The sequence below is a fragment of the Notothenia rossii genome (genome assembly GCF_949606895.1).
Source record: "Notothenia rossii genome assembly, chromosome: 8".
Lineage (NCBI taxonomy): Eukaryota > Metazoa > Chordata > Actinopteri > Perciformes > Nototheniidae > Notothenia > Notothenia rossii.
In genome coordinates, this window is record NC_136906.1 from 17,174,302 (window position 1) to 17,314,687 (window position 140,386).

General features: G+C 40.4%; 9 protein-coding genes across 16 annotated transcripts; 1 reads left to right on the top strand and 8 right to left on the bottom strand.

Moving 5' to 3' along the window:
- Positions 1–13,010: 13,010 nt before the first annotated feature.
- On the bottom strand, positions 13,011–45,350 carry LOC307015427 (E3 ubiquitin-protein ligase rnf213-alpha-like). Of its 3 annotated transcripts, none has more exons than XM_079644024.1 (67): positions 45,241–45,350; positions 43,167–43,285; positions 42,258–42,400; positions 41,182–41,862; positions 40,892–41,046; positions 40,629–40,796; positions 40,022–40,227; positions 39,594–39,895; positions 39,251–39,510; positions 38,956–39,171; positions 38,684–38,873; positions 38,545–38,600; positions 38,009–38,183; positions 37,749–37,910; positions 37,533–37,631; positions 37,326–37,448; positions 37,035–37,218; positions 36,657–36,830; positions 36,377–36,529; positions 35,675–36,294; positions 35,398–35,557; positions 35,093–35,310; positions 34,660–34,797; positions 34,380–34,544; positions 32,854–34,138; positions 32,567–32,745; positions 32,300–32,455; positions 28,601–32,209; positions 28,384–28,508; positions 27,763–27,879; positions 27,559–27,683; positions 27,352–27,474; positions 27,171–27,262; positions 25,948–26,098; positions 25,734–25,866; positions 25,452–25,643; positions 25,233–25,363; positions 24,987–25,144; positions 24,693–24,899; positions 24,365–24,552; positions 24,148–24,268; positions 23,929–24,029; positions 23,657–23,839; positions 23,374–23,540; positions 23,013–23,115; positions 22,791–22,905; positions 22,475–22,682; positions 20,570–20,766; positions 20,347–20,469; positions 20,133–20,243; positions 19,748–19,990; positions 19,593–19,668; positions 19,474–19,508; positions 19,259–19,359; positions 18,997–19,153; positions 18,641–18,815; positions 18,073–18,167; positions 17,723–17,974; positions 17,139–17,271; positions 16,493–16,576; positions 16,232–16,412; positions 15,825–16,026; positions 15,656–15,733; positions 15,041–15,238; positions 14,754–14,843; positions 14,482–14,660; positions 13,011–13,939 (listed from the first exon to the last, which is right to left on the bottom strand). In XM_079644024.1, the coding sequence occupies exons 2-67, from the start codon at positions 43,264–43,266 to the stop codon at positions 13,783–13,785; spliced, it is 15,684 nt and encodes a 5,227-aa protein (XP_079500150.1). In that variant the 5' UTR covers positions 43,267–43,285; positions 45,241–45,350; the 3' UTR covers positions 13,011–13,782. The 3 variants fall into 3 exon arrangements, with proteins under 3 accessions (XP_079500150.1, XP_079500148.1, XP_079500149.1); XM_079644022.1 differs by having other exon boundaries at positions 20,570–20,769; XM_079644023.1 differs by lacking the exon at positions 45,241–45,350 and adding an exon at positions 43,479–43,587 and having other exon boundaries at positions 20,570–20,769.
- Positions 45,351–49,866: 4,516 nt separating this feature from the next.
- Positions 49,867–52,913, bottom strand: LOC307016095 (B-cell receptor CD22-like). 2 transcript variants are annotated; one of them, XM_079645129.1, is made up of 9 exons: positions 52,514–52,913; positions 52,082–52,429; positions 51,739–51,996; positions 51,393–51,647; positions 51,061–51,148; positions 50,597–50,645; positions 50,223–50,350; positions 50,082–50,137; positions 49,867–49,997 (listed from the first exon to the last, which is right to left on the bottom strand). In XM_079645129.1, exons 1-8 carry the CDS (start codon positions 52,566–52,568, stop codon positions 50,107–50,109), a joined length of 1,212 nt encoding a protein of 403 aa, XP_079501255.1. In that variant the 5' UTR covers positions 52,569–52,913; the 3' UTR covers positions 49,867–49,997; positions 50,082–50,106. The 2 variants fall into 2 exon arrangements, with proteins under 2 accessions (XP_079501255.1, XP_079501256.1); XM_079645130.1 differs by having other exon boundaries at positions 51,739–52,429.
- Positions 52,914–53,520: 607 nt separating this feature from the next.
- On the top strand, positions 53,521–55,320 carry LOC307014062 (neuropeptide B-like). Its single transcript, XM_079641749.1, has 2 exons — positions 53,521–53,951; positions 54,962–55,320. Exons 1-2 carry the CDS (start codon positions 53,694–53,696, stop codon positions 55,088–55,090), a joined length of 387 nt encoding a protein of 128 aa, XP_079497875.1. The 5' UTR covers positions 53,521–53,693; the 3' UTR covers positions 55,091–55,320.
- A 328-nt stretch (positions 55,321–55,648) lies between these two features.
- LOC307014060 (guanine nucleotide-binding protein G(o) subunit alpha-like) lies at positions 55,649–63,642 on the bottom strand. 2 transcript variants are annotated; one of them, XM_079641746.1, is made up of 11 exons: positions 63,423–63,441; positions 63,226–63,303; positions 62,776–62,905; positions 62,582–62,673; positions 62,361–62,453; positions 61,576–61,736; positions 59,610–59,738; positions 57,750–57,879; positions 57,546–57,617; positions 56,508–56,595; positions 55,649–56,031 (listed from the first exon to the last, which is right to left on the bottom strand). In XM_079641746.1, the coding sequence occupies exons 3-11, from the start codon at positions 62,897–62,899 to the stop codon at positions 55,841–55,843; spliced, it is 1,080 nt and encodes a 359-aa protein (XP_079497872.1). In that variant the 5' UTR covers positions 62,900–62,905; positions 63,226–63,303; positions 63,423–63,441; the 3' UTR covers positions 55,649–55,840. The 2 variants fall into 2 exon arrangements, with proteins under 2 accessions (XP_079497872.1, XP_079497871.1); XM_079641745.1 differs by lacking the exon at positions 63,226–63,303 and having other exon boundaries at positions 63,423–63,642.
- Positions 63,643–64,402: 760 nt separating this feature from the next.
- On the bottom strand, positions 64,403–73,789 carry LOC307014059 (ethanolamine-phosphate cytidylyltransferase-like). 2 transcript variants are annotated; one of them, XM_079641743.1, is made up of 13 exons: positions 73,468–73,789; positions 69,199–69,287; positions 68,156–68,317; positions 67,965–68,031; positions 67,788–67,872; positions 67,669–67,710; positions 67,013–67,145; positions 66,798–66,880; positions 66,614–66,691; positions 66,444–66,509; positions 66,291–66,356; positions 66,086–66,174; positions 64,403–65,966 (listed from the first exon to the last, which is right to left on the bottom strand). In XM_079641743.1, exons 1-13 carry the CDS (start codon positions 73,596–73,598, stop codon positions 65,852–65,854), a joined length of 1,206 nt encoding a protein of 401 aa, XP_079497869.1. In that variant the 5' UTR covers positions 73,599–73,789; the 3' UTR covers positions 64,403–65,851. The 2 variants fall into 2 exon arrangements, with proteins under 2 accessions (XP_079497869.1, XP_079497870.1); XM_079641744.1 differs by lacking the exon at positions 69,199–69,287 and having other exon boundaries at positions 73,468–73,604.
- A 2,469-nt stretch (positions 73,790–76,258) lies between these two features.
- Positions 76,259–90,735, bottom strand: LOC307014418 (transcription factor MafG). Of its 2 annotated transcripts, none has more exons than XM_079642299.1 (3): positions 90,581–90,735; positions 80,420–80,492; positions 76,259–80,342 (listed from the first exon to the last, which is right to left on the bottom strand). In XM_079642299.1, the coding sequence occupies exons 2-3, from the start codon at positions 80,453–80,455 to the stop codon at positions 79,890–79,892; spliced, it is 489 nt and encodes a 162-aa protein (XP_079498425.1). In that variant the 5' UTR covers positions 80,456–80,492; positions 90,581–90,735; the 3' UTR covers positions 76,259–79,889. The 2 variants fall into 2 exon arrangements, with proteins under 2 accessions (XP_079498425.1, XP_079498426.1); XM_079642300.1 differs by lacking the exon at positions 90,581–90,735 and adding an exon at positions 89,842–90,379.
- Positions 90,736–90,952: 217 nt separating this feature from the next.
- LOC307014611 (pyrroline-5-carboxylate reductase 1, mitochondrial-like) lies at positions 90,953–95,578 on the bottom strand. Of its 2 annotated transcripts, none has more exons than XM_079642628.1 (8): positions 95,427–95,578; positions 95,130–95,201; positions 94,942–95,012; positions 94,610–94,789; positions 92,603–92,824; positions 92,421–92,513; positions 91,926–92,089; positions 90,953–91,611 (listed from the first exon to the last, which is right to left on the bottom strand). In XM_079642628.1, the coding sequence occupies exons 2-8, from the start codon at positions 95,194–95,196 to the stop codon at positions 91,443–91,445; spliced, it is 966 nt and encodes a 321-aa protein (XP_079498754.1). In that variant the 5' UTR covers positions 95,197–95,201; positions 95,427–95,578; the 3' UTR covers positions 90,953–91,442. The 2 variants fall into 2 exon arrangements, with proteins under 2 accessions (XP_079498754.1, XP_079498755.1); XM_079642629.1 differs by having other exon boundaries at positions 95,130–95,323; positions 95,427–95,444.
- An 828-nt stretch (positions 95,579–96,406) lies between these two features.
- myadml2 (myeloid associated differentiation marker like 2) lies at positions 96,407–98,841 on the bottom strand. The gene has a single exon (XM_079646333.1). The coding sequence runs from the start codon at positions 97,997–97,999 to the stop codon at positions 97,088–97,090; it is 912 nt and encodes a 303-aa protein (XP_079502459.1). The 5' UTR covers positions 98,000–98,841; the 3' UTR covers positions 96,407–97,087.
- Positions 98,842–100,741: 1,900 nt separating this feature from the next.
- notum1a (notum, palmitoleoyl-protein carboxylesterase a) lies at positions 100,742–108,095 on the bottom strand. The gene is made up of 11 exons (XM_079646741.1): positions 107,529–108,095; positions 105,010–105,062; positions 104,798–104,893; positions 104,390–104,450; positions 104,245–104,303; positions 104,054–104,156; positions 103,767–103,967; positions 103,559–103,656; positions 102,934–103,081; positions 102,792–102,839; positions 100,742–102,674 (listed from the first exon to the last, which is right to left on the bottom strand). Exons 1-11 carry the CDS (start codon positions 107,855–107,857, stop codon positions 102,371–102,373), a joined length of 1,500 nt encoding a protein of 499 aa, XP_079502867.1. The 5' UTR covers positions 107,858–108,095; the 3' UTR covers positions 100,742–102,370.
- Between the last annotated feature and the right edge of the window lie 32,291 nt (positions 108,096–140,386).

Sequence of the window (140,386 nt, forward strand, 5' to 3'; positions counted from 1 at the left end):
GCCTTTGCTTTGCACAGATCATTATTTCCTCAAAGAAAATTAACTGCAGCCAATACTCTCATCAAGGTCAGTTTCAAATACTTTTTTTAAGGGTGGGGTGGGGGGAATACTTTAAATGGAAAATTAGGAGATGCACATTTGTTTGTACCTGTGTCTTATTCAATAGTTAGAAAACAACAGTTAATCCTCTAGATAAGGGATTGGAGAATAAAGTCTCCAGCTTTTAGATTCCACCGTGCAATGTACTAATAATGTAGAAATGTTAAGAGTCTTAGCTAAATCCAAATGAGCCTTTCATTATAATAAAAATAAAACCAAATATTGACGTCAAGGATACCAACAGTCATGGAGAAAGAAGAAAGTCATACTTCGTATAACTGGCTCCTGCTGAGTCAAAGAGTTCCTAGATGACAGATGACTTCATGCTGTCCCATGCTGTGACAGCAGGCATGCCATCATTCCCTGGCGCCTTCAAGCTTCCTCAGGATGATGTGAGGATTAGCAAGGCTGACGTACCAATATACCACCAGCAGTTTTCATGGCAAAAAAACTGCAAATGATATTCAATAAATGTCTCTTGTCAGATCCAGTTGCCAGAAATCACTCTGACTGCAGAGTGTTACGCAAGAGGGTACTTTTAAAAAAACCTTTCTAATAATATTCCAAAATGTGCTGTGTCAAAGGTTATTCATAATTCATACAGCATGCATTAGAGATTAATCCTACATGTATCCAACCTTCTCAAATATTGCTTTATTATAATTTTTGTTCAGACCACTAGCCTTTAAAGTATAAGGCCTAAATGTTATTTATAGTCATAAATAGCAGTGTATTCCTTAAGACTTAAGGAGCTAAGGGCCGTGGACCACAATCTGTGCAGTATAAAGCTCAAGTTGCTGCTTCTGTGAGGTCAGCCCGTGCCGTAGATAATATGGCTGGCCAATCCAAAACCGCAAGTTATTTTATTCATATTACAAAAATCTGCTGAAAACCCAGAGCTTCTCGTGGCTGACACGGGGGAAGTCAAGTTGGCTTTTCCAATAGCCTGCAACACAACCGCTGTCACAGTTAACTGACTCGTATTATTTATAGGGGACATACAGGGTGACACAAGCTTTCCTGTAGCGAAGTTGCACACACTCGCATTTAGGGGCAGAATTTAGCTGACATATTGCTTCCCTATATGGAGACCCTGAGGAGCTACTGCGCTGACAGAAAATAGAGGGAGGGATACAGGGCTTCCTCACCTCCACGTATAATCCAACCATCCTACCATTAGGATACATACGCATATACACACCGTGTCCCTGCAGCTGTTCAACATGTGCATTTTCATGCAGCTCAGCTAAATGCATGAAAATGGTGACACATTCACACCTGTTAGCACCGGCAGCACCGGCCAACTCTGACTGACAACTTCCCTCTGGCCATCATCACCTCTCAATCGCAGGAGAACTGTCCAAGCAAACAGTCCATCAGCAGCGCGTCGGAAGGCTCTGCCGTACAGCATTAGTATCAACAACCTTTCCACATCTCTGCTGATTACTGGACAAAGGGTCTGAAAAAACAAGACAAAATGTCATTTCTGTTTGTTAATAGAAGCTCGCTTACTGGAATCTGAGCCACCGTTTGGGAATAACTAGTGTGTGTGCGCAACAGGATACAAATGACTGCTCTTTGGTGTTTGTGTGTGTGTTGCCTGTGTGGATTGTAATGGATTAACTGATATACTGTTGGTATCTGGAGTCGAGCCAGTACGATATTATTAAGATGTGTATAGAGGAGGCAGGAAGTTGGCTTTATTTCATCAACTCTACGATTACGTTTTATTTGATCAATTCTGCAGAAAAAGAAAATATATAAAATCACTAAAATCATAACATTCAAAAAAATACTTAAAGTTTGAGATGGCTCAATACATTACATTTACAAGAAAGGCTTATTCACAAAAAAAAAAAAAAAGATATTTTTTGGTTCCAAAGATTTAAGACTAAAATGTGTAGAGTTTACAGAATAACAATTGAAAGGGTCTAATCATTATCAAAGATATCTTTCATGTTGACTCCTTACTCTGCTGCTCATAACAGAGTCATACATTTACCCCGTGTTTGTTTTGATATGTACTGCAGAAACTTAACAGAGCTGTGAGGTTTATTTCATGTGCTGGGAGGAATGGGTCCTGTCAGTAAAGAAACAGGGAGATGAATTTTCTGTTATCATAGATAAAGATCATAAGGAGTGCAGGGAGAAGATGTATGGATAGGTATAAATCTCCTCTGAACTCAGAGAAGCATCCCTAATGGGAACACGTTGTTGAACTATTAGTTATTATTTCGAATGATAGATTTACATGTTTGCAACCTAGGAACAGATCAACAGAATATACTTTTCAGCACGAGGGCCATGGTGAGTATAAATCTTATAAGCATGACAAATGAAATAGCCCTTATCTCTATGTGTCTCTCCTTACGACTTAATAGCAGCTCTTGGTCTGCAGTGAGGAAGGCGGTATGTTAAACACTTCTCTGGCATGAACTCTGATCCCTCATTGTCTGCCTATCTGCACTAAAGACCTACAGATGGATGAGTGCAAAAGGAGGATGACGGCTGTGTGGTAAAGTCATCACATGGTGATGTGAAGCAGGCGCACGCCGGGGCTTCTCCACTTCAAGTTCAAAAGGAAATGAAATTCTTATATGATTTCTGTTTCACTTTTTGCTCCAAGCCCCCCCATCCTGACCATTACCAGATTTATTGATGTTATTCTTGAGATTGTCTGCATAAATTATGTAAGAGATTGAAATGGCTGATCATATTTTGGTCCAGTGTCAAAGTCTGACATAGTAAGTCTGACTCAGAGAGCTGCTGAGTCCTTAGTTTGACCCAGAGGATTGAAAAGGATCTACCGATGTGTCTACATGTCCACATAATGACAAACTGCTGGTCTCCTCCCTGTGGAATCTTAAAGTTGTTTTCACTATCATGCACAAAGCAGCGGTTATATTTTACAACGATATGCTGAAAATTCACCTGATATTTGGAGAGATGGAATATTATTGGTGATATAGGCACAGCATCTGTTAAATCAATTTAATATCCTTTTTACCTGCAAATCTAGGACTATGACACCCTTTTGAAAATATATACAGTATTTTGAGGACCATCAACCATTGACAAACAGATCTGATGGCTGTAAGGCAATGTGTTAGGAAGTGGAAATTGTGAGTGTAAACAGATATAAATAATATTAAGAGAGGGCACTGTCTGTTTGTTTGTGAAAAAGACATACCCTAAATCAATATCAGAATCATGCACTTTGATGTAAAAGTATGCGTTTCGTCAAAATACATGGCCTTGAATGACTCACAACCAATACCAAATTAATACTCATTCAACGTGGCTCATATAGCTTGAACAACAACATTTTCTTCCACATAAGCTGACCTTGGTTATCGCTGAGTTAGGAGCGAGCTGTGCGATATCTGCGTGGGCGAGAGGCCTTCCTAGTTTATCACCTGTGCCTCCTCCCCCGCTGCTTATCCTCTCCGCCTTGAGGAATCTAACAGTTTGCAGAGAGCCCCGGGCCGACTGATAAAGCCTATTCAATTAGTAAAGGGGGGTAAGTCACAAACTACAATATGACCTTCATTTCCGTCTGCTCGGAGATACGACAAACAGTCATGAAGTGTGTCTAACTTGTTATTCAGTACAGTGGTTCAACTCAGAGTTTGTTGCTGCCCTTTGGCAATTACAGAACCCTCAGTTGCTATAGAAATGTTTAAAACTAACAAAACAATATGGGTGTAACCTGCAGAAGTTTCAGAATGCATCTGTTTTTGTTTCATTTGAAATACTTGTTGTAAAGGCTTCATAATGTTCTCAAACTTCATGTATGGTATCTTGTTTTTTTCGTGAGCTCATGGCTGTTATCCTTTAGAACCTCTCAGCTGAGCCTCAGACCCTGAGGTCAAGAGGCTACCATGATCTTTCCTCCCATGTTTTAACAGTTTGAGTGTATTCTGACATCTCCGGGCTGTTTCCCTGCTGTATCACATCGTGTCCCCTCATCTCACACCACGTAATGTTACAGCACACAGAGTGGCTCCACTACTTTCAGCAGCTCACTTTCTTCCATGATCATGATTTTAAAAGTGCATAGAGTGCAAACACATATACCCTCATTGTGTCTATTAGTTGATGGGCCGAGCTGCTTGTGGCCGGTAATTGAGCCATTTGTCCTTTGTTGGCTAACAGCCCACCCGGCTGTGCTTTGGACCAAGCCAACTATCTGATGGCTGTGGAATACTGATGCTCAGCTGTGGGGCTCTGTGAGGGTGAAGCTTCTGCCTCTTCAAGGCAAAAACATTCAAGGCCCAGTTTTTGTGTCAGTCACCTTTGTTTTTTGTTTTGTTTTGTTAATACTGAGTGACCAAAATTAAATAAACTGCCATTAAACTGGGTGGAACAAGTCAATGCTTACATATTATTGAGTGGATTTTACACTCTGCGTTTGATCCATTCAAACTTGTTTTGTTGTGCCATGTCCGGTTGATAAAATATTACTGAATCTGGTATTGGGAATGTGGAAGTCATAACCACCAACATTTTTTAAATTGCGTTCTTAAAATGTAAATCCACAACTGAACATCAGACTGTTAATAGCTACATTTACAATTCATCATCTTGTCAGACACTAGGAATTGATCTCACTGAGAATTAAATTAAATGGAAAAATGTATTAAAGTAAAATGAATAGAATATAATAAACAATCTGGCAGATGCAGACATATTGTCTTATGTCTCACCCGAAATAATATAAACACAAAAACAAGATAATAATTGTACACTAACAGAACAGTGATCTCTCAATGTGCTTCAAAAATGTATCCAAACATTATTTCTGTTTCTATAATGGTTTGATGTAATGTAACACTGTGTGGAGCCATCAGGCTGAAGAATTTTACAAAATACATTTGTTAAAAAAAAAAAAAAGGTGGAGCTGATTTACTTTAGATACCAAAGGTTCAAACAACATTCATTTTAGTCAGTATGCTCATTAATAACATTTAAGTACATGCAACGTTCCTGTTATCACCAGCTAAACATCATGTAACTCAAGATACATTGTAATTAGTCTGTATTGTTTGTGTAAGTTTAATGTTTACAGTTTGGAAATTCAACCTAAGGGGCACTACAGGGTAGAGTAAACATGCTATTTCTCAAAGCCATGAGCACTTCAGGAGAATATTTATAAATGGTCCGTTTCAGACATTTCATATGTTTCATTATAGCTGAAGTTTTTCTAAAACCCCAAACCTCGATCTTGATTTGCTTAGAAATATTGCTGCTGTCGACAAAAGAAGAATATACATGTTTCATTTTGGAAATCAAAGACAGAACATGAGCGGGCTGCCGGTGAGCAGCAGTAATAACCAAATGACTGACCCTGGCAGGAAATGGCATGCATGTCGTTCCTGGGCATCACTGTGTAGTGCTGACTTACCCAAAATAGGACCTGCCAGTAACAACAATATTACACACAGATCTCTCTATGTATGCGCAGGTTAAAAAAGCCGGAGCTGGCATCCATTCCTTCCCCTCATTATTTCCATCTACTTCCCCTGCTAGAAAATCCTCAATGCTCTGATGCCATCTCTAATAGCCAAGACAACCAACAAATCACCGGCTGATCCTCAATAAGAGCTCCAGTTTACACTGAATGCTCGAGGACCAGAAATGAGTTGATCTCAAGACATATGGAGTGCCACAGTTTGAGGGAATAAGGCCCATAATAATAACATGTATTTACTTTCTGATTTGTTAAAAGTTACTCTCTATATACAACAGCGATTGGAGTCTTATCCAAAATACATGTTTTGGTCTTGTTCACAGTCATAGGTAAGTCTTACTTCATGTAGTAAAGAGCTATATCTAACATGATATTTGGTTCTATAAGTTCAATGCAGCACTTTAGGTACACCTGACAATGTAAAAACTGCTCCAACTGCCACAATAACTAGTTTCATAACAGTTATCTTGCATTACTAATTGTTGATGAAAGGGGTCACTCGTATCAACAATCATGCAACTCTAGTTTCCTTTTTGTACCCAGCATTGTAGCGTTTATCAGCTCAATGTTTTGGTTTACTGCTCTGATTTTTAGCAGCTATATTGCCCAATATTTCTCTGAGGCAAGAAAAACTGCTATAAGAGCGATCATCTTGAGAAACCGGTGAGTGATGCCCTTTAGATTTCACCCAAATTTAAAAGTTGAGATTCCTTTTGCCCTAAAACATTTAAACATTAATCTGCATGCAACATCAACAGTCTGACCGTGTTTTTTCTACTCTGAAACTTATGTATCATCTAGTTTTTGTTACTCATATCAATTTGGCTAAGACTGAGGTTAGTCTCTCCGTTTACACCTGATTGTTATGCCTTTGTTTGTTTTACCAATTGAGTACTTCATGGTTTATTCGTTCTGTACAACTAAAGTCATTAATACACTTATCTTTGACATTGCCTAGTTTGCAGATGAAGCTTTAGCTCACAAGAGGCTTATATAAACTGCGACCACCCCTAACTTATGACACTTAGAGTGTATTCTAGCTGGTTTCCTATTTCACTATAGCAATGCATGCACTCAACACATGACCAAATATACAACCAAGTGCTTCTCCATTGCATTGGAGCTCTTAATGGCTACATTGCTTATTTTGCCCCACTGCTAAAGAGAACATGAATTGTCTGGAGTTCACGCAGGAAACCACCTTAGCACGGCGTAGTTGGAGGCTCAAGGCCGCTCTGCTTTGTCTGCTGCCACTGTACTCCACTCAAGAATCCATATCTTTGGAATTATAATTGAGGATAAATATTATCAAGTGCAATCCGAGAGGGTGTTGTGTATTTGTGCTGGGGCCAAGCGGAGAGCCCCTGGGAAACTGAACACCGGTTTGGGCCCTTACCACAGGAGAACTTAGTTGGAGGCATCTTCCTCAGTGGACCACCGCAAGCATCAGGGAATATCAAGGTGGAAGGTCAAGGTAAAAAGTGACGTCATTTCCACGACTAAGACTGCTAATCGTTGGCTAGAGTTAACACAACTCTAAAGAATGAACAACCCAATGTATAATACAAACATGGAGGCTGGTGGTATACTTTCACCCAGGCTAGCGCTGCTCCCGGAGGATTGGCATTGTAATGTTCAGACATTTTGTTCTAGTCTCTCATCACCAGGTGAAGAATAACAACCTATAATCCTAGTTCTCTAATCTTGTACAGGATCACTGTCAGCACCTCCATAGAAAGTGGAAGGCTTCCTCAGCTTGTTACAACACTGGCACCAGTAGTAATCACTCTAATCCTTTGGTATCCATGGTAAACAAAACCTCTTGCACAGTCATTATCTATTCACAGCCAAAAGCCGTCAGATAACAAAGCAGATCATGGAGAAGAGAAAGAATGAAGGGAGATGCAAGAAAGTTCGGGAGAAGTAAGAGAGAAGAGTGCGAGAGAAAGCAAACTGGAAAAAAGACAAGGGGACAAAGAAGAGAAAGAGAGAAAAGTATTTAATTGTATTATATAACACTCATTGCTGTGTGCCAGACAGCAACTTCTTTCTCTCTTTCAAAAGGAGAGTTTCGTGTTGTAAAAGCTCCAGGCATTTCTCAGCCTTGATGTAGGATGATACTCTGTTGCTGATTTGTATTACAAAATACTTACCCCTCCAAGATTGAAAACTCTAAACTGTCTATTTTCTGGAAATCTTACATAACAAAAGTTTAGTGAAATCAAACCGTAAAACCATAAAGATGCATGGCAAGCCCTTGAGTATTTAAAAAAACAAAAACAGCAATGCACCCCAGAAAAGAGAAATATATTCAGGGCTTTCAGGGACAAACGGACACAGTGGAGAGGCAGGAACTGGGTAGGGAACCAACAGCTAAGTCCTCCTCAGTCAAATTTAGACATGCTTGTCATAGGCCAAAAAAGGTAGGTGGTTCTAGGAAGCATCTATAATCATTTTTTCTTTGTGGTGTCATTCTGCTGAAGAGTAGCAGAATGATTAACATCTGCAGAGTGCTAGCCTAGGCTGTGTTGCAGGTCAGTGGGTTCAAATGTATTTGTTAGACCCTCCAGAAAAACGCGATTCTGCGGTCGCAGAATTTACAGCATAATCAGCAAAATGGCGCAGATTTTTAAAAGGCCGCATATGTATCAAAAGGCCGCATAATCCCCGCATTTTCCACACAAAGTTGAGAGGAAAAAAAAGTTAACTCGTCTTGACGTGAAGTAGCCTAGTGATGATGATGACGCGACGTCATCAGCTCGCGCATCACAGAAGGTAAACAACAACGTAGAGAGAGAGAGAGAGAGACAGAGAGAGAGAAAAAGAGAGAGAGAGAGAGAGAGAGAGAGAGAGAGAGAGAGAGAGAGAGTGTGATTAAAATAGCCCAATTGCTTTTACAATAAATAAACATTGAATGTGTTTAATTGAATAGGAAAGGGCTTTAACGTTAGTGGCAGGTTGTGTGTGAGAGAGAATAAATAAAACAGCCCAATATTTAAAAAAAATCTATTATTTTTCGCAACTTCCCGCAATTTCACCGCATAAAATCACATAAAACCCCTGCCTGTTTAATCGCATAATCAAGGATTTTAGCCCGCGTTTTTTTGGAGGGTCTAATTTGTACTCAACACCATGAAAAAGGGAATTGTAGGCAACTACTCCTTTCAATTCAATAGTCTTAAATGATGGAGACTTATAATCTAACATCTTCAATAGCTGCTATATGTCGTCATGTTGATCAGTAATAGTCCTTACAAATAAATATTTGATGGACAATGCCAGAACTTGAACCACAAGAGGTCAGCAAAAACAGGACTTTTAGCTTGTTGCTGTTAATACAAGCGTAGAAGATATGGTTATATACGAGTAAAAACAAGTCAAATAAATGTATCTTTTTACATAGGCCCTATCCCTTGTAGGACGTCTTCCAAAGAAAAATGCAGACGTTGTGTCGGTAGGAACATTAGCCAGCAGCGTGATTCTGCTAAAACTCACTGGCACCTGATATCAAATATGAATACCTAAAGGAACAAGACACTGGTGTTAGAGCACAGCAGATACCCATTCTGTAACATAACGAGAGTTTGTCTCCAAGCCTTGTGACACCGCCCCAAATTGTTTTCCAAACACAATGCACGGATTATAAAATCCCTTTCCCTTTTTTCCCAGCGCCTTTTCCAAAAACAAAAGTTAGTAGAAGCAGCAGGAGCTTCTTACAATGTGCATGTACCCCTTAACCCTGTCTTGCCTTTGCTTCTTCTCATTATTGAAATGCTTGACATATATCTGAGCTTCTCAAATGTGATCTCATCTTACCATAACAATCTGATACAATATGTGGTTTTATTGTTATGGAAAAGGCTGAGCTGCCTGCCTGTAGAAAGTTAGGTATTGAAGTTCAAGCTGTAGTTATGCATCAGATGGATTGAGGATGTTCTTCCCAAACTGAGTTTTGTAGCAGGCTCCACTTGGACTAAAGCCTCAGTATTTTTCCAAAACAACTATTTTCCATTGAGGGATGCCCATCATTTTGTAGGTAATAATTGTTTTGAAATACTTTTAATTGTTATATCTGTTTTATCTTTAAGTTCACAGTGACCAACCAAACATGTTTCAAATCAGAATTGATACATTTCTTGATTAGACAAACATTTGAAATGCAATGATATTTGAATGAATGTTCTGTACATGATGCATGTATATCTTTCAATGGTGCAGCTTGGTAACCTGATTATGTGCATGGCAAGATATGAACTCCCTCTGCAATCGTGAAATGCTGTGCCTCTCATAATCCCATGTGGTATGTTCCCACTTAACTAGTAATTGTATTTTTTCTTCACATATTTAATAGAACAACATGGCAGCAGGGCTCTTAATGTCTTCCTTGTGCTTGGAGCACAACCCTAGTGTTGAGTGCAAGGAGAAGTGCACACAATTAACTAATATAATTCACAGATGTGTTCACTGAGGCTTTCTTGTCTTTCTCTAAGTCATTTCAGCATTGCACAGCAAGCTGAGCCACCTGAGAGTCTGGACACGCTCTCACCCCGCTGTAACCTACTGGCACATACATTTCAGATGACGTAGTAATTAAAATACACTAATTTGATAATAATACAATAACAGCAGCACCCTAGGGCTAATTTAAAAAAAACATTTTCCCAGACCGGCGGTAAAGCATATGTAATGCCCCATTGAAAATACAGTAGCCTGTTAGGTTTCTTTATGAGGTCTCAGGGGTATTTCAGGGTGCTGATTTCATACCACAATCATTCAAATCTTAGCTCCTTTTTGGCTGAGAGCGACTGACTGGCGACGTCGCCTGCAAATGATATTGGATCTCCAAGGTGTAAACATGATGAATATCTGAGACTGTTTTATAAAGGGTTAAGGTTGAAGCTCCTCCACAGATCAAGGCACATAGACGATTCAAGAATGAACTTTCTATTATTTTAACTGGACTGTAAAGTTCATAGGGCATGTATAAAGAGGAGAAATGATTAAGTCTGCTGACCTAGATTTAAGTCATATTTTGTGACATTAACCTTTCCTTAAGGCTTCACAAAGAGAGCAACAGAGGGACCACTTGGAGAAAAAATGAATGACTAGATTCAAAACGTTTGCTGGATACATTTAAACCAAGCATGTGTCCAACAAACTAGAAAAGAGATGTGTTTTTAAGTGCTCAGTTTTCCCATGGTATTTAATACTGGTTTGAAGTATGGATAAAACTGGCTAAAGTGATTAATGGCATATTAATGACCCAGCAGAATTACTGTATAGTTGAAGACTTGTAATGCCCATAATACAGTGACAGCAGTCAAATGCTCCAACATGCAAACCAAAATGGGACGTTTTTGTGACCTGATCCCAACTGTCCATCGACAATGAATATCATTAAATGTGAGCCACCACAGTAATTTTGCCCCTAATTCTTCCTCATCAAGAGACAAAAACAAAAACAATTGGCCCCTTTGTATCCTTCCTTTTGTACCCTTGGCATGGTGGCTTTGAAGCCTACAGGAGTGGAAGTGAAAGTGATTAAACTTGCTCAGTGAAGCTTGTTCTACAGTACAAGTTGCGCAAATCATGCATCATGACCCATTTGTGGGTGTTTATTAACCCCATGTACAGTATTTCCACATTTTGGGTTTGCTAATGAGCAGCACACATGTCTAGATTTGCATGTAAGCATCACGTTAGGGCTGGTCTGTCAACATAACAATTATTTGATGATAGATTAATCATTATGCCACTGAGATAAAGTAAACACATAATCTGGGAACCTGGCAGTCTATAGGCCCTGACACACCAAACCAACATCACAAACAAGCCTAATTGTGCATGCAGCTAGGCCAACAAGACGCATTTGAACCAAACACACAGCAAAAACAAGAACATTATGGCCAACAATGACGTTGCCAACTTGCCTTCTCTCTGCACCAGCATGAGAGGAAATGCGGCATGGGCAGGGGAAATGTAAACCAGAAAACAGATACATTACATCACATGTCACTTGTTCGACGCTTTTATCCAAAGCGACTTACATACTTAGATACACAAGCCATTGTTACAGACATTTAAAAAAGCAGCATTTATGTTCACACCACTCTTGCTCACCACTTAATTTGAATCAAGACAGCCATGAAGACGGGCACCTTTTCGATTATTAAAATTATCATATGAGATGAATATTTTAAAACAGGAAAAGCCTCCGTGGGCCTTTCTCATTTCACTCATTTCACCTCCTCGACTCCTATCCTCGTGTCTTAGTCCCGCCCACAGGAGGTGCGAGCAGAGGAGCCGAGGAGTCGAGGAGGGGAAATTAGAGAAATAAGAAAGGCTCTGTGTGTTCCCTCATGACTTGAGTTCTTTGTTTTCCTCTCGTCCATTTCCCTTCCCCTTCGCTGATTGGCTTAAGGTGAGCAGCCAATCATTGATTTATTTTGCCGTGGAAGGTCCCGACCTGGTCCCGACTCACGCTCATCGACGCCTCCAACTCAACCACGTCGGTTAATCGACTTCAGGGCCTTAGCGAATGTATTTACTGACTGCAGACTACTAGAGGGTGGTCGCTGGCATGGTTTACTTTCGCAGGCGCATGCTTCCATTTGTCATTGTTATGCTAAACACTGCTTTGGTATAGAGGAAATTGAATTAAGAAGCCATCCAGCAGCAGGCTTGCCCTTATCATTTCCATCAGCCTGATCAGAAACACATTGAGCTGCCACCAACAGAGGGTCAGAAAGTCACGTAACCTTAGGCATGAAGCCATTTCCTGAGCACTCCATCATGGAAAGACTCTGTTGGCTTTTGGTAGTGATGTAACATGTAAATAAAGAGTCATTTACTTGTGAGCTACAGTAGGCTAGTAATGCTGTTGAGAATGTTATGTAAAACATTCTCTGTACAACTGTAGACATACACATGGAATTATATAGGGGCCAGCAACAGAACAGCAGATCATGGATATCTCAAAACCATGTAAAGTAAAACAGAAAAGTTCTCTATGGGCAGATAACTGAGAAAATATGTTTTTTTTGTTATTTGTTGTGCCCTTTAAGCTGATGGCAACATGACACACACAAAAACAATTGAATCTGCTTATTCCCATAAATGATGTTAGTCTCACAGGGGGCAAATCTAAGCACGATATCCACATTTCATCCGTGTTCTTGTTGCTAAACCCCTGCTGAGCAAAGTATTCTACTTTCAAACTCCACCATGACTACAGGATGTAAGACCAATTTATAGACGAGTCAGGAAATAATTCTGTCTACAATGGCAGATGGAAACATTTACATTCCACCAAAATGCTGCCGTAATGTATTGGCAAAGTAATACTGTACTAGCCAACCAGCATAATGTGAGTAAAATGCCACATTTAAAACATATATATCATGTGATTGTATCATCTCAAAACACACAAAACAAGCATGCAGAAGGTGGAATCCTTTATTATATGCAGTATCTTTTACCATGCACACATACCAGGAATAACAAAATAGGAAAGTAAGACAGTAAGAGTATATTGTATTCAGTAAATATGCTGAACATAACATAACAGTTATGTGAAGAGAAGGTTATTAACCTTAAATAAACTTTTGCTTTAAATGAAATAAAAAAAGTGGAAGAAAGGCAAAACACAACTTCTAGGAACATCAAAATAACATGAATGAACAGTGATTAAAAAAGGATGGAAATTACAAAACAATTGGTTTAAGCAAAGTGAAAAGATATATTATACTGAACTTCCAGTACAGTAACTCAAGTCAAAGTGATTTGCAGAGCCCAGAGGTATTCCACATGTTGTCCCTGAGTAGAATTTTGATTGTTCTCTGCCTCTTAGGGACAGACATGTTCACAACTAAAGTGCAAGAAAGAAGACTTTAAACTGTATGGAGACTGTCAACATGTTGGCGGTTAGAAAAATAGAAGACAATAAATAAATCTTCAAAGATCACTTCTTCATACAGCTGAGCTGTGAGTGTGAACTGCACACTTTTTTAATCTTTATGATATTTATATTTTGAGTCATTATGAATCTTAACAGCAGTGCTCTAAAAAAGGCACATCAGCTCTGCATATATTTGTGTGAAATAAAACACTGACTTCAATTCTGTGGAATCATCATGATTGTAAACTTCAAGTTTATGGATTTGATAGTATCACACAATGAAGGCATACACAAAAACATCCCTTTCATCACATTGTCATTGTCGCTGGCCGCGCTCCTGCTTGAAGGCCACGATGAACTTCCAGGCTTCAACATACTGGGACAGACAGATCTCCCCCGGGAATAGCTCCTCCACATCAGGGGGGGTGTCCAGGTCTTTGCGCTCCATGTAAGACACCAGTGTGTCTTTCAGGCTTTTAAAAAGACAAACATATCATTTATACATGTGAACTGACGTCACACTAACGTACACACACCTACATATAAATTCTCCAGTCTATATAATTTGTTTTCATTCATTTTTTTTCCCTAAATGAAATAAATAATATGTTTTTTAACACTTGATTTAAGACTTAAGGTACATTTTGAAAGTTTGTGATCCATATAACATTAAGTGAATAGCTATGTTACACAATTGTGCAGTTTATACTTAGTCATAGTATATCAACTTTATGGTTCCATTGGAAAATATTGCAATACAAAAATGTAAAAAGTTGTAATATATAGAACCAAGACTAACCAAATTGAACTTCATGTTTGTTAGTGTGTGCAACATGTTCAATTCAGTCAAGGCGTCTCAAAGTGGGAGTATGAAACCATCCACTTAGCTGATGGGTTTCCCCTCTTATCTCTATCTTTCATCCTGAATGAACCAGCCTCTATTTAAGACATACTTTTAAGAAAATATAGACATGTGCAAATCATACGTCATTTCACAAAAACCTTTAGTTTTTACCTCCAGTCAGGCCTGTAGGTTTCAAGTGCATTGGACTTTTTAAGAACAAGCACCAGGAACTCGTGCATCTCCAGCAGGAAACTGTCAGCGCTGCTCTTAGAGAAGAAGCCGATGAGCAGCCTGTGCTCCTCCTCGCTCAGGGCCTGTTTGTACTTCCCTGAGAGTTCCACAAATGGATCCTGAAGAAGAAAGAGAAAGCATTTATGATAAAAAAAATGTTTAATGAATAATTAAACCATTTCCACCCGTGTGTTTGTATACTGATGTCTTACCCTCTTGAGCCGTAGCATATTTTCTGATTTGAGTGAGGCCAGCAGCTGCCACAGAGCCACACAATGCTTAAGACAGCACATGCTCATGGCCTGTAAGCAAAACAGGGAGACCATTAAGTAAGATCTCATAAATCAGTTCATTTTCGTCCAACAAAGAAAACAAGAAAAGTAGCTCTTTGGAGCAGATTTGGCAAATTCTAAGGGTTATGTACATCGTTAAAGAAATATCTGTTGTAGCGGGAGAACATGCAACAGGATAAAATTATCAGTGTCCCAGATAGGCTGACCTTGAAGATATGTGGAGCCATCTGGTTCCCCATCTGCAGCACCTCCTCCAGGTAGCAGGACAGCTGCATGAGAGGATCTCCCCCAGTCGTGGCGAGGAAACCGAGGGCCACTTCCAGTGAGGACAAGGCCTCACACACTTCACTGTAGGAGTGCAGCTCCCCAGCCATGGCAGACAGGGTGAGAGTCTGAAGAGGCTCCTGTTGGCACACAGTCACAGGTTGTATCAACTCATGAGGACATTATTTACAACAGTAGTGCTTAAGTGTGGGCTTTAATGTGTACTGTAAGATGCAAGCATTTTTATTCTAAATATTGTGTGCAGGACTTTTATATTAAAGTGTTCTGTTTTTTTTGTCTCTTTGCTGTATCATTGTAAATGTCCCCTCTGTGGGATGATAAAGGAATTCTGATTCTAATTCTGATGACGGGTGCAGGTAACCGAGGGGAACATTGGATGCAGAAATAATGTATGGACCCTGGAATCTTTTTCAAAGCAGAAACAGAAACATATTTTTGATCAGATGACAGTAATCAGAAAATATGATGAAGCATATCCTGAGCCAACAGGTTTTATATACCATATGTGGAAAATGAATGATAGCTGTAGTACTTACTTGCTGGACTTTTGCTTTTACATCCTTCAGGATGACCTCGTAGTTGCGGTCATGTCTGGTCACCAGTGTTGGAATGCCCTGTGGGGAAAGGGCACAAGGATTGTTGTATATATTAACACATTTCACAAGATAATTCTGTGATTTTCTAGTGCTTTCCTTTACTACTCACATTGAGAGTGATTAGAGGTTTGCCCAATAGGTAGCGGGAGATTATCTGTTGCTGGATCTTGGGCAAGTCATACTCATGAAGAGTCTCCTGGCCTTTCTCTATGCTGTACTGGGTGTTGGACAGAACCAGGGGCATGAGGTCTCTGTCCAGCTCGTACCGAATTACGTGCAGTTCAGTCAAATCGGCAGGACTCACTTTGTAGCTGGGTAGAAGGAGAAAAAAGGCCAGTCAGACACTATCTGTGCAGCTTGTGCTTAAAGTATTATGTGACTATATCTGCAAACATGTTTTGTTTTGTAGTTATGTCTCAATCCTTGTATTGGTCTCTCAGTGAAGCCAACACTTTAATTTAGTGTATATGTTTGAGGCAGAAGTTAAACCGAAAAATGTGGCATGAGCGCCCCCACCTGGTCTCCTCTCCAGTGTGCTTATCCACACAGTACACCAGGTCATTATGCAGGGCGATGAGGTAGCTGACAAGAGCTGTGGAGCACAGGCCTGGGCCTTGTCGTCGTGGTAACAGCACCTTTAAGTCACTGTTGTGGTCCAGGTCATTCTGGCAGAACTCTGCTGGGATCTTGATTTCACCTGAACGACAACATTTCAATTTAGGTAGGATCATCATGTTGGACAGACCAGTGTCAGTGTATCAAACTGTTTGTATTTACCATTAGTGGCCAAAGACACTCTGAGCTGATTCCAGGTTGTTAGGAAGATGTTGATGTATTTATCATACCAGGCTTTCAGCGAAGCTGCACACATGAAAAAAAAAACATAATTGTAATACCAAGTGTAAACACATCTTTGTGTCCTCTGACTATTTTGCATGTTCTCCACAATGCTACTCTACTAACTGCACAGATATTCAACTTCCATCAGCAATCTGAAATACTGCTTGTATCTTTTCACAGAATAGATGTTCTTGTTCATTTATAATATTTTTTGTAAGTTTTTACTATAATTGCTTTTATTTTCCAACTTTATTTCTGTGTTTATTAGAAACCAAAGCAAATGTCTCTTATGTGTAAACCTACTTGGCATTAAACGTGTTTCTGATTAAGTCGAGACATGACCCGCAGTACAGAGGATTGACTATAGCATATTAAAACCTCTCATGCGTCTAACAGCTCTTTGTCTCCTTCCTGGTTAAAACAACTCATTCCTTGACAGGCAGGTTTTTGAACTTTACACCGCCAGCTCCTTTGCTATGCCATTTCCGAGAAAGAGTTAAGTAGGAACTATGTGTAATCTTAGCAAGTGAGTCATACTTGAAAAAGTTGAGAAATCACTGGCATAGGCAGCTAGTTTCAGTACCTGCTTTCTGACTGTGGAGGAACTCCGTAATTGTGCCACAAGTCAGCTCAGTGATGTTTTGAAACTTCTTGACCAGATCTCTCTGGAGCGTGAGGATATCAGGAAGGTGCTTCACTAGTCTGAGCTCCGCTTCCTAAACAAAAAAAAGAATGGATGTGTTAAGATAATCGCTTGTAAAATTATATTTAAGATCTGGTTAAGTATGTGAATATTAAAGAAGCCACAAATTAGGAAAATGTGTTGTGTGTAAGCCGGTCTTGCCCCATCAGTATCCTTACATTCATATTTTTATTTATCAGCACAGATATTGTGGCATACAATTTCTGGTCATTCTGGAACCATTAACAATGAAGTCAGAGGTCTTTCAACAAAAATACAATTATATAGATATATAATGGTAAAACATTATTTGTAATTCTGCACATTGTGTCTTTTAGTGTATGTAATGCACAAATAGGGGCAAAAGTGTGCTCTTTAATGTAATGCAAGCAGTATTTAATTATTGTGGTTGCCATAACACCCAGTCTCTTTTTTTTGTCCAGTTCCTGACAAAGCTTTTTGAAATCTGGTCATTGTTTCCTTACCCTATGCAGAAATCTCCAGAGCACCGGCAGCATGTCTTTGCCATCATTCTGCTCCACAATGTGAGTGAGGCTCAGCAGAGACACTTTCTCCCGGCAGCTCCACACCGCAGAGCCGTGGATCAGAGAGTTCTGGGGAAGTGAGGTCAAGAAGAGGCTGGGATTTCCAAACATTAGCTTCATGATTGGATTGGCCGAGACGCGAGAATCAGCCTGGAGGAACTTGTTCACTTCCTTAAGCCGTCTATCCAAGTTCTGTGAAGGAGAGAATGACATGGATTTTTTTTTTTAAATCCTGGAATGTAATAATGCGTATTATTTGTTCAAACGTAGAAGAAATACATTATTTCTACCTTCAGCTGAGGTGTGATGATGGTGTTGCTCACTTCCATCTCCCATCCATTTCTAGCTTCTTTGGTGGAGAGCAGATTGTCAAAAGGAACAGGCCCTGAAAGGAAAGACCTGATGTGTTAAATAGTAGAAGGTAATCCAGTAAATCGATTGTGTCCTTTTTTTTAAAAGGTCCAAAATGTAACTTAGTAGGAGAGGTAAAAAAAGTTTCTATACTAAGATACACTTACATCGCATCAAAAAGCTAGAATTAGAACTGCAAATACCAATCTGGATTTAAACGTCATATTTCTTTGGAGTGATTTAAAAGTACTTAATTTTAATGCGACACCCTTCTTTTTCCTATTTTCTGTCACTGTCCTGCAGCTTGCAAATGAACAATATAACAAAATAAGAGCAAGACTTAAGAGCAAAAAACTAACTACCGTTAGAATAGAAATGAAAACAGTGAGAAAGCTGCTCTAAAGTGGAAGACTGATATTCGGATATTGATAAGAGATGTTGGTATCATTATGTATCTCAAAACATTCTCAAAGCGTGTGACTGTGTTACAGGTTTGTTGTTCCTTACATGTTGGTTGTTGTTGTGGTTCCACGAGGCTGCTGATGAGCAGGTGAACAGTGCTGACTGTGTCATCTGTCCCTTTACCCAGAGATCTGATGAGATGTTTCAAGTCCTTTTGCAGATGAGCAAGTATAAATGCACCTGGGTCATGGACTGATGGCTTGATGATGGCCGAGATAGACTAGAAACACAAATACAGTGGATGACTGACCAGACCCCATTCTCTTAAATGCTAAAAGCGTAGTTCTATAACACATACATAATGGGGTTTGTATGGTTTGTGAGCATTTTATCTGGAGATTCTCCAAACAATCAAGAATAATTTGCAGGAAGAGAGGGTGTCCATGATAACTTTCCAGTACCTGTGGGCAGCTGTGGGCACCCAGTAGCATGGCCATGTGATTGAGCATGCGGGCCATGGTGAAGGGAACTGGTGACATGCTCTTTGTGTCCAACATGTCTGGATTGTCCCTGCGTCTGTCGTCACCGAGGATGTGACCTGTCTGAGTGCGGTCACCTCTGTGAGAGGAAGATAATAAAAATAAATTGAAATGAAAACAAAACATACACTAAGTGAGTGTTTATATTAGATGTGTGGCTCAAATTATATCACAGAACACTCACTGCAACTGAACAGCATGAAATCCCGCCGCAGGAATGTGGTTGTCGCCTCCTATTTTAACACCACAGTCCGGACATTCACTTGTTTGCATGGGCTGGCCGCACTGGAGAAAAAAAAGACGCAAGAACTTTTTTTTCCAATGTATGAAAAGCATACTTCAAAAAAGAGACTCAACTAGATTGCAAAGTTTTTATGATTCAGACAGAACATAACGTACCTCTCCAATGGTGCATGGGTGACCATTTGGACAATCTATGGTAAGAGTAAATACAAAATTACTTGTATAGTATTTTCAATGATATTTCAAATGTGAGTGCCATTTTGTCTGTGACTTACTGTACCACTGCAACGGCCCCATAGCTTGTTGAGCCACTGCCAACATGTCCTCAGGCATAGTTGGCAAGAAGGCTGCCTGTAACAAAACATAAAAATATGAGGTGGGCTTCAAAGAAGACAAAGCCAATACTGGAAGCTGTTGACAATATGCATACCTGCATGTTGGCAGGCGCCATGGCCAGCTGCTGCAGGGGGGCCAAGATCCCCTGGTTATTGATGAGTAAGACAGCTGCCAGGTGAATGGTTAAGTCCGCCAGCACACAATTTGCACCAGAAGCCCCGGGACAAACAACCAACGGCCCCACCTGGTTGGTCACCAGAGCTTTGGCAAAGGCCTTTACCTGTGGGCTGGCAAGGACTTTGGAGTCCTGGATGTAGGCCATTAGGACTTCCAATTGCTGCAGGTAAAATAGATTCATTAATATATATAGATGTATAGTTTACTGACAAAGACAGAAAAGAGTCCAGTTAAGAAAAGCGTGGGTAACCGTTCCCAAATTACATAAACAAATAGTTATATCAGGGGGTGTGAAGATCTACCTTGGGCTTGGGGTGGAAGCTAGCATTGGCTTCTCTGTAGAGAGTGGTGACTTCCCTGTACAACGCCAACAGAAGATTAACTGTTTTACCCTGTGGTGAGCATCTGCACCCCTGTAAAGAAAAAGAGCAACAAGATATCCATGTAAACTCACAATTAAAATAAAAAATGTGGTCCTTACCAAATGCTCAGTTACCAACAAGTAAGTAACTTTACCTCGCAAATCTTGTCCAGTCCGTCCACTTTGCAGTCCATTATTCCCTTTGCAACAGCTTCCCTGATGATCTTGTAGTCGTCCCCACACACAATAAACTGGTCTATTGGGGTGGCTTCTTCACTCTGGGTGTAACGTAAATAAATCCACACTATTTAGTTTCAGCTTTGGAATACAACATTGCTTTTATCTGGGTACTAACACTTAAAAATCACAATGTTGAACCTTTTGCAGCACTTCCGCGGGGAAGAGCCAGCGCATGTCGTCCACTTTGAGTTGTTTCAGGACAAACTCCACTCCATGTTGGCTGCAGATCTTACGGATCAAGTAGACTCGATACCAGTCGTTTCCACTGCGCCTACACAAGGTGACCACACTGGCCAGGAAGGCTTCGGTTCCACTTTGACCATTATCCTTAGCCTCTGCTTTGACAAAAACAAGAAATACATTTTGTTAAACTGCATGCATTCTAAAACACACACAAATCACAAATCGTGCAGTATGTGTGTAACTAATACAATATGGAGTCCAGGCCAAGGACTGCGTGAAGTGCGCTGCTCGGCTGCGCACCGCGTCTCAGCTGCTCCGTCCGTCTTGTGTTTTGTTTGTTTGTTTTTGGGCTAATTATTTTCTAAAACGTTGTTTGTCTGTATGAAACATCATTTTTGAGAGACCATGCTTTTGACCCTGTGGATTACTTTTGCCTTCTGCGGACCATGTCTGGCCATACAACTTTTCAAAACACACCTGAGCCACAACACGAACAGGTATGGCGAGGAGCCCCGGCCTCTACGCTGTGATTATGAAATCACTAGAAAGAATTCTGCTCCGACTTCTTATCAGTACAACACAAGACAAACTGGATCCATAACAATTTGCCTATAAACAAGGGTGCGGTACGGAAGATGCTGTGGCCACTCTGGTTCACATCATCACTAAACATTTAGATAAAACGTAACACCTATGCAAGAGCCCTCTTCCTAGACTTCTCATCAGCATTCAACACAATACAAGCAGACATCTTGGTGTCAAAAATGGCCAAAATGGAAATAAATCCTTATTTACTGGTATGCTGCTTTCCTCACTAGTAGAGAGCAACTTGTGAAGGTTAACAAAACCCTGTCATCTGCCATCAGAACCAATGTAGGGGCCCCCCAGGGCTGCGTGAGTTCAACTGTGCTCTTTACTCTCTACACTGATGATTGTCGTACCAACACACCAAATCAAGTCATCATTAAGTACTCTGATGATACTGCAATAATATCTCTGCTCAGTAACACAAACGACCCTGAGCTGCACCAACAGGCTGTGAATCAGGTCGTTGAGTGGACTGATAACAATGCTCTTGAGATCCACACCAAGAAAACTGAGGAAATCATTTTTGGCTCACCGTCTGATTCCTATAAAGTCCCCATTGTCATCCATACAGATGAAATCAAGCAGGGAGTTTCATATAAATACTTGGGTGTAATGATTGACCACCTGCTGTCATGGAAGGATCACATTGAATATCTGTGCAAAAGGACAAAACAAAGAATTTATTTTCTCCACCGTCTTAGGTCTTTTGGGGCGAGCAGAGAAATTCTTCTGTTGTTCTTTACATCTGTGATCATGTCTATTCTGCAGTACTGCAATACTACCTGGTACAAATGTTTGTCAGCAGCTTTAAAATCAAAACTGCTCCACCTGTTAAAAATCTGCTCAAAGATTGTTGGTCAACCTGTCAGAGACTCTATGACTCATCATAACAACCTAGTGAGGCTGTCCAACAACATCATCTCTGACCCAAACCATGTTCTGAACAGTGAATATGAACTGCTGCCATCTAATCGGAGATACAGGGTCCCACCATTCAATAAAGTCAGACCCTTTGTGCATCAGTCAATCCTCACAGTAAACACAGAGCTAAATCCCAAATCAAATGCACGCTGAAGGCTCTTTGAGCATGTTTTCTCTCACTGATTGTGCTGTTATGTTAAATGTTTGTTGTTTGTGTTTTATGTATTGTGTCTGGATACTTGTCTGTTGATGTGGGACATGGAGCTGCTGTGACGCAAGTCAAATTTCAGACTTGATCTGACAAATAAAGTATTATCGTATCGTATTGTATCGTATATGTCATTTACGCACCAGGGTTTCTGAGTTTTTCCATAATGAGGGTTGCAGCCATATCCAGGTCCATACGCACTCTGGCCATTTGCTGCAGATACTCCACAGTGGCTTTTTCAGCAGACTGGTCATGTGATTGCAGGTAGTCAGTCAAGAAGGCACTTTCATCCTTCAGATACCGCTGTTGGTCTGCAATGGACCTGAACTGCAACCTTTCAAACATGGAATCCTAAAGAAATGAAAAAGAGACCCTACTATTCAATACTATTTGCATTTAATTTACGGATGCTGACAGGCTTTATTTGAAATATACAGCAGACCAAGAATTCTTGAGTACCTCCAGGCAGTTCAAGTACAACGAGTAGAGTTCATTTTTGTCTGACTCCTCCAAGATGATGCTCTGCTCAACTTCCACCAGATGCTCCTGCAGGTAACCTTTAACTTCATCGAAGCTTCAGAAAAAGGACAATTCAGACAAAAATGATAAACAACGCAAACAATCTTAGAATTGTACATACATTAAGTAGGCTTTATGCAATGTGCCACAGCATCACCTCACCTGTACTTCATCAGAAGTTTGAGCACCACTGACCGAACCACTGGATTTTTATCCACAGAGTCATCAAACGGAGAGAGCACCTTTGTCAGAATTTGCCGATTGACTGGAAAGAAAAAAGTATAGTCAGAGCTGATGAAGCATATACAGGGTATAGGCAAAGACATGGTTGTGGACACGAGGGTCCTGCCTGGGCCGCCTGATAGCTTAGTGTTTAGAGCTGGCGGCCCATATTAGGAGACCGCTGCCAATGAAGACGGTTCGAGTCCCGAGCTTTTTCCCCCTTTCACTCTATATCTCAAATAAAGGCACTCTCTGGCCCAAAAAATATCTTTAAAATAAACAAAAACAACAAGTGTCTTACCTCCGAGAGTTGCAACATGGTTGGCCTCCACCATGAGAAAGGACAGCAAATTATGAATGACAGCTGAACAGGGGGGAGAGTTGTCTTTGAAGCACACGGTGGACACCAGGTCAATGAAGAAAGCATTGCACTGCTTCCTGAACTGAGCATGTTGTTTGATAAGAATCCTGCAATAAATAAGAGACGCATAGTTTAATAGTTTTGAGGTCAAATTCGCTAGATGCCAGATTCACAACGCATGAAGCTTCAAATAACAGTACAGTTCATCAAAGGAGTAACCAACCTTATGGCATCTGAAGGAACCATGGGGAAGTCGTCGTTAACTGGCTGCATGCAGAGGGGACAGTACATCTGACCGGGAACCAACCACTGTCTGATACAGGCTAAACAGTAGATGTGTTCACATGGCAGGCAGACCGGATCTTGGGCGTCTCCCATACACACTGGGCACAGCGTAAGACCAAACCTGAAACAAAACAAATTAGGTGAAGACATCAGGTGGAGGCGAAGAACAGTAGGGGTGATTCCGATGAAATGCAGGCAGTGAGTTTTTACCTGAAGATGCATTCAATGGCTCCATCTTTGCAGTTCTTGAGCAAACTGATTACTGCCTCAAAGCACTCCTGAGTTTTGAGGTCTGCATTTTTTTCCAGAATCTATGAGAAAGGAAACATAACATGTTGTCTATAAACAGAGGAATTACTGTGGTTTATGGCAATTCAATTAATTTATGTTATTAAAATTCTTAAAAAATATAAAAGAACACGTATCAACCTTGCAAAGCTCTTTTGTATGCTTCAAAAGCAGAGGTGTCAGCTTCTTCTCTACCAGCTCAATGCCCAACAACATATGTTCCACAAACAGAGAGAGAGAGAATATCCGATTCCATCCAGCTCTAAGAATAAAGAAATAGAAACGAGCAATCTTAATGTAGCTGAAGCACTTTCTACTGGTAAATGTTGGATATAAAATTGTATTAAGCTTGACTTACTGTACTCTGTGGACGATAGCCTTGCACCTGTCTCCATAGCTTCTCGCACTGTCCTCAGAGCAGATCAACTCAATGGGAACATGGAGTTTTTTGACCTGTCTGAGCCAGTCTTGTCTTTGGGCATCTGTGTCCAGGGATCTAGGCTCCAGGTACTCCACACATGCTAAAGCAGCATACACATCAAGGACCTTTAAGACAGAGGGAAATGTATTACTACACATCACAGGCCACTAAACAGACAACGTTAATAATACTAAAATACCAAACATTCATAAGTCATGCTTGGCAATTTTAAAAACCTTAAAGAAAACGGTCTTTTGAGGCTCACCAGTTCAACCCCGTCTCTGGTATGATGATTCTTCAACAGATGCTGGGTCACCCCGGGCTCAATGCAAATCATTCTGGAGAAGTTCTGAAGACGGTTCTTGAACTTATGATAAGCAGCATGGACCCATGGAAGAGATGTCACTGTATCCGTATTATTGAGCTGCAAACGCAGCTCATTGACGCAACAGTTCAGGGCACCACACAGGAGCTGGAAAAGAGTATGACGTGCATGAGGATTAACATGCACTAACACCACACAGATCTAGATTAATCAATGGCTGCAAGTCAAAACAACCTCCAAATCTTCCTGACATGTCACGTTCATTGTCATGGAGATGAAATCCTGAAGGTAGCGTTGGAAAAACTCTGTCTGCATCTCTCGGTCTGCTTTCTCAATGTATCGCCCCAGTGGTGTCTTCCAAAAGAACTCATCGAAATCTTGTTGGGTTTGGCCTAACAGACATACACATTTGTTTACACAACATCAACATCATGGTGATAACATAGCACTAATGTAGAGTAGCTGATAACAGGCCATTACCTTCACGTTGAAGGGCATGAACCCAGAGTTCCTCCAGGTAGTCCTTGATCCTCCAGCTGAAGGGCATGCTGCAGCTCATGTTCCTGTCTTGGGCAATGTAGTTCTGCACCAGGATTGTTTTTGTCTCAGAGCTGTCAAAAGAGAAAAACAACAAAAACTTGAAATATGTTAACAGTTTGTTAAATCTTATGACCTTTATTCATCATAACCATAACTCACTTGGGGTCCAGTGTTAGGTGTGGGATTTCCAGCAGCTTATCATTGCCAAAGATATCTAACCAAAGCCTCTTGACAAATCCACCACACTTTTCATTGAGTAGGATGTTCATGTTTTGATCGCGGTCAATGACTGAAACCAGTTGAGCCAAGAGGGGAATGACCACAGCCTGAACACGCTTCCATAAGGTGTGCCTGTCACAACAGACAAAATGTTAACAGTGCAGTTCATAAAAAAATATGATTGTTGAGGCAAACAGAACATGTGTATTCTGTGGCACTAACCTGAAAGTGCCTCCCTCTTGCAATGCGTCAATGTTTGAGGCCTCCTTAATAACCCAGTTGCTTTTAATGGATAAACCATCATGAGTCGCCAGCAATGAGTGAAGATGCTTCTTTACAGTTTGCAAAAATTCCCCTGAGAATAGAAAGATAAGATCATGAACACTGCAACTGCTGTAAAATAACAACACCAGTGAAAGAAAAGTGTTGCTAGTACCTTTTACTTCGTCGTTGTCACTGAGGAGTGTCAGCAGGATCTCAACTCTCCGAGTACTGCGGCCACCTTCCACCTGGTCCCTGAGCATGCCGACTGCACTCTGCACGCAGCTCCGCACCAGCGCTGTCGTGTCCACAGCGTTTTCCCAGCCCTGCAGCAGGGAACATAGTGGTTAAAAGCTGGTAGCACAAGCAACCCAAAATAACATGACATATAATCTGTTTCAGACAACTGACTGAAAGCACATCTGTCCAACATTAAGAATCGGTTTTATTACCAAGTAGGTTACCAAGGGAATTTGCTTTCGTATATGTAAACCTAGATGGTAATAAAACTGATTCTGATTAAACTGTAAGTGTAGATTTTTTTTAATTAATGGCAAATTAAAGAAAAACATATTTTAAAAAGGTCCCATGTCATGGCCATTTCTACTGATCATAATTCCATTGTTGAGGTCTACTAGAATAGATTTATATTGTGCAATATTTCAAACTCACATTGGTTTCTCATACAGCATCTCTGTATAGTATGTGTATTCACTCTGTCCTACACGGCTTGTTGGAGCTCCTGCCCGCCCCTCCCTGTGAGCCCACTATGTTCTGATGAGTCCACCACCGTTACAGTGGAACATCAGTGATTATGTGTTACAATGGCGTTAGCAACCAGAAAATGACAAAAGTAATGACAAACAGATGAGAATGCTGCGTTGGGTCTGGCTGCCGTGTTGGCGGGACGTTGCACGGACCTAGCGTTGAGCTGGGTTCATTTCCTGAGACAGCAAGACATCGCGAATGGACGCGGGAAGGGGTGCTGAGGGGGCTGCAGCAACCCCCATCTGCGAGGCTCCACTGGCACCCGCACCCCAGTGCATCACAGTTTCATCGCTGAGAGTGTGTGTGTGTGTGTGTGAGAGGAGCTCCACGGATTGGTCCATTTGGACCAATAGGTCCATTTGGGTATGGTCACGTCACTGTACCCAGGAAGAAAAAGAGAAATCTCCAACGAGGCGTTCTGGGGCAGCATAGACCGGTATTTCCGGTGTTAGAGTTTTACTCGCTACAGGGTGTACTTTGAGGGGTTGTGACTTTGCAGACCGTTTACATGCAGAAAAACCTTCATAACAAACAAGGGGACGGGTAATAACCGGAAAAGCATGACATGGGACCTTTGAGTGTGTGTTTTTCCCACAACAACACATGTATGTTGTATCCGTCTGTACTCACATTTCCTTCTGCATTTTCCTCTGCATTTTCCTCTGCATTTTCCTCTGCTTCCTCATGCTCATTCTCAGTATACAAGTCATCCACTTCCATGGCTATAGAAAAAAAAGTTTGTAACTTAATGCCACCAAGATTATACATAGAGGAAATAATAATTTGCTATCGATTAATTATGAATCGTTACCTTCAGGCTGGCTCATCTTTGTTTCAAACATTTGGCTGATTGTCATGTTTTGCAAGGCTTTGATGTCTGACACAATGTCCTTTGACCGTCTGAGGTCATCAATGTGAACTGATCTCCAGGGGCCTGTAAATATTAACATGTGTCGGATTATTCTTCAACCATTCGATAAAAAAATAAAATAAAAATCACAACTCTTATTAACTTTACCTCCATGAAAGCCGATGTAGGAAGTCCCTCCTTCCATTCTTGGCAGTCTGGTGATAAAGTAGACAAACACCCTGCTTCCGTTGCTCTCGTGAGTTATCTTGTTGATTTCATTCATGGATGAATATCTAAAAGAAAACAGCAAAACTAAATATGGCGAATCCCAAAATGGACATATAACCAACAAAGAGGAAATGTTTGACCTACTTTGCAGATGCAATGAGATGGGCACTGCGAGAGGCTTCGTCGAAATCACTCTGAATGAGGAGGATCTTGTTGGGGGGTCCAGTGTTACTGCTTCCATTATCAGCTGTGAGGAAGTTCCTACAAGAAAACAGGGAATTGAAGTTGACTGACAACATACTGAAAGATCAGAAGTGTATGTTCTTGGTAATAATAATTCAATGCTTTTCTGAACATACATTATACCCCTTACAAATACTGTAACAAAGGATATATTTAATGGACATTTAAAAAAAGACAGTTCACCCCAAGAACAAAATTCATTTGCCTATAGTGTTTTTATCAATATAGATTGTTTTGTTGCACGTTGCTGAAGCTTGGATAAAATGGCCACATATTATGAACCTGTTAGTCAAGATATTGATTAACAGTCATGTTGGAACAGTTCCATTTCGGAAAAAAAAATGTTTCTCCTTTGAATAGTTTTTTTACAACTTACTATACCATTATTAAGAAGAACATTTACTTTCTGCATAATTGTGTTGACTCTATGAGAATACCAACACGTTTCAGGTTATTTCAGTTTAACAGAGCCACATATTTTAGAAAATCTAAACTAATACATTTCTCAAAATATCAACAAACCTAATTTTCTTCAGGAACGAGTACTCCGTGTCAAACTGCTGGAGTGACAGAAGCTCAACACTATTCAACACTTGTTCTAGTGTATCAAGGTCAGAAGCTGTCAGAAGTCTGGAGAATGTCGTCACCTGTGGTTTGAAATGAGAAGTATCAAGGCCTTATAAATGCTTGCGAGCATGTATTTGAAACCACTATAACAACATAACAACTTTTAGGTTACCTCTGTGAAGAAGGAGTGGCAATGGACTTCCTGCATTGTGTGTGCAAGAATGAAGTCGGCTAAGCAGCTGTTATTCTGCTCTTCGAAGTAAACTCTGGCCAGATTTTCACTCTCCACTTTGGGAAGGCCTGTGCAGTCCAACCGCACAACTGAGTCTGGTGTGGCACATCTGAGCAGTATGAGTTTTGCCTCATCCAGTACTCTCCTCTCAGGATCTGAGATGTCCAAACTGTCCTTCTGCGTTTCTACAACTTGTAGTACCACTGAAGCACATGTGTCTGAGTGGTAGCCGATAAAGACGTCTGGCGGTTGGTACTTGTAAGCCTGAGCTACTGTTGCGTGTTGATTGCTGAGAGAGACAAAGAGTTTCAACCATCCCTCCAGTTCTTCCGCAATCTTCGTCTGCTCGGTTTTAAGGACAGTGTGGATGTCCATGTAATGTTTCTCCAGCCTGTTGATGAGAGGTATTGGAAACTGTTTGTAGACAACCTCTCTTTCCTCAATGACAATCAGCCGGAAGTTCCTGTGCACCCGGCATTTGACACGGTGAGTTCCCAGTCCAAGATCCACATATTTCTGTCCTCCCAACCAAACATAGTATTGGTTGAGGGCATCGTACAGGCTTTCATAGAGGTTTTGCAAGTTTAGGAGAACAACCGTTTGACCTGTCTCCATGCAGACCTTTACTCTGTTGATGTTGCGGCAGATTTGGGTGTACTCTTGGTCTTTTGGGAAACTGGATCCAAAGATTATTTCTGGCTGACCATTTTCTGAAAAGAAGGTTTGCTGCAAGATTTGTAGCGCTGCATAGTTTTTTGTCAGTACCAGCAGGTAACGACATTCTTCTTGTCCAACCGACTGAATGTTTTCCTTCACAAACTCAATGGCACTGATGTTATCCAGGTCCTGTGGAAAATTCATTGTTTTGGTAAAGACGGAAACTGCGTCAACATCATCCTTTCCACTGAAATTTCTCAACACTGCCTTTATGGTTTCTTCTGGAGTGGGATTCCTTTGAGAAGCTTTGGCCACTGCAAAAATCATCTTAATCAAGCTGTAATAGTCACGTAGACCAAAAAAGCCTTTGCCTTTTTTGCAGATGTTCAAGTAGGCTCTTGCAAAGGGCTGGAATAAATCCCTGACTTTATCCAAAACCATTGCATCAGATTTGCATATGCCTTTAGCACTCTCAATGAGTTCCCTCTCATCAGGGTCACCACGGGAGACAAAAATGCCTCTGTTCATCTTTGCAGGGTCTAAAGCCCAGTTTGAGATGCCAATGAATCCAACCTTTTTGTGTGGTAGTGGCTCATCATCAATGCATCCCTCTTCTAGCAGTGGATGGAGGGTTTTCAGTGGCATTTTTGGAGAGTCCTCAGCCAGACCAATCTCATCAAGAACCACGACTGAAATGTACTCAGCCAGGTTCTTCCCTTCCTGGAAGCGTCCGCATTGTTTGAATGTATTAATGATGCCTTCTGGTGTTGAATGAGGGCTACACTGGAAGGAGACCAAATGGATTTGTTTAAACCCTTTGTAGAGATCTGAATGAGCAGCTTGGCCCTGCATTGCATCAGCCACAAGAGTTTTAGACAGAGATTTTGAACTGCCAGGTTTCCCAACTAGGAAGAGAGGGATTTTTAGCTCAATGCAGATGACCATCATGAAGACATTCTCTTTCAGTGCGCTGTTTCTCGCAATGGTATCCCCCATTGGAACACCGCTCAAAAGCAAATCCTGCATTAGTGTGATTTCCTGCATTACTTTTTCTGGGCTGTATGGTGGTTGTAGGCTTTTGCTGATTTTCTGTCTGTATTTTTCCTTTTTCTCTAAGCAGGCATGGTAGCACACTCCAATGGCCATGACTAGAGACCAGAGAACAGGGTCTCTGACCTCCTCCTGCTGTCTGTGATGCCTTTCATTCTTCTCAGCTTTCTGTTTACTCTCAAAATCTTTTAGCTCTGCAAACAACTTGATGTGGTTGTCGTGGAACCAAACAAAAGACTGCATGCAGCGTTCAACATCTCTCAGGCTGACAAAGCTGCATTCATCCTTTTTTGTCCGCATGTACTTCTGTGAAGCTGAGAGGGCATCAGTGATGCACTTGATGTAAGTTTGAGGAATGGCCTTTTTTTCAACCACTCTTTGCACAATCTGCTGGATGTATATTTTCTCTGTTTGATCGTTTAACTGTCCAAAGTCCCACACCAGAGGAATCATGCTTGGTGGTAATGCTTGAACTCTGTAGACTAACTGTCGGAGGGGAATGGACCCAAGCTTTTCATCTGACTCTTCAGCCCGAACTCTGTACCCAAGGCCGGCAGATTCTAACCTCTGAATCATCTCATCCGTGTGCTTTCGGTAAGGGTTGCATGCTGCAATGATCTGCAATCCACAGTCGGATGTCAAACTTTCCCCCTTGACTGTCTTGTCACAGAGGACCTCCTTAATACTGCTAATGGCATCGGTTGTGTTGGCTTCATCAAAAAAGAGAACAGATTCAAAACCATAGTCTCCCTTGTTGATCGAAGCAAGGTCTTGAGCTTCTCTGATCTTGGTGTAAATCATCTCAGAAGTTGTGCCCCCATGCACCTTGACCAGTTTCATGTTCTCAGTGGCCACTCCACTCCTTCGCAACTCACAAAGGAATTTAATGAGCCTTGTCTTACCACAACCTGTCTCTCCCATGATAATGACAGGGATGCCACACCTGAAGCGCATATGGATTGCTAACATCTTCAGTATGTTGTCAGTGGTAAGCTCATAGGTTTCATCAGGGTCAAGGGGCCACTGGATACCAAGAACATTGCAGAGTCGCTCTATTTTCTCTCCTCTTGGAAGGACATCGAAGTCCATGTTGAAAGGGACTCTCTGTAGTTTGAGGCCTTCATACAATGCCTGTGTCATGACATTCTTTTTTATCACCCTTCCAGAAGTGGGATCGATGGCATCAACAGAGTTCGGTCCATTGGGCTCAAGATGGAAGCCAATAAAGGTCATGGACACATGGTCATCATTAAAGAAGATGTATGGATGTGGTTCTGTTTCCCATCTCTTTCTGATCAGAAAAGGAGCCAAGTCTTCGTCTCTGACACCAGTCATGTCCATCTGCATCCTGCCAGGACTCTGGTCAGAGATGCTTAGTGATGGAGTGGCAAAGTCTTTTGCCATCAGAATCATGAAGTCCACCACAAAGGTTTTGAAACCAGTCAATCCAGTGTCTCCTGTTAACTCAGGGTCACAAAAAACGGATGACTCACAGTCTTTCAGCTGAAGATTGAGGAACCATGCAAAATTTCTCAGCTCTGCCCAGGATGGATCCATCATTCCACAGAACATGAGAAGCATCTGAAGGCATTCAACCTGTGACCCTTCAACATCCTGGTATTTGAACAAATCGAGATCATCGTGGTTATGAAACCGTGTGAGATACTGGTATGGCCGCTGAAAGGCTGCACTTCTGTATTCTTCTTTATCCATTAGTGGTTCTTCATTGGTCTCAAAAGAAGGATCATCTTGCTTCTTGACCTCCAACATTAGCACTTCTTTGGGTGGTCGGCAGAAAATATTTGGAAACAAACGTGTGAATGTGCTGTTCAAAGTTTCGGCCTATGCAGAAAAAGAGAAAATAAAAACACAACGGTTTAAGAATCAGATGTCGAATGATTAGCATAATTCCCAAAAAGTTAAAAGTCTTACCTGCCGTGAAACATTTCTAGTTGACATGTCAGTCGGCTCTAACATCTCAATGAGATACAGCTGCTTGTCACTGCACTTCCACGTCTTTCCCTCAGAGTCCATCAAATAGCGCAGGATCAACAATTTGAAAAGAAACTCATGGAGACCTTTCTGCACCTTTTGAATCACATAAAACATAGCCCAATTAACCTTATATGTAAGCTTTCGAGTTACTAAATATTTATTAGGCAATATTAAACCAAGATAAGCATTAAGATTCATATTTACCGATGATGTGACGTCAAAATGGAACATCGTGAGTTCTTCACCTTTGGGGGTGTTCAACAAAGATTGAAGGATGACATTCTCGTCAACATTTGGTTCAATCAGGCGAATGCATTTCATCCTTGATGGCTTTTTGGAGTGTTTCAGTTTTTCATACAGCCTCTTGATGTAGAGAGATTTACCTGCATTTAAAAAGAACGTTTTTATTATGGGTATTAATACTCTTAAGAGTTTACTTAAGTTCACCATCATCATTTTGAAACAGCTGAGTACTGTAAACATGTACTAACCAACACCAGCTCTTTTGGACGACACAACACCGACGCGCAGGCGGTCCTTGAACACAGCTGCAGCGCTGCATCGATCTGCTGGAACAACGTAGTGTTTGTGGAGGTATCTCTCGATCCCGTCCAATGGCTCCTGGGGAACCATGTGCAATCTGTACTGGCTGAAAGCTGAAGGAAGATAGGCATTTTCTCTTTCAGAGCTGCAGATGAGGACAAGTCTATAGTCTTTTCGGCTCTGCATTTTCCTTCTCTGAAAGAAGTTCTCAACTTTAGAGCTCACATCATAAGTGAGCAGATCTCCGTACAGCAGAGTGTATATCTTCTGTCCCCTGTACCCTTGGCTGAGACAGCGTCTGAGGAATAGCTCCACCTGTTCGTACGATGTTGAGGAGTTGCACAGAAGGACTTCATCATAGGTGGGAAGTGACTCTGCTTCACTACTCATGTAAATGGAGATGCAAGATGTCAACACCTCACCGTGCGGGCAAACAATGAGGTTTGGATTTCCGGCGGCCAGGCCTTTGGGTAGCTGCCTCAGAATTAAATGTCTGGTGTCATCATCAGAAATGTCTTCATCACTCTCATCTTCTTCACTATCTTCTTCTTTGTTGGCTAGTAATTCCAACAGTCTTCCAAGACTTTGTATATCAAGAATGTGCGGAAGATACGTTTTCATGTCTTTCATATAAGCATTCCATATCTGATAAAATGTTTGCACACCATTTGCTTGGACCACAAGACTGAGAGAATCCATCTCATTGGCAAAGTCTGTGTCTCCCAGCTCACTTGTTGGCACGATAACAAAAGTCTGATACTCAATTTCTTCATTTTGCTCTTGTGGTTTGGTGAGGATCTCATACTGGAGTTTATGCCAGACCTGCCTCAAGTCTGAAGCTGTGCAATTTGGCTTGACAAATGAGAGCATCATGAGAACTTGGTCCTCAATTTTGGCCACATTTTGCTGAGTCAACTGGCTGCAGAGGTAGACAATCTGTTCGGCTGTGTAGTAGTTCAGGTAGTAATGCTCGGACCTCTGTTTGTCCACAAAGTTCATCCAATAATCTAGGCATTTCTCAATTCTCCTGCAAAATTCAGGAAGCTGCTCTACTATGCTGCCCTCCACAATGACAACACTGAGAACACTGCCCAGGTTGAAGTCCATCATAATGCTGGGTTCCTTACTGCTCAAACTGCAGTTGATCTGTGCTTCCCAGTGCCTGAAAAGAGGATTCCCAGCAGTGTAGAGGGCAATGAATGCCTCAGCTAGTCTTTGAACACTAGCAAAAACCTGAAAAATAAATACAAACCTATCGTCAGATTACACATTGAATCATCTTTTGTATGTACTTGGTAGTCAGGAGACACACTGTATATGGTATATTCAATATTTAAAGAAATGTGTTAAACTTTGAAAGATAGAAAAAACTGAATAATTGTTTTTTATTATTATTATTATGAACCCATATAGAACAATTGGTTTTATGGTAAACTGAAATGACCTAGCGGATGAGAGAACAATTTCAATATACCTCTGCAAAGTGATCAACTTCATTCTGCCCTTGATCCCCTTTGCCAGACATGAGCATAAGTTTGTTCTGCAGCTCTCGAAGGTCCTCAAGAGAATACCAGCGCATCCTCTGACCCTCATCATTCTCCTCTGGAATCTGCAGCTTCAGGGCGGAGTCAAGACTCAACTGGAACGAAAAACAGAAATATAATCTCATACATAATTCTGTAGGAACTTTCTCAGAGACAACCTCTGTACTTCATGTATGTAAGGTTGCTATCATCTTGGATTTTGTTATTTACCTTTTTTACATTTTGTGCACTGATGAGGTAGATACCCTTGCTGTTGATGGCTGATGCTAAGGAAAGAGATGACAGCTCCACCGATCCATGACTGTCCTTCACAGTCTTCAGCCATTCCAAATGCCGTGCACTGTCCCTCTAAAAAACAAGATAAGATTGGCAATGTGCTGATTAATATTCCGTTTCTATTACAAATACTTGGGGTTAATCTAATTAGCCTAACTGTATGATAAAAACATTCACACAAGTGTTTGTAGTTAATTTACTGTTTGCAATCGCTATTATTATTTTATGTCAGAGGATTGTCTCCTTCAACAAATGTGTAACTAAGTAAATTGTCCGTAACAACAGAGAAACAATGTCAACACGGGTTATTTTTAACACAAGTACGTTTTAAGCTTTAATATTTCAGAAGAAGTATTGGCTTTCTCACCAGTTTATCTGGTAGTTTGCTGTCATTCTTCAAAGCTTTCCAGAGCTTCTCGAGCACCTCTTTGAAGATGTTGAAACCAGCATCTTGTTTGAGCTCATAAAGCATTGAAGAATATCCTTGGACAGCATCATGGAAGCAGGCGACACGATCCACATCCATGTCATTCTCTCCCGCGGAGATGGAAGCCAGGTCAACGAACACCTTCAACTCATTGATATCTGAAAGCAAATAATAATTGTTTTAGCTAATTTGCCTGAATCAGCAATAAAAGCCTTTTTAATACAGCATATTGTAACTGTTCTTACCTTCAAGTGAATCTTTAACCCAGTTTACAAAGTGTCCTCGGAGTCCCAGCTCCTGCAGGCACAGTCTGCGAGCCTCAGTGATGTCCACCAGCACTATCTTTGCCTGGATCAAGTGATTGTCAATCCGATTCAGCGGCTCGTTCTGGAAGTCTGCCTGGCTCTGAAGGGAGAAGAATGTGAAAAGAAAATATTAAAAAAAAATAGATATAGCAGTATTGATTTTCACATAATGTGGAATCTTTGTTGGGTGCAATATACTTAGTTCATAGCCACTTACAACTTCAGTGAGTGTCTCCAGAACCCTGAAGTCCCCCTGGAGACAAAGCGCCTCTTTGACCTTCATGATGATTTGAGCCGAGGCCACAGCTAGATGAAGTTCGTGATACTGCTCGATCTGTTGAACCCTGCTGTGGATCCACTGTGTGTCAGTGGATTTATCAATTCTGCACATGATCTCCAGGTCCTTTGCAAGCTCTTCGTACCTGCCCTTGTAATCATGGAAAAGCTGGTTTACCTCCTCGAGCGTTATACTGCTATTCTTCAGACGAGTGTAGATGCCTTTGTATTCACCATAGCAAGGCTCGAAAATGTCATCGTGTATCATTTCTGGTGTTGCATTAATGTCCGCTATTTGAAGTGCACCAGGGTCGGCATCTGGCATTTCTTCTGCAACCATGCGTTTGGCTTGATTCTCCCAACACACTTTGAATATATGACTGTCTCTGAAGGTGAACAGGATCTCGGCCATGTTTTTGATTTCTTCACCCAGTTTAAAGTAGGTGACAACACCCGCATCAGGTGGGGGCAGCCGATCAAATGGATGAACCTCCATAAAACTGTTCAGCTGCATCGATTCCACGTTCACATGCTTTCTCTCTTCCATGTCCTCAAGATCAACTGTCATGGAAATGAAATAAGCATACGTTAGCTCTGCTGCAACTATGATAAGGAAACCAAACAGAAGGATTTTCCACCATACCTGTCATATGTTCCCCAAGTTTGTGGCTCATTGTTAAGACAATGTCCACAAGCTCCTTCTCATGGTACACATTGTTCAATTCATCCTCTCTGCATTGTAACAGCCTCTTCATTTTGCCATTATCCCTGTATTGTTCATTCTCAGAGAGGCATTCTGTCAAATATCAATTCAAACACACACATCTCAAGGTTACTATTATGCTTGATAAATGAAATGAAATAGCATTTTTTGGGGGGTTATTTATTTTGTAATAGATGTGATGTGAAGCAGAGTGTTTTACCAATCTTCAGCAGATCTAAGAAGGCGGCTTTTCTGTCCAAAATGATTTTCAGCAGGCTGGTCTTTATGGTTCCACGGACCAGTTGATTGTTGACGGCTGTGAATGATGATATTGCAATGGCGATTTGGTCCCTGGCATCTTGAGAGAGCTCATTGATCAGCTTCTCATCTGCGCCTGCAATGAGAGAAATGACATGGTAGTTTTTTGTCTAAAACCACATAAATATTCTAATGCTTATCTTTTGCCATGAGATCATTAAGTGACTCTACTTCTGTTAGCTGGCTTTTTTTACAAGTATATTAAACCTCATAACTGTACAGATTATTTCTATTTGGTGTGTGCATGTTTAAATTGGTTTATATATTCAAGCGGAGATACCATGTAGTTTGAAATAGTCTTTGGCGGCAGTCCAGGAGAGTAGGTGCTGAAGGACCAATTGTTCATCATCCTGATAATTTCCTTGACGGTCCTTTGGCCAGGATTTCTCGATAATGGCTGATATGAGTTTCCCGAACTTCCAGTTCACCTTGAATTTCTCCAACAGCTTCCCCTCAGACTTAGTCTACATTATGAGGAAAAACATTACTGTGAATCTTTTATATCCGGCCAGGACTGTAATAAAACAGGGAACCAATATCATAGGTTATAGATTTTAAGAAGTTTTCAAACCTGGCATAAAGATGTAACAGCCTCAAGAGCACACCTCTCGACACTAGCAGCAACGAGTGGATAGGATTTACTGAGTTCCTCTATCTTTGTGCAGTAAAACTCAATTTGATCCACAGCAGATTCCTAAAAGCAGATGCATGGAGAATATATTAAATGTTTGTTGTTAACCGAAAATGAACAGTGATGTGTAAAAGAAGTATCACTTACCTGTTTGTATTTGCCCTCAAAATCCATTGTGAATGTCTCTCTCCATACTTTTGTGCAATCTTTATCCTTGAATTGGATGGACATGATGTTGTTCCACATCTGTTAAACACAATCAAACAGAAGAAAACATGTCAAACTTTCTCTACTGATGATCGGTTGTGAGCATCAATCTGTACATTTTGTGTTTCATTAAAAAGATAAAACAAAACTGCTCACTTCAGTCTCTGCTGTGGCTTCAACTCTGGTGTACATGTATGAAATTGCCCTGTTTAGCAAACCCTGTCTGTAGGATTGACTGATCCAGTTTCTCATGATGGACATCGCCCGAGAGATCAGTTCTTTAGCGTAATGCTGCTCGTTCTCTCCTTTCTGAGTCTCCTACATAAGAAGCAATATTACAGAATTTGAGATAAAAAAAAGGATGAATTCTCTACGAAATGCCAATAGTTTTAAATGATTCACTTCATATACTGTACCTGTGGCTTGTTACTGTGAACAAAGTCTGACACGGATGCAACCAGATTCATGCAAGCTACAGTTATATCCGGGTAGTTCTGGGTATAAGATGCCGGCTTGACTCCCTTGCAGAGCTTTTCCAACAGTTTCACTGATGTGTCAAGGCACTCTTGCCTATATGCCTCAGTTAAAAGGCTTGAATAAAAACAAACAATCGAAAGTTAGTTAACATATTACCATCCGTATACACATTTGATTTCAAGTTCTGCACAGTAAAATTGTCATAAAAGGATACAAAAAGAACAAATCCCAAGTCTTAAAATGTGAACTATTGGTACGATAACAATTAAACCAACAAATAGAAACAAGTTGTCTGTCTCTGACTTTAGAGTTAACAATTGACCTCATCTGCCTGCCTTTAGACTGCGGGAGGAACCTGGAAAAAATATTGCTAAGACTGGAAGAACACTCCAGCGTCTTTCTTTTCATGCATTTGACACATTTCTTGTTTTACACTTTTAATTGCAAACCAACTGAATATGAAACGGAAAATTACCTGTACTTTTCTTCAACAAGCTTTCCTTGGATATGTGAGAGAATATGAGATACTGTCTGAAAAGCAGAAATTCAAAAATATTAATTAATTTGCTAAAACCCTGAAATGTATATTATTTTTACTAGATATTCCACTTCACCTCGTAGTTACCGCTCGTAATATCCTGAGGAGCCTTGTTAGTGAAAACATGGAGCATGTCCAAAAGCTCGATGTCAATGAGGTTACACTCCATCAGATCATCCAATGGGATCAGGAACATGCAGGATCGCACAAAAAGTGCATCCACTTCCATCAAGTGACTGTTGTTTTTCATCAGATTCACTAGAGACCTAAAAAAACATAGACAATCAAATAAATGTATGTACAGTAATATATATTCTGAACAAAAGTACTGACAGATATGAATCTTACTTCCTGTCTTCACTGTTCATGTATGCTGCTGAGGTACCAATTTCAAGGCCTTGCAAACCTGCCCAGGCTACACCATACTTTGAGTTTCCAGAAGTTGGTACTTCAAAGGGCTTCGTGTCGCCTTTGAGAAGGTGGAAGAGCGGCAGGACCAGAATCCATCGAGGCATTCTCGCTGTTTTCACAGTTTTTATCAGATACACCAACATATCTGTCAGACTAGAACAAAGAAAATAGTATGAGCATCTGAATAGAAAAACATCTTTAGCTGCTCTTAAATGTGTAGATCGCTACCTACTTTTTGTTGAGAATAGCGACATCCTGAGAAAACTCTTCCCAGTAACTGAGGAACTCTTCTTTGCCCCGTTTGGGTAAACGGAGCATATTGCAGAGCTGATTGAGTTCACCATTGTCCAATTTGAATTGATGCTGTCTCCATACACAGAGCATGATCACAGCTGCTCTCATGGGATCCTGAGTGTAGAGCATCTCCTCACCTCCATCCTTCCTCAGAGGAATAACCTTTGTCAGCATGAATTCTTTCAGCATCCTTCTCACCTAGGAAATAAGAGGTAAGGAGTAAGATGGTTTAGCCATACCTGAGGGCATGCAGTATCTTTACACTATGATTATGAACTTACCTCCTCTTCCCCATAGTTTAAGGAGTGCCACTTCTTTTGCCTTCCTTCAAATACAAAAGGCTCTCCATAAACTTGACAGAACTGATTCAGCTGGATCAAAAAACTTCTCAAATTGGTATCACTCCAGCTCCTGAGAAGATCAAATATGGACTCCAGCATGATGTTCCCTGCGATCCCTCTGCCTTGAATCAGATTCTTCCTTTGGTCAGGCCAGATTGTTTCTTTTATTTTATCCGTCAATTTACTGAGCACGTTCTTCGATGGCTCGGCACAAATGATGTCATCATATTGATGCCAGTCCCCTTTATGAAAAGAAATACAGCATAAATGTTATGTGTGTCAAGTAAATATATCATAATATGATAATCAAATCCCATTTTCATGCAGCAACTATGATTAAAAATAGACCAAGTGAAGGTTACATTTACCGTCGTCAGTGACAAGGCCGGGTTTCACAAACAAACACCTGTTGGTAGTTTGGTGAGTAGAATCCAGTTTGTATATGTACTCATACTCGTATTTGCTCTTTTTGTTGTTATAGACAACATATTTGTACGGAATTGGCTCAAATACAGCTTCAGCTTTGATTGTAGTCAGACTGCCCTCAACCAGAAAACCATGTTCTCCAAAATCCCTGTGAAAGAAGACAAGAAAGTAAAATGTACTGTATGTGGTGTTAAGAGTGGGATGTGAAAATAAGAGCGGGCTAGTATGTCCATGAACAACATCAAATTCCACAGCCATGATTCCCTCTGCCATTGAGTGGGGCAGTTTCATTCTAGATCTAGTTTGTATACAACATATACAAACCAAGCTGCATATGTATGTGTAGTCTGTGCGCATGCAAGGATTGGGTGGGGAAAATGTATTTTCTTTTAATTAGCAAATAAATTCTAAAGAAACTAAAGACTTGATTTTAAAGTAAAAACTGGATTTAGGAAAAATATTTTAGGGATTTATTATTGTTTCCCATACATTAGGCCACCATCTGAGCTTAATTGACGATGCACCCAAGAATAAGCGTAAGCATAATACCTGGTCACAGACAGCTCAACTGTATTTTCGTCCCACGTTCCAATGGTTTGCCCAGCCCTGATGAAGATATGATCTTTATCAGGATCAAATTTGAAATCCTTTGAGAGAACTGCATGAAAGTAAATTGTGAGTCTTTCCCATGCAGCAATGTTCTTGTTCCTGGTCAGCCTGAGAAGCAGAAACAAATAAAAAGAGATTGTGTGACACACACATAAAACTGATCCAAAGCAAATGTGTGCCATTGTTGAAGAGAGTTTATTCACCTTTTGGGAGGCGGTTCAGCATGAGTGCTGGGCTCCTTGCTGTCCTGTTTACTTCCCTTGTTGGGGGTTTGTTCTGCCGTTGAGTCCTTCTCGCTGCCAGACTGCTGAGCCCCCAGGGTCTCCTCCGTGTCGACACTGGAGCCTGTGGGGTCAGCCTGGAAAAAGTAGCATTAAACACGCATGTTAAATATACAACTTGAACCAAATAAAAAAAACGAATAAACATTCTGCACCAAAAAACGTATTTTATTCAATAACATTTCCTTTTCATACATTTTAGTCTGCATTACCTTTGAAGGTGTTTGAGGCCCAAACACCATTGGATTCTGTTTCTGCTCCTGCTGACTCTTTCCTTTCTGTTTAATTTGTCCTTTCTGCTTCTCATGTTTCTCTACGTTGGCATTCTGGTCCATTGCAGGTGGTTTATTGGCGTCCAAGTCTTTCTTTTTCTTTGAGCCTTTCTTTTCAGTCTTTTCATCTTGTAGGTTTGTTGCCTTGTTCCCTTTGCCTGAACCTGCCTGAGAAGTTACTGTCTTGCTCTCACTCTTGCTGTCTTCTGAGATGGGAGTCGGAGTGTCAGCTGGTGCTGTGTTGGGAGCCTGATCCTGAGCTGATTTCAGTGCATTGCTCTCTCCCTCAACAGTGATACCTGGAGCGTCCCCAGAATGTATCGGAGTTCTTGCCTCTAATGCTAAAGCCTCCTTTTCACTCTGAACCTCTTGTTTGTCTTCAGACGGGCCCGCAGGAATGTCAGCTGCTACTGAACCAGGCTGGCTCTCTAGTGAGGAGGGCCCATCTTGGAGGGACTCTGGTGTCTCATCCATTGCATTTTCTGAGCTTTCACTGTCAGAAGAGTCTGGCCCGCCCCGAGTCTTCTTTCCTTGGCTGTCTCCCAGTGAGACATGAGACATGTCTTGGTCTGATGACAAGGGGCCTTCTTTCTTCTTTTTGTTCCTCTTCCTCTTTTTTTTCTATGAAGACCGGACAGTGGAAAATCAGTTTTACAAAACCATCCTTTACTGCTAATGTAAAACTATGCGAGTCAAACACCTTTTTGTTTTAATGGCAGACATTTCAGATTTCTTAAGATCTAAACTACTTCTGACCGCTCTTCTAAATGATGTACAACATAATCACACACAATAACAGCACAATTAGCACAATGGTGAAACAGACCTTGATATAACTCTCCATTTATAGCAAATAAAAAACAGGAAGGTGTCATTCTGACTAAACTCTAGCACAAAGACTTGTAGATAACCATTTGCAGACTTCAATTGCAAAAGGGTAGGTTACACGTTACATTAACATGTGATTGTGACTCATGAAGTCACTGTAGACCAACAAAAAAGACAGTTACACACACCTTTTTCTTTGGGTTGCTGATGGTCTCATCATTTGGTCGTTTGGGGGATCTATTGGACTCTTTGTTGTCCACATTTTCTGAAACTGATTTCTCTGATGCACCTTCTGAGTCTGCTACCAAGGGTTTGGGCTGATCTGTTGTATCTGGAATAAAGATATGGGTTGACAAATCAGACTAGATCCGAACAAATGTATAAACCAGTGTGACAATTAGAAGGAATTATAACTACAAAGCGCAGTCTGCTTAGAGGGTTATCAATGGCAGAGCATTGCCTAAGTCTTATTTGCATTCCAGCCAAATTACTTTAATTGTTTTTCTTCTGTTTTCATTAAAAGTTACAAAAAAAAAACACAAAAGCCTGATCATTATGTCACATGCTGTTAGTCTAATCTTAATTTGTCCAGCTGTCTGAAAATGTGTGAGCAGATAATGAAGAGACGCTGCCATCTTGAGGTAAGAGAATAACACTAACACTTGACAAACATATGTTATGAATGTAATGTCCAGCACTAACTGTTTGACATTCAAAAGTGCCATACAAATGATGTAAAATGGGTTCATGTCACGACAATATGAAAACATTTTGAAAGGTTGAGCCCACTTCTTAATCAGCTTTCACCCTTCTTAATTTCTTTACAAACAAGTTGTTTTATTTACCATTTAGGGATAGAGTGAAATTTATTTATGTTCAAAACAAAGATTGTGGTAATATTATGCCATTTAGACTACCAGCTTAAATTAAAAAAAGCTCTATGGCACACTGTTAAACAATACATGATTGGTAAGTTTAAATCATATTATGGATGTTTTATAAACAAATAAAACATTATAACCACGTAACATTATATTGTGTGGACCTCATCATTCAATTTATCTATGTAACTAACTCATGTTACATGTCTTACTTACCCTGAGTGTTTGCAGGTTGAACAGATAGCTTATAGCCACACTCACTGCAAAACTTGGCTTTCTTCTCCGAAATAGTACGGAGACAACCTGGGCACTTCATCTTGAGAAGTCAGTGTTCACTGCAAAAGAAAGTAACAAGTTTAACTGCTTTAATTGTACATGCAGGTCACACCCTGTTGCAGAATCCTTTCACTTTCATTTCTGACACTCGAGGCCTCATGAAACAGCGCTCAGTTGGCAAAACAACCGCCAACAGCAGAGCTGTTGCACTCACGGGCACGGACTTTGAGCAGACTTGCCCCACATACTGACCGATAAGCGTTTCGTTTGATTTGAGGCTGAACGGTAAATAACCCCTAAGCAGCAGAGTGGCAGTGAACCCTTGCATGCCACCTATGGGCACGCCCACCTTTAGTCCCGCTAACTAACATCGAATAATAAAATCACGCTGACAAAGAGAAGGAAACAGCGAGGTCTTACTGCGCTCTAAAATATACGCCGATGCTTTAGAATAATAACACATCAAAACAAGTGGAAAATACTCTAAAGTAGACAAATAAATAAACGTTCCTTTTCATGAAATACTTATCACATGCTGCTGAACCAAATTACTTTTTCTGAGGGTGCAAAGGCCAGTACAATAGACAAGGTGGGCAGTGCATTTAATAAGGCAGGATGCCGTCTTATGCCGACAGTATGCACTCAGCCTGCTACTTGTCTGTTATCAGCTACAGTTGAAAAAACGAAAGACTTATAAAACAATGCTTTAAAAAAAAACTACTTTATCATCAGCCTTGTTCATACCAACCCAATTTTGCACTTTGCTCCTGTTGTTATACATATTTTGTCTGTTCAGGTCAGGATTTAGCACATGTACTGTTCCTAAGATTGAGTGGCATGCTAAGAAATCAACATCAGGGCCTTTGAAATAAGGGGCAGACTCACTTTCCATATTTGAATATATTTAAATCGTGTGACTCAACTTTCTCTTTCACTGTGAAAATATGGGTTGATTTATCTAATGAAAATGCTTGAAATAATCACTTCAACAAATGGTTAATGTCGCAATATAGATATGCATGAACTAGGTCCAAATCGAAGAAAATCATATGGAGATAGGGTTGACAGTGTGAGTGTACACTAGGTTTGTGTTTTCATTTGTACTCCAAACTACATAATTATTAAAGAAAAATATTGTACTATCTGGATGGGGTGAGAGAGTTATCATATTTCAATATATACTCTATACTATAGATATATATCCTTCATTATTGATTGATATATATATTCACTGTTTTGCATATTTAGTTTTACTGCTGCTGATATGTATAAAGTAAAGGTTTTGTATTTGTATTGTGTTTTATTAACCTCTAATTCATGTGCTATGTCTTATCTATGCTGCTGTGACGAAAGCATTTCCATAATTGGGATAAATAAAGTATATAATTATCTCATTTTATCTTTACAATCTAAAATGTGGAACAATGTTCTTCAAACTTCACTTGAGTGATGCCTCTTGTTCACGAAAAGATCTTTGGCTCCAAAGTTCTGCCAATCACATGTTTGCTTCGTAAATCCTGCGTTGCGTCACTTCCTGTTTCGAAGACAGCTTCAAAACGGATAATGCTAACTATATAAACACACAGCACGCACATCTTCTACCATTATCATTGTTTAATCACGACACGTGTATCAACTGCAGCAACAGTTATTTGTCACAATAAAGAAGTGTCCTTACTACATTTTGGCTTAGCTTAGCTTACCCACTTGTTATTTAACAGCCTGTCTAATTAGCTGCGTGACAGTTTCGTTAGCCAACACTAGCCGGGTCTGTTTGTTTATCTGACTTAAATAACAGAAAAGCAATAGCATTTGCAGGTTAAAGGACAGTGTAATCTGAAATGACACCACATTTGATTACATCCTTAGTTAGAAATGTCCAGTGACAGCGAGGTCTGATAGCTACTCTAGCTAATAGGACAATACGTTTATTTCTTGTTTGTCATCAAATGAAATATGTCGTCTTGACATGTAGTTTTCTATAAAGCAGTAACAACCGTGTTAGCAGTCCTACCTGAGCTGGATGCGTCGTCTTTCTTTTGTTTTTGAAAGGAAACCCTCAGGATTCATATCTGCTGTAGAGATGCACCGACAGAGAGTCCCAGGTCTACTGTTGTTTCATTTCCGCATGTGCTATAAAGTTTCGTTTTCTTGTAAATGGGCGTCAGCTAATAATGTTTCTGAATTACTCATATCAGTATTTTTAATTATGGGAAGGAAGCCAGAGCAAATGTGCATGCACAGGTGTACAGGGTTACTTATAAGGACTCTGACACAATTCAATAATTATAATGTTGATACCTAAGCAAGTACGCCTTTGATACTTTTTGATACTTTTTAACACAAGAACAGACTAACTATCTGATTATTGCACAATCAAATATGTAATTAAGCGATCCTATTATGAATGGACAATGGAAAGCATGGTTGGCTGATATGGAGTCATGAGCCATCAAGTGATTTAGTTACATATTTGTTTGGGAGATTGTGTGATTTTTTTAAGAAGATAAAAAGGTTTCTTAAGACACTATGGTTCATATATTATCGAGTCTGTATGTGCTCTCATTAGAAAACCTTTGGTGACATGTTTTTGACGTCCAGTCATGTATACTTTTTGATGCATTTAAAATGATACATTTTGAGTTTTGCCTACCTTTCTCCTAAACTAGGATTGTTCCCAGGATACTGTTACCCAACCATGCATGCATTTTTGTCTTAAACTCTGTTCAGTGCATTCACTATATGGTCACAAAGCATTAAGGCTCATATAGAAAGGCTGCATGTGGCTGTCTTTTACTTTGAATTTGATTTTGAGCAGGGACACCACAGCAGTTCAAATCACAGATAACTCAGGTTTTAGGCTACTAGAAACTCCTCCATGATGTGTTAAAGTGTGCGTATTAATTGAGCCGACTTCCACGGCATAATATGTCCTCAAAGTAGTGTAGTGGCAAACTTTATATGTAGTGCAAACTTTATATGATGTGCAAACGTTATATGTTACCTAATATGGTAAAACCAAATGCAGTAGTTCCATGATGATGTATTTCAGTTCATGTCCTTTGTTCAACTTATGATTAACCTTAAGAATGTCTGGGGGTGAAGCACAATGTCTTGAACAAGTTCATGTGTTTGTTCCCTGTTCCACAATGAGTTCCTGATTTACTCAGTTATATCCATGGTGCCACGGAGGTGTGTGGCGTAGTGGATAGAGCCTTGGTATGGGGATCAGATGTTCACAGGTTCAAACCCCACTGCAGTCAGCATGTCGTTGTGTCCCTGGGCCAGACACTTCACCCCAAATTGCTCCTGTGGGAATTGTCCACTGTATTGAGTAAGTCGCTTTGGATAAAGGTGTCTAACAAGTGACATGTCATGTAATGTAAATATATCTGTCCTTGACCCACAATGAGTTCCTGCTTTCCTCACTTCCATCTGTCTTTAACAAGTTCCTGTCTTTAACCAGTTCCTGGTTTACTATATTAGCAATGTACCGTTTCTGTTCCTCTGGAAAGCAGGCGTTGCTTATCTCTCCATCCAGCCCTGCCACACAGTGTCACAGTGACAGGTGACGAAGTGTTGTTGAACTGTCAAGATCCTATAAGACCTACACACACTTGCCACTGTGCACTCTTCCAGAATACTCTGTACTCTGTGAGACCTGTACCTTTGAAGCTTCGAATAAAGAACCAGAAAGACAACTCTGTTTGTTTCACCAGTTTATTGATTGATCATTCTAATTGTATATCTCCACAGTATTGACTAGGTCTAAGATTTCCGTAACAGTAGCTGCACATGGACCTGGTGAGATACTACTTTATAATGACAGTATATGCCCTCAGCAAAGCAAAGTCAGTGTTGTTACATTGTCAATTTAAAACTTGATTTAGGCTGAAAGCACTTAACCAAGACAAAAAACTGGTCTTTAACTGCGTTTGTAGTTCTTGCATTATGCTCTTGCTGTGAGTAGGCTAATAAGAAACAAATATACAAAGAAAATAATATATTGTGGGCAGTGTTGTTTTACATAAAAAATCCATTCTGGCATGTCCCAGTAAATTCTCCTAAATGGATTCATGTATAACCTGCAGTTGTGCTGTGTTACATTAACTCTTAAGACCATGTGATGCATCTGATATGACCTTTAATCCAGTTATGTGCTTTGCTTCTCTTCAGCTCTCACATGACACCCACTTTTCCACTGAGGGAGGTTGTGTGTTGCATGCTTTAGAACAGGGGTGTCCAACATACGGCCCGCGGGATGACATTGCAAAGTGTAAAAATGACAGATTACATTTTGTATGTATTCATTTTTCTACACTAACTTAACTTTTTTCCTTAATAGTACCCACTTTAGTTTATATGGTGGTGTCAGTTAAGGTGGTCAGGAATACTACACAAATGGGAAAATGAATGTAAAATAATTCAATTTGTAAAAGACAGTTCATTAAATGTGAACATTTTCTGAATGTAGGCTACTTGTACTTTTTTGCACCAAAACAAAGGGAACAATTTGAAGATGTCATTATTTATAGGTTATTATGCTATGGTTTTACTAGTACGACCCACTTGAGATACAATTTGGCTGTATGTGGCCCCTGAACTAAAATGAGTTTGACACCCCTGCTTTAGAAACTTTGAAGGCTCAACTTTTACCATTTAGGATGCTATACTCTTAAACTGTCAGCAGGGGGCAGACTAATCTGAAAGTCTGGGTGAGATGCAAAAGAGCAGATATATATGAAAGTTTTAGTTTTTTCGGAAACTAGTCCTCTCCTCTTCACCAAAGGATTTAATACGTGGACGATGATGGCTGAAATAATGAAAATGAGTCACCTAACTAATCTTGCTGAAACACCTATCTTGAATGTTCCAGGTTCCTTTTGTGCGGGCGTGTTACCATGGTTACTTAGACTGCACTCCCAGGTCAGGAGATTGTGACAAAGGTGTTGAAACCTGTCTTCACTTTGCAACTTGTTCAAAAAAGCGTCCCTATACACAAAAATTTTTTTTTTTTTACTGAAATACATGCACGCACAAGTCAAGTTAAAATAAAATCAACCCAGTGGACACTCTTGAAAAGCTGTATAAGGATATTGTCCAATGGAGTTTAAAATAATCATGTTTATTGGCCACTCAGCTGAATCAAGATAAAACATTGAATGCCATGTAGCTGAACTTTGTTGTCTCTTTGAAACCTTGAGATATGTTTGCTTATTTGACAATCATTTTGGGTGCCAGCAGAAAACTATTATCAAGTTGTGAGGTTGGTGCACATTTGTTGAAGCTAACATTAATCTTAAAGTTGCTTTTGTTGCCCCTGTCTTCTGTTTAATCAACAGTAATTAGTCTGGATAGAAAAACTAAAAGACACACAAAATATTGTTGATGTAAAATTTTGTGATACTTTGGCACATTTTGTATCCAGTTAGTGTGAAAGATGTATGTGTGTTGTCTAATTAGAGAGTTTTTTTTAATATATAGAGGTTCAAAGAGTTGGTCCCTGAGAAATAAATAAGAAAAGTATTTGCACTGTCTTTTATTGTTGAAACGTGTAAGTGCTCACTGAGCTTTACCTGCACACTGTGCAGTAAATCACACCTTCATCATCATCATGAGAATCCATCTGCTCCCCCCTGCAGGAGATACAGTCAATGAAAACACATACCTCCATTGCAACATACATATATATGAAATTGAAAAATCGTTAACAGTTAACATAGTTATCTCTCAATAGTTGTCTTTGACCATTTCCTTCCCTTGGTTAGTTGATTTATTGAACATGTTAATAAACAAAACAAAACGAACAAAAGAAAAAATGACTTAGTTCAAGTTCGCGTTGGTTTAACTTGCTTCTAATAACTTTAACATGTTTGCAGAAAACCTCAGTGCAGCAGTATTATAAGGAATAACAAACAGTATACATATGCTGTATAGATACAATGACAGTGCTATACCTGTATGCCATATACTCAAGTTTAGTCAAGTAATCTTGCAGGTCTCCCTTGAAAAAAAGATAATTGATCTCGATGGGATTTTACCTGGATAAATAAAGGTTTTGAATTGAATTGAATAATCCTGAAGATGCTTTTGGATCCTCAAGTTTCTGCAGGCTACATTAACTGTTTCCAGAGTTAGCGTGTCTTTTCTCCTATTCTTCTTCTTCTGTTAAGCAAAGTTTCCTTTATTGTAATGTCAAGTTTTGTATCAGCTTATAAAATCCCCTCAAATCAGGTCACTCACACCACAGACTGGCTTGGCATCAATTGTAACCCGAGTGCCGGTAAACATGAAACCAGGCCCTGCTTATAGGAAATGTCAAGCCGTTATGATGTTGCTGTCTTGTCGACACAGCACAGAACTGTGGTATTGTGATTTTTAAAAAACACAAAGTACTTATCAAGCAAGTACTCAATTATTTAAGCATTTCAATTGTATTCACTATCTATGTTCACTTTTGGTAATTTAGTGTTCAAATGCAAAATTGTATTATAGGCATGCAATATGTGATCTGTAGTTGAACCTGTACATTGTATATACTGTACTAATACAGAACACCAGCTGTTAAATATCATACATTTAACACATCAAAGTCTTTTTGAAGAACAACTGCATTTGAAAAAAGTTGGAAAGCCTTTATTGCGGCAAATACATATTTATTTCACATACTTCCAAACAAACTCATAAACCAATTACCCTCAAAACACAATTTCTTCACATATCGTAGTGAGGGGGGCTTGATATCTGAAGGGTAGGTTGGACAGTTGGTTCCTTAAAAAGAGAACAAAAATGTTTCTAATGTGTTTTATGTAAAAGAAAATACATAACAATGAGTCAATATTTCAAAAGCTTTACCTGGACACAGTGATGCTAATACATCTTACTCAATAGGGAAGTCCATCTGCTGCTCCCTGCAGATGATATGATCAATCAACACATGTAGCTCCAATGCAACGATATTGACAACATTGATAAGATGTATTTTAAATTACAAACGTGTTTCTGTGATTGAAGTATACAGTCGTATAGATGACTTCTGCTCCCCCCTCACTCGGATGTCCCTCTTGTGATTGGTTAGTGTCACAGCTGAGCCAGTTGACATAGTCTGTATTCTCCATACAATCCTAAAATAGAATATGTTGAACAATGTAATCAAATGTTGCCTTTATGGTTTTATCATGAGCTTCAGTGTTACCCATACAACAAAAACAATGTCATGTGTTTTCCCATCATGGTGTCTGTCACACAGCAGAGACTTAAGAAGTGCCTTTCTTTTGCTGAACTCTGTTGCAAACTGAACTGCTACAGATTTCCATAATTGTAATATAATATAGACTAGAATGCAGTCTTGAATAAACAAAAACAATGACCTGTATTTCCTCTTCACAGTCTGTCTCTGTTGTACTTGCTTTGTGGAATCTGTAACAGATAAATAGAATCATGACAATGCTAGAAGGCATAACCAAAGCTGTGATATACATCAGCAGACCCCTGAGCAATGAATAACTCATTCCAAGGACCTCATTTGTGGTCTGTCGTAGTTTTTGCCGCATCAGATGTTTATCGAAAGCCAGGAGATACTTTCAATCAGCAATGGCACTTGCTCATGGGACTTGAGTTTATCTGAGGCCAATGGATGTGACTCATTACTTTCCTCATTAAGTATGAATGTCTGTACTTGCATGTTTCTACACATGTACTTCCCCGCTGCTCAGTGACACAAACAAAATATCTAGTACTTCATACAGGCCTCACCCTCTTAGTGAGCGTGCTCCTTTCCTTATCTACGTTTCAGAAATGGAAATTGTGACATCAAAAATCAATAAAAGCTTACCTTCTGATGGCGATAAGAGCAATCACAATGAGAAGCACAGCGATAGCAGTAATGATAAGTACATCTCTGGGGAGAGTTGTCCAATATGCTGTGAAACAAGGCAGAGGGCTAAGTATATTAACACATCATACTGTATTTAATAAATAATAATACAAAAATGTTTCATTTGAGGTTTTCTTGGGTCTTATTCATCCCCAACATAAGTAACGTACCTGTAACAGTACATTTCTTTGTTTTTTGACTACTTTTAGATTTCTTTTAAACTTTTAATTCTTTTACAACATGTCTAATATTGCAATTGCTGGTAACATTAATAATGTTAAACTACTCACCTTTTATCTTTAAAACCACAACAGAGGAGTTTTGGCTTCCGTGTTTGTTGGTGGCACAGCATAAATACTTGCCACCATCATCAGGAAAAAACACAGACTGGTGTCCGACATCCTTACTAAAGTTAACATCTACTCTAAACCAAGTATAATTCTCCACTGGGGGGTTTGCATGGCTGCTGCAGATGAAGCTGACGTTTGTCCCGGCGTCTACCTCCATCGACGGACTGACAGACACTGATGTGTTCTTAGGGCCATCTGGAAAAAAAGATTTACTGTCAGAGAAATCATGTCTGAAATTAGTCAACTCAAATTATGTAAAAGTGTTGAACTTGTGTCCAGTACTTACATTCAACATCAATATTTATGGCTCCTGAAGTGGCTCCTGTGTGTGTTTTTAGAGAACAAATGTAGTTTCCAGTGTTTTCGGAAGACAAGTTGCTTAAATAAAGAATAGATCCTTCATTGATGTGTTCTCCATTTTTAAACCAGGTGAAGGCCGATGAAAGACTACCGCCATCACAGCTGTGTGTGCAAGTGAGATTCAAAGAATCGCCTTCCTGCGTTGCTCTGTTTCCATCAGGATTTGTCACAGAGACTTTCAAATCTAGAAGAGTTAAGTATGGCTTTAGTTTCAAACCAGACAGATTGAAGAGAGTGTTCATCAGTTATTTTACGGAAAAGCAACTTACCAACAACCTTTAATGTTGAGCCAACTTGATGACTCCATCTGAGCTCTTTGGAGTTATTTGTAAACCTGAACGTATATTTTCCTGCATCCTTTCGCTCCACTGGGTGTATTTTCAAAGAACAATTTTGTCGATTGTCCCGAATAAAATGGAACCTTTTTGGGGCTGATTTAAAGTCACTGCCATATATTACAGTTCCCTTTAAATGAGACTTGGCATGAACCCACCTGAATACTTTCACTCTCGGGGGTTCAGGACAGTAAAAGGAGCAAGGGATGATAACGGACGAGCCTTTCACTGCACAGATATGTGGCTGCTGATATATCACCTTGCATGTATTGCAGAAAACACCTGAAACAGATTGATTCATTCATATCCTGTAAGATTATTATCATTTTAATAAAATATGAAATGATATGTAAATGTTGTACCTACCTGCCAGAAAAAGTGGAATCAGAGTCCATGTCAAGTTTCTTTTTTCAATGCGCATGTTTTCAGTTACAGCTTGAGTGAAATCATTAAGTAAAAAAAATAATGATTTGTTTATGAGAGCTATGCATGGATTGTTAACGGCCTGAAGATGCACAACCTCTGTCTCCAGTTGCTTCTCATGTGGTGTAGTTTCCTGTAATGGAGCAAAACAAATCGAGATAGGAGTTAAGCTTTTTATGTTTCCGTGTGAGAAACAAGCACTGAATGGAGAAAACACATCCTGTTTATAACTGGCAATCTTATGTTTCTTTGATGTGGTCGGAGCACAGTCATTGTCATGAACAGTTTAAAATATACTGTATTGTTGACATTACTTTTAATAGTTGGCGGTGAAAAATTATAATAGTACATCAGAGCTTATAATAAAACATCTGAAATAGTCTGTCATAATGTGCACTTTTACATTTGAGTAATTGGAAGGCGAAAATGTGTATTCTATAAATCTCTAATTATAACAAAAAAGTTATTTTACATCAGTAACCTGCTTTGACTTATTAGACGAGACTTCCCAGTTGCTTTTCTGAAAAATAATCAACCCATCCTCTTCAGTCTGCGTACAAATGACACGACTTTGCAAAGGCGTGCAATAGATACGCAGAAATCCGATTTTGCGTGCATATGATTCTCCCACGTTACGTTTGTTATGAACGTATGTCAAATACGTTTATTTTCTACATATCTTTGCCATTTATTTAACCCTAACCCTAACCATAACCCAATAAGCTGCTGTGTCGTTTATTGCACCGCAAACATTAAAACTAATTGGAAGGGCGATCAAGCCTGAAGCAATGCTCTTTGTTTTAATGTTCGAGGTGCCATATCAGCGTATCATAAGCACGCAAAATCGGACTTCTGCGTATCTATTGCACGCCTTTGCAAAGCCGTGTCATTTGTACGCAGACTGTGAGACTGGGTTGAAATAATACATGGCTTAAAGTTAGCCAGGAGTAGTGGGTTTATCTGAGGTGCGTCGTGTGTAAATCAACCCCACCCCATCCCTCCTGAGCCGTTTGCGTTGACGAAAGTGTGAGAGGATGATCACGGGGTCCCTATAAAGAGTGAAGCGGTGACAGCAAGGACCACCAGAGTTGGAGGAGCGCAGTAGCAAGCCTCAGTTCTCGACATGGAAATGCACGCTAAACTCGTGCTGCCCATCGTGATCATCTCCGCGCTGGTGGCTTGCAGTCCGACGCAGGCATGGTACAAGCAGGTGGCCGGCCCGAGCTACTACTCAGTGGGTAGGGCGTCCGGGTTGCTGTCCGGTATCCGCAGATCCCCGTACATCCGGAGAGCCGAGCCAGACTCGTCAGACAGCGGCGAGCTGGCGACCAACAGCGTGTTCCCTGAACTCACTCAGAACAATTTCATCCTGAAGACGATGGTGAGTGGGGTTGGATGGGATGGCTTGCAGTTTTACGCATTACGCATGGCGACTGGTAACTTGGCGAATAGTGCAAACGTGTAGGCTTTAATACTCTACATATTTAAAATCGCATATGCTTTAACCTAAATAATACAATTTCCATTCAAATTACAAATGCTACAGAATCAGATGCTAAAGAAATTCAATAAAAAAGAGCCCGGCTTGAAACTAGAAATTACTTAACTATTAACATTGCACTCAATAGTGAGGCTAGCATGAAGAATAATATTAGGATCACACTATACATTATTTGTATCAATGTATATCTTTATAAAACCAAAGATCCTCTACATCTGCACTCAGTGTTAATTCAGGCAGGACTCAGCACCATTGAAACTATTCACTATTAGCAAATGTAAAGAAAGCTGGATGGATAAGATGGTAGAAGTCAATTCAGATTCACAACAACTTAATTATAATTTAAAGTTTTTTATATAAAATGAACAGCATAAAGGGCTCATTATTTAGTACAATGGCACTTTCAGGTGTTATATTTATTACTGAGGCACATATTAAGCATCTGATCTTGCTGGTAGAGGTTGAGATCATTTTGACTATTTTATACCGTCCTTTAAAGAATAATAAATTACATTTAATAAGTTGAAATAATGTTTTTTAAATGTTAAATCAGTCTCCAAAGTTAGTATTAAATGCAACTGTCAAATCTAGTATAGAACAAAGGTCAGTGAAGTTCCATTTGAAATGAGAATTAGAATAAAGTTTAAAAAAAAATGGAAACATTGAGGTAGTAAATACCAAGTAATTGTGCTGCATTGAGAGGAAGAGGAGAAACATAAGTATTGTGATGTTGTCATTATCAATTCCGTACTGGTATAGTTCTCTTCAGGAATATACAGTATGTTAAGGAATCAAAATTACACTATTTTCACTGATTTAAGTGTACTTTACTTAAAAGGTAACATTTGTTTAAAGATAAGAGCATCATTTCTATTTTTCTCCCCTAACAGCCTGTTTGCATCAAAGACATCACACCTGACCTGCAGAGCTGTGAACTCTTCCAGGAGAGCAAGGGATCCTTTAAGTGCCAAGCGGACGTCCTCCTCACTCTGGACTCCACAGACTGTGCAGGAGACTGAGGCCGACATCTGGGCCAGGGATGAAGACTACTTCTTTATAAAACTGTACATCTCTCACTTTTAGAGTTAGCTTAGTTTGACGCCTTTTTGCATTAGATTGAAGACATGCTAATTTCCATGTACCATTTCACTTATTTATTATACAAGTCTTTAAAACATTAAGCTGTAAAAGTTATGTATTAATGTACATTTTTGATCTGAGATTTCATTAATAAATGAATCATACTGCAGCCATGTGTTGAAATTACTGAATGCAAAACAAATCAGAACATAATGATCTTTTTCCTTCTCATCTACAAGAAATGTTGCAAACATGAATATGTCTTACATTCTGTATAATCAGCACAATAATTGTGGTCATGAATTCAATGTAGGGGGATTAAAAAAGCACTAAGTGTAAGATTTAAACCAGGAAAACTCTGATTAAAGTTCATTTACATTCAAGTCAGTAAATAAATGTATGTTTTATATGGTGATGTTTTATTCTAACTGGAGAAGTAAAGCTGAATGGAGAAGAGATACTGTAAATAAATGGCTTTTAAAAAAAAATAGACCATGCGTATCAATACATATTTTTATTTAAAATGTCTTAAAATGAACTAGGGAACATTCACCCTCATAATATTAAATATATTAGCTAATTAAATACATTTAACATTTTGAAGAAAAAAAAAGTAAAAACATTTTCTACAGGAAAACTAAATAAAATTCACTTTAAAATGATTCACATCCCAGCAGCCTTCAGGAAGCTTATAGCATCTGGACATCAGCTAGATTGGCCTTCATGACCTGATCTATGACCATGTGGAAGACCACCTGCACGTTGGAGGTGTCTGTGGCAGTGGTGTAGTGGTGGTACACGGGTTTGTCAGGACTGCTGTTACACGAGGAGAACATGGCGGTGATGTGGTGGGCCGCAGCATCCACGTCACCATCTGCTCCTGGAGGAGGATCAAGGGAAACAAATGACAGATCTTGAGACCAACAGTGTTCGGTAAAGTGAAGAGTTCAAACTCCACTGATTCAGTCCGATTCATTAATATTGATAAAACAAGAATATGGCTAACAGTGATATTCTGTACAAAAGTGTTCCTCAATTCCCAAATAAAACATGCAAAGTTCACCTGTGAGTTGCTGCGACTGAGTTGAAAATATGTATGACCATGAAAGTGAAGAATACATTATATACAAACAAAAAGAGGACTGTGTGTGAAGCCTCTGGCCAGGAGGAATTCTGATTACCCCACGGACAGAGGGGATGCTTCGACACATCCAGCAAAAAAAATAAAGAGACACACATACAACTAATTCCTAGAGGAATATAAGACTAGAAAATATGTCCAATGTGCCCACCAGAGTAGTAAGAGTTGAGCTCTCACATCCTACAAACTTGAAAAAGCCATCCTCTCCAACATACCTGTGTAACTAGAAAGGTAAAATCTCAAGTGTCTTCCGGAGCGTAGGATCTTGTCCCGGAAAAGGTCAGTTTTGTTCATGAACAGAATCTGTAGGAGAGAGAGGAGAGAGGTATACACCAACAGTGTAAAGTTTAAATCAACAGTGTACACAACACTCTATAAAGGGCCCAGTACTGTCAGGTGGATTGTTTTCCATCATTCAACAGTATAACATCGGTACAATTCTGAAAATCTGTTTCACAAGCATAACATTAGTTTGAAAATAAGAAATGAAAGCATAAATAAAATAGAACTCCCGTACTGCTGTATGTAGAACAGAAATGTCAGGATACATGGGGACATTGTGAATCTCTCCACTCACAAGGGACACGGTACATATGCGTCCATAACATACATAGAAAGTACCCTGCTGTTCAGCAAGGCATCAGCTAAAACCACACACACTCTATAACACTAATACACTGCAGGTGAACAGACTAGTCCATGGAGCAGTCCACGCAAACACAAGACTGTCACTAAAAACTGGATTCAGCATTAATGTAGTGTATGAAAACAACTTTGAAGTCCTAAACAGGGCTGTACGATAACCCTCCCCGCTAAATGCCTCGAGTCAATCGAGTGCATATATAAATGCTGCTGAGCAACAAGTCATTCATGCTAAATAGCCCCAAAAACTCATTAACAGGTAATCAAACTAAATGACAGTGTTAAACAGTGCTCAGAGCCAACTTGCTAAACAGAAACCACATGCCCTACATCCCAATTAAATGTTGTTTGCCAATTATGCATGTCAATCCTAGCCAGTTTGTGTCCAGTCTGTTTGGCATGAAGGATTACTCAAAGCTCCACTCAGTGTTTCAGTCACCTCCAGAGGGTTGGATGAGCTTTAAAAAAAAAAAAATCAGACATGGCAGACCGTGAGAGCATAACACACAGGCAGAGGCAATAAACATAAAGCTCTTAAGTGAGGCCTTATTTTATTTTTTAGCATACTGCCCTTTCAGAAAGCCATCGGAAATATGTACAAATAAACTTACCAGTGAGGTGCTGCCAAAGACGGTGTTGGTGCAGATGGATGTAAAAAGTTCAAGACTCTCCTGCAGTCGATTCTAATAAAAAGAAAAATATGGAAGGGAGAGACAGATACAATTGATTTAGTTTGCACCCAATTCGATTTATATTCAGTGAAGAAAGAAAAAAAAAACATTCGTTTTATGGGATTAGTGTTTTTCCTAACATACCTCTGAAGGGTCCTCTGTCTGCGTCATATCATAGCTGCTGAGGGCCACGACAAACAGCACAACCTGAATACAGTCAAAGCAGCTGAGCCACTTCCTCCTCTCACTGCGCTGACCCCCAACGTCATACATCCTGCAATAAGCAAACACAATCCATCCGTGCTTTATACACATAGACAACATGTGCAAGAACATAGAAAAAGTTTGATTCTTTGTGCATGACCATTTCCAAGAGACTGGTCAAATGAGCACATTATAATTAAGGAACAATATTAAATACACTACATAAAACACTTGATTTATACAGCACTTTAACAACAAAAGAGTTACCAAGTGATTTCTTTTCATAGTTTTAAAAAGAAACCAAACATTTCATAAAATCATACAACTTACAAAATCATATAACTAACAAAACACCATGTAAATAAAATGCCTAAAAAGCAATATAAAAATGTAGTAAGTAAGTAATAACAAGACATGTTGGAAATAAAGCACATTGGTAAGAAACTTGTTTTAAAGAGAAGTTTTGAGAAGAGATTAAAAAGATGTTTCCGATTTTGCAAGATCTTAGATAAGAGTTAATCGAAAAATAAAACGTTTAATCATAGGCAACATGACAAATGTTGAACAAATGACTCGATACAAAATGATAATGATAATCCAAACCCATTTCAAATATTGGGGCAATCCATTTCAAAAAGTGATCTTGCACAAAGTGGAGTGGAGGGTCTCGCTGACACAGGTAATGAGTTCCCATTTGGGCCAGACAGTCTCCAGGTGCATGATTGCAGTACTCATGTCAGAGGCAATGAAGCGTTTACTCCGGGGCGAGAGTCAGGGTTAACAAGCTGGGGGACAAAAATCCTCAACTACGGCATTTGACGGCAGTAGTTTCTGCGTTGAAAAAAAAGGTCCATACTGTACAAAATAAGGAGTTTTCTATGAAAGCAAAACAGTCCTTGAAACGTATACAGGTCGGAATACGTGGGGAAATATCACTATTGAATTTAGCCATAAAGTGGAAACCACCTAATCACACAATATCTTCACTCAAGCACACAGTGGCTCCACAGTCACTGTATCATTAAAACAGTGCGATCTAGAACATCATTTGATGAGATGTACTTTTGTTTTATTTCAAAAATACATCTTAATGACACATGATCTAAAAAGAAAGTGTTATAAAATTGTCCAATTCTTTAACATCTCTTAAGTGAAGCACACAAAAGTGCAATATATATCAAGTCATTGACTGTATGGATTAGATTTATTATAACAAGCACACTGAATGTCTTCACAGCACACGGTGCAGGGAGAATCCTGATTGGTTGCTTACTCTGAAAACAAAAAGGTCCAAGGGGAAAGGAGGGTGACTTTTGTTGTATGTTTTATGTCTACACTTCCTTTACATGCGTGTTATTATTCCTGGAATAACCAGGCACAGTGAAGACATTAATATTTCATGTCTGAGTCTCAGGCAGCTGCCTCCCTCAACTCTGATGGAAAAGAACACTAAAGTTCTCAATAAACTAGAGTTTGGGTTTTTCTTTGTTAAACCGTTGGTTGGAAAACCAATGTGTCACTGACTTCCGAAAGGTTATTTATTGGTGGATATTTCCATATCTAATTGTCATCAGTTTCAGTTCAAATTCCATTAAAGAGGTGTGAAATGTGCTTGTAGGAAAACCAACACACCCAACATTTAGTCAAATTTACTTTTTTTGTTCAGTTACAATATTGTGAGATACAGGCGTATAAATTAGAACACCTCCTCTCTGGTTTGGGTTTATACTCTCCAAAAACATAACCCTCTCATAAAGCTAAGAAGCTGCTGACTTTGCCTGCCAGTGTAGAAAGCCTTACCGGAAGATCACGTCATAAAGCTGAAACTGCGTCTCAATGATTCCACAGGTCCTCACTCTCACTCTCAGAACATCCGTCTCCATAGGAACATATTTGGGAGAAATTATTCGACTCAGGTTCTCGAAGAAACTGGGGAGGGAAGAAAACGAAAGAAACTGCATCAACTAGAAAAGATCAAAAGTCAATTGTTAGGAGATGCACATCCAGTTTTTGCTTTTGTTACACTCATTTTATACAAAGTCTGCTTAAAGGTGTTTGGGAGTATTACTGCCGGAAAAAAGTATTGTGCGACTCGAGAGGGAGCGGTTTGAAATCTGATTAATTCCCTCAAGTGACACACTTAAATGAAACCGACATACATTGTGTTTTTCATAGGCAAAACACGTGGATGAAAAAAAAAAAAAAAAAGGTATAATATGTGTATCCTTATTCTTCGTTTTCCGGCTGTGCATCATGGGTTTGACAATGCTATGGGAGTGAAATGCGAGTTATGGAGCACAAATATGATCTAAAAATTCTTTATTCAGAGCACTAATGTGTGCTGTAACCTGACCTTCTGTCCACGAGGTGTGAAGATCTAGCAGCAGGAAGGTGTGTTATGCTAGACCCTTGTTGTATAGATAAACCTTTTAACAGTGATTTAATACCACCAATTACAGTAAGAATGTCAGGTATTACAAAGTGAGACGTGTCCAGTAGGGTTATTTGTTGAATGAACCCTTCACATTCATGAAACCTTATAAGTTAAAAGGTTTAAAAACACAGATTATAGCTATCGTTAATTCCCTGTAACTTCAAATTTCCTTCCAGCTACATTGAGAGTTCGGTTCATGCCAAAGCTAATGTCCAAGAAGTATTTTTACACGTTGACGTGTCCTCAGGTCGTGGGGAAATCAAGTGTGGGGTCCAGCAGAGTGAGAACACCGCAAGACAGCCAGCGGAGATTCATATCGTCCTCCAGCAGCAAAACTAATCGAGTTCCGGTTATGTATCCGTCACATCAATTCTGTCAGTCTGGTTAGCTGGAGTATCTTTGAATAAATAATTAAAATTGCCATTTAGCAAAAATGTGTCCACACTTCAGTTAATGATCCACACTTCAGCTGATGACACAACACACTCAACAGAAGGATCTATGCAGAGTGGGAAGGTTTGGATTTCATGACACTCGCCGGCCGTTTCTTTTTTGATAAACAAATTGTAGGGCACAACTGCTGAAGGACACAGGTTATAAATAAAACAGTTCTGCTAGGATGTGTATTGGTGAGAATCTGGCAATTTGCATAATGATACTATTCAATTATATTGCAAGCAAGGTTGATATATCGCCGTTTTCTAAAATCTAATTTTAGGAAAGCTTTAGTAAATACCTTGTTAACTAAATATATTTTCTAGAAACGGCTTAGGTCCATGTATACTTCCTGTCAGCTGATGTTACTCACTTACACTGCAACCGCAAAACTGAAAAATATATAAATGTAGTTTATGGGTTTCTTGCTCTGCAACAGGACATTAACTGTTAACTGTTAATTGTTAAACGGTGTATAAAGAACACAGTGAGATGTAATGTTGTTAAATACAGTTATATCAAAAATATTTGAATTAGAAGCTAATGCTACTTCAACAAAACCTCTATAGCATTCCCCCCTTACGCAACAGCTTCACACCTATGAGGCCGTTTGACTCCTTTTCTCATTAAACAAGACTCTTTAATGTAGTCTGTTTCATCTTCTGAACCCTAATTCCCTATCTATCTGGATATCTGCAAACATTGCTTTTTAAATTTGCTCCCAATTAGGCATCCCGATCCACAAATGTCACACGAATCATTTCCTGAAGACAAGGTTTTTTCAGCACCTGCTTTACTGTTGCTCTGTATTGATCAGGGGTGACGAGACGCTTCTGCAATTTCCCTTGACATTTCCCCTGTCTGTCATAATTGGTCACTTAAGGTCATTCTACTCACTACAGTGCAGAGTCATTCAGCTCAAACTCGTAACCTCTGGCTGCAGCTGCCCGCACCCCTTGATCGGCCCAAAGTGCACATATGGCATGAGCCACGAAAGGAAGCAGCTCGTCGTCGTCTCCCAAACACTGACTGCAGGACAAGATGGAGCGAGCATGCATCTGTAGTAAATGGGACAAAAGGTCATTAGTTGATGACCCGACATACATTTACATTTGAAGTCAATGTCATTTTTTCTCCCCCAAATGTAAAAGTAATGTAATGCCTGAAGGTAAAACTGGACCAATATGTTGTGCCTTTCAAATCAAATCAAAATGTATTATAGCCCCAAATCACAAGAAATGCCTCAAAGGGCTGTACAAAGCAAACAAAAGCAAAGACAAAAACTAAATACAAAAGTCATAGCATAACAATTATATAAGCATTATACATCAACATAAGTATCACCATGTGATAAAAGCATGCGACGGAAGTGATGGTAATGATTAGCCGAAACTAGGTGATGGAAATTAGTTTAAAAGGAAGACAGATGCGAAGAGATGGTTTTTCCGTTTGCTTTTAAAGGACTCAACGGAAATAGCTTTGCAGATCTGAAATGGAAGACTATTCCAAAGAAGAGGTGCTCAATATCTCCTTTGTGATATCAGAAGTTATGACTACAATCTCTATCAATCATCTACTGACAAATGTAGTATACAGATGAAGACTGACATCTAGTGTGACAAAGAGGCACTGCCAACAGACTTTTCAGGACTTTAATCTAAAACTGTGTCTTTATTCCTTACTTTGTTTTTCTTGTTAGCAAGGTTAATCCTCAGCATCCCCATTCCTCGAAGAACAAACTTCATAGAGGTCAGCAAATTGTCTAGTACTGCGGCCTGTGAAGGGAATCACAATCAAACTTTTTCCACATAATTCATGCGCTTCAAGTTGTTTTAGATTCAGATGATACTATTTCAGGGTTTTGAAATGAATGCTCATTTTATTTTTTACAGCTCTCCAGTACCTTGAAACTCATGAGGTCCTGTTTGGAAAAGCCATGACTGTGGATAATCTTAATCTGTTTGATGAGGGTGCTTTTTCCGCTCTCTGCAGCTCCTACCACACAAACCAAATACATGATTTGACTTCAAAAGGCCAATAGGCATACTTGAGGGAAACCTGATGCATTGCAGTAGTGTTTAAATGTTTTTAACTTACCAAGCATGAGGATTTTCACCACATTCATCTCAGTCCTTGCATGCTCAAAAATGTCTTGCTCTATTTTAGAGCTCCGGAGTTTAGCCTTTTTGCCCTCTTCTGTGATATCCGGGCACAATCCCATGCAGACCTGAGGAAGATTTTTAAATTTGGATATGTATGCCTTGGGACTACTTTTAAATAAAATACGAAACTAACTTAACACATTTGTAAATGACATTCTTCAAAAAAAGAAGCATCAAGAAAATATTTTCTGGCACTCATATAAATCATAAATGTAATCTATAAACTAGTTGGACTACAGCAAGAAAGTTTGACTAGCTCAAAAGAAGCTAACTAGCCTCCTTTAATGGTAAGCTAGTTCGTTTATTTCTACAACATTTTGTGATTTAAAATTACATGTAAAAGACTCAGGAAATTCAATAAATGTGGAGCAGTAACCAAACTTACATTTGAGAAAAAGTTATACTTTAACTGCTACCTGAAGTTTTACTCCATAGCTCAATTTAGACTGGAAGACAATTTACACTGTTAGGAAACCAAAACGTTTAAAGATGATTACTTATGACCATGAACCTCTCATGGCTAGTTGTATCGGAAAGCATTCAATTTATAAATTAGTTGTACAATTTGATTAAATTCTCTACCTGCAGTGGGACTGGCAGTATATTTAGACAACAAAACATGACGGTGTCGTTTGAGTCACAGCCTGAACTGCCAACAGAGCTAGCAATCACGGAAGGGCTAATTAGCTTAATTAGAGGCAAGTGTGCACAGCCTGTCTTTTAAAAGCAGAGGTACTCTGAAGAGGAAGAACACCTGTCCTTCAAAATAAGAGCATAATTTCACGTTGGTGCGCAGACGTCTAAATATACTAGAAAACTTACTGGGCACATGCATGGATGCCTTGTAGCCTACTTTTGAGAGAGTATTATTTATTTGCCGTTGCCAATTTTACTTGAGTTAAAAAACAAAACAACACTAGCCTACTACTTCAACCACTGCCTCATCAACCCAGTCTCACGGCATTTCGTGTTATAATCACGAAATGTAATCTATTGATTCGTGTTCAAAAGCAATGTGTTTCTATTGCCAATTGAAATACATTGATTTTCGTTCTGTGTGACAAAAAATGGGAACATCGTGTCGGTGAACAGGAATCAATAGATTACATTTATTTCGTGACTATAACACGAAATGCCGTGAGACTGGGTTGGCCTCATACAGTATATTGCTGTAAAATCTCTCTAAATGTCACTAAAAGCATTGCAACATGCTTGTTATATAAACAGCAGAGGCCAGCAAGAGATATGGTTCTGATTAAACAGACATTCACATTGATCATAATGCAGAGGCACTTTTATATTCTTGGAAAAAGCTTTCAGACCTTTTCGGTGTACCAAGCTGCTACTGAAGAAAACTCCTCTTAATGGTCTGACATTTACCAACCTGTGTGACTCATATGATGCAAAACGCAGAAAAAAACGTCCTGATCAAATGTCCTTTTTGTGTCCAAAAATCCATGCTTTGTAACGTAGGCCTACTAAATAAAAAAATATATAAAACATTGAAGTGTTCCTATAGCAAGACATTTTCTGTTTCAGGGAAAAAGGGATGACACATAGCCTTTCAGATTAAAGTGTTGTTATTACCAGCAGTAGTATACTGTAGTCCAATCAGTTCCTAATCAACTGGGAGATCTCAATAGCACAATACATTATACTCTACACTGAATACATTCCAAATTGACATACATACATATTATTTTAACAATATGAAACCATCTATACAGTAGTTAATGGAGAGGGTGTGAGTAAAATATACATTTACAAAAAATATAGTATTTAATCCCATTTGATATAGAGACAGATGTTTGTTCAGGGCTCAATGACAGTAATATGTCTATTTTATGATAAAGTTAACATCACTGAGCATCTGTTATAGTTCTCTAGTTATACTAAGAAAACGAATTAATGATTAAAAGCAGTCTGTTAAAACTCTGTGGTGTTCTATATATTAGGATAAGGAGTGTTAAAAGAAAAAATTACAATTCCACTCAAAAGGCCAGGCGTGCAAGTCTGGACAATGTGCTTTTTTGAGTTAAACTTTTCTGCTGTAAAACTGAACAGTTCTGATGACTTTCTGAGCATTCAGTGCAGTCTGGAGAAAGGTCTGATATTTACATGAGGTCCCGGAAGAGTTTCAACAGCTTCTCACATTCAAACAACCAAAGTTAGATTCAGTGAAGCAATTCTCTAGTGTTTTTAGCATCATCCAGAGAGCCAGTAATCACTCTATAATATACAGTACATACAATTTATAAGTAAATAGATCAGATGTGGGTCTACACCCATTGCTGGGTAGAAAGCAGCAACTGGTATTGACTAATCAAATCACTTCCTTGTTAGAGTTTAATGCCGGCCCACATCTAAAGTCCACACACTTGCCCTTCATATGTCCAAATCCCCTCATATTTCTGAAGGCAAAAAAAGGACATTTAGAGACACAGTTTTGTCTTTCTGGCTCCAACCTTTACAGTCCATAACCTCATAGTTTGTATATGTGACTGACATGAACATGTAATTGCATATGCCGAATATAATACACACACACACGCACGCACGCACGCACGCAAACACACACACACACACACACACACACACACACACACACACACACACACACACACACACACACACACACACACACACACACACACACACACACACACACACACAGTGTATACCTGATGATCACACAGCAGACTATATCCTCCTAGCTATAAACAGGCTGCCCTAAGGACTGCTGTTATCAGCCAGGATTGTTGTGCTGACGGTGTCATAACACATATAAGAGCTGATTTCATTGTACATGAGTTTAGATTAATTGTCAGTATTATGTTGAGTTTAGATTAATTGTCAGTGTTATGTTGAGTTTAGATTAATTGTCAGTGTTATGTTTAGATTAATTGTCAGTGTTATGTTTAGTTTAGATTAATTGTCAGTGTTATGTTGAGTTTAGATTAATTGTCAGTGTTATGATGACACTTAGTCGATGGTGCTTGTTTAGAGCCTTCCTACACGACAGCCTGGGGTCTTTCTTTAGTTTTCTCCTCTTCTTGTCGCTTCAGGGCCTGGATCACAGCAATCTCTTTGGCCTCTTTCTTCTGATTCCTTGCTTCAAATAGCAACCTGGATCCAAACAAATGAAATAGTTTATGCCGATTTAATAAGTGCAGATTTATTTAAATTAAGAACAATATGTTTTGTGTTTATAACATAAAATGGTCTATTTCTACCGAGAAGTTCACCTGTTTTTAATTATTCTTTGCACAATGGCATCTGTAGTCAGGCTGTTCTCACTGTCAACAGTCCGCAGGATTTCTTTTCTCCTCGGCTCCTGGAAATGAAGGAAATCAATGTCATATGAATGTGATTCATCATCTCTGCAGATCGTAGTATTTCATAAAGATGTTTTTAAAAAAAAGCTAAATGTGACTGTGATTGGACTCTTACAGCATAAGGGTCGGATCCATCCTTGTCAGGATATATTACTGTCTTCCCATGGCATACAAGATCCACCTGCATGGGGACAAATAGATTGCTTTTTTATTTATCCTTAATTGAAGAGAATATAGTGATGAGGATACTGTCATTGCTTGTACTCACCTTAAAATGATCCAGTAAATCTTTTGTGACTGCAAAGGGCGCACCAATCACCACTTCTGACACATACTGTAAAGACACAAAAAGAAATTAGAAACCGATTGCACACAAATTGTTTGCAGATCAATAATAATTCTGCATTGGACTGTTTTGATGGTGGAAGAAGAACCTACTCGACAGGCCAGCACGCTGAGCGTTCTCTCATGGACATTCATAATGGGGTAGTTTTTCCCTTTGTAGCGGTTCACCTCCTGAAAAATATGAACAAAGAGAAAACGCAAAAGTGAAATGTCAACACTAGACTCAGGCAGGCAGTAAATGCATCATAAAGGTGAAAAGAAATGTGAGGCGACTCACTTGATCAAAGTGCAACCCGACTATAATGTATGGCTTTTCTGCGATCTTATGCACTGCTTCCAGGAAGTCCACATGGCCAATGTCTTCATGGGCACAAGTCAAGGACTAGGCATTTTTTAAAAAGCTAAAGAGTTTTCTAGCTACAAACCATAGAATTATGAATATTTTACACAATTTTTGCATGATACCACTAGTATGAGGTTCTTAAAAGATACGGAAGAGGTCAAAGGCTCCTGCCACGTAGATAATTGTGTCTCCGGGTTGGGGCTCTTGTCCTGAAGCAAACTGGATGATCTTCTGTGAAGTCTGCAGGAACTGAGACACCCCTGTCCAGGGACTGTGGCCCTTCTGACCATGTAATCCAGAAACAGGCACAATGAGTACAAGCAGTGTGCCAAAAAGAATCACAACGCTACATTATCGCCACCTAGTGGTGCAAGTAGCAATGTCACCTTTGCTTTATAGCTAACACAAGGCTGCCCCACAAATCCCCAGCACATTTATTCAACCATCGCCAAATTCTTAAATGTTCAAATGCAAAGTGACCCTCTACTGCCATCACACTATTTCAATCCCCAGCATGTTGACTCTAAGCTACTTGAACCATCCAGGAACAGAAGTGGCATTGACTGTTTTATTGGCAAGGCCTATAACTTGATTATAAAGTGGGTCCCCAGTGGAGGCCTTTGTGCAAGAATGGTTGACATCAGGACACATAGCCACTACTTGAATGACAAAACTGTTAAGTAAGAGGAAGATCAAGAGCAAATCATTTAAAATATATTATTATTGAACGTTTGGTAGTAAGCTGAGAGTTTGATAATAACTAGTTGATGGCCTAAATCAAGCTGTGAATATGTTTGGTACCTACCTTTCCAAAGTTGTCTGTGTGTTGCTGATAGTCTGAACTATCCTAAAGAAAGAAAGAGAGGTTGTATTAGATGTGTGCTGTTTAATAGGCGCATACAGAGAGAACAAGGTTGTACTCACAATGTTGCTGTGGTGTGCTTTGGTCATCAGTAGCATCCTGCCGACCAGATCTGTAGTTGAAACTCCCTGGGTTCTCTTACACTCCCTGGAACAACATAACACACAATGAAACTCTTTCAGAGACACAGAGAGAGCATCTCATCCTGTCTTATTGAATCTCCTGCCAGGGGAACTCACCTGTACCGCCCTGACTTCTTCACCTCTTCATATGTGTCTTTTCCATCAACTGTCAGTGTTATATCATCTGAAATAACAGCATTAATGACATATGCATGTAGAAATGAATCAAGGACTGTTTACTTGGAAGTGTTTATGACTTTATTTGTTTTTATGTCTGAATGAGGACATGAGATAGTGATATCCTGTACCTCCGTGCACACAGAAGTCACAGTTGTACTTGTCGAGGGTCTGGAGGGTGGTGACGTAAGGCGCTCCTTCCACAACCTCATCCACCCATTTTATGGCCCGCACCATCTTGTATCTTTCTGCCTGAGTGAAGACGGGAGGACCCTTGTGCTTCGCAATCTCACCTTGAAAACAAAACATGTACACGTTAAGGATACTGTTGGAAAAGAGAGACATAATGCCATAATGTATTATCACTTATGTACTGTAGAGGGATAGATTACTGATATCAGCTTGCACTGACTATGAAATCATTCAGGTGTCTCATAGTTTCAAAAAAGTGTTCCATAGGAGGGTGAGGCAAAATCACTGAGTCGTTGAACTACTGTCAAAACTAAGTCAAATAAGCCAACTAACTTAATAATAATAATAATAATAATAATAATAATAATAATAACAATGATAATAACTTTCATAACCTCAAGGTCGCTTTACAAAGAAACTTGAGGAACATAAGCAGAGGCTACAGGTAGCATGGATCTCCAGACTTAGCAGGTACAGGCTGAATCGTGCAAGAGAAGTGAGGGAGCTTCAGAGTTATTAAAACAGCATGTACAGATGAGCTAGACCTCAAAGGAATACTCCATCCTCAAAATGTTCATTTGTCAATCAGTGATTTATCATGTGTCCTTGCATTCTTGGAATAAACATTGTATCTTTCTGTCTAGCCTCCATGGTGAACAGAGAAGATTAGGTTCAACACATTTGTTCAGAACCGTTCACTCGACATGTGCACTTGTGTAACCCAACTGTTATTTATCCATTTCAATGAACAGTAGTTTTCAAACACACAACCTAAGTATTTTCCCTTGGATGGAATTAAACATTTACTCCAATTGATAAAGACTGTATTTTTTTTTATTCAACATGTAGAATGCAGAGGTTTTCTTTACAAATTCAAGGTAACACACGGTGAGCAATTGAGATACAAATGATCCGTTTTGGTGTATTCCTTTAAAGAGAAGGCTTTAATTCAACAACTTAAGTCCATAGTTCTGAGTCTTACTATCTGTGTGTACTCCAACGATGAGGTAATCTCCCATGGCCTTGGCCTGTCGCAGCTGGTTGGAGTGGCCATAATGAACCATGTCATAGCTAGGAGGATAAGAAGATAAGATGTCACATTCAAGTTACAGCAAGGTAGCGAGTTACAGGAGCTGTAAGACAAAGCATGTCTTGAAATACAGTAATAAGGTCAGGTAGTTGCTATTTTTATCAAAACACATTGTACAACTCTTTTTCAGTACAACATGCTTGATTTCAGTCAAACATAATGGAGAATGGAGCATTGTGGTGAGTTTGACACTGGTCTCAAAGTTAAAATCGGCAGCTTCTCTTTAACACTCAGATGAGTGTATGTAAGTACACCAACAAGGTGTTCTGACAACTTGCAGTAACTTTGACCAAAACAAGAATCAAATCACTGCATAAATCAATAAAAAGCAATCACCAACTGATATGTATGCAATCATGCTAAAACGCTGATATTCCTGATATTATCGACCCACCAATGTAATCATGTGGTCTGATCAAAGTCTAAACATATAAAAGGCAAAAGCACAGTGTGTTTTTCCTCCCATCACACTCCACCCAGGCTATGGTGCCATCTGTAGATAATTAGATTAGCACAGATTGGAGACGGAAATTGTAACATGGTAATCTAGCATAGTAATAGAAAACAGATGGGCACTAGCCTTCCATCACTAGTACTACTGCCAACAGCTGACATCAGTAATTTTTCATTCTGCTCTAATTAAACATGAACAAAAAAAGGGAGGAAAGTTCATTGACTGATGAAAGTGTCTCCAGGTGCCACTGAAGATGCATTGACTTTATTAAGATCTGACCACAGAGTCATTAAGTTACTGTAGCAACTATAACCATCAGCAAATGTGAGAGCAATTAACTTGAAGATTCCCAATAATTAATAAAAAAAAAAGTTTTAGATGACTGAAGTAAAAAAAGAATTGGCATATGTGTCCTCTCTAGTGCATTAAATTACACGTGAGCTCTCCCAGGAGTTAAGTGCAAAACACCACTATAAATAGCATTTTGAAGAATCAATAAGAAAACAGATGAGCACTGCCAGAGCTGCAGTATGTACACAGCCACAACAGTAACAGAAGCCCATGTTGTTTTCAGCCCCTAGGCTATGCTAATGAAAGACAGCATCTGTGATGTCACTATACACAGCCTGACTGAAAACAGCCTGGACTGCACTTGAGTGTATTGTAACACAAAAACAACCATTACTATGCTGCAGGGCTTATCTATTTGATTCAGTATTGACAAATTAAAAAATACAAGAAGAGGCTTGTTTAGGAGAATTTTCTATGTGTGCTGTCAATGTGTGAAAATGGGATCCACGTGTTCAGGTCTGAGGGGATCGTGCAGGGTCGGCAGAATGTCAGGGGGAGCTTCTGGAGGTGGATGAATAAGGAAACTTGGAGACCCAGACGGAGTTATATAAGACCAGGAGGCTGTTTCTGTGAGTGTTACACTAGCTGGATGCCCAATGTGTGTTACCGTATTCCTGTTGTATTTTTTAGCAGGGTTGGATCATGACTGTGGGATGATGAAATATTAATTAGCTTAGCCTGTTAACGGACACCTAAACTGCACCTCTCAAGAACAACACCAGACAGACACCTGTAGACACAGTGATATAAACAAATGGGTAGGAAATACCTTTAAAGAGAGTATATTCTTGACATTTTGGTGAGGTTTTCAAGTCAAATTAAAGATTAAAATACCTGAAGAAAAACTAAAAGTAGGGGGTATTGTTTTTGTTTCTTTATTGAATCAATTGACCTTCACTGACGCTTTAATTAGCTCTTTTATAGTCATGTTTGGATACACTCCATCAGCTGAAACACAGTGGAAGTGGACCTTACACTCTAGTGATGATGCTTCTCTGAGAACTGATCTTTAGCCCCCATCACCTCTTTTCATTGTGACGAATCGTTGCTTTGTGCAGAGGAGAAGGGGCAGAGTCAAAGATGTCTCAACAGATGAAGTGACTATGCTCTTTTCTTGGGATTTTCCTAACATACTGCTGACAATGCTGGATGTCAGTAAGAGAGTGGTGGTGTCCAGCAGGGCTTTGGGAAACAATGTGCTCAGTGACGAGACATAATGGCCGTAGCAGGTGTGGGCCGGAGGGGTTGGCGTGGGTTAATGACATGGGCTCTGTTGACATTGGTTCTCTTTGCATGTTCATCCCACCGGTTAATATTCTGGCATCCCAATTATTCTGCAACATTCCATCAAAGCAAGGACAGGCAGCCCCACCTAAATAGCGGGAATTCTACTAGAGAAAGACACCATAATCCTGGCCTTCATGCACAGAAATTCAAAACATTTATTTTTCCACTGCACCATGGAGCCAGACTGTCCACCAGGGCTTGGTGTTTTTCACAGAGAAGGCAGTTCTAGAGCTGCAGTTAACAATTACTTTCACTATCTATTTATAGTTTTATGCATCGTAAAAATTGTGAACCATGCCTTTTATAATTTCAAATGAAAGGCATTCAATCACCTTGATTTTGACAGTCTGGAAACAGTGTCACAAATGAGTAAACGGTTGTCAAAATAGTTGGCAATACATTTCTAAAAAGTCTTTCAATATATCAGTTACTCCAAATTTGTGAGGTATATACAGCTGACACGTCTGCTGTCCATCAAACCTGTGTTCAGAATCATTAGGCATGTCCCTCACATGAAGAGTGGTCATCAATCAAGTTCGGCGATACACTGATGCTTAAATGTAAATACATTTAGTCTAAAAACTATAATATTAGACATTTAGCTGGAGGAGCACAATAGAAAAAAGGTGTCTTTGTTTTTGGCATTTGATGTGATTGTTTTTCAACTGATGTGACCACAAGAGCAATTTCTGGTTAGCCTTGCCCTTCCCACAGCTGTGTTGTTAACATTAATCACCTGTATTGCATTAAAGGCCGTGCCTGGTGCTCTGTGAGCGCCTTGCTCAACTCTATCATAATTGTTTTTATTCCATTACACTGCTGAAAGAAGACACGTTGTTTGTGGAGGTGTCATTATGTCTTCATGAAAGTAATACCTTGAATAGTCAAACTAAGTATAGGTTCAGAGTGGAACGGGTAAACAAGTGATCTGAGGTGTATAGTGTGTTATTGTTCTGGGTTTGAACATCACAGTCTATCAATTGTAAATACATTTTCAAAGCAATTAAATATTTATTTAAAAAATGTATGTGTACGTTATCATTCTGTGCGTGTAAGATAAAAAGTTTGAGTTTGAAGAACAGATGTTACTAACAATGTTAAAAGTGACTCATTGTTATATTCAGTTATCACAGTGACAGTGAGGCAGCATGCAACATACCTGAACCCTGAAACTGAGAAATGGTGCATGTGCTGTAATTAATCTGCTCTTTAAATGTATAGAATTGATACGGTCAGCCATATTTAGCAGTGAATTAAACTCATTTTGCTTTACCTACACTTAAACTTCATTGTATCACTAGTTTAACATCTCTGTGGCAGTATGACCTTCTTGGTTTTGTCCCAAAGCTTAGATCTGGATAATTATACGTTGTGAAGCTATCCTTAAGCCAACCCTATTTCCTACCAGTATTAGTCAGTTATTATGAGTTAAATTCATTCAATGAGAACAGTTTAGAGGGTGAAACAGTGAAACATTTTGTGGCCACAGCCATTGATTTTTAGTATAACATATTATGTACAACTTTAGACATTTCGCCACCTTACTGGCAAAATGTTAATTGTGTTTAAAAAAAATGTTGTTTGCCTCTAAAATTGATTTGACAAAGACTTGTATCTAAAGAACTTTATACTATGTTATTTCCAGCATACACATGGAATATTCACATCGCTTGTCATAGTAAGGCTCCATCTACATGACAGTGTGATAAAATGCAGCAGTAAAGATCAATGTAAATATGTCCTGAGGTGAACAATTGAGATATGATGCCCCAGTGGTAATTTAAAAAAAAAGTAATGCAACGTGATAATAAATCTTGATCCACAGAGACTATGGTAATTGCAACTCTCATGATAGTATATATAAAGGAAACTATTCAACTAAAAGTTGTGTGTACACGGATGTCTCTGAAGAATGGAGCAGTAGTCATGTGAGAGCTGTGCAGCAGGCCTGTCCCGGCGGTGGATGATAACACAGGCTGACACATTCATCCACACGGGCTCGATGCGCACGACCAACCAACGTTGTTACCATCTCCATCCCACCATCATTCATCCGGTAAATTACTCACCAGCCGTCACACCACACCCGGATTCTTCTCCTCCTCTTCTCGGGACTGCAGGCTGCAGCTCCGGGGGTCGTCCCTGCGTCTTTCCCGGCTGCCGTGCTCACTTGGTGATTGTGATGACCGTTTTTGATCATTGCGGTGAAGCTGGTGAGTGATAAATTAAAGTGCAACTGTATCCACAGAGTGAGCCCCTCCAGTTAAGATGGTGAGAGTGTCAGTTGCGTCCCCCGTTTCAGTGCAGGACAGCCGGGTTGTGTGTCCGCAGCAGCAGCACCAGCGGCAGCAGTCGTGCGATGCGCCAACGCCTCCTCGACCCGCGACGCAACGACGCACGACGCACGACGCGCTATGTCAAGTCGGCCGAAGAAAGCAGATCATCCCAAAGAAAAGGAAGTCCTGTTAATAAAAGTCATTCCAACACATATTGGTCGTCACTGGTTTTATTTTGAAAAGACCAAACATGAAAATAATGTGTTCTTGATGGCAAGCTTGACGCAGGCTGAATCGTACGATGAGTGGCCGGTGCAAGCAGCCGACATGTTGTTACATAATAGTGGCACATTTCCTCGGTCATGTGACAATATCTGGATTCCCACAGATATGCCAGGCTGTCTGCCAAAGCTGTCTTCGATGAGAGGCCAATGTTTGGTCTGTATGTTCACTTCAATTTTCTGCAAGTTACCCCTGTAAAATAACAACTATAACAAAGATAAGATGGGACATGTCCTTTAATCTTTAAAGTATTTAAACATGCTTTGACAAAAATAATTAGCCTATAGGCCTAGTGTTGGAGATAATCTTCCCTTTAGCTTCGTGGAAATGTATCAATAAGAATGATATAATAGCCTAATATAAAAGTAAAATTATGATTAGAATATGTATTCATATAAATATACATTTATGTACATTACTACAACATAGTTTGTTATGTGAATGTATTGAAACAGCATGCACTTCACTACTATTTCCACTTTCTGGTTGGATGCAAACACATTTCGTTGTGCAATGACAATAAAGGTGAATGTAATCTAGTCTAATCTAATAAATAAATGCATTTACATGTATAAATTAAAATATAGGCCATACATAAACGCTTGCCAAAGACATAGGCCTACATTTCATTAAACTAAACGTTCCAGTTTTTTCAGTGATGATATCTACATTTACATATTATGTGGAATCAATACAAATGATGCAACCCATCAAACCTGCAGAGTGCATCTCATATTTATTTTAGTAAAGATTGCAGTGCTCACTATATTCAGTCCGTGTAAAGATAATGTTGTGGTGTGTTTTATTTTAAGTGAAAGATGTGTGTTATAGTCCAGTACAATGCACTCAAAACGATGTTGAGCAATGTTTTAGTCAACCAAATCTGAACACATACCTTTACTGCATTGCTGTTATTAGTTTGTATGACATTGCAGATATTCCTAATCCTAAAATCTCAATAAGGACCAGCCCTGGACTATAATAACAACATCATGTGTACATTTGGGTGATAGTCATAGTTGCAAAAATTCAACAAGTTGGGTGATGACTTACCTGTTTGATAAAGATGTGCATTGGAGGGGAAATCCTTCTGTTAGGAGTGTTTGGCGTCATCTTGTGGAAAAACCCTATTAAATCTCACATACTGTAGTATTTACACAGAGGCACCAGCAGAGGGAAACCCATACCCACGTATTGCATATAAACTGGGGCAAGGTTAACTTACTCCACACAAGCTGTTTAATATCATGGTGTCTTCTGTCTTGTCTCTCCCGTGGTCAGGAGTCCTTTATCTGGCTTGTAGGCGATGATTCTGAATTTGTAAAAAAATTGTTAGATAGGAGAATAAGAACCATTATGCTGATGTGATCAAGGAGAAATGCACTTCTCACCCAACACCTCTTATAAACAGACATGTCCTCTGCCATGCTGACATTTGCAGAGCGGGGACCCGTGCCAAGCTCTGGCAGGGTAGACGTGCTAAATGAACGTCCTTGCTGATGGGCATGGCAACATTAATTGTACAGCGGAGCTGCGATCTGAGAAGTGGGGCAGGCACCTGCTGCAGAAGTGGGTGAAGATGAAGAATGCTGTCCTAGATTGCCCACCAGCTTACCTTAACCCAACCCACCAAATTAATCAACTCTTCAGAGGCCATCCGGTTGTCTGGGGCAGGCATCCAGAGGAGGAGAGGAGCCTGTTTTTAAGGCACAGGTCACACAAACTTGTAGGAGCCTCTTCAATTTAGGAGAAGGGGGGGAACAATACCACGCTGCATTGGTGCAGAGGCACTGGGGGGTTAGACTTGCCCTGCAGGATGGAGAGGTAAGATTTAGCTCTTCTTCAGCCATCTGTCTCTTTGTCTCCCCGTGTTCTCTCGAGATGTGTTTTGAATGTGCTGGGGTTGAAACGCTGCTGATGTTTGATGAGGTGCAAGGAGACAGAGGGGGTTTAGGAGGCCCACAGGGAGCACAGATGACTAACTCACTACTCCTCCCAATCTAGGACAAGCACACCTAGACATCCTTCATGACTCTAATGTTTTACTCGTGTCGGGCCAAAAATACGTCCACTGAGGTTAGCCAAAGTGGGTCGCCCAATGGCTTTTTTTGGATCACAGAAAAAGAAATCGTGCCATCTAAATGATCGCTGTCTTCTAAAACCCACCCTGGACGGCAGAGAGCCTTCCCCACTAGTTTATTTTTACTGGTTTCAAACTGGGTCAATGACGCCACAGAATATGATAAAACCCCATTTCAACAGTGTTTAAAAGCCTCAAAAGACAGAGTAGTAGGGCATCAAATCATTTTCCAAAACATTTTATTGGTCTTATAGAAAATAAAGTAAGCTGTATCAACAAACATACAATATATACATCAATAACTTAGACACCTCAGAATCACATTTAAATCCACAGTTGTTACTGTATATATGAATACATAGTACTTATCTACAGATTGCAAAAAGTACAATAATTTAATTTATAAATAGTTACAATTAACTATTGTCTGTTTTCATACAAAGTACTGCAATATTTTATTACAACCCATACAGAAAAATAACAAAGACAGATAATTTACTTTGCATTACACGCTTTAGTCAGATCCTTATACCTTTGAAACACAGTCCTACTCCATGGAGTAAGAGCAAGAAACCTGCACAGTCGGCTGTTTTCAAAGCATCATTTCATGAAAAAAGCCAAGGTGGTAAGAGCTATTAAATTAATCTGCAACACAAGTGCTGTTATTTTTCCTCTCTACCTTGTTGCTTGTAAAAACAAAACGAAAAAATAGAAGAAAAAAAGCCATAACCAATTAAAAATAAAATCTGCAGAACAAATTACAGTGTTAAGATCAATTTAAAAAACACACCCAACACATAATGAGAACAGAAATGCTGTGGATGATGCTACAGCAAACAACGAGCATTAATGACTGGTGTAGCAGCAGAGGAACCTCAAATGTACAAAACACACACACGCACACACGCATACCAAAGAAAATACAATATTGCAAAAGGCCCTTGTGACAGAATCTATTGTAACAACCATTGCACTCAGTGTACAAACATTAATATATAATAGCTTTCAGTCAGATATCCAAGTCCAATTCATAGATCCTGTAAATCAGAGAAATGAGTGAGTAAGGTCCCACGATTCCTTTAAAACACTGTTTAATGTTAGCTACTACAAACAAGGGCCAATTGCTCTTCCATTTCAAAAGTCTGAGGGCGAAATAAAAAACACATTTTACAAAAAAAAAACTACAAAACAGCAAGAATTATTAAATAACAGACCATAGTCACTTTGACAATATTGATTATTCTTACATCTACTCTTTCACACCTTTCCACTGAGTTGCATATTAAGGGTCACTTTTTCACAATGGTCTTTATTACCTACTGTAGCTACATACTATACACCTGTATGTGTGAGAAAGAGAGTCGTCATCTCTAGCGGAGATTGAGATTGGTCGACGGCGTTTCTAGAACACCTTAAAAGACACTTGACACGAAAAAGATTCACTCCACAAGACTGCCACAGCAATAAGGACGCCAACATCGATACTGGGCTATGTCAAGAGTCAGATATATATTTTCCCACAGTTAACCAGTCAATGTAGAGAGCTAAGCGTTTTGAGGATAGGATACTTTGCACACATACAGTAGAACCAGCACCCAGGAGTTTTTGCTGAGGCGTAGTTTTTGAGTGACTGCAGATTAACACCTCGCCGACACTGTAAGACATTCTGACCAGCGTGAGAGTGAGATCCCCATGAAGTGCATACTGTTCACGTTTTCTACTACTTTCCTTTAACTCCACCGTTCAATTCCTTTTCAGAGGAGAGTGATGCGACACTTGGCACAATAGGAGCGCTGCTGGCAGCAGTTGATGATTGTAATTCTACGTGGTCTCGCTGTGTGTCTTTCTGAGTGTGGATTGAAGCCCTTTATGACATAAAAATAAGGGCGGAAACAAATGAACAGAGCTGCCATCCCCTACATCTCTTCTAGAATAGTTTGTTCATTTTTTAGAGTGACCTGTTTTGTCCTGAGCAAAACAAGCAGGAGCTTAGTGCATACAAACCCTCAGTCAAACCCTAGCTAGCGCTTTTAATCTGAAAATCCGGTGGGTAAATTCACGACAAGTAATTCTGCACCATTTGGAGGTTTAAGTTCAATGATGCAAACCTTATCAATATAGTCTAACAAGTGGAGGGGAACAACACTGTTGACTTCACATTTCATTTAGACTTTAAAAAGCTTCATTTAAAAAGGGTTATTATTTATATCCCGACAATCTAATTCAAACCAATTTAGAATGGATACGATCATAAAATCTTCCCGACATGTCACAGAGGATGTTTTTAAGAGGGCATCCATCACCAGGGGCAACCATAATTCAGATTCTGCAATGACAGGATCACGTTAAGCTTAAAGTGAAAAGTCAATAATGCCTTTTCACCCAATTCTGTCTTAAATGGCTCAATGTGGTAAACTTCTAATGACAATAATGATTTGTAACTAACACCAAGGAAGCGGAGGATATCACAGATGCCAATACGCACAAAGACAATTGACCTTGTTTACACCACCTAGTTTAGCTCTACAGATTTGTTTTAAATAGCACAGCATTGACATCTATACAGTGAACGACACTGCCAACTTGTCACTTACACATCACATCACGCGCTACCCCACAGTACGCGCCTAGTCACTAGAAAAAAGCTATCAGACTTCAATAGTAAGCCACTTTCGGTACAATTGCAAAAAAGATGTCACAGGAATTTTTTTTTTTATGTTTTCTGTATCTGTATTTCTAGAAACGATGGAAGGTAATCTACCTAGTAATAAAAACCAAGAACTCAACATTAGACAAAGTTTTTCTACACCTTAACAATTCAAACAGTAAAGCTTGTGTAAAGATTTTCTCTTGGAAAGATCTCACGGCCCTGTTAACAAGTAATTACAAAAAGAAAATGCAATATATATCTTTCAAAACAAAACAACTTGAACATATTCTCTCTATGAGCAAAAATGATGTTTCAAAATGTTCGTGGATTTCACTGTTTTCCACTAAACACGAGGATATTACTGTTATAACATTCATGTTTTCAGATATTGAAGAAGAATCTTGTCATATTGGAATGGCACTCAGCTCTGGAACAATAAGAACTGCTGATCATTTCTAAACGTTTCTCCTAAACCATAAATATGCAAGACCTCTTTGTATTTTTCAGTGCATACATATATTATTGCATCTACCAGTCATACTGATAATGACAAGTTCATTAAAGCCCGTCACAGATAAACAGAAATGAATGCTAGATTTGGGAGCATTATTTCGTGGTTATATTGTTGACAGACGAGCGACAAAATCACAATTTCGACTAATTTACTAGTTTGGGTTAGTCAGGCTGTTATGTAGACACCTGTAGCATCCACACTAATAGTTTGTAACCGATTGTTTTTTAACCAACAATAAGTCAGTGCATAATAACAGGCAAGGGGTTAGTTAAACAAAATATTTGTACTGGTTGTGAGACTCTAAAAAGGCTAATTCTTAGGACGGAAACATCTTTAGAGCCCAGCCTTAAATACACTCGCAGTACCTTATAAATACAAAATGTATTAACAGTCTAAATTTGATCAATCGACTTTGTACCTCTTCCAACCAATATTACTGACTTTTTGAAACCACAATCTGCTTTTTCAATTAAATATCTCGTGTCTCCATTCTTCCTAAATCGTACAATTTGATTGTGTCACTCTGAAGCACAATATATCTGCTGACAGACTGCTGAGTCATACTTTCAGAGTGAATTTGGGAAGCATATTGTTAGTGTTAGTGCCAAGGGTTAAAACAGACAGGTAATCCTGCGGCATGTTACAATGCACTGACTAGTTTTCAAATCTTCCTCCCGCCCTTTCTGCTACTACGACCTAGCCTGTGTTTTGGATTTGATGATGGTGATGACGCTGGTGGCAGCTACTTTACCAGGGATGAGGGGCCCTATGACCGAGGCCATGGGCCCCCTGGCTGAGATGACAGGGTTGCGGGCCACAGTCCTAGCAAAGCTCTGGAGGGCCTCATACTTTGAACGCAGAGCATCCAGCTCCACCTTCATGCTGGCGTTCTCTGAGGCAAGCTTGTCCACTTCCTGTTGCAGCAGACCCTTTTGCTTCTCCAGCTCTTCTTTCTGGGTGACCCTCTTCACCCTGCAGCTGGCAGCGTAGCCCCGGTTCTTCAGGGTGCGCCGCCGCTGCTTCAGCTGAAGGATTTCATCTTTCGTCAGGCCCCGTAGGTGCGCGTTAAGCTCCCGCACGGACATGGTCACCAGCTCGTCGTCTGTCAGGGTGGTGCCATTTTCCCCTGGCTCCCGCTTCACCTGCCGATGGGGATTAGTTAGCGTTAGTTTTAGTATTTGCATTTCACCGTTTTAATTTGGCGTCAAGCCATTTTTACCTTCAAGGCCTTGTTTCCCTTATTTGTGGTAGTCATGCCCCGAGAGCCGCGTCCACCTGTACTGCTGGTTTGTCTGTAAGGAAGCAAAGTCGATATCAGCATATAGAAAAACGATCACAAGAGAAAGACCTGGAAGGAAGATTTCTGTGAAATGCACCCAAATGTGTTTTCAGACAATGAGGCTACAGCATGACGAACTCCTTTGAAAACACAAAGCACAAAGTGGGTCAAGGACTTCCTTTCAAGTGATGCCAAGTCCGTTCAGTGAGTGGACCATTACTGCACCTGTCACTATGAACAAATACCTTGGTGGTATGCATTTCCCAATCCACCCCAGGTCTCTCACTTCACTACTGCGCTGCACTCAACCAGCAGCGTGGCGAGTCAGGAGGAGGATAACATTTAGTTGTCTGGCAGCAATTCACCTTTTCTGTTTTTCTTGGAAAAACAAAACTCAAGAGAAGTCACTTCTGTTAAGTGCAGCCTCTCGGAGCAGAAACAGCAGAGGATGTGGATGGATTAAAACAAAGCATTCAGCCTTTCTACTTTACCGTTTAGCTCAGCTAACATAAAGCAGAGGGACACAAGGCAAGCTTTCATCTACTGTAGCAGCTATACACTCATACCTGTCTACGTTTGGCTAGTGTCCGACAATAATCCCATAAATCAATGAAAAGGGAATATGCTGTAACTACTGCAGAGCCTTGGTTACCATGCAGAACAACAGGGCTGCACTGCAGTGTATTGTGTCATGTCTGTACTGAGGGAACACCAAGAAAAGCTGCGCACACCAGAAATCTAACCTGCTGGTATTAAGACGGACAGAAGGCGGGGGGGCCTTCCACTGTGTGCGCTCTGCCACAGGATAAGTCTGCGCACACACACAAACACACACAGTTATGGCCCAGGGTGCTTTACACTACACACATAAAATGCTGTGTCAGCGACACCGGCACCCACCACAGTCAGCCCAGGCAGCACATTGCCTCTGTAAGCTGATTTACTCAGCCCAGCAGTGTGTGTTTGTACTAGGCACATAAACAAATGCATGTGGGCCTTTACAACCTTTTAGCATCGAAACAGAAAACAAAGGAACAAATCTTGAAAAGAGTGTGTGCTTGTGTCATTAAGATAGTGTTCATGTGTATGCAGAGAAGAGAAGAAAGAGAAGAGTCGTAGCTCTAAAGTGCACTAAGACCGCCAGGATATTTCCATGGCAACAAAAGGGTGCTACAGGTGGACCGGTCACCTGAGCCAAACAGGCAGAGACAGACGCTTGTTAAAAATGACCTGAATACGACACTATCACACAGGCTGGGGACATAACATGAGGTCAGATTGTGACTCGCATTCTTGATGCTTTCGCTTCAAAAAGTCCTCTGGCGCCTCATAAAACTGCAATGTTTGCTTGTGATGCAAATGCCCACAGGAAAAAAGCCTTTCGCGTTCTGCGGAGGACTTTTTAAATGGGATACTTTCATCCATGTGGGGCTGGCTATGAATAGCTGACTGATAGTAACACCTACCTTTCACCGGCCTGTGTGGTGACTCATTTCCAGTAAGCATTTGGACCACAGATGCAAAACATAATGGGATAATGGTCTGCCTGATGATGCACAGATAATGGACAAATAGACAGGAAAGTACTCCACTAATAGCTACCGGGATGAGAGTAGAAAAAAAAAAAGGCTGCTTCTTCCAAATTTCATATAAGCCTATCATTTTCCCCTCAGCCGCCAAGATGCTACATTGTTCAAAAAACACTTGCAATCTTGAAATTGCAGAGAGATGGCACATTGTCCAAGTTGAAGAGGCTATTCTGTCCCACAGCTGTGTGTATGGTAACGTAGTAGGCATGGCTTGGCATGGCTTGGCATGGCTAAAAGCTCGCCATATGACACTGAGGAATGATTGAGCCCGGCTGCAACCCTCCAGCTCAGGCTGCCGCCGACAGACGGCTACCAATGACAGGGCATGGCACCACAACACAGACAAGGTCCAACGCACAGCTGCTCCCTTCCACTACCGGGCATGTCATACCTCACTGAGACAAAGAGGCAGACTCACACAAACACATTGGGATGAGAAAAAAACACCAAAAAAAAGAAATCCACAATAGAGGAATTTCACAATGAGCACTTGTCTGATTTAGGGCAGGGTGATATATCAATACAAAAATGACACAGTGATTTCAGACTAGATGATGCGTTTGGTTATCGTCATTTTCGTATATGGCATATGTGTTGTCTTTTCCTTGTAAGGGCAGCATCATGAGTACATTTTCTAATTTCTATTATTGATGTATTATATCTACACCATAGTATTGAAAGCTCTTGTGTGTAAATATTTTTATTAAAGCACCAGAAAAAGATCAACCCTACAATATCGTAGCAATATTGATATTGAGGTTTTTGGTCAAATATATTGTGATAGTAGTTATAATCCATATTTCCCAGCTTTAAATTTGATTGCACAGAATGCCCTTCATTTGACAAGTTAACTCTCTTAATTGTGGCAATTAAAGGACACTCTACTTCCTTCCACACATGTTTGCTTGTATAAATGATTTCAGGTCTTTTGTGAGTGTCTGGCAAAGGGTGCGTGAGGCAGGAGCCGCAGCTTGGAGCACAGGGGCAGTAGAGGTAGGGAGAAGGGACACAGGCGTCTTTTGTAGGTGCTTGCTGAATTTCTATGAATCGCCTGGAAGAACGCTGACAAATCAGAGCTGATTGCTTGTGGAGGAGGGACATCACACCCACAGGAAATAGAAATCGCTGAGTGTGGTCACCCAGAGAAAGAGAAGGAGTGGATGTGAGAGAGAGAGAGAGAGAGGGACAGAGAAAGAGTGATACGGAAAGAGAGGGTGAGAAGAAAGCAAGAGAGAGCAAACAGCCTTGTGAAAAAAAATGCACGCTCGACACATTTGGAGGAGCTTGAGAAGAACAAGTTGAGGTAAAAAAAAAAAAAAACACTGATCTCAGCAAGGACCAAAACCAAGGTGCCAATTAGGAAGTTGTGAAGTTGAACTAACACGACGAGAGCAGCCCAGCCAACCTTCAAAAGCTGTCTGTGTTCATCTAAATCTATAGAGGGCAGCGAGCGAAGGTGGGGTCGGCTTAGGTTGAGACTTAAGGGGGTGGGGGGTGGGGGGGCTCTGGTTGGATAAATGCTGATGTGACATGATAGGTCCGGCCTTGAGCCCGTGTCATGCTTTAATGATCTCATCCCCTCCACAGGATCTCTCCAGGGGGGCTGCCAAGGATGGACACCATTAGCTAGGGGACCCTTTGTTGAGGGGGAACCGAGGCTACAGCATGAGTCCCCTGATGAATATTTATCACTGTCGTTCCGCCGCCCAAGGTGGGGGTGGGAGACGGGGGGTGGGGGTGGGAGGCTGAATAAAGATGCTCAGGAGGTGATTCTTCAAGGATACATCCAAGGCTCTTCCATCAACGGCTGTCTCAAAATGGCGCTAGGCTGGTTGGGGGGGTGATGAGGGGGGGGGAGGGGTTTTGATTTCTGGTACTGGAGGTGGCACTGATGGTGGTTCAGGGCTGCCGGGAGAGCCTGCTCCACTTGACAGCGGTGTAACAAGATTATCAGGGCCATAAGAGCAAACAAAAAAAAACCCCAGCAACCTGCCTCAGAATCCAGATTACGACAGCGCCTGCACTGTGAATACTAAACACGGCTGGGGAGGACTAACGGGGGGAGCGGGCTTCACTGAGACATGACAGTGGATTGCATATCACGTAACTAATCACATGCAGATGTATCCACACACACACACACACACACACACACACACACACACACACACGGACAGATTACCAAAGCACCACACAAGCACATATACATTTAAGTTGTCATGATTGATTCTTGAAAAGAAGCGTCTGAGGACTTGGCACTGGCAGCTTGCTAATGAAGTGAATACAAGTCGACAGTGGAGGTGCATGCTGATGAAAGCTTGTTTTCAGGACAACAGAGGCGCTATCCGACAATGGAAAACTCAGTTCTGTGGATATCATCGCACCAGATAATGCATTTCGCTCCCAAAGTATCTCCTCTGACATGACCAGTCCAGACTTGTAAAGATCTGTACAGTCACACGCTTCGGCCCAGATGTAAATGAGGCTTTAGATGATTTGTATTATTAAATTGTCTTTGCTAACATCTAAGGGGATTAACAAAACACACACGAAAAGAGCTGGATGTGGAATCAGAATGATCACCTATTCAGTTTCTCTGATCAATAATGGATGTAGCCTTCCCGCTCCATTATCATGGACTTTCCACAGGAATGATGATAACCACGAAAATACTGACAAGCACACGAGGGGGTGCATGACAAATAAAATGCATGTTCCCAAGGACGTTCCCCATCATGCTTTGGCTCATTTATTTAGACTTTTAGATTATTTGTTCTTTCAGGAGTGATCTGCTTAACACATTTTCACCCTGTGCTCCACAACATTCTCAACACTTCATGCCTGATCGGAGCTTCTCCTTTTACTCCTTCCTTTGTCATTCAGAGTGGAAAAGATGGTCTCGATATTCAGATCTAATCATTCCTCCCTTCAGCTGAGTGAAGTCAATTATCAAGCAAGCTGCATGTGTTGGGCGCCATTTAACCGCAAATTAAAACTCAGACTCCTCTGATAGCTCTGGAAGAGTTACGGGAAGACTGGTGTAAAGTTGTGTGTGGGGAAAAACACAGTGTGTGTGTGTGTCTGTGTGAGAGAAAGGTACGATGGGAAGAGGGGAGGGAAGCTATTAACTGCTAAGTATTCAGAGCGTGAAATAAGAGTGACAAAAAGAGGGAGAGGGGAAATCATTCAGCAGCTTTCAGAGGGAAATGTGATACGCTTGTAGTAGAGGGGAAATACTAAGCCAATCGTTTTGACCAGTGGAGGATCGGCGCATCACTAAAATAGCAGTTAGCTCATATCTAATGCTCCTTTTTGAAGGACTGGTCCTTTAGAACAAATACAGTGTGGCTATAATTGGAAGGGTAAAGTGGTTGGTAGCAACAGTCTGAATATTTTCCGGATATTGTTCTCGCCTGCAAAAATAACGTCATGCTAGGTGCCAAGAGAGATGCTGAATGTTATATTTGTATCAAAACACACTACAATTGCAAGAGAAAAGTGTGTTCTGAAAAGGAAGGGATTAATAACCCCATAGATGAAGATTTGAAAAATGCAGACTGAACTTGTACCTGCTGAATAATACAACGAGAGACAAATGAAATGGCTGCTTATGATTGAACGTATTATAAACCTAGACATATTTCTAATTTTAACGAAGATCAGGGTAAAGGTTTTGTTAACGTTTTAAATATTTGTTTTGTGATCAGTCAATTCTAAAGAAGTAAACAATCCTACTGTAATAGCTTTCTTAGAACAAAAACGCCAAAATGCTAAATTGTTCAACCATCCAAAAATGTTTCCTTTTTTGTTGCAAATCGTTTTAGGCTGATAATTATCTTGTCAAACATGTTCCAAATCTGATGTCAGATGTCCGCTTAACTTCAAAGACATTTGTCATTATTGCTCTCTTTGATATCAACCACAAAGTGTAAAGTATCTGTAGTTGTCCCACGGAGACAAACATCAGACGAGGAAAGCAGAGAAAGTGAGATATCTGTGCACAATATTCCAAACGCATACACCATAACAGGATGTCCTATGAAAAACGGGGGCTCTGAAAAACTCCCATATGGAGGCTAGTATGTTCTACCGTGCACAAGAGCAGTTGGCGCATGCATGTCTGGAATTTGCATTCAGTTCATGTGGTTTAAAGTGGAAAGATGAATCACAGCACCTCAAGGGACTTTGTATGTTCTGAAGTCACCGATAATGTGAGGCTTATTTAAAATGACTCGGGTTAGACTGGTCTGCATTAACCAATGTTTTCGATACATGCATAATCTATTTCCAAGCCCAGTTGCTGTTTACTCTCCGAGCCGCTCTGTTAGAACAAGCTGTATGACAGGGGAAGAGACTTCATTGGCCTCCCACTATCTGCCTGGAGGACTTGATTAAACAGGAAGAGAATTGATACTTCGGCCTTTCACTGGCAGAGGAAGTAAGGGTTGCAGGCAGCCCACACATTGGCAAAATATCCAGGAGCTTTACTACACTAGCTGCATACATATTAAATGCATTTTGCAATGAGCTAACAGCAAACAGGCAGTCTTTGCAGCACTCAGAGACTAGAGCAGTTCAACACATTTTAATGCTACTTAAAGTCAAATCTAAATGATTCCCGCTGATGACTGGTACCACTGAACGGCTAGGATTTTAGCTGGATTCTCTTACATTCAAAACAATTCTGTGATATGGCCATCAAGCCAACAGAGCTAAGCAGCATCACAGTGTAAAAAACAAACAAAAAGAATAACAAATGAATTATCTTTCATTCCTGTGGAGTGCTTTGATTCCAATGCAGTCACTTAGCTAAAGTTATTACCTGGAAATACTAAAGATGCTAATTTCTATTAATAACATCCTCACCGCTCAGTTCAAATTACGGCTTGTGATGGATGAGGTCTGACGACAGGATATTTCATGGAGCCTCACACTCCATGCGTTTTGTCCAAAAAATAAAATTAAAGAATTTACAATGACATCGCTCTAGAATGCAGTCTGACTTACTAATCATTCATCAATACTAATAATTATAGATTGTCGATGTAATGCTACTTTTAGCTCCTCACATATTTTAGCCTGAAATCAAACTAAGAGTACTGGAACAAATGACAAATATCAAAATACATAGAAGGAGGAAGGTTCTTTTGTTGTTATGTGTTGAGTTAAGCACCCAGTTTGCTCGCAACAGTTGATTCTGAAATATCTTTTCCTGAGGAAGAAACTGAACCCCAACCCGCTCCATCTGTGAGGCTTCAGACAAATCGTTAATAACTTAATAAATATATAAATGAATAACCGAATGTTGTATTCAGCAATAGACATTACACAGGGAGATTCTTATTGACTTCATTTGTGTCCCTTCCCTTTTGTATTTTTTTTTAAATGAATACCTCATTTATAACATTTGAATAATGCGTCTGTGTACTTTTGTAAGTATAGCATTTTTTTAATTAAATGATCTGTTACCTTTTTACCAAAACAGACAGTACTAATGTTAGTCTAATGATCTGCGTGAGCTCCTTTCCAATGTGGGTTATACACTGCTTATCTTAGAACAAGGTCTTGCTATCTTTAACCTCCTTAGAAAATCGTATCCATATCCAGCCGAGAACATATCAGAACATTCTCCCATTCTCAGAAAGGCATGAAACCGGACAACTTCTTCCCTGGCTCGTTTTCTTTTTGACATAGCCCCTTACACAAATACATGTAAAGTTAAATCACTTGTTTTTAATGTCAGTTCACCACTGATATGGCTCAAACATTAATCAGCCGAGATAAAAGTAGGTTACATGAGAAACAGCAGCCAGTTCCAAGCTTATGCTTTTCTGTCCAATATTGGCTAATCTAAATAATGAACACACAGAGAGCAGTAATGAACATGCCAAGTCTAACTCAAGTTCCAAACAGAAAATCATCAAACACACTTGCTACTCTGTCTGGATGAAAATATTACTTTGAGAAGTGGAGCGGGCATATCGCAATGCTAAGCAATCATAATCCGCACTACACTTGCAAGAGGTTTCATCACCAACACTCCCTCCCTATTGCAAAAAAGGGGGGAAAGAAAAACTATATTGATCTTTTTCTCCCTTGCTTCCAGGCATTCCCATTTCCCCGTGCAGCTTAAGCAGTGCTTTTGTGGACAAATCCCACATTTGTGTTTCTTTCTGGAGGCTATTAATTGTCCTGGATAGGCGTAACTGCTCCCAAGGCACAGCTGTGTTGGCCATACAGAGGTGCTGGTGGCCAGTGTTCTGTGCAAAGTATTGCCTTGTGTTTCATCAACCTCAAATATCCCCTTCCACCCTCCACCGCCTGCCCAGTCTGAGCAACGCCACTGGGTATGAGTTGTGCACTCGGTTCACCTCTGTGTTACCCAGCTTTATTTTATCATGGCTAACTCAATGCAAGTGGTGCTAAATCTCAGAGCTGATCTCCACCACTCCCTGCCTCCATCCTCACAGCACTGTCAGCCCCATTGGGCTCTTATATGGGCCCTCATCTGTTCCTGTTACCTGCAGAGAGAGGCAGAGGCGGGCATTACGCTTTATTGCAAAGCCAAGCTTCCGATGTTGGACTGGCCTGTCTGCTAAGCACACTTCAATGCCCTGCTCGCATGAACAGAGATGATGAAACAAGTTGGATATCTGAGCAAGAATGGGCAACTTCTATCTGTTTAGCCCTGCCTATATATGCTCAACAGTTTCCAAGGTGACTTTTCCAATTGCACAGAGATTCACCATGGATAATTCATCACCTGCCCTCCATAAGCGTGCACTCTAATAGGCAGCACATTTCATCATGTCACACACAGGGAAAACAAGAGCATCTGCCAACCAAAAATAAAAGGAATGAAGTGTTATATTGCGTTGAATAATATCACAAGCAAGCTGGCACCCCGTAATTCAACTATTCAATAACAAAAATAAAAAAGCACAGGACCCACACAATGATTTCTACCAGCATTTTATTTCAAATACTGCCTACATTAGGTGTTCTTTTATAAACTTCCCATACATCCCATTATTACACATGAACCAAATTAAACAGTCACTTATTGCGGGACTCCGTTATAACAACACAGGCATAATATATTGCTTATCATGCAATTCTTTAGATGGATTTGACATCGCAGTTGACATCTAAGCTCTTAATATAAATGTACTCGCACCCTGACTTGTTGAAGTACATCATGACAGCACTGCAATAAAATGCACATTCTGAACTGAATGTAGATGAGGCTATTGATAAATGCATGATGGTCATCACTTGATGCTCATGGCTTGATGACTGACTTGCACGACAGATCAGAACCCTTTCGATCCATCTCGTTAATAACGGAGGCTTGGTGATAAACATCGACCCTTATCCACCGAGCAGACCTTTGTCCGGTGGTGCCATATTTCGGGGTGGATTCTGAGAACGTCTAAATACATCAATATGATGATTCAGCACGATAAAAGAATACCGCTGCTTGTTTGTTGCCTTTGACATTAAAGCATTAATGTGGTTAACTGCCTGGCTGTGGCAATAAAGCCAAGGACGGTGGGTTTGCCACTGCCATTGTTACAATTTAACCAGTGGTTTAATGAATTGTCACTTCAGGTGAACCAATTCAATCGGAAACGATGGATGGGAAGCATTTCCTAGAATATTTAAACATGCAAGCATTTCAAAAGCTGCACAAAAGCATACCACAATGCACATATTTGTCAATCACATTCACGTTTGACAGGAATAACATGAGGAGAAATATTGAACACCAACCTGATCCGGCTAACCCGCTGCCTCGGCTGGCTCTCGCTTCTCTTCACAACGAGGTGATGAAGCAGCAGGTTTGAACAGCGAGAAGCGCATGAGTTGACAAACCAGCAAGAAGCGCTGTGATACAGTGGACACCAAACTGTTTATCACAAAGGAAACCTAGTTGCACATTTTTTGACATTCCACGACTGTCTGCAACCTCTCTACGCCTGCTTGTGAAAGTGGCAAACAACTCCCCGCCTACAAAACAAGCAGGCGAGGAAATCCCCGTGCTCAGCCTTCCTACTATAACAGTAGCAACACAGCACCACGAGCCATTCAACAACCGGCAAAATCACCGTTTTACCTCCAAACAGCCAGCCGTAACTCTATATAAAAAAGAAAATATTTTTGACATATTTTATTCGCTGCTCGTATGTGTAAAACAGATTACGAGCTGCCATCTCAGCATAGTAGGAGCCCGAACCGTTCAGTTCCCATCGGCTACACACAGACTTCCGGTTGTAGCTTTCAAAATAAAGCCAACACTTGTGAGAACACGTGTGTTAAACCTCTTGAATAGTACGGGCGCTCGTATTTTGAAAAACCAAGGCTGGAATGAATCGGGCAAACTTGACCAGGAGAGATAGAAGAAGCTAGGTATGCTAACCCTACAGCTAGCCGCGGCCAGCTTGTCAGCGGCAAGGCGAAGGCATGCACACTCAGCATAACAACACCGACTCTGTTTGGTTTACAGACCCACCTGACTTAAAAATGACGCTTTCTTAAGTTGTTTGCGTCAGGGTCCTCTTCTTACACCGTCACGGCGGTGAGCAAACATTAGAGAAAGTTAAATGTCGGGTTCACTGACAGAAGCGGCGGCGCTTCCAAATGCCAGCTCGTGCTCTCCTTGTTGATTCCTTTCTCTTGTATTGAAGCCAGACGTCATCGTGTTTGGTCACGTGCCTTCATTCATGAAGGATCTTCTTTCCGCACAAGAAGAACACATTTTAACCAAAAATATACCACCTTTTGGTACATAGGAGCTTCTAATGACTGTATGTTGACTGGTAAAAACTATTGTTGGCATTCACTGTATCTAACACTAGCCAATGTCACTCAAATAACCACACAATTATTATTTGTTTTTTTATTAATAAAACCATACAACCTAACAGTTTCATTTCATCATAATATGCAATTTACATTTTTATTTAACAAAGTAATTATGGGATTGCATAAATACACGTGTATTTGTAATTGCACTTTCAGGGAATAAGGGCTCACTGATTTACTGCATACCACTGAAAGACATTGTTATGTAGTAAAACTAACTTGGCCAACTAATACCAGCGATGCCTGACTGAATTTGTTAAAGCCATAGTAACAACAGATATTGCAACCGTTATTATAGGCTAGTCTCCACGCCTGACGAAGGAAAATTATTTAGAGAAAGAAATATAGCTTACACAGTTTTTACAGCATCATCCCAAATATTGATGTTTTATTATAAAAACATAACCCAACAGTTATATTTTGTTCCCACAACATCTGCCAGTAGTGGTTAATTCACAGCATAAAATGCAGAGCATATCAAATGTACTGTTTCAAAGCTTGACAATAAATCACTTCTTTCTGGACCTGGGATTACTGCTGTGGAACATACTGATCCCATGAGATTTGACTCCGACACCCTCTGGAATCAATCCTGGCTGCTGCAACACTTGGTCCAGAGTTGTCTTCTTAATGGCAGCTGAGGAGATTTTCTCTTGGTCGGCCAAAAACTGAAGTTCCCTTTTAGATAAGGGCAGGAAAAGACAATATATTTACAACATAGTAAGAAACATACATATTTAGCAAATCATAGTATAGTAGCCTAATAATAATCTCATCACTAGGTAACTATGAAAAGGACAAACTCTCGCCATAACATTATTTAATGCTTAATATAGCTCCATCTACTGTCTAGGTTATACACTTCAAAATGAATATATCACCCTTTGGTCATTTGAATATGACAATTAACTTAAAAGCATTTGTTCTGTATCCCCGTGACAGGAAATATGATTTGTTATTTTGTTTGTCTCCCTCTTTCCTTATCAACTTACCTAGTCCTAACACAGGATGCCTCTACAGCGTTGATAAGGAGGCTGCGGAAGCCACCACTCTCCATGACGTGCAGGGCGTGGATGGTGGCGCCCCCTGGTGAACACACATTGTCCTTGAGCTGGCCAGGGTGTTGATCTGAGTCTAACAACATTTTAGCAGCTCCCTTGAAAGAAACACAACAAGATGCACATTAGACTAACACACCATTGATGTCATATCCAACTTATATATGCATACTGTGTCCATAGCCAACCGGGACAGACTGAGGTCAACACCTGTCAAAGCTGAATCTTGATTTATAGATTGTAGCAATACAATTAAACTGACAATGTACCAGAGAGACGGAGACATTTGTATATGAATACATCACAGCAAAGCTTGGAAAACACAATTTAAACCACCCCAATAGTAACATTCTAAAAAGGAACCAAATACCATACAAGAAAGCGTACATGTAACACATACATTTGTTAAAAGATAAATAAAAGTAATACCAGCAAGGCTTGGGCTCCGAGGCGTACAGCCAGTCTTCTGGGAAGGCCCATTTTCACTCCACCATCAGCAAGAGCATCTACAGCCGTAAATGCCTGCAAGTTGCATAGTTGTTAAACTTCTCATAATTACAAATGATCAAGCAACATTGAAAAACACGCTGAACATTATATAAATGACTCACGTAAGCAGGACCACTGCCGCTGAGACCAGTGACGGCATCGATCAGGTCCTCCTCTACCTCAGTGCAGTATCCTACACTGGCCATCAGCAGCTCCAGAAGCTGTCCATCCTCTACTTTTGCATGGGTGCCTGTGGCGTACACGGTGGCCCCCTCACGCACCACCACCGGAGTGTTTGTCATGCACCGCATTACCTTGGGAAAAGCGCGATGCAGCTGCAGCTTCTGTAGGGGAAAAAAATGTACTGAATAAATTGTCCTGAAACTATAGGGAAAATGGGGCTGATAGGATCATTTGCACTCCTCTTACTAAAAGTAACTAAATGTTAATAGTCAATCAAAGTAGTTGACATTTCATTTGCTTTGTTCTGCCATGCAATATCATTTTAAAGACAACATGTATTGCTATGCACAATGCAGATGATTATATGTGGTCCTAAATTAGATACAGGTCTGATATTTTGCAAAGCAACCTCAGTCTGACAATCTATATGGGAACTCATGAGATTGTTATTTTACTTTAGATCAACTTTTGTCACCATTCTTTTGTTGGCAAGTCTTTTGCAGAGGTAGTGGAAATGAGAGATCTGTCAATCGGTTTCAATGAAACTGATTACGTCACAATTCCACCAGCCTGTGCTCTGACTGGAATTGGTTATGTTTACAAAAAAACAATGTGAACAGCCTTTTAACAAAATCAGAGCAATAATTCAGAATTCAGTACAAAGGCTTGCAGGCATGGGTGTTTAGGGTTCAAGCAGCTAACTACTGTCATGTTACAGCATGTGATTGTGTTGCCTGAGGGTTTGCAGGGTATGAGAGCAGAAATACAGGGAGAGCCTTGTGGTAAAAACAACGAAATAACCAACATTTTACAAGCTTTAGCCATCATCTATACCAGGGATTGGCAAATGGTGGCCCAGGGGCCGCATGTGTTCGGCAGCCAAATACCGCGAAAATAATCTGTGACGCGTTTGTGTGTATTATGTCTGTTTCCCGGGGAAACACTCACAAGAAACACCGGCTGTTGTTATGCCTGCTGTGACGTTAAGTTACCGCTTGTAATTATGCCTTTACAAGCTTGAAAGTCGTTTTTATCATCTGAATTTGGCGAAAACAAGTTTAATATTCTAAAAACCAAGACTTTGTTTATTTGAAATCAGATGAAAAAAAACTGGCACGGACACTGCCATGTTATCTATGATTACTATACGCTTTTCATTCATAATTTCAGCGGGAGGCGCTGAGGAACAGCAGAGTGCGGGTTGACAGGTGCCTGTGTTGACATTCCTCTTATTGTGTCTTAGGTTCAAGTTAGACAACTAATGTCTGGGTTAGTGTTCATGACTTCATGTCATCTTAATGCACACACATTGTCCATGCTTTCACAATAGTTTAAAATAGTTTTATTCCACTGTTAACCTGTTCAATACAAACATGCCACTTGTAAAAATCAAATAACATTTATGTGAACTGATATTTGTGATATTTTATTAGAGGTAGTTCCCTGAAAGATTGTAAAATGTCAATGAAGATGTTAGACTTCGTATATTTGTTAATAATTACATACAATACATGGAATGTGTGTGTGTGTGTGTGTGTGTGTGTGTGTGTGTGTGTGTGTGTGTGTGTGTGTGTGTGTGTGTGTGTGTGTGTGTGTGTGTGTGTGTGTGTGTGTGTGTGTGTGTGTGTGTGTGTGTTCCAAGTGAATCTGCAGCCCCCTGGTGGCCAGTACATAAATGATGTGGCCCCCACAACCATCCAAGTTGCCCATCCCTGATCTGAGCTGTTAAGTACATAGTTATTTGACTTTTTCAGGTGCGTGCTGTATACAAACCACATCTTCATATAAGTAATATTTGTACATGCAATAATGGTCCTTATCCAAGATATATTTCATATGTATAATGAAATATTGAGTGAATATACATAATATATATATATTGTAAATTATGTCAAGTTTGACTATTTACAGTTTGTAACACGTGGATGCAGATGGCTTTGACTTGCCTTCTCTATAGAGCTGATGGTGACACCTGCCGCACAGGACACAATAAGATGACGATCTTCAATGTCTGGTCCTATCTCATCCAGTACAAAAGGGATGATGTGGGGCTTCACGGCCAGGAAGAGAACATCGCTCTTGCTCACTGTCTCTTTGTTGCTTGTTGTGAAATTGACACCCAATTTCTGTAAAAAAAAAAAAAGATACACGTTTCTACTTTGTTGGACAGTATAAAATGCAAGTAAAGGAATGTTTTCCATCTCAAAAACACACAGTTATATGCATAAATTAACAGAATTGTTGATTTACCAAAGTATTGATTACTAATTCTACCTACCCTTAGTCCCTGTACTGTGGGGAGATCTGTGTCTGGGGAACTGGCTGTGATTCTGTGGGTGGCAATCACGCCTTAAAGTGGACAAAATCTCAAAAAATCATTTCAGTGTCTGATTGCAATCAACATACACTAACAACACAAGTGCAATCTTTAAAATACAAACATGGTAAAGTATATTTAAAACTCACCTGCAGCTGAGAAGCCTCTGACCAGAGCGTGGGTCAGCTGGCCTGCTCCAATGAAACCCACACTCATTATACCTGTGTGTTCAGAGCTAAACTTTATGGATGAATTAATTATCTCTCAACGTAGACAGGTGATAACGACGAAGTCTAACAAATGGTGTGCAGCCTATATCCTTCTGGCAGCCGCGTACGTTGTGCTGTAGTAGTAAACAAACCCCTACTTCCGTATTAAGCGAAGCGAACGACATTTATGAATACACGTGGGCAGCAGCCATATTGTTATACAGTAGGTAAACTTACAAATATATCCTGAAGTCGCCGCGAAGTTGACCGACAGCAACCTTTAAACAGAAACACCTGAAATATGTACTCTGTCAACGTGGCTCATCTGTGTCGCGCTCTACTGTAACCTGTTGTGGTATATTTGACTGACAAGTGAATAAGCCAATGAGCATGCACGTTTAGGCAAGACGTAGCGCCCCTGACCAATCACAGAGTTGTTGGTAGTCACTTTGGGGCGGGTTCTTAAAAACCCGATAGCCTAGCTGCCTCAGGTTTCGCCAGGGTGAGAAAGGTTGTTGAGTATGCCGATAGGTTATAAAATAAACTATCATCTACTGTGCGACATTTTGAAAGGCATGTCAAGGTAAAGAGCTAACACTTTCAAGGAGACAGACAAGTAGTCTGACCGAAGTCGCCTAGTTAACACCCCGGAGTAAATAACATTTTTGCGTTACTCTTCAGTGCCTGAACTTTTTACATTTTGTCTTGTCCATTTATGTCAACAAAACCCAAACCCACCGATGCAGAGAACGGAATTCCTTCCAATGTGAACGGACAAGGGAAAAAATGTCTGAGAAGCATGTTTTCTAACACTGTAATCTACAGACACCATGCAGTTCAACATATTTATAAATTACTCTGGTGTGCTATTTAATATTTAAATAGGCTATGTTAATTTCATTTAGCCTACTCAGGCTATGAATCATTACTGCTTTAACAATTAACATAACTACCAATTTCATTGATTTGAACCCTTGCCAATAATGATGTCACTGTTTAGGAAGAGTTGTTGAAAGTTAAAGTAAAGGTTCACATATCAAAACATAACCTTACTCATACAGCAAAGGGCAAAGAAATACAATGACCAACAAAACATACTTTTAGATATTTTATTAAATATGTAACATTATCTATCAGAAATATAACAAAATAAGAGATATCAAACCGTTGGTTGTGCTTTCTCAATTAAAATAAAATGTAATACTGCTGTTAAAGTCTTGTTTTCAAAAAATCATATATCAGATACATTTAACATTCAGCCGAAGACAGGAAAGCCTGATGACCTTCAACTTTTGCTTTTCATGCAGTGTATGATGACAAACTGTGGGACAAGATACAACAAAATGGTCAAAAAGCTGAACCAAAAGCTATGTTCAGTGCATACTGTAAACTTAGCCTATGCTATTTATAAGATATATCTTCCTTCATTTGAGTAATACAGACATTTATGGTTCAGCCTCTGTACTCTGAGGCTGATTTAACATTAATATTCTAAACATTATCCCACACACCCGTAGGTCCTTCCTGTTTGCAACCAGCAAAGGAATCTGGAGCAGAGGGATGTATTTGGTGATAAACTGGACAAACTTCCCAGAATCCTCTTTGAACAAAGTTGCTACGATTAGATCGTCGGCGCACCTGGTTTTCCTGGTAAGTCACTGCTGAACCTTGGGAAAAGCCTTTATTTGTTGTTATAATAGGATAATACTGTTAATTTTGCTGCCTACAGGCAGTTGAATTAATACTGATAAAAAAAGGTCCACATAGATACGGTAGCATAGATCTATGGATCCAAGGGATTGAGTCCTTCACAGAGACTTGAATGAGGAGAGCAACGTGGATAGTTTCGAAATGTCTTTATTTGTCTTTGAGTCTATAGTCTTTAGGAGAGGGGGGGTTCAGACAGCAGAGCTGGAGACGAAGCGAATCCTCTGGGAGTAAACAAGGTCAACAAAATAAAGGATCATGTTTACGTTGGTGAACACAGCCACAACGAGTTTACTGTCCCAGGGACATTCTCCGCGTGGGCAATCCTCAGGACGAGTAGAGGTGCCGTACTTCCTGTCAAAGCTGAAGATGGGCCAGATGAGGGCAGTGCTGAGGTAAAGCATCACAGCGAAGAAGGTGTAGACGATCACAAACCGGTCAAAGGGGAACCGCAGGGCAGAGGTCCTACCGGAAACTGTCACTCCCACTACTATGACAGTAATAGTGAAGCACAGGCTGTACACCACCACACAGTACTGAGTGGCAATGTGGAGGGTGTACTCACTGTCGTTGGCCAGGGCCCCGAAAATGATACAGGCCACAAAACCCTGGACCACCTTGAGTAGACCGGAAACAGTAGCCATGTAACCCACCACGGCTCCCGTCTTTGCTCGAGTTAGGAAAACCTCAGCACCGTAGGGGAAGCAGCAGACACTGGAGCAGACAGTGACAGCAATGCGGTAGAATTGAACCTCACAGCTTTCATCAGGGCACTCTGTTTGGAGGAAGTAAACAGGGTAGACCACGGAGGCAGTGATATACATGAGTGTTGCCAGCATGGCAAAGGCCACGGTGAAGTTATCCCAGGAAATAGGCATGCATGCGTGGAGCCGTGTGATATCCAGGGTGAACACAACCAGTGTTACAGCAAAGCAGAAGCACCACACAAACATGCAAAATTGTCCATAGCTGGCGCTGTAGCCTGCGCTGTGGGAGACAAGGGCCATTATGGTGCAACCGAGGAGCAGCTGGCACATTCGGGATATACCTAAAGGTGACAGCACAGCTTCTTTGTTGAGGTAGTGTCCTCCATTAGAATCCATCTTGTGTGTCGAGGCTCCCAGAAGCAGCTGTTTTTCTTGGTGAGATTCTTGACGTGCTGTCCTTGTGGCCCACTCTTTTTTTGCTGGGCACAGACTTCACCCTTTCCTTGGTTGCCTTTTTATAGATGGTCCTTAATTATAAATGTCTGTAATGTTCACCTAAGCTTGCTTTGTAATTACAGTAGTGTGCTTAACATCAAGACACATTTATACACTGTTATGTAGAAGTTTGCACAGTAAACGTAAAGGTTATTTATTGAGACCTTAACATAATAATATCTAAGATCTGAATGTATTTTCTTTGCTGCACAAACCTATACATTATGAATACAGAATATTATTTCTGTAAATCATATAACACTGGAATCAATGCTTTTATACAGTTATGTTATAATGAAGAATTTGCTCCTGTTCTTACTCAAAGCTGTGTTTGTCCTCAGAAATCGTGGTTTTTCCTTGCGTGCTCTCTTCAATCCCCAAATTGTCCAGTGTATGAAAAGTTCAAAGTGTCGAAGGTCCTCTAAAAGTCATATACAGTGATCAATCTTCCAACAATAGCCGGCAGTGCTGGACAGGTGGAATGGTTTGTTGTCCTGTCAGTCAAGTTCCATTACTCCGCAAATCAGTCCTTGTACATTATTCACAGTAGGCCCCCAACTGCCCGTCCAAATAACTCAAACTGTTGGCTCTGTCTCTTGCTCTTTGTCTTGCTGTTTCTGTATCCTTTTCCCTCTTGGATTTAGTCTCCCACTCTTTCTTGCGCACACAAACACACACCCTCTTCCTGCTGTGTGTGTCATTGCGCACTCAAGGGGTTGTTTAAATGAAAGTTTGTGCCGAGACCAGGGTTACAGGCCCCGCCAGCTCTATAAATAGGGGGTCTATATTCCACAGAAGGGTGGGAGGCTACATGTGGCAAGCAGTATGGGAGTCGTATTTCTAGGGAGCACCCAGGGAGGCTGAGTCAGAGCACCCTCAGAAAGAAACTGGCATTTATGTGCAGTGTAATGACAGGGAGTGAGGCTAAGACTCCCATTAGAGGCAAAAATTACATACAGGGCCAGAAGGATGATTATGTACAAGTGATGGCAGATTAGAGCGATGCATGTGAGAGGGAAGTGGAAATAAATTAGTAGTTACTTAAAATACGCCAACCTGTGATATTAGTATGCCGGGATTTTTGAGTTACAGTGTGCAAGGTGAAAATATTCATTTTAACAGCATGTGAAGTCTGGTTTATTACATCTTAATCCTTTTTCCACTCATTTGCTATCAGTTGTGTGGTATTCAGATTTCTTGTTGGAGGATGACCATTTCAAATACAAAATAATACAAAAAGATTTTACCTTTCAAAGGTGCTAGAATATAAAAAAAACAACACTTCCTGTTAGTAGAGTGACCTATATGTCATGTTTTGTTATGCCCAATTAGCCTGTCCAAACTACAAAATCCATCGATAAGACCCCAATGGCCAGTGTCCAATCTTGTGCTTGTCTTGATACAGGTCTACAGGAAGAGAAATTAATTTCTAATCCAACCTTAACACATTCTTGTCTTCGATTTCTTTGTGAAAAGATACATTGATGATAGTCATGGAGAGACAGGAGAGATGACTGACTTTATATAAATTCTACTGCTAACTACAACAGCATGAAACTTGTATTTGCCTCCTATCCTCCTTACCCTAACCATACAATTGATTACACTTGATTGAGGCAGTGCATGTACTTGTATATTTTCATTTTACGATTTTGCTATGTTGTTTTGTTTCTGAAGTGATTATATTGCAAAAGGAAACCTAATGGATCCATTATCCATTACGTTTGAAATAGTCATTAAACAGATAATCCATTGGTAACAGTACAGCTGTTGGCTTGATATCAACAGGTTTTCTATGTCTTTCCCCATTCTGACAGTCGTGTTGAAACGTCGTCTCTCCCTTGGATCTTAATTATCTTTCAGTCATATGTTTGGCACATTAGAGGATTATGAGCCCAAATGACTTGTGATGGTTAGGGAAGTGCCTTTCATTGACATGTGAGCGCATGTGTGAATAGGTCATTAAAACCCACATTTTAATCAAAATAAATTCATCATAAAAATAGTGAGTGCGGTAAACAGAAGACACAGCTATAGGGGTCACAACATTGTTGTAACATATTAGTTGACATATAAAAGTCACCTTATTAACAGTACAGATTTTGTAACTGTTATGTAAAAGCAGCTGATGGGATACAGGTGTCAAAGCAGGGATTGCTTCAGCAAGTTATTATATAAGACATTTGAATGTTTTGTAGAACAGTTCTTTGAAGTTTCACATGACCAATTCCTCAGGTATGTCCTGTTAGTTATGGGTAATTATTTTATAAAATAAAAGCCAATATTTCTCGTTTTTACCTCAACTACTTCTTGAAATGAGCCACATTTTTTTTCCCGATCTTTTGCAAAGCTGCTAAAAAAGAAATAGTTGAAAAACCTTTAGCTGACTTTGTATACACTAAGCCTTATATCTATTATCAGATGATGATAGTTATCAGTGGGGTAAAACACTTTGTGGAGCCTGAGGTAGCGGCTGACCTTACCTCCTGCAAGTCATGGAAGAATGGAGAATGTGCAAATACTACTGATGCCTATTCTACTACAACTTCTGCTCTTACAAATACTTCTATCTATAATACAATAACAATAATAATAATAATAATAATAATAACAAGACTTCACAGCAATATTTAGCTTGTAGTATATGTAATGTGTCTTTTCTTTTAGTTCTGATACAAAGACATGCAATCAACACAAAGAGAAAAAACAGCAATGTATTTACAATTTACAAAGAATCACTTCTCTGTGTAAATAGCACTTATAAATATGATTTACATAACAAAATAAATATGTAAATTACCAATGTAGCTTGAGTTTCTTTCTGTGAAAAAATATGTTACAGAATAAAATTACTATTAGTAATACCTTTCCTTCTCTGGTGTGATGCAAAAATAGAGGTCCTTTGAAAACATCATTTATAAGGACATCATTAGATACAACACTATCATTATATTAAAAAGTGATCTCTATTATGATATATAAGAAGGGAGTTACAATAGTGAACACTTGAAAGAACCTATACAAATACTCAAAAAATATACAATACACAATATTTGTCTCCCTTTAAATGTTCATTCCATTGATTTGAGGATTGTTACTGACTACTACTGACCCAACAAGAATGAGTACTCAAAGTCTTCAACAGTCTTGTGATGAAATAGGTAAAGATGAGATGTAATGTGGTTTATGTATTTCTAATGATAGACTGTTAGTGTTTCCAGGTTAGAACCACGATCAACTTCAAACCACCAAACCAGACATTGTCTTTACAGCTGTAGAATATATGCTAACTCGTACAGTAATATTTATTTTAATCCATGATAATATCAAAAAGCATATATAAAGTATATGGCATTGTCTGTATTTGGTTCTTGTTTGACTTATTATTCTGGGTACTTTCATTAACAAAGAATAAAATATGATATGTTTTCAGCTTTCTTTTCAGCCTAACTTTGAGGGTGTTTTAAGTTAACCTGGTCTTTTACCGCAGGCTGATTATAGGAATCTAGGTTTATTTCTATCCTTCTTGCCATAATTTTTTAGACAAATACAAAATGTTTTTTCCGATCCAGTGCCTTCCTCACCTTATCATATGCCCCTGCCTTGATGTAGTTTTTGTGTAATGAGAAACTATTAAACAAAAATAAAAACGTTATATACTCTATAGTGACTAGTTAACAAAGACAGCATCCTTACGTCCTTATGGTGTCTCCTCATTTCTCGTTAAACAATGACAAAATATAATCTATAAAAGTAGAATGAATATAATATAAAAAAACAAAACATCAATGAGCATCCTTAAAACTGGATTACATTCGTGATATTTTTCTTTTTACAAAGCAAAAGATAATTTAAAAGGAGAGTAGCAAAGAGTTGTGCTTTTTCTTGGTGTTGTGTTGCCCCTGTTACTTGTCACCAGTTGTGAGGAAAGGGATTGTGGGACAAATATAACGTCCTGTGAGTGGACTACAGGTAGAATGGGTTGTGAAGGGGGAGTTGGAGGTATCAGACATGGGGGGCCGGCCAGGGAGACCAGCCAGCCGTGGTTGGGCTTAGCTTGGAGATGCTGTGTGTGTGTGTGTGTGTGTGTGTGTGTGTGTGTGTGTGTGTGTGTGTGTGTGTGTGTGTGTGTGTGTGTGTGTGTGTGTGTGTGTGTGTGTGTGTGTGTGTGTGTGTGTGTGTGTGTGTGTGTGTGTGTGTGTGTGTGTGTGTGTGTGTGTGTGTGTGTGTGTGTGTGTGTGTGTTTGTGTGTGTGTGTGTGTGTGTGTCCGTTTAGCTGCCGCTGCTTAGCATGCCCAGTAGCTTGCTGGGGTCCATGCCCTGCTGCTGAGCCATCTTCTGCACATCGAAGCCCATGTGCATGAGGAACTGAATGACATTCATCTCTTGTCCTGTGAACTGGTCTCGGATGGTGGGGCAGGTGGGGTTGCAGTGCGGCCACGGGCAGCTGTCGATCAGATGAACGGGGCAGCCCTTGGGCGGAGCTTTGTTGTTCCTGTTGTCGTTCAGGCTGCGGTCCCAGCAGTGCAGAGCTCGTGGCAAAGAGGTGCCTTTAACCTGAATGTCAATCCAGTAACTAGAACACAACACAAGAGGGTGCTGTCAGCTCACAAGTAGAGGGTCTCAAACACAAAGCTTAGTGCTCCGTGATATTGAAACACTGGAAACAGCAGGTTTGAAAATGTATACTTACTTTCTGGTGATAACTTCATGTGAAAGGCAGGCAGGAGCAAACATAGCTCTGGAAAAAAGAATGAAGAAAACAAAACATTAACCAAATGAAACATTAACCAATACTTGAATGGTCTTCCTAAAAAGCAGAAAAATGTTCTTACGGGACATCTTTGAGTGTGTTCCTCAGCTCAATGCCCAGATTTTGAATGTAGCGCCACTGGCCCTCCTGCACAGGCTGGCCTGTTAGCTGGATGTTGTCTACTGCCAACTGGGCCTCGTCAAACAGCCACTGGACAACAAAAACTGGGCCTGCACAGGGAGAATGGAAGAAGAAGATTAATATAGGTTCATAGTGTGCATTTACAGTGCGGCTGCATACTATATCATTATTTGAATAGTTAGCCTACTTCAATGTCAACTTGCACAATAAACACATCGAGAAAAGACTGCTAAATTCCTTTAAGATATTTAGTTGAAGTAGAAGAAAACTTTTGATTGGTGCCTTTAGTGTTTAGTTCAGTGTATAATAAAAGAAAGTTAGAAATATTTATTTAATCAACAATACATTTGACGAACTTTAACAGTAGGCTATAGGCAGAACTCTTAATCTATTTTCGGTTTATTCAACACACGTAATATTGCTAGTGCATTTTTTTCCTCCTATAATGCATAATAAGCAGTCTATATATGCAAACAATCTGCTTATTATTATGCCACACAAGTATGTTGGGCTTGCATGTACAGAAGGTACATTTTACATAATACAGAATGAGACCCCAAGCTTACTTTTTATCGATGGGAAGACTCTATATCCAAAGAAACAGTTCCACTCCTCTCCTTCATGGGTTTGCCTGCACCTCTCTGGAACCACTCCTCCCCAGTACCTGATGAGCAGGTGAGAAAGACAGATAGGACATGATGTCTATGTTAGCAACCTTACTGAAATAAATCCATCTTACACATTCTTCAATGATAATATCACCGGCTCCCTTACTTGATGCCTCTCTTGATGGTCTCAGTGGGGGCGCAGGTGATGGCGTCCAAGCACTCCGTGCAGTCCGTGCAGCTGTACTGCTTGTTGTCCAGGAACCAACCAGAATCAGACAGGCCTCGCACTTGTATCCCAGTATACCCAAGTCCCTCCAGCAGCTCCGCCACATGGTCCACGTTCAGAAGGACCCCAGTACCACCAGCACTGCACTCATGAATACGACATACCTATCAGTACATTTGAATCAAATGAATAACATTTTCTATTTGAAAATCACAATATCCACACACCTGCTTCCTGCTAATAGGAGAACTTTGGCGTTGTCCAGGCCTTTGTTCAGCAGGTCCTTCACAACCTCCTGTATGATCAGTGAGCCCATGAAGGCATAGCCACCTACACACAACACAAATACATTAGAATGTCACTTTTCTCAAAGAGGGTTACATGTCACGTTTGTTTTGATGATTCACTCGTGTCTTACTCTGCTCTGTTTTGGCTGTAGCGCCACTCCACACATCACTGGAGCAGTACGGGATGAACCTGCGCAACCAACACAAAGTTAAAAAGCTGCCGGGCCATGATTATAAATCAAGCTTTGATAAACACACAAGCATGAATCAACTTACACCATGTTGGCGTTCCACCAGTGAGGGTTTTCCTCGGGCAGCGGAGACAGGATCCCTGTGCCTGCAGCAGAGACAGATCAACATGTATCATTAGCCATCCTGGCACTCCCAGACACATCCTCTTCTTCCTCATCATCATTACCACATGGATTACAGTTATTACACTGAAATGAGAGAGGGTGAGGCGTCTCTGTTCCTACAGCAGCGGGCGCCAGGTAGCCCTACACCGCAACTACATTATGACGGGGTGACAGATACATCCGATCCTTTAAATTACTGGGACATTATGGTGGGATCTGGCTTCTTTTTCTACCATGTTGGGGGTCAGGACTTGCTATAGCCATTGGTGGAGTAACAGAGGTGCTTATAGCAGAGTAGTGGTTGAAATACAGAATAGCTGATGCTGACCTGTTTTAGTTTGGGGCCACGTGGATGAGCTCATCAATCTCCTCATGGTCTCGTATCGGCTGTCACAGTTCTCCTTGTTGAAGCAGTACCAGCCACCTGGGTATAAACAAACACCAAAAATATGTGTGTCATTCTTAGTCTACAATTACTCATTATTCTAAATGTGGGCATGAAAGGAGAAACATAATGAAATTAGATAAATGAATACTCACCCTCTAGGAATATCAACCACCGTCTGCTGCCTCGAGACTCTTTCAGGTAGTAACTATTAGAAAACAAAGAATAATAAATTATAGCCGACAAAAATATGATTCTATGTTCCTCAAGGTTTATTTACCGCCAACATAATAATCTATTCAAACAACAGAAAGATACAACCACATTCCACAGTTGTGTGCTTCAGAGAGATGAGGCAAACACCGAAAGCAATACCCGCACTGTTTCTACCATCTGTGACGGTATCCAAGCATGAAATATAAACACATACCTTGTGATAATGTTAATCTTAGCAACGATATCTTGTTGATTCCTATCTCTCAAAGGTGACGGATGGGAGCAAAAATGAAATTCTGCCCAGGGACAACAGAGAACAATGCGTTTTACTGTGTTTATAGTTTTTTCTCAGGAAACTGATATGGTGATCATACGGGCGATACACCGTCCCCTATCCTTTGTTTGTGCTGTAGATGCCAGTAGATGATGTTCCTCATGTTTAATGCAACACTGGTAAGTAATCATAGTCTCATCACTCTGAGCTCATCCCATATCAACACATGACATTGATAAATCAAGGTTCCAGCCCATAGAGATAAGAGATAAGAGATATGAGGACATCTTTGACGTATGTAGTTGTCAAAACCTTTATCCCAAAATGCCCCTCAGATCCAACCTGGGTAAGTGATATTATTTTTGCCAGGCTGTCTATACAAATAAGTTAATACATGTCACAATATAAGATGTGTGCTGTATGTTAACAGCCCAGGAGAAGGCAATGCTAACATGATTCTCCCATACTGATGGATGTTCTCAAGGCTGACACATCATCCTTTTTGCAACAGGATTTTGTTTCAAATAATAATACCAGATCATAGGACTTTCTAATGTGTAGAGTAGCTTTAGCCACATAATCCAGATGTTACGAATGTGCTTCTGTGATTCTAACGTATCAGTGTTCACCGCACTTCACCAATGACTAAACTCCACGGATTGCCAAAAACATGTGAGTTACTTAAAAAAAAAAACAGCCTTGGCTGGAGTTCTGAGCTGTATGCCCAGACTCTGAATCACACTTTGGCTGCATATAATATATTGTACAGTCATTAATGTAGGCTGAGGATGGTATACTCTATTCACTACTTCCAATAACAACGTGAAGGCATGCTAGATCAATCCACTCACGGTAACAAGTACAACTCCGGAACATCAGAGTCAAACAGTGAATTATTTTCTCATTGCATTGTTGTTAATCTGTCATGTGATAAAATACCTCTCGCAAAATACTGTTAGCAGCTGATGGATAAGCATCTAAACTGACTGACAAGTGACTGAAACGCCATCTGCCAGTCACCATCCTTAGCTGCATATCTAGAGGGTTAAGAGCTTTACCCCGCTAACAGACCTCTCTTTCCACCAGGTAATTTGAGGTTTTACAGGAATTAGACAGGATAGTAAATCCATAAAGAGAAATGTATAGAGAAAAGCCCTTTTAATCAGGTCTGCCCATCACTGAACAGGTCCCAGATCATTTCTGATGCACAGGCATCAAAGCCTCCAGATACAACATTAACAGTAAAGCTTTTATATAATACTTGCAAATAATAATGCCTATGATAAGAATTCAGCAGTGCTTTATATTTTCCTTTATCAATACTAAATTAGGGGCACATCCCAGTTTTTATGAGGTTTTCAAACTCTTTTCTTGTGATGCAGAAGAATACATTGGCAGTTTGAGTCATTTAAGAAGTATAATAAGATTAATTATATCTTTTACACCTGCGTTTTATTTGATTCACCCCCTCCTTCCATGACTAAATGTGCATATCAATATTACATTTATAAAAATATATTTTTGGAATTTCAGATCCTGATTTGACTTATTTCAAATTTAACATAACAGAGAGTACTAAGCATTATGCAATATGAGAGGCAGTGCATCTGTTTGATATACTTTTAGTGTCTGATTACCCCATTAAATAAAAACACTACAAGGAGCCATTGACATCAAATTCTAAAGTAGCCAAGTAGACAAGACATCAGAGGTTGAATTGAAACTTTCTGCAGCGCAAATCCTGCATTCTAATTTGAAGCAAAGGAAATGAAGCATAGGCCATGTGGCTATCCGCAAATTTCACGCTTCACTGACACAAAGCAGCTGTTTATCTCATGCCGTTATTCTGTCCTAGGACATTGCTCTCTTTTTAAACCCCCCCCTCATTTATTTTGTTTATTTTTGTCATTGTACAGATTTTCTATTTCTTTTTCAAGATTATTTTTTAACATAAGCCATAAACCAGGGTGGAAAAGGAGAGCTTCAGTGCGCACACTCGCCGCCTCAGGCCAGATAAATGTGGGTTACTTCGGGTAGCAGGATGACCAGCGAGACTTCCCGCTGACGTAAATAACAATTCATTCTAGCCTCAGGGCGCACACCTGACCCTGCTCTGACCTGCCGGTGATCCAATCGTATGGGAATCATGATCGATCACACTGTGTATTCTCAGTTGGTACATACCCCGCAGGACTCCCATCGTTGCAGGTGACTGATGTATTCTCCAAAAAGTTGAGCTTCATGTCATAGTCGAGCTTCTGCGCCGAACACGGGTAGAGGGACTGCGCAAGGTTCTTCACCTGTGTCATGAAGTTATCCATGTTCTCCTCCACGGCGGTGAAATCCAGAGGGAAGCTCTCCGTGGTGTCCCCCCGGTCCGCCCGGTATGTGGGAGGAGGTGGCGAGCGGCGTGGTTGTGGGTTGCGGCCACCCCGGAACCTCCGTGCGCAAAGAACTCCGGACTGCATCAGCACCAGCAACAGCATTGATGAAATCATTCTGATGGCTGTCATCTTATCCCGGTGTTAAATGTCCAAATGCAATGTCTCGTCAGGGGAACTCAAACTTTTACTGATGGAGCTGAGAAATAAATGACGCACGGTTTAAAATACGCCTCAACTCTTGTCATCAACTCCAAGCAACGGTTAAATGTTAACTGAAGTCGTTTTAGAGCAACACAGTAATCAACTGAATTATCTGGATATATTTCAAACTTTAAAAGAGCCTACAAATATGTGCCCATCTATCTAGTACAACTCAAGCGCTGCTGGACCAAGCGCACAAGCTTGTACGACAACATTCGTGCCATGCTCTTGTATTTTATTCAAACTTTCCCCCCTTGTGTGTCCGTCCAGCCAATCGCAGGCGCGGGGAAGGACTCAGGGCATGATCAAGCGTGGCAGACTACCCCCCTTTTTTTAATTTATAGAGGGGAAAAAAATGTCCATGCGTTGGTTCTTTTGATCCGCGATGTTTTATTTGATGTGGTGGCTTTTATTGGCCTTGAAATGCCCATTTCCCATTCCACCACACATTTATGAAGTGAGAATAGTTACACACTTTCCTGAAAATCAAGTGGGGAAAAACAAAAGTCGTGCTGAGATCCAACAATATTTGACCGTGAAAATAAATAATAATCTCAACAGACTTTTCATGTTTAAATAAAGTAACATCATTGTTGTATATTTCATTTATTTTATAAGGCATTTAAATCCATCAGAGATTCCTACACCTTACACAAAACCCACAAACTCCTCCTTAAAAGGAGTTCTGATTTGAGTTGCTCTTGTTTTCTTAAGGTTTAGAAAAAGGGACTTGGACACTTGTTTTTTCTTTTTTTGTATCCAGACGGGGCCTCCAGAGATCAAAGCAACCATCACTCTTTCTCCCCCCTCTCCTCGCCTCCTCCCTCCCACTTCAGTCTCTTCCAAACTTTCCGAGTCTACTGTATATTTTAAGTCGAGCAGAGCATCCTGACGGGGAGCCAACTTTTTAACACAGGAATGCCTTGTTACGGTTGAGGTAGGCTTCCCTTGAACAACCTCTCATTTTAAGGACACATTTAAGTTAAAAGAGTAGCCCGCAGTGATTGCATAAGAATAACAGTGATTACTCATCACTGTGACACTTTGTGGTGACTTTTGTCTTTGATTGAGCTCATTCTTCTCATGTGAGACGCACTGACTTTTTGAATTAGTGTAGTTGTAACAGACTGGGTATTACTGTCACTACCTACACATGTATAAAACAAACAATGTGCTAACTCTAGAGCAGTTTAAGATGATAATACTTATGTTGTGTCGTATGTATCTCTGAGCCGTGGTAAAGTTGCTGTCATACGCAGACTCAAAGCTTATTGATAATGTCTTATTGATGCGGTCTCTGTTTTGGCAGTGAGATTGGAAAGAGCCCTGGGGCCTGATATGGGGGTACTGTTTATTCAGATATCTATTGTGTGCTGTCTGTCAAAAACATTGATAGTAAATCTACCAAAAAGAACACATTTGGACATTTTTAAACATGCTCCCATAATTGTCAGCTCAACAACATAAAAACAGTTTCACAACTTCTTAGAAAAATATCCTTTTGGTGCTAAATCGATGGTCCTAAAGGGTGCAAACTGTTCTGAACCAGGTAAGATGGATATGAAGTCAGCAGCAGGACCGATGGTATTCATTGGGAACTTCAAACAGATGCTTGTATAGATTAAAACATGTGGTAGGGCCCAGGAGGAGAGGCTCTGTCACAGATTGAGTCTAGTCACTTTGACCCATACCTCCCTGTTTTATCACACGTCATCCCCAAAAATGTAACCCTTAAATCACTCGCAGATGGACGTTGGCCTCTGACACACACGCTACCATGAAGAGATGCCCCGGCGGTGTGTTGAAACGTCCACCAACCCAGTTAGTGAAAAGTGTGAGCGGGAGATGCCCGCACTTCGACTGAACTAGACGTGTGTAGATTATGTGTTCCATTTCCATACAGTATGAGGCTGGAGACAGAAACGCTGGTTAGCCTTGCTACTGTTGGTGCACAGTGGTTTGTCCTCTACTGTGCACCTTGTTTGAACTCCAAGTGCTAAGCCCTTCTGGCTTTCACTGGTAATTCTCTGTCTCTCCCTTTTTTCTTTGCCTCCCACCGTTTGTGTGTAGCGCAGACACAAATTTAACCATGCAAGTACGAACGGATTAATCCCAGAATTAGGTCATTAGAAAATGACCCAGCTGTTCTGATGGCAGTCCCTCAGAAGTGCCCCTGTAGCCCCCACCCTGACTCCAGGCCTCCTGTGAAAGTCAAAGCTTGTCTTTCATCTCCGATCAGTTGCATGTGCCCTCACAGATCCACAGGTTTTACTGCTTAAGTCTGGGCTGGCAGCATTGATCATGTGACCGTTGCCTGCCTAGCGTTTAGACACATCATAGCTCTGGGAGCGCTCTTTCTGTCTCCACAGCCTGCCAGTTCTGCTCACACATCCCCATCGTCCGTCTCCCAATGCCTGTTAGTTTTGATTTGCTCATGCTGTTGTCGAGGGTCCATCCGTGATCATCAAATCCCACTAGTTGGAACTGTTAGGTCAGGTTACATCAAAGAGATCAGGAGGGATCAGCCTCTTGAAAGGGACAGGCTCTGGCTCATATCATCAGAAACAGGTGGAGGTCCTCATTGGAAGAACAAAGGAGAGATCACCATCTATAAAACTTTTATATTTCATAGAAGACTTTCTTTAAATTCCCTTACATTGCCACCCCTCTCCTACACAGAGCATTAGCACTAGTCAGCACCAGCATAAAACATAAGATATCAGGTTAGGGATTGTGGGACTCAACCGCAGCAATAAAGCCCATGAAGGTCACACAGCAAAGCCTGGGACTTAGTGGTATCATGCCACAAAGTGTTTAAGTGTGGAAATCTGCTAAAAGCCAGGACAAAAAAGGAACTGGAAATGCATGGGATAGGACTCAGGTGTTCTGAGTTAGTTAAAAAGTTGTTGAAACCTTCAGAAGTTTTGAGTATATTGTAGTAATTTCTCCTGTGGCAAGTACCAGGTTTTGACATTTTTTTGATTGCCTGTCTCAGGATTAGATTCAATATTGTAGATATTTGTCATGCAAAAACTATTTGTTTGCATTATTTGAAAGACAGCCTCATTAACAGGTTAATCTGAGATAAATGTTAGAGAGCTGTGACGTTTTCCGCTTTCCTCCCCTGTCAAAGCATTTTAGCTTCTGTTCCCTGTCACTTTGAGGCAAACCTTCAGAAGCAGGTCCCCTTCATTTCATGTTGAAACTATTGTTTAAAACGCAAAAACAAACATGTACAGAGGCTTTGGGTGTCAACACACTGTAGAGTTCCTTTCATGTGCCCCCACCACATGTTCCTGATATTACCCAGAGAATCTGTAAACAACCTTGATCCTGACTTAAGTCAAGAGGTGCCATCTAAGATGTGGATGTAAATGGGGAGTAAGAGAGAATAAGAGAGGCTGGAGACATCTGTCGAGCAGGCTCTCATTTCGTAAGAGGAGGCTGTGTATTGGTTACAGATGATGCCCTGTTTGATAAAAATGTACTCTTTCAAGATAGGACAACTTGCATTAGGGGTCTCTCGTTCACCAAGGGGTAATCAAATAGTTCAGCTGAAAGGTCAGCTGTTTGTTGTTGATCTTTCACCCGAATGATGGTCACAAAATAGCTGTTGTTGCCTGTAAACAGTTCTGTCATGTCGTTCATACTAAGCGAGATGGGTGTTGTTGTGTGTGTCAAGGTGGGGGTGCGTGCATGTTTTCCTGCATTTGTGTAGGAATGAGTTGTTGTACAGGAGATTTAGGGAAGTCAAACGAACCTCCTCAGAGGTAACGGTGCGCGAGTGTTCGGCCTTCCTCTGGAGGCGTTTTCCATCCATGCCTCGAGACTGAATCACCCTTTGCAATGCCCTCTGCCAGGTAGCGACAGAGCAGGGAGCAGAGACCAATTACCATTGGAAACCTGCTATTATTATCATCAGAGAGGCGGCAGCCCTCCTTCCCCTGCGCCTATTCTCATCTCCAGCGAGACAGGATGAGAATCAAGCCCTTTTGTCTCGGAAATGTTTATTTATGCCAGAGATTTGCCAAAGGACATGGAAAAGCCCTTATTACAGGTCATGACAGTAGAGCCACAACACACGATTCATTTTCTCTCCTTTAACCTAGTTGTCTCTATGGGGAAATGCTTTTGAAGTCCACACCCTGCTGTAAAACATGGTCCTTATTCAATTATGTGAGAGCTGTATTTGAGGCTGTTTCCAGAATCTGTGTAAAAGGAATCGAGGATTTCCATTATGTTTTTGAACATTTCTGTTTTGTGGAAAATACAGATATAAAAAAGAAAAAGTTGTTGACATGAAATCTAAATCGATGTTCGGTCAAAACTCCTGGTGCCAGTTTTTCAAACAGGGAATAAGACCTGATCTACACTAAAGGCAACATTTGTTGGAATGATCAACTAAAAAGTGACAAAGTCTTAGTAATAATCCCTGTCTGGGAACTCTGCCCATAATGTTGTGAGTACACGGTATGTCTTCCCTCCACCGAGCCACTGGGACACTATTAGAGCATGGCACAGGCCTTATTATTTTTGACACTCTCTTAACACCAAGCAGCCGCTTTCTTTTATCCTCTCAGCAAGAAGATGAGACTACTGTAATCGAAGAAGACAATGATCAGTGCCAGCCTCTTGGCCTGGCCTGGTACCTGCTTTGATGTCATATTTTGGTGTATAAGCGGGCTGTGGCCCATGCCAAAAAGCACCCATAGTCGCCAACTGTCTGACAGGCTGCCTTTCATCAGAATGACATCACTCTTCTACTTGATTTTTTCCAAAGGCTCTTCCAGGCATGGGAATTTTCTCCTAGGAATCTGAAATCATCATCCCACGCCTTTACACCCTTAGTCTCAAAATAAAAGAAACACACATCTGAGACATACATAAGCGCTTGTGTGGCATACATACAGAAAGTAATTGTACAGTCACTGTTAGCAGTGTGAGTTAGTTGCCCCAAGATTTTGCCAGGCATTTCTGAAGACTCTTTAATATAGAGATGCTAGGGAAATAGAGGAAGCTTTGCTCTCCCTGATTTTCTGTTCAAAGGGGAAGAGAGAGAAGTGATAGATTAAAAGGTTGAATCTGAAGTGTTTGCTTTTGGAAGAAATTGAGGAAACTGCTGTGTGGTGGATATTTATATCCAACTTCTCTGGCTGGCAGCATTACCACTCTGCCCAGCGTCGGCTTCACAGGAGCGCTTTCTGTTTTCACCTGTACAGTAGGTCACGAGCGGACGACCTCCCCACATCACACACTCTCCTGTGGACTCCCCAAGCATGAAGAGGTGTGTGCAGCCCCTGACCGTCCTTTCTCCGACTGGAAACTAGAGTTAAGGATTTCCTAGAGACGTTTTTTTTTTCAAAGGATTAGAGAGTGTGTTTGTTTTTGTTTTTTAAAGAAAGGATGTAGAGAATGACGCTACATAACTCATGTTGCTGCACTGCTCTTTGATGTAGTCGGATGCATACAGCACATATCCTCTTACAAACAACATTTAGTATAATTATCACTGTGCGATGTAATTAGAAACATTGACTGAGATACATGAAAGTTGATTTAACCGAGGTAAAATAGAGACTTCTTAAGTACCACCTAAGCCATTGAAATCTGGGTGTCTTCCCCGCAAAGATGTCCTCTTTGCTCATGAGGTCACATGTGGTCGGCCTTTTCAAAACAAGGTAACATATCTGTTTGGAAATATGCAACACCCACTTCCCTTTCTCTTGCGGCAGGAAGAAGGTGGTCATTTATGGAATGAAGAAAGTGTTACTCAGGCTTTACTCACAAAGGGTTTATGAAGAGCTGTCACTGCCACACATCTTGTTTTTGTGATGCAGATTACTACCAGCACCTTCGCTATGTCTATCTGGTTTTGATCTGTTAATAACTCCCATCACTGGAATCAGGGAAAGGGGGCTTGTTTTTGACGCACTCCTAAAAAGGGTAGATACATGTGGACTTTATATAGGTTGTTAGTCAATCTATGAGTAATTCCACATTAGTCTCTTCCCTGTAGGTCTGAAACTTAGAAAGTTACAAATGAAAATAAAGAAAAAGTAGAACTATCAAGTAATATTCCTAAAGTAAGGTCTACGAAAACAATTAAGCCGGGAAAATAAAGCAAAATTCCTTCAAAGCGAATGCTCTCACATCTGGAGGACAGGTGTCAGCCTAATTCACATGTGTCAGAACTTTCTCCTTAATTTACTTATTTAAGAGTCCACAAAAGCGAGAGGGAAGTGGTTTGTGTACCTCTGGATTTTATATGGGACAATATTCAATTTTTAGGAAACCTGAAATGCATGGTTATTGGTCTAAAATGAAAGCATGTTGGGCAGGTAGAGGAGAGGACAACTGTAACGTGTCTGAAGCGTAACCTGTTCTCCGGCCCTAGCTTTGAAACCAGATGAAGATCGGCTGCAGCCCTGAAGTCATTACACCTTCAAAGGTAATTAACACATGGCTTTTGTTTGGGCCCGATGAGCCCCAGATTATGTAGGTACAGATGGTCGGGGGGGGGGGGGGGGCGGACGACAGATACCTAGAGCAAGGTGTGCTTGGATGTGCTTTCATGTCAGCAGGAAGTGCTTGACCCCTGGCCCCCTCGTGACCTCAAATCTAGGCTGTCAACGCCACTTCCCTGAGTGCCCTGTAAAGATGAACATGTGGACAGAGACAGGGGGCCTGCGGACCCCTGCGCGATGAGCAGGAGAACCTCACTGGCATCTCAGCCGGGATTCCTTTTTTGCCCATTATGCTAATATAAGAGGTTATGTAAGATCAAAGGACTGTTTTATACATTTTTTCTGAGGTTTTCTGACTAAAAGTGCAACAGCAGTGGGCGGAGTAAGAGCACATGAGCTGGAGATCAGAAAGGCGTTTCTTAATATTCATCACAATGAGCAGTTTTTTGGATAATTTCTGCTTTAATGTTTTGAAGCACACTTTGACTTTGTTCTAAAACCTACAACCTGGCATATTTTTCTCGAGGTAAATCGCAGCACTTTCTCTCTTCTTTTGCCATCTAAAGAAAGACATTTGAGCCGCTTTTTCCCACCAAAACCCTCTGATTTCTCTCCCAGTACAGATACAGTGACCTTTGTAGCATCCTATACATCATGTAAGTGATTACTCTGATACCATCATTGTTTCATCGGTTATAAATTCTGTTTTAGAAGCAAAACTTGAATCTCTGATAGCAGATATTTGCATTTAAATGTATTATGTTCGAGTGGGCAAGGTTAACAATCCATGTGGAGAGCAAAACGGGCAAAACAAATGTAACCAAAAGCGATCTGTGAACCAATTGGGTTTGACGCCACAACTCAATTGTACTTTATCAGCATGTAACCTGGTGATAGTTTGTTGGGAACTGGAGATCCACTGGTTCAAGTCCCTGAACGGATCAAGTACAGAGAGTGGACTGTTACCTGAAGAGGTGCCAGTTTGCTTCCTGGACACGGCCAAAGTGTCCTTGAGGTCTTGGCCCGTGGTGGATAGTTTACAGGTGCTTGGTGGTAGAGACAGACTAGTTTTATCCTAGTTTGCAGTTTTTAGGCTAAGCAACGTTTACTGTACAGTGAAGAGAGTGGTATGATTTCTAAGCTAGAAAAAAGAAATACGAATATTCCCCAAACTGTTCCTTTAATATCCTTTTCCAAAATCAAAGGATAAGATATAATAAATACAACATAAAGTCCATGTTATAATTTAGGAGTAATGGAGTATTTTCATTGTTGAAAAGTACCCTTATAACCCAGCCTCATGATTGATGGTGCAAAGATTCTTTGCTTGGACATTTGTGTTGGTTTGAGTCATTGTGAACTCTGATTCTAGTAGGAAAATAATTAAAGTAAATCTTATCTTAGGGAGGATACATTTCTTGGTAAAAATTGATACTTTGATGCTGAATTCACAATCTATTAGATAATCATGTAAAAGCACAAGAAGGTGGTTCAATTCAGATTCAGGTAGCAGTAGTAAACCATACTCAACATATTGTCGGTTGGACAGCTCCAGATCTCCATGATCTGTGCCACTGCAGGCATCAAACACACATGCAGAGCCATATATACACAGGCACAGTGATCCCTACAGTTTAATATGAATGATCTCAAGCAGACACTTGGATCCGTGGGTCAGCAGTCTGTCTCAGGAGAGTGTTTGATGATTGCGTTTTATTGTTCCAGAAGGTCAAGATCTTCAAAGCACTCCTTCTGTTCTCCACAGGGCACCCGGGCAGCAGCTGTCGGAATACACCCGGCTTTGTGTTTTTATATGAGAGAAGAGGTAGGTCAAGCCCACTCTCACAGAAATGTTTTTACTGGGGGGTAGGCACTCAGTGGACACCATAATATTGTTGTTCTGCCCTTTTGTGCTGGAGAGCCGGGAGCGTGTGAATCCTGTTGAATGGGACGTCACCTCTCCCGGGTCTGACGCTGATCAAATAGCCTTTCTGGAATGATTCAGCAGTGTCCTTATGTTCGGGAATGAATGTGTATGTGTGTGAATTGTTACAGACAAAAGAGACCACCACTTGGGATTTAGATCAAATGTCTTCCCTCTTGTGCTCCTATAATGCACTGCATAAGAGCTTATGCACTAAAGCAACACCAAAGTACAACCAATGTTATTTTGACAGGTGTACACAGCAGATAATCTGACCTGACTTGATGCTCTTGGTAAACCCTACCAAAACACACAAGATATTTTCCTTGTCATATCATTGGCTCAATGGCTCGCATAAAAGGTTCCTGCTCGTTGCTGTATTAATTTACGTGTGTTTACATCTGTAATTTGATATTTCCAATGCTACAAATAACTTTACACATTAATAATTATGGATACTTTAATGATACACAAGCGTCTTGGAAAACTGAGCTTCACTTTTAAGGAACGATCTTATTTAACCTGACAAGAATAAAGGCACATCTGAAAATGAAGACAAAGCGTGAGAGAAAGGCCCACAATGCATTGTTCACTTATAGCCCTTATAGCCACATATTGTATCCTTGGCAGCCTGACACAGAATGCAGTCAATAAAAGGAGTGCGGAAGTTTAGGATAATTGTTTAATAAAAAAATATGGGGTTAGAGCTTTCTTCAAGCTCCACCACTGGGACAAAGCAGAGCTAAAACTGACAATAAATATTGTTTTAGATGCGTCTTCGTGCGATCAATTATAAATAAATAATCACGACACATTGTTATCTGATCACTCAAACCATTTGCCAAGGTGGTCTGGGATGCATTTGACCACATTTATTTTGTGATGTAAACTTTATTGCATCCTAATGCGTCTCAAAAAAAGACACTCTGCTTTTGTTCCTCCAGGGCGGTGGTGGCGAAGTCGATAGGGACTTGGCTTGGCAACTGGAAGGTCACCAGTTCAAGTCCCGGCAAGACCAAGTGCTACCGAGGTGTCCCTACACTGCTCCCCGGGCGCCGTACATAATGGCAGCCCACTGCTCCTAACACTAGGATGGGTCAAATGCAGAGAAACAATTTCCCCACGGGGATTAATAAAGTAGATCAAAATGTTCTCATTTAAAGTTAGTTCTCAAATCATGTAAGCTGGTGTATCCACAAGGTCTCCCCTGTTTAAATACAACTACACATTAGGTCTTACGAATGGCAATTATTTCGATTTTTATTTGCAGTTGCGAAGGGTTTATTTGAAGAGAGATTTCGATCCCAATTATGCACTGGAAATGATGTTAAAATAATGTTGATACATTAAACGGCAGGTGTGAACTGAAAGCTGTCCTTTTGTGATTGGATCACCCGAGGAAGCGTGTTAGTACCAGGTGTCATATAAGTGTCAATTTTTTAGATTTGTCACAGAGTCAATGGCCCCCCCATCAGCTAGGAAACTCAAATCCAACAAGGAAGCAGTGATAAGACCTGGATGGTGTAGCCTGCTGTAGAATAGTTCACACACTGTTTCTCCGACCTCCTGAACCTTCCAGCTGACCACCCTGAAATGCTGACTTTTCTTACGCCCGCTGAGATGCTGCTCCAACCGTGCACCCTTCTCTCTTGACAGGATGTGAAAGTCTCCCTCTCGCCCCCCTCCACCTGTTTTCACACCCAGCAAGCTGAAGAGGCTCCTTTTCATGCCGTTGCTATGCATTTGAAGTGTCCAGTTGCTGAACACATACACCCAAGATGGTCTGTGGTTTGTGCCTTTGATAGCTGGAATGCTGTTTTGTATTTTTCTTACACAGCTACAGGTCTGAATGCACCAAGCCCTAAGGCAATTTAGTTTCCAGTTTTACAGAATAAGAGTGGCTTTGTATAGCGTTGCTTCTCATCACATTTTTCCACTTAACCTGCTGTAATTCAGCTTTGCTTAATTGCAATTCAAATAGAGGTGATGAAAGCCACCTACTCTACACTGTGTCAGTAGTTTGTCAAAACTGGTGTGGATAATTCCCACTCTACAATAATAAAGCAGTTTGTTTTCCCCTGAGCCTTTGTAAAATCAACCAAATCAGTTAGCCAGATTTCTGCAATCTGCAATTCCCAACATTCTCCAGGCTTTTTTAGTTTTTACAATGCCAAGAACTAACAGAACACAGATCGCATGCAAATGGTACAGGAAATCGTCTTTGCAGCATCAACACCCTTTTAAATACACACTGTAGCAAAGCAGCTTTTGGACGTTTGTAATTTCATCCCATCTGTAGCAAAGCTTGAGAGACAGTAGCAGGAAGGGGTTAGGGCTCAAACAAAATGCTGTCACTTTGATCATTTCCTACTGGTCTTTGATCTTGGTGTTCTTGAAAGGGCCGATAATGATGTTTAATTGATTATGTAGAATGAACAAGCTTGGTTTGCTCTCGTATCATTCATTGCTCCCCTTCCTTGTGTGCTCTCTCCAAAAGAAGATCGTTTGCATGCCATATTGCCCCTTTCCTTTCTTCTTCTAAAACAAATAAAGACGTCAAACATCAAAGCTGTTCCTGGTTAATAAAAGAAGACCTCAAATATTTTCCATTATGTTTGACATGGTTTTGGGTTTCGCCAACCAGAGAAATAGAGCAAACAGGACGGAATAAAAAAAATGTTGTTGTTGCTCCGTTTCGGTGTAACAGAGGTTAAGCAGACCAAACTTGAGCCTTTTCTTTGATGTTATTCGCTATAATTATTCAACGGTAGCCTTTCTCTCTTGTACTTCTCTTCTGAGACACAAGTCCCCCAACCCATTTCGACAACACACTCCACTGCTCTCTCTTCCTACTGTCCCTTTCCACGCTCCTGATTATGATATCTAGATTTCCCGGCTAAAACAACAGTCTGTCAGAGGATCACTTTCCTTTGAAGTCGATGTCAGTCAGTTGATGTTTCTGTCTTGAGCCAGAGCACTGACCCCTGACCTCCAGTGATTACTTCCGTGGCGCAGCCAAGCAGAGATAACTGTAAATGCAGGCCTTTGATATCCGCTTGAGAGCGGGAGGTTGAGCCTAAAGGGAAATACAATAAAGGTCAGGCATCTTAGCATGTGTGTGCACACAGACAGACAGACAAGGCACCACATGGCAGAGGTCAAGGAAACATGGTTATGACTTCCTGATCAAAGCTGTGACACAATGATATTTTAACCTCTCAGAACTCAATTCAGGAAACATTTGTGGAGGACTGCTGATGAACGCTTCTCAATTCTTCCTTCTGTGTCAAGCTTTTGTTTTAATAAAAAAAAAAAAAATGTAGAAGCGGCTAGCCTGTCTCTGTCGGAACAACTTCCACAAAACATCAACTTCAAAGCTCATTAAACATTTGCGCTAATTGAGCTAAATCATTTTAGCACTCCAATAACTCAGTTATGCGTCAACCAATCATATATTTTAGCTTAAAATTGTATTTTCTATAAAAACAAATGCTGATAGCCATCTCCCAGTTAGGGTAACTACAATTAACTAACTAGCGACTGTTTAGCTTGCCTGTAGAAACACAACATTTACACATTAAACGTTTTTGTACAGATTCAAACATTGCAAAGGAAAATATATGAATAATTAAGATTTCAGGTAACTTTTAGCCAGGCTAGATGTTTCCCATGTTTCAAGTCTTTGTGCTAAGCTAAGCTAAGCTAAGGCTGCTGGCTGCCGCTTTGTATTAACTGTAAAGATATCATTTTTCACTTTCCCTTGATGAAGAGATTATTTATTTAGAATTTACTTTCATAACATCTTCTGTTTTTAATTTCAAATCAATAGCATTATCTGTTTGTACCTGGATAACTCAGTGTTTTCTCTGCTTTCACTCAGATATGTTTGCCTAAAGGCTGTAAAACAATCCAAGTTCAATACTGTGATGATGAGACAAAGTCATGGGGACAAAAAAGAAGTTGGTTACTTTCTCGCAGGAGCAAATTGTAGAGGTATGTTAGAAAGAAAAAGGGTAGTTTAAATTAAAAAAAATAAAAAGTAGGAATAAAGAATTGAACTTTCATCATTAACACGTGCTGTGTTGTCATTGAGTGGACTTTTTGTGTCCCTGCAGATGTCATTTATTCCTGCGGCTGTAAGTATTTAGTCAACATGACAATCTATTTTCATCCGTGTCCAGATGGCAGACTTAGAAATAAACAAAATTGCATGGACAACATGCTTAAAACTGTAAACAATTGTAAATATTCGATCTAGATTTGGCTCATGAGCCAAACCCGCTCTCATCTGATTGGCTCTTTGAGAATGGTGTTACAAAGCAATTATAATCATGTTTTGTATAAATCTGACTGAGCGAGTGTATTTAATTCTTCAGAGTTTGCCATCAAGGGCCCAACGCTTTGACATCGGCGTATATAGTCATTACTGGAATGACTGTTGACAAGTTCCGATAAACAAGACCAGAGCTCTCGTGTGAGGGACAAATGAAGATGAGCAGATGAGAGTTTCTGATGGGGACTCACTCTCTCTCTTTATACTCTGCTATAATTATGGCCTTTTTTTTTTCACTCTGTACTTCCAGTCGGCTGTGGTATTTTCTTGTTTTGTTTTTTTCTGAAGCAAGGCAAAAGCCAAAAGACTAGCATGCTGCTGGACCGAATGTCATGTTTGAGCTCAGAATAGTAAACACAAAGCCTTGTAATTTGCAGAATGCTTTTGTCATCTTTACCTCTAATTTCTCTTTCAGCACAGAGTGACTGCCACATATGAAGAGCGGGAATCAAAGGAAGCCGTGGAATGCGGCAGGGTAAAATTTAACACAAGAGTGAATGACGGGCGCTCAGACCGCTGGTCTCACTAAGTGTGTTGTTGCTCTTCGTTTCCTATCAAATGATTTTCAATTCACATCTTTTCATAATGAATTTGTCATACGGGATGGATTGAGTTGCCGCAAGCATTTCAAAATGTAACAGAAGTAAAGGTTGCATTGTCATATGGGGAAAGAACATTTCCGAATCTCAAACAATTTGTTTTTTTACCAACTTGTCTCTACAACAGGTAGTTACCTTCCCCCCTTGAGTTTATCAGAATGATAACATTTTGGTCTAAATATTTGTTTACACATAACCAGTTCTCAATGGCACATTTCTAGATCATGAACGTTCATTAACATTTAGGGAGGCATGTGGCGAAGTGGGTTGTCCGTAGGTCTTCGGATCAGGGGGTCACAGGTTCAAACCCCACTGCAGTCAACATGTGGTTGTGTCCCTGGGCAATACACTTCACCCCAAATTGCTCCTATGGGGATTGTCCACAGTATTGAGTATGTGTCGCTTTGGATAAAAGCGTCTAAAAAGTGACATGTAATTTAAAGCAATCGCCATATATATTTAATCTATACTTCACGTTTTCAGCTAATCTTGTATTCAACAAAACCCTGCAGGACTTCAGCCCTCCACCTCATAACACAGATAGAATACTGTCTTCAAAATCACTTCTTAAAGTTATTTTCTAATGTCCTGATGCTGGATCTCAAATGAAATAGAAAGTAATAGTGTCAAGCAGCTTATGCTGTTTCAAACAGCGACCTCAGGAGGGAGCTGCAACTGCTCAGGATTCTGCTCTAATTTCAGATACAGCTGTACGGCAGGCTCTGTCACCTGTCACCTTGTTCTCGACCTGCTCACCTTTGTGCGTGCCGCCTAATTCCCTCTGTGAGAACTCCCATTATACAATGTAAGCAACAGCATTGCTTGTATGGTTAGAAACAAAGAAAATGACAGCAGTCTGACAGCACTTCAGATCTTCTTTTCTCTCTTTTGTCCTGCCAGTACCTTGTCTGTTATCGGCCCGTTGTGTGCTCCCATGACAAGAGAGTCTGACTTTGAAAACCAGCTGGAAGACTTCCTCCAGGTGAAAAACTGTGTCTTTCTTTTTGCTGTCCATATTATGTGTAATTCTACACCTGTGTCACCTATTTTGTTTGCAGGAAAATACACCTCTTGTACTTCCTGCCTGAAATGACCTCAGAAAGTTATATGAGGGAGGGGGTGGGGTCAGCTGCTCTGATATGTACTTGCTGTAATTTACTACTGCTATAATTCCTGGCATTACAACCGGGATTAAAAGGATAAAAGGCATCAAAAGTCGGCCCATTATTAAAAACAATTACGGTTAGTTGCTGGCTTGTGAGTGATGTTTAAGAATTAAGGCCTTGTCTTTGTTCTATCCTTACATTAAACATCGCCCCGTGTTGTCCTCTGTCTTTGAGATGTAAAAAATGGTGCCGCTGCCATGGTAACATCTCCCATGTCAACAGCCTCAGCTCCATGCACCAGCCATCCACTGATGTGAACTTTGTTTAGGGTAAAGTGAGAGAGGGAGCCACTTGAGGAGACGTCACTTTAAAAATCCCTTTCATGTTGTGGAAAAGCGATGAACTTCTGTTGTCGTTTTATTGCCGGTGTGATTTTTAAAAGCATCCCTCTGGCTCTTTGAAGTGAGAACGGGTCTGTCTTTCCTCTGCAGTGGTGTAACTATGTCAGCACTTATCTGTTTCTTGTCTCTGATCGGATCAGATGAAATCCTTTCTCAGTGTCCAGTGTTTCACTGTGCAGACACTAACACAGCAATGACTAACACTCTGAAATTCAAATTCGGTCAAGCAGGTATCTTATCAAAATCCTAATTTTGGATATAGATTTCCTTTCTTTCCAAAAATGTAATAAAAAGTTTTTGGACAAATTAAACAAACATTATATAACAAACTCATTTGTGAGCTTAGGAGGTTATGGGAGGATTGTATTATTTTGTAAAAAGCAGGCTTGTTTTTTTCCACCTGTTTCCAGTCTTTATGCTAAGCTAAGCCAAGGTAATATAAACTAAAATAAGCTACATATCATCCTACATGAGTAAATGAATCACGAATCCATCTTTTCATCCAACTTCCAGCAAGAAATAAAATAAATGTATTTCTCAAAATGTTGAATTATACTTTAATGACTGTTTATAAAGCTATGTTTGAACTTAAGTAGATTGATGCCTTTGCTGACACAAATGCCCCCTTTTCAAAGTTAGCTGACCAGACCATAATTGTTATATCTTTCCTCATTTTTTACAGATTTTGTCATGCATGCCTTCATGCTGCTGAAGCCAGAGCTTCATTATGCTTTTAAGGCCTATTCCGGTCAAACTCGTACTGCGGTCACACACATCGAATTGTTCTCCTGACAGCTGTCTGTGCCTTTTATAATAGCTACTTGAAACAGAGGAAGTTTATTTTTCTTCTAAGCATTATTTTTACTGATTCATGTGTCTTTTTATGATGTTATTTCAGCTCCAAGCTGGTTTAGAAATAGTCTCAAAGTACTATTCCCAAACATTTATGTACCTAGCATATAAACATTTGTATTGCTCAAGTGTAATTTTGTGGGCAGGAGTAAGGAGGGAAGACAAAAAAGACACGCATATTTTGATTTCCTTCCAATACATTTTTGGAATTGTAATAACCTCTGGGACAGACAGCTTGTTACCGTCTCATGTGGCTACAGGTCCCAGTTGCCCTCGCTCTCTGTGGTATGCGTGTCCAAGGGCTTGTTACTCTTTGAGGTCTTGGTTTGTGTAATGAAGTGGTAATCTGTCTACACAGAGGATCCTACACCCTCGAACCTGAAGTTCACTGTGTCAAGTGGCTCTGTTTATAAACTTCTTAGTGTCTCTAATAAAAATGGCTGTCACGTCCAACCCCCCCCCCCCACACCATGCTTGAGATGGTATGTCAGATACAGGGGCGGACTGGGAGGAAAAGGTGGCCCGGGGATTAATTGACAGACAGGCCCACTTAATGCGCGACATGTATCGGCCGGCCGACGACAGAAGTATGTTACTTAACAAAAAATCCTATGCCTTTATTGTTATTTTGGACCATTATTCATATAGTAGTCACATTACCTGAGCCCTTGAGTTGCTTATAGCAAAATAGTTACAGCATATATTTAGTGATTTTAATGTTAACAGATCATTGATGCAATAACATTTGGACCCAATTTCCCTGACTTGACGCATGGAATCAAACATGGGCGTAAGAAGCATCCTCAATGTGGATGAGACAATTTAACAGGGGGTGTGGGCAGGTGGTGGACCTCACCTCCTCTAGGGGGGTCCGGGAAGATTTTTTTTTTAAATGTTGAAGTTAAATGCATCAATTTGGTGCACTTTGAGAGCAAAATTAGGGATTAAATACATCTCTCAACACCCATATGTTATTGTAAACAGATTTACTTTTTCTTTCAACATTTATTTGAACAGCAAGTACAGGCAAAAGTGACTGCACCCAAAACAATAAACCTGCTAGCTAACTAGCCTAAACTCAGTAACAGAATGTGGGTAACACGTTCTTCTCCACAACCGCGCGACCCGACCTCTGAGTCAGACGTCACTTCCATCTTTTCTATCCTAAGGGTACAGCCACTCCCACTGAACCCCGTTTCCCTGCCAACCCCCCCCCCCCCCCCCCCCCCCCTCCCTATGCAAGCCCCTCGCTCTGAGGGCTTGCTACAATACTGTATGCTGTACACAAACCATACAAAAACGCCTTTACGCTTTGAAGCTAGTTTATCCATCTTTAAGCAACTGCAAGCTAGGTCAAAGTGAAACTATCTGATAGATAGAAAATTCATAGGTTCCTTCATTTTTGGCCCTCCGGCCCACGCACAGCACCGGCCCACCGGGAAAACTCCCGGTATTCCCAATGGCCAGTCCGCCCCTGGTCAGATATAATGATGTATTCCAGTGGCGTCCACCGTTCTCCTCTGTGATGCCACCTCCACGTTTGTATATGTTCAACCTGTCGCTGACATTGAAACCTATGCTTGTGGCTCGGCTGCTGAGGGCCAAATGCAAATTTTATTCGAGTGCTAAACTGGCAGGGAAGCCAGAGAAGGTTGTTCTCTGCCTGACTCGGGTGTATTTGTGCAGCCATTATTTTAGGGGTGCTGAGGACTTTCCAGCTGTGGCAGTTTGCCTTGGGACCATCTGAAAAACAACATCAACATTTGCGTTACAAAGAGGGGACTGAAAACACGATCCACTCCGCAGTGTGTTTGAAATGTTAACTAAAGAAAACAAGCTGGCTAATGGTTTTGTATTTATATATTTTCTTTGGAGGCTTTGAAGTCTGAGCCCACATTGCATGTCAGCCCCAGGCAATGCTGGAAAGAAGCCTAACTGTGAATGTAAAGACACCCAAAGAAAAGCTTGATTTTAACACTGCGTCCGAGCACTTTTCACAGATTATACTAAATTCTTAATTTGTCAATCCCAAATCAAGTAAAAGAGAAGTTAATTTAACATGAAATAACTACAAAAGTGCTTATTTGTTGTACTGACCTTTTTATTTACAATGATCTAGGCTTGTGGGTATATATGTTTTCCGTCCAAAGCACAAACAATTGTGGACCATTGAATGTTTAATTTAACCAACAATTGAACAAAAAAGGATACTGCTTTTGAAAAATGGCCCAAACATGATTAATGACCATTCTTTTATAAGATTTGACTTCTCTGTTTTTCACTGTTTTGTTCCCCATAACCATATCAGTGTACCCCATATTTATGGTGCAATCACACCATACATATTGAATAATTACAATACAGTTTGCCAACATTAATCAAAAGCATTGGTCAGTCTTATAATCCCTGATGTCTAAACTAAGTGGCCATCTTTAGACATTATTTCCAACCAGACATTTTTCTCCATCTTTTACAAGAAATGCTTCCTTTTATGCAATCAAGCCTAATTAATGACATCATAATTTACCCGTTAGTTCGTAACAACTTCCTACCAAATAAACACTTCTTGAAAACAACAAAATGGGTCAAACAGGAAACTATTTTTGAAAAAAAATGTTGTTAGCATTGTTTATACAACATATGGACATCTGGAAACCTGTGCAGACAAAACCCATAATAGTTTGGAGCCACATTCAATGTTCTGAAGAAGATTCGGTGCAGTCTAGTGTGTCAGTGTATGTGTTTTGTGTGCTTGGGTGTGTGGGCTGGGAGGTTATTACTGCTTCTTGTTGGTTGCGGCGCAATCCTGTCTGTCCTGTGGGACATCTGTGGGTTGCGTGATGGGCTTTGTGGAACGGTGCTCTGTTAGCGGAGTTAAACAGGCACAGTCACGAGCTCACCCAGACGCCATGGGCACAAGCGGCCTTGTCTCTTTGAGGCTTCCTACACACGCACATATGCCGGCATACTGTACACAAAATGACACTGTTACACAAACATAAAGCACATTCAGTTTTAACCACAGGCAGATATCCTGACAAGTGTTTAAGAGTAATTAATGCTTTGGAAAAATCTTTCATTGGAGGACCTTTACCATTGATGTTCCCTCTATCCTTCCCAAGCTGGCCAAATCTTAGTTAGCTGTGAATGAGTTATCCTGCAGTTGCCAGCATTTTTGGTCTTAGTCTTACCAGCACATGTTTGATACACCCTAACCACACCAGCACCCACCATCCATTTATCAGTGAAGTTTAAGGCCTGAACCGTCTATGAAAGCTTTTACAGAAACAGCCATAAGTTACAGCTAACGTGGAGCTCTCAAACTCTTAAATAGCTGCCTTTTTATGGTTGTTGATTTATTTTGTTTGAAGAGGGAGTGGGTGTCCGTGTTAGCGTTTTATCTCCTTCTTGCCCATAAGCCTCCGTGGAGGTTAAGAACAGAACATCCATTACAACTACGAGCCATTTTGTTCAAAGAGACACAAGATCCTGCATGAGATGTGTTATTTGGTAGGAGATGAAGTGTTATTGGCTGGTAAATGTTGTGTATCGGAGTGGTCACTGCACAGCTTTGTTTTGTTCTTTAGCTGGAACGATTTCATGTCAGACCCTGATAGACTTTAAATGATTAAGTTAAGGATAAATTAAGGGAAGAGGAGGATAATGAAGACCAGAGTGTAAATGGGCCAGAGTGATGACAAAAAGAGATGAAAATCTTGGGGAGATCAAATAGCTAGTCTATTGACTTTGATGTTGGTCTTCTTCGTTCTGAGTCATGGTTTCAGACATTTTATTAGTCTCCCAAGATGCTTCATCTCTTCTTGATACCGCCTATATTCCAAATGAAAAATAGGTTTATTAAAAATGACCTTGACTTCCCTTAAGTTTTGCTCAATGCACGCATATGAAATGATATCATTCCTTTGTCCACAACTTCACCTTAACAGAATCTGCATACCTCCAACTTATATCGTGGCTTCTTGAAAACGGTACCTTTTTAATGACTCTGTGTGGATGGTGAGAAAGGGAAGTGACACTTTCAATGTGTCCTAATCCATGCTGTTCTTCCTTGTTTTGTTTCCTTCAAGTTCAGATTTTTAGGAACAAACAAGTTTAACCACACACACTGAGAAACCAGCATGGGAGGCCCGGCTGGCTTGGCAGGCAGGCTAAATCCATCAGAGCTTTCCGCCTTTTATGAGATTACATGAAAGCGCGCGAAATAACTACAAGCGTTTGATCATCGGAGAGCAAGCTGATTTACAACCAAACCCAACACCGAAGGTTAGACCTGGCAGAGCATCACCCACGGACACCTCAGAGAAAGATGAGAGTGAAACAACTCACCTCTCACTTTCTCCACAGTTTACTGCGATCGCTTCAGGTAGAGGTTTGGTGCCAGTACCACAAAGCTTCACCTTTACTGGGTGAACTAATGAGCTTAGGCAGAGGAAATCTTTAACCTGTGTCAGACATCCATTCCTCAACAGAAAGGAATTAACAGAATATTGTCAAACTAAATGGAAACGTCTGTTTTTCATTCCTGGGCATTATGTCATGGGATCGCACTCCACATTTGAAGTTGTTTAACCTGAGCGCTGTGGGATACTTTACCACATGTTTGTGTTGATTTGTGTTTGCATTCGGAAACTTGGAGCGGTTTGTAAAGAAGCACCTGGCTAATTCATGGCGCCAGTTGTGAGTGCAGCGCAGCATTGTAACACTTTAGTAATAAAGGTCAACAAAGGCATTAAACCTTCATTCACATCAAATGCTGTTTCGTTAGACTTACCTTCTAAGCACAGCCGGACGCAAAACCATCAATGGCTTAGTGAGTCCACGAGGAAAAGCAACTAGACTGTGTTGCCATGCTGGAAAGCACTTTGAATGAATGTATTTATTCAATAGCAGGATGTTTTAACTCCTAATATCAACTGCTGTGGTATTTTTCGATTATTTTGTGTAATATTTGTAAATCCGAAGCTGCATTGGTAATTGATTATGTTCAAATGTGGTTTAAATCAACACACTAATTGGGGTTTCAAATATTTTTGCCTTCCAATGCGTGTCCATAAGGATTAATGGCCTTTGATCAGCGGATGCCTCACAGAGATGGAGACAGACGGAAAACGACAGAGACCCACTAGAAAAACCACATTAGTCAATGGCATGCTTTACAAGAGACAAAATGTTGAACAAAAGAAAAAATAGGATAAAGGAAGTATTTGCTTCAAAGGTCTTACTGTAAGTGTAATTTTCAAAAGGGCTGGGTTGCCCCCGTTCTGTAATTAAGTACTTCACATTGGGTTAGTCTGGAATTAAAAGGACTATTGCCACTTTTCAACATAGATGTTTTTATATGTCTATGTTTTTCTGTGGTGGAGGATGAAAGGGAGATGCCTTCCCTGTCTCCTGAAAAGTCTCTGCACTAGTGGAAAGTAGACGAGGAAGAGACTCTGCAGTGTTTGATCTTGTGTTTTTCCTGCCTTTCTCGTATTCAAACAGTCCACAGAGGTGGTTTCATTTTTATTGTGTGCCTGACACTGTGATGCTTTTGTTTTCTGTCTATAAACTCGGTCCAGATGACTAGATGATGCAGGCGGTAAGGCAAGTGTCAGAAGTGTCTCCGCTTTTTTGAGAGAATTGCTTATTTACCTTGCTAGATACTTTTGAACCATTCCTTTGCTATCCAATTTAGTTTTTTTTCCAATTTGTTCTCAACACCATCCGTCTCCTTCATGGGTTTTGAATTGTCTGAAGTTTCAATCAGTGCAATGGCCTTCTCTCTGGAGGACACTGAAACAACAATCTTTTTCAAGTGTCCTAAGTGAAAATCTGATGACAGTAGTTGAGACTAGTGGACTGTAAAGCATTATCTGTGGTTCCGTGGTTTCTTCCTCAAAGTACCGCTTCGGGGCAGCTCTCAGTTCAATCACAACCCCTGCTCTGCTTCCAAGACTATACTCTTGAAATGACAATAATACACTGACGTCAAACTCGGGTGTTTTCTACAAAGAACTAAGCCGAAAATAATAATGAAACGCTGCTGATTATCATGGAATCTCTCATTCATTGGTGCCGACGTATTGCAGCTTCTCTGTTTTTCCTAAGTCTTTTTTTTGTGCGCCAGACTTTAAGTCGTCCTGATGAAGGATAGCATCCTTCAAAGGCACTTAAGAAGTATAATTAATAACAGAAATCAGCAATTTGAACTTACAGCAGAGGACACCCAGGTCTCTTTGAAGCCATCAAATCTCTATGGATGACTTGTGGTCTTTAATTAACCAGGATTGAAGAAATTGGGTGGGGTCTGTCTACCATGAACCCACCGCCTACCACAGGCACCTCCACCCAACAAGACTAAAAGGAAAATGTATTCTTGATGCAGAAAACTTTTCCTATTATCTGACTCCAAAACATAAACTTGAACTCAACCCTTGACATTGAATATTTCCTCTTGAAAAACGCATGTCCTCATTCAGGCAGCCATAATGGATGGCATCTGATTAAAAAACAACATCAACAATGTTAACCAGCGACTGATGAAGCTTTCTCCTTGTCTTTTGCATAGCTATTATGTCAGTCAAAGCCCTGAGATGAACCACAAGCCTCAACCAGTGTGTGATGTTAGTGTCAGTGAACTTGATGTGGTGCAGCCGTTCACCTATCTCTCTTGACTCTATGGTTCATACCTCAGGCGGCACAGCGCAGCTATCACATGCTTGTTTAAGCTCGGCCAGCTTTGTTTACGGCTCTCCCTTCCAGCTATGACATTCAAGAGGTCTGTCACTGAGCTAAATTTAGACCGGGCCTGTCATTATCAGGATAATTTGAGACTAAAACTGTTCCAATTAGCCAGCATCCCAAACAATGACATACAGTATATTGAGGGAGCATGGCCTAACGTACAAGCTTGAAATATCTCTTACTTGAGATGCTTCCATCAACAACTACAAGACAATTCCATTCACAAGAAAGGACCACATCTGTCAAAAGTGGTGGGACAAAAAACCATCTGTCCTTCCTCTCGCGCCTTCCTGTATTGGCCGTGCCACGGAAGTCTTGGTGAAAAGCATGTGGCCAGTCTCATGTTTCTATCTACTCTCTGTGGGTGGTCCCATGGGGGGCTGTTTGATTATTCTGGGATAATCTTTTGATTACAATTCAATATGGCCTTCTTGAGAAGGAGAGAGAGAGCCACTGGAATTGTGTTGGTCTGGTCTGTGAATGTGAACGAAGTGATTTCATGAGCAAAAGCAGGCCTCCTCTCTGTCTTACCTTGAAGTCAAGAAGATGTTTCCATTTGTTTGATTCATTTACCAATTTTGGGTTTGACGTCTTCAGTGGATCTTTCCCAAATCAGTTGTTTTTGATAATCCCTTTCAAACGTCTTGGAGTGGAAATATGAAAATAAATCTGAAAGTGTATCCATGCAGCATATTTGGCAAGATTCTGACTTTCAGCTGTTCATTGCGCTTGACAGGTGCATCTGGGGAAAGTTTGGGCATTCAAGAAATAGGTGATTTACAAAAGAACAACGACACCAGAGCCAACAAGTTTAATGAAATACAGCCATGGACGCAAGTGTTAGGTCTTGATGACGCAATTATCTACCAAGGAAATTGGTGGAGGAAAAGAAAGTGCAGTTTAGCACATGTATCTTTTTAGTAGACTAATTCAACAAGATCAGTAGTCAATATGACTTTTACAACTTGGAGTGCTGCCCTTGGGATTACTTTAAAGCCTGCCTCTGTCTGTTGCTACATACCGTCTATGTTTTCCTTGATGTTTGATGAACAGGTGCACAAGGAATTTAGTTCTAACTGTAAAGATAAGGCTGCATTTCCTCTTAAATCTAACATGCAAGGATGCAATTGAGAAAGTATCTGCATGCCCCCTGGGTTTTCAAACTATTTCCATTTTTTTTTTGCTCCACCCGCCTCACTGTCCCTTTTGCTCTCTGTGCCCATAAAGGGACAATGGATAGCCTCCCCCATGTGACCTCATCTGTGTTTGATTTTTCTGCCTACTTGAAATTGGCCATGGGGTTAACATTGAGTCCTTTGATCAGCCCTGCCAGGAATTGGACTTGTTTATCTTGTTTATCTGATGATGGCCCCTTAATGGGGGGCATACATTTGGCAGGGACATGCCTTGATGTGGGCCTTGATAGCTGCAGGACACAGAGAGAAGAGAGGACCTGGACCCTGTAATGGTCGGAGGTGAAGGAAAGACGATTGCAGATGTGGCTCGAGGGCATCTGAACCTCGTCTCTCTCGGCCTCTTTCCTCCAACACTTATCTGACCCCGTACAGATGGCCCCTCGTCATCAAAAAGCACAGATAGCCCCCATCCCTACCCTTTTTAAACCTTAGCAGCTCCTTTCTGTAGCTTTATGAGATTGACAGTTATTCATCCACGAGCAGACTCAACAATAGCTTGCTTTTCTAGGAAGCCTCTTAAGTGCAGGAAATGGCACATAATCAGCAAACTTCTCAAATGAAAAGTTACACCGTTCCCCTCTTTATTGACTTGCTGACGGATATGCAAGGAAACGGTGCGGGTAGAAGGCCAGGCCCCATCCCAGCTCAACATTAGCCCCCTGAAATGAAAGCTTTCCTCTCCTGCACCACAGCTGGACTCCAGGGAGCCTGCACAGCCTGTTTATTTGTGCAACAATGTAATCAGGGGGTCTGTCGTTACGAGACCTAGCCTTTGCACCTTCTCGCTCCCCACCAGCCCAAACCTTTCTTCTGTTCCCATCAGCTACCCTCCCCTCCTTATACCATCTCTCTTTCACCACACTCAATCTTTTTCTTTGAGCCTCATCATTATCCAAGTCCTTTCCCTGACCCTTGTTGACCTTAGAATTGTTTGATGTGGTACTGGCAAGGAGAGATGAAATAAAGTTGAAAGTTTATTGTGTTAACGGGGAGATTTCCATGATTAGGGTTTTACAAATAAACTTTCCATCTCTTTACCTTAGAGATTGCCGAGTCCTCTGTGTTTTTGTGTGTTTCTCCATCCGTTTGTTAATCTACCACGATGCCCATTGATGTTTTTCAACACATGCACACTTTCTCCTGTTCCAATCAAAGGGGAAAAGTGTGTAGTGCAGTAACATGCTAATAATTGAGTCTGTTATGTTGTGGTTTAAATCATGAGATTCCTGCAGTTAAAAGCCAAGCGTAAGTAAACAAGCTCGCACATGTGGCCATAATATTGCCGTTCTTCTGTCCAGAGAAGTTCTCTCCGTGGGAAAAGGGGTGTTGTCCATACACTGAAAAAAAAGTGGAGTGACATTTACTTAGAAAAACCTAGGTAACAATTTTCTACGCAGAAATTCTAAGTAAATTTAACAACCTATATTTCAAGTAGCATCTACTTACAGTAGAAGGGAATCAAATCAACTTTACTGTCAAATTTCAGTTTTTGTAAGTACATTTGACTTACTCTTGCATAGTAGATTTTACACTTGCATCTTATTACAAATCTCCAGTTAAAACTATTTAGCTTTTCAGGGTTTTTTTTACTTGCTATTCTTACCTTTTATTTAATAAATATGTAGGTAATGTTTTAATATAATTTATTCTACATGTAAGATCAAATGCAATTACAAAACATAAAACATAGACACTTTTAAATAACACATTTACTTTTAATCTGTTGTCTGCTAGAAGCCATAATTAATCTACAGTTTACAAATACTGCACATACATCCGTTAAACTAAACAAAGCAGGCACAGAAACACATTGATATACTGTCACTCAGAGGTCGAAGGAGTATTTCTTAAGTACAAATATTCATACAACAATGTAAGAATACTCTATTACAATATTTTCCTTTGATTTGTAGTGGAGTATAAAGTGCAATGAAAAGAAAATTCTCAAGCGAAGAACAAGTTCCTAAAATTCCACCGCTGCTTTTGCAAAAAGTTGGACTTTCAAGAGAGATCTTGAGGAAATTAAGTTCAAGAAAGATTTTTGAAAAACTACAGAAGCGGATTTCAACTTTGGTGTGTTACTTAAGTTCATTGCATGGATGATGCCCGTGAGAAGAAGGCAGGCGTTCACCACATTTACACACATCAAGCACCGCCGATCCCTTGATGGAGATGGACACGTTGGGAGGTGTGACGTCTTCTTTTGCTGATAACTTTATTATCATATGCATTAGCTACAGTGTGGATATGCAATGAAAAACTTCAGTCCCAGGCTCCTCCAACAATGCAACATAAATATAGGACATAAAAGAAATACAAAATATATATAAAAATAGTGCAAGCTCAGGATACTATTAAGGGAATTTATATTAACTCTTATTTGTTACGGTCAAAGTATGACTACAAGTAAGGAAGCTCAGTTTATTAAATGTTTGCTTTGTTTCAAACAGGAAGTAAACCTGATTAAACCATTGGGTTCTATAGGCTCAAACTATCGATTCTCCTGAAAAACCCATTTTGAATGAGAATATTAAACATTGAAATGTAGTCATTTAGAAAATATATATCAATATTATACAGTAAAATATAATTCCAATGTATTTTATCTAAGTGTTCACTTAAAAACAACTGGAGACTGAAGAGGTTTTTCACATACTGGCAAGATGTACTTACTTTTAGAGAATAGAGATATTCAAAGGCAAACAGAACAGCAGACACATTTTGACACAAATCAAGCAGAACATTTACCTGGTTCTCTTTAATCAGCTCCTCTGCAGACTATTCCAGAAGCTCCATCAGGCGGGAGGGCGGCTTCTGTCATGTTTTCCTCCTGTTTATTGTCTGGTCCTTTTCCCTGTGTTTTTCCTCCTGTCGTTAGTTTCCCTGGTGTGTCTAATTGTCTGATTATGTTCACCTGTGGCCCCTGTGTTTCCTCTTCCCTCCTCACCTGTGTCTTGTTGTGTGATTAGTCTTTTGTGTATTTAAGTTCTGGGTTTTCTGTCTTTGTCGGTTCGTATTTTGCCTTGACTAGTTCTGCGGTGAGTGTTCTGTTTTGTCTTTGCTTATATCATAGCCTTGAAATAAAGGAGTTTTTTCAGTTTATATCTGCATTTGGATCCTGCTTCCTTCACAATCCGTAACACAGAAGGAGGCACCAACAGTTACACTTCTAATAAAGTGACCCGGTATTCTTCCTGGATCACCCCTCGCCTTCTTTAGGCTGCAGTGAAACAGGCCGCATCACAGACTCGCCTACAGAGCAGCGGCCATGGCAGTGAATGTGTGACATACCTTTTTTTAGGAATTTGGTGCCGCTATCTAGCTCAGTGTACACAGGAAATAAAAGCACACATGTGCATCACACACAGTCGGATGCATGTGAGTGAACTGACTTCCACACTAAAGGAAAACTCTGTTTGGCGCCACACTGCTTCACTACCGAGCAGCATTTGAAAATTAGCGCAAGTACAAAAAACTCTTCTGAACTACTAATGCCCCATTGTGAAAAAATGTAATTCTAAACTGTGAATTAGTTAAATAGTTTGAAGCAACTACTAAACCAGTAAGTATTACATGTTGTGTGTGCCTCGTCCATGAAAGCAGGCTAAATTAGCTAGCACGCTAACTAGCTAAATTGCTAAGCTGAAAGACTGACGTTAGCTAACATTCGTTTGATATCCACGTTAAGCTGACAAGCTAACAGGGATGTACAGAGTTAATAAAGTACATAAATATACTAACATGATTCAAAATCCAGGAATATTCATTTAGGACAAGGGTCCATGCTTTCTTCTCTTCAACTGGAACCATCTGATTTTCTCAAATGTCTGTAGGCTACTGTGTGCAAACTCCTCTGACGTCATCTGGGGCGTCGCCCACCTTTACTCACATTGCCCTGTACATTTTACTCCTTTTCACAGGTTGTAGGTCAACCCATTACTTTAGTTAACATTTACTTGGTGCTATGATTTAAATGTACTTAACAAAATGAAGGAACAAAATTACTTGCAAATTCAAGTAACACATTAAATAATAGGAGAGATTTTGAGTAAAAGAACATTATTAGTAATTTCTTGTAGAATTTAAACACATATTACTGAACCAAAAAGTCATTTTTTTCAGGATAGTTTTCATTAAGCATTTCCCACTGAAACATGACCCCACGCGAGCCTCTGGGTTTTAGCCAAATGCATAGAAATTGAAGGCCAACAAATGACAGAAAAATATGCATAACAAATAATGTATTTTCTAGTAGCATTTTGTTATCAAAACATGTCCCTCTTGTAAAAGCAGCAGAAGGAGGTTACATTTATATGTTTATTTTCCATTCTGTTTTATGTGCCCATTTGATAAAAAAGTTTAAAGGTAATCAGGGACGCGGGAAGTCAGTCAAAGTTGGGGGTGCTATAGCGGCTCGCAGCGGCGAAACTGTGACGCATCACTGTAGGTGCGCCGCGTTTGGGGGTGAGGGTGCTAGTGGAGCATCCATGAAGGTTATGGAATTAAAGAGTGTAAATTGTTCAGTAACTTCCCGCTCTCTTACTCATAATGCAGTCTATGATGTCTCCAGTTTCCCTGTTTGTCTCAGAGACAGACAGGCGGGTTAGTTTGGGCTGGTCTGCCTTCTGAACAACAGCATCACCAGTCTGCGGCACTCTGCACAGAAGAAGCATCTTGTTTTTCCACTGGTGGTTTTTCCAAAGCCACAATGTTTGATGTGGGATTCCCTTAATCACACAACATGCTCTCTAAACATGAACAACATTCATCTTTGCTCCGCAACTTCTGGACTCTTCCTCCCCCCCCCCCTGGTTTGTCGCTGCTTTTGTTGGCTTATTGTGCAACAGAGTAGTGAGACAAGAGGAAGACTGTGGCCTTGATCTCAATGAAGTGATTTGGATCTGGCCAATCCAGCAATTAGGCTACTGAGGGAAGAGTGAACCTCTAATCCTGGATGGGACACATGTGTTCTTTGTAGTCCTAATGTCTCTCTTCCTCCTCTGTCCACATCACTATCTGATGGGATGCAGAGTAAGTATTAAACCAATGCCTCAGATGGAAGCCTACCATTAAGATAGAGATGCTGTGCTCTTTGAGGCTTAGGACTTTTAATTATAAGATGTGGACCCGATGTAGTTGTGTTTCCTTCATTCTGCGGAATAGAGGCTTTGCTCTGCGCTGGCTGGAGACCTGGTGCCAGGCTCTGGAGTCAGCGTGTCACTGGCGGGTACTTTGTGGGTACGAGACAAGGCCTGCTGCCACTCTAAGCATGACTCTACAGGAGTCCCACATGGGGGCCTGGATAAAAGGCTTTTATCTTCCCTTCCCACCTTCCCCTTCCCCTCATGGATCTGACTGACATGGCAGTAGTTGGAAGATAGAACAAAAATATCCAGACCGGTTGTTAACATATCAGCCGTTGTTAAAGCTTCAAGGGCATCCAGTGAGATCAAAGCAAAGCATTCAGTCCAAAAGCGTTACATTGTCTTGGACAACAATCCATCAAGCCTCCAATTCAGCTGTCAGTGAATGAGGAAGTGGTCATGAACGCCAATGGAAGCCCTTTCACTGTCCCCTAATGGGCTTTGATGATCCAGCACAAAGAAAGTGTCATAATGGTCCCATACAAAGTGTAATCTCGTTTTTTTCATTTGTTTATTATGGTCATTAAACAGAGAAAGACCAAACCCACACCTTTGTGTATTCAGTAAATGATGATGAATGTCTGACAAACGACTGCTACTAAGCAAGTTGGTGTGTTTTGTTTCTTTTCTGAGCCTTTTCTTTCTCCATCCTTCCCTGTTTCTTTATTTCCTCCTGTACATAGCAGCACTTTTTCCTTTGCCTCTCCGGGGTACTGTTGTGAATATCTCCCATCCCCTCCAGGACTTCTTTATTTTTCAGTTTTGTTTTTCAGGCACTCTGCATTTACACCCAGCAGCCCTTTGATGTTGTTGCCTGGGTGCTTGTGGACAAAAGAGCCTCCATCAGCTGGATTTAAGGATGGGGCGTTGGGGGTTAAGGAGGGGGGTAGGGGGGGGGGGGGGGGGGGGGGATGAATAAAGAATCAAAGTAACTGGGATGGGGTTGGAGGCGGAGGACTCCATGTGAAACTGTGAACCATGTACCCCTCTTAAATATGGGGCAGGAGTTCACAGTTGTCATTGCTTTTCTTTCTTTTGTTCTGTTCCCTTTTGTGCTACATGTCATAGTCTATATGTGGCCATTTTGTCTTGCCTTTGTTGGCACTGTATGTTTTTCATTCTAAAAGTCGACCAATGGAGCAAAAAGGCCCATATTTTACTCTTTCAAGTCGGTGATAAACAAAAAACACTAGTTGCTGATGCACCTACTGAAATTGTACTTTGATCATCGCTGCGTGGCCTTTAGGTATCACACTGTTCGGTGGCACCTTGCTCTGTGGCAGTGTGTTTAAAACATCTTTCACTATGTGCTTTCTGGCCGCCTAGCCATGGGCTGCTGATGCCACTGCAGCCCCTCCCCTCCCCCCCCCCAGTGGGGGAAGGACGGTCTGTGCTCCCTCAGCCCATCAAATCCCCGCAGGACCACTCTGGTCCACTGGAGGTGAATTCATGAAGCAGCCTTTGGTGGTGCCGACACAGCAGCCCTCTTTCAGCGAGGGCCTCATTAAACCTGACAACATCCCCTCAGCCCGGGCTTTATCCTTCAGCCAGCTTAATGCTAAATTGCAATTAAAGGCATCACCAAGGTGCAGGTATTAATGCGTTTGTGGAGCCCGAAAGCTTTGCATGATAAAATTACAGCTGAACATCCATTGAAAGTTGTCTTGGCTAATAGAGGAAACCCACACTTAAGCTCGGTCGCCCTGTGTAACCTTTAATCCACCATGTGAAAAGTAACAGTGTCAAAGCCTATATGTATAATATCTTTACAATAATAGAGTACCAAGAAAATATGAAACAAATCCATGAACAACAACAGAAACACGTTTTTTTTTAATAAACCCAAAGATTCATCTGAATCTACAGCTCCTTTTGCCACCTACTTTACTGTTTTGGTTCAATCTCATCTCTCTACATCCCACTTTTTTCAGCCTGAGCTGGCAGCTGTTTTCAATGGAAAGATCTGTAAAAATACCAAACAGCAGACAACACATTTTGCAACTAGTTGGTGAACATAGTCAACAATGTAGCAGCTTAAAATTCTGATATTAGTCTCAGCAGTTAGCAGAGAGTTAGTAATGGATTGGTAGTCTGAAACATAACTCCATACGAATGACAATGCTGCTCTAAAACCGCCGTAGGTTTAAATAAACACATTTGTGCATACAATTTTGCAATATAAACTCACTGTTAACCATGACAATATGTCAAAGTCGTGTTCACAACCTTTTCTCTTTTGGCGTGAGTTGCCAAAAAAGGTGAAGAGAATATCAAAGGATGTTTTCAGGAACTGTTGGAGATCTGTTTGTGATCTATACACACTTAAATTAAAACTCCTAGAATGGACCTCCTCATTTATGTCTTGGACAGTTTTAGTTGTTTGCAAGGTGGAAAATGCAGGTAATGCCGACAGACTGATCGCAGCCAGGTTGTTTTCCACTATAATTAACGGATCAAAGCATAATAATCTGTGTCACTTGTTTAACTCACTCCACATATACAGTGATCAGAGTCTGTTTGGATCACGTACCGGCCAGGCCTGCTTTCTATGGATTACTTGTGGACATACATCTTCATTTTTATTTATTTGCTTGTGTGCAGTCACGTAACAAGCTGAGGGTAAAGAGCATGGGCTCCACATGCCGGAGGGGCTCCACTGTGTAAACCACCAGACTCGGGTTGCAAATGGATCCAATTGGGAATGGTCATAGCACAGATGAATGAAGACAGTGTAAACAGTCTGTGAACGATCAATATGGATGCAATTGTAACATCTGTCGCACTAGCTTCACTAGAGAGTGATTAGGCCATATGTATACTGTAGGCAGCACGGGAAATAGAGCCACAGCTTATCTTATTGCACACAGGTTTAACACAGCTGGTTTGAGAGGACAATAAGAGATTTCAGGGAAAGTCAAGGCACAGGCTGCCTTTTACAGTATTTGGTAGTCGCGTAGTGTTTTGTCAAAGCGAACTCCTCTGTGAATCCCGTCCAGCAGATTTTATCATCAGCTTTTGAATCAGAGAAAGTGCAGAAACTGAAGACAGTTTGCTAGGATTTCACTCACTCTCTCAAGACTTCAAACACACAGTGAAATAACAAAGGAAGTCTGGCAATCAAACATGGCTTTGTTTGTCTATCTCTATCATTACCACATTTTGAGGTTTGTGCATTTTAAAAATCATGTCTACAGCCATATAATATAGACTTAAGTAGTTTACTCAGCTGTGGATGTACAAACTCCACTTCCCCTCTCAGCGTCTGAGATACAATGAAGAAGAAAAAAAGCTCTGATGACTGGTGTTTTTACATTGTTGCGGAGTATCTGACCTTCCTTTTCTCATGTGACAATATTTCTTCTAATAAGAAAGATAAAGGAAGGAGATAGGGCCGCCGTCAGCATATACAACGTTTCCTAACCTCAAAAGCAAAGTGGGTGTTACGTTCTGTCCTTCCTGTGCTTTCTCCACCTGGGTCAGCAGCTCAACACCCTGGGATACCCATTCATAAAATAGCCTGTGTGTAATCTTTTCCCATGACCTCAGTGGGATGGAAATGTATTTGATATTTGGCCTGAAACACCTGTATTAAAAACCAAACCATTATTTTATCCAGCTGTTCCTCACAAGCAGTTTTTACAGGCAAAGTTAGCAACAAAAGGATTGATTTGTATACTTTTCATGTAATGTG

Coding starts and splice junctions, on each gene's coding strand:
- LOC307015427 (XM_079644022.1), bottom strand. CDS start 43,266: ATGAAGTGCCCAGGTTGTCTCCGTACTATTTCGGAGAAGAAAGCCAAG. Junction 34,798..35,092: donor GCAAACTACCAGATAAACTG/GTGAGAAAGCCA, acceptor CTTGTTTTTTAG/AGGGACAGTGCACGGCATTT. Junction 27,475..27,558: donor CTACATCGGCTTTCATGGAG/GTAAAGTTAATA, acceptor TAATATTTACAG/GCCCCTGGAGATCAGTTCAC.
- LOC307016095 (XM_079645129.1), bottom strand. CDS start 52,568: ATGCGCATTGAAAAAAGAAACTTGACATGGACTCTGATTCCACTTTTT. Junction 51,648..51,738: donor CATAAATATTGATGTTGAAT/GTAAGTACTGGA, acceptor CTTTTTTTCCAG/ATGGCCCTAAGAACACATCA. Junction 50,351..50,596: donor ACTGTGAAGAGGAAATACAG/GTCATTGTTTTT, acceptor ATTCTATTTTAG/GATTGTATGGAGAATACAGA.
- LOC307014062 (XM_079641749.1), top strand. CDS start 53,694: ATGGAAATGCACGCTAAACTCGTGCTGCCCATCGTGATCATCTCCGCG. Junction 53,952..54,961: donor ATTTCATCCTGAAGACGATG/GTGAGTGGGGTT, acceptor CTCCCCTAACAG/CCTGTTTGCATCAAAGACAT.
- LOC307014060 (XM_079641745.1), bottom strand. CDS start 63,461: ATGTTTTGTTGTCTAAATATACTGCCAGTCCCACTGCAG. Junction 62,674..62,775: donor GGTGAAAATCCTCATGCTTG/GTAAGTTAAAAA, acceptor TTTGTGTGGTAG/GAGCTGCAGAGAGCGGAAAA. Junction 57,880..59,609: donor CTTTATGACGTGATCTTCCG/GTAAGGCTTTCT, acceptor TGCTTATTGCAG/GATGTATGACGTTGGGGGTC.
- LOC307014059 (XM_079641743.1), bottom strand. CDS start 73,598: ATGATCAAAAACGGTCATCACAATCACCAAGTGAGCACGGCAGCCGGG. Junction 68,318..69,198: donor CGTTGGAGTACACACAGATA/GTAAGACTCAGA, acceptor TTTGTTTTCAAG/GTGAGATTGCGAAGCACAAG. Junction 67,873..67,964: donor AAGAAGTCAGGGCGGTACAG/GTGAGTTCCCCT, acceptor ATGTTGTTCCAG/GGAGTGTAAGAGAACCCAGG.
- LOC307014418 (XM_079642299.1), bottom strand. CDS start 80,455: ATGACTACCACAAATAAGGGAAACAAGGCCTTGAAG. Junction 80,343..80,419: donor AGGGAAACAAGGCCTTGAAG/GTAAAAATGGCT, acceptor CCCCATCGGCAG/GTGAAGCGGGAGCCAGGGGA.
- LOC307014611 (XM_079642628.1), bottom strand. CDS start 95,196: ATGAGTGTGGGTTTCATTGGAGCAGGCCAGCTGACCCACGCTCTGGTC. Junction 92,825..94,609: donor CCATCAGCTCTATAGAGAAG/GCAAGTCAAAGC, acceptor TTTCCCCTACAG/AAGCTGCAGCTGCATCGCGC. Junction 91,612..91,925: donor GCATCCTGTGTTAGGACTAG/GTAAGTTGATAA, acceptor CTTATCTAAAAG/GGAACTTCAGTTTTTGGCCG.
- myadml2 (XM_079646333.1), bottom strand. CDS start 97,999: ATGGATTCTAATGGAGGACACTACCTCAACAAAGAAGCTGTGCTGTCA.
- notum1a (XM_079646741.1), bottom strand. CDS start 107,857: ATGACAGCCATCAGAATGATTTCATCAATGCTGTTGCTGGTGCTGATG. Junction 105,063..107,528: donor AACGATGGGAGTCCTGCGGG/GTATGTACCAAC, acceptor GTTTTCTAATAG/TTACTACCTGAAAGAGTCTC. Junction 104,304..104,389: donor TGGTGGAACGCCAACATGGT/GTAAGTTGATTC, acceptor TTGGTTGCGCAG/GTTCATCCCGTACTGCTCCA.